Source organism: Sciurus vulgaris (genome assembly GCF_902686455.1).
Source record: "Sciurus vulgaris genome assembly, chromosome: 11".
NCBI classification, from domain to species: domain Eukaryota; kingdom Metazoa; phylum Chordata; class Mammalia; order Rodentia; family Sciuridae; genus Sciurus; species Sciurus vulgaris.
This window is the reverse complement of record NC_136472.1, coordinates 114,564,210-114,705,689: the sequence shown is the minus strand read 5'-3', so window position 1 is coordinate 114,705,689 and position 141,480 is coordinate 114,564,210. Positions and strand designations below refer to the sequence as shown.

Sequence of the window (141,480 nt, the reverse complement as noted above, 5' to 3'; positions counted from 1 at the left end):
TGTCAAATGTGCCTTTCCCCAGCAAGGGGCCCAGGTCCTCTGTTTCCCTGTCCTTCTCTCACATCCCAGTCCCACCTTCCCATACAGCCAGACAGGAAGTAAAATAGGGCTAGATGAGGCCGTGAGGTTTCTGGGACCTTATCCAAGGAAAGCTTGAAAGTCCCCTACAGTTTATCCTTTTATTGAAAGCAGAGAAACAGCACTAGCCCTATATCTAGCCACTTGGGAAACAAAGGAGTACAGGCTAAGGAATTGGTTCATAACTGACCCCAAACTTGGATTTGCTGGGGTTGATTCAGTACTCTGGGGGCTTGTCTGCACATATCTGCAAATGCCCTCACTTCAAGTCTGAGATCCTGAATACCCAGAATTCACAGCCACCCTTTCCAGGTCCCTTCGCAGCTAATGTCCTTTCCTTCTCTGAACAGAGCAACTTTTGCCCCTGGACTTGCATAGTTGGCCACAATCCAGCAAGATCTCTCAAAGAGGCACATCAAAATCTGCTGGGGAGCTTGTGAGGGAATGCAGTTTCTGGCATCTTTCCTAAGTTCTCTAGGTGAGTCTCAGGCATGCTAAAGTTCAAGACCCCTGTCTAGTTTCCATGTGTTACTCTTTTTCTTTGCTATCAAGTCAATATTTCCAGAGAAAACTATGCAGGAGCAAGTTCATGTACTTGATCCACTTATGAAGTTATACTGGTCAATTTACTTAACTTCTCTCTAAGTCTCAGTCTTCACAGGTGTAAAATGGGACTCTCCATGGCATAATATTCTTGTAAATATTAAAATATCAGCTATTCATTCCACAATTATTAATTGAGATCATATTCTGTGCCAGATACAAAAGTGAACATGACAGTCTCTGACTTCTAGAGGTCAGTCTTGTTGGGGAAAAACATTAAAAAATAAGTAGTTAAGGAAATAAGAATGTGTCAGATATTATAAAGGGTCATGCAAACAATTAAAAACACAGTGGTGGCAAATTACCAAAGTGCACTGGAGAAGAAATAAACAGTCCAAATTCTACTGTATCTACTAAAGAAATTGAAATTGTAGCTTAAAATCATTGCACAAAAAAAAAAAAAAAAAAACTTCATATCCAAATGGCCTCACTGGTGAACTCTAACAAACATTTGAGAAAGATATGATACCAAATCTATGCAACCTCTTTAAGAAAATTGAAAAGGAATGACAATCACAAAACTCATGAAACCAGTATTACTTTGATACCAAAACTGGTCAAGGACATTAAAGAAAAAGGTATGAACTGATATAACTCATAATCACAGCTGCAAAAATTCTAAATCAAATTTCATCAAAATAAACTCAACGATATATTAAAAGTATAATACATCACAACCAAGTGGGGTAGCCTAGGAGTTAGTTTAACACTCAAAAATCTTTCAATGTAATTTACCTCTAATAGACTACAAAAGAAACCCATATGATCATGTCAATAGATTCAGAATAAAGTGACAAAATCCAACATCTATTTCTTATTTTTTTAAAACACTATCGACAAACTAGGAATAAAATGTAATGTCCTAAAACTGATAAACACGTCTATTAAAAATATGGTTATCATCATATTTGGTGGTGAAATACTGATTTGCTTTCCTCCCTGCCATCAGAAATGAGGCAAGGCTATCTGCTCTCATCACCTCTGTTCAACATGGTACTGGAGCAATCAGGCAAAGAAAAGAAAGAAGAGGAATCCAGATCGGAAAGAAAGAAGTAGAATTATATTTATTCACAGATGGCAGGATCCATCTGTGTAGAAAATCCAATAGAATCTATAAAAACTAATAAACAAGTCAGCAAAGTTGCAGGATACAATCCCAGTATATGAAAATCAAAAATATTTCATCATCAATCAACTGGAAACTAAAACTTTAGAAAATAATATATTTTACAATACTATAAGATATGAATTACTTAGGGATAAATCTAATCAAAGGTATGTAAGACAAGTGCACTAAAAATTACAAAATATTGCTGAGAAAAATTAAAGAAAACCTAATAATATACAGAGATATACTGTGTTAGTGGATCCAAAGACTCAGCACTTTTAGGACATCAATTCTATCCATATTGATCTATCAGCTCAATGTAATCTCAATCAAAACCCCAGCAGTCTTTTTTTAAATTGGAATTGACATGCTAATTCTAAAATTCATGTGGAAATATGAAAGACCCAGAAGAGTCAAAACAACTCTAAAAAAGAAGAAAGTTAGAAGAATCATATTACCTGACTTCAAGACTTACTATAAAGCCACAATAACTACCACCAGTATGGTGGTATTGGCATCAAGACAGATGATTAGATCCATGGAACAGAATAGAAAGACTAGAAATAGGCCCCAGCAGTGTCTGGTCAACTGCTGTTTTACAAAGGTGTGAAGGAAAAAAAAAAAAGAAAAAGAAAAAAATTCTACCCATACTGCACAACATACTCAAACAGCAAAATCATTTTGTAAAATAATGCAAAATACAAAGGATAAGTCAAAACATATCATAATCCTAAACGTAAAATCTAAAATTATATGATTTCTGTAAGAGGACAGGAGAAAATCTTCTTCACCAATAGGTTAGGGAAAGATTTCTTAGAACACCAAATACACAATCCATTTAAGAAGAAATTGATAAATTAGATGTCAATAAAATTAAGAACTTCCATTCTTTGAAAAGTGCTGTCAAGAGAATGAGAAAACACATCAGAGACTGAGAGAAAATATTTGTAAATCACATATCTGATAAACATCTTGTCTCCAGAATATGAAATGTAGATCCTACCTCTCACAAAACATTTGAGCAGTTCACCAGAGAAGATACACAAATGGCAAGGAAGTACAAGAACAGATCCCTAACATGATTAGTCACTAGGGGAATACAAATTAAAAGCACGATGAACAACCACCACACAGTTATTAGAAAGCTAAAAATAAAACACTGACTGTACCAATTTTGGTGGAGGATGCAGAAGAATTAGAATTCTCATACATACATACAAGGATGCTGGAAGGAATGTAAAATAATACAACCTCTTTGGAAGAGTCTGGGCAGTCTTTTTGAAAATTAAATATGGTCCAGCCTTTTCATGCCAGGTATTTACCAAAAAGAAAAAAGTCATACACAATTGTTCAGGCAGCTTCATTTATAATAGCCAGCGCTTGAAAACAGACCAAGCGTCAATCAACAGGTGAATGGAGTAACAAATGATGGTATGTCCATTCATTCAGTGGAATGCTTCTCAGGAACGTAAAGGAATTCATTACTGATAAGTGCAACCTGGGTAGATCTCTGAGTAACCGTGTTGAGTAAGAAAAGCCAGACCCTCCAAAAAACAGTATACCTTATGACTTCATTTATGTAATAAAATTCTATAAAATGCAAGTTAATCTATAGTGACAGAAAGCAGATCAGAGTTTGCAGGGGTTGGGGAGGGAAGCGGGCAGGAGGAAAGGATTACTAAGGTGCATAAGGAAAGTTCTGGAGGTGGTGACTTCTTACACTCTCTTGACTGTGGCAATGGTTTCCCAGGTTGTATATGTCAAAATGGGTCCAGAGCATGTTAAATATGTGTGATGTATTATATGTCAGTTATACCTCCCTAAAACTGTTTTAAAATACAGTGATAGAATAGAGAGTATCCCCTGGCTACTTTAGATTTGTCATCACGAAGTCCTCTTGGAAGAGATGACATTAAGCTGATCTCTGATTGACGAGAAAGAGCAACCCAGAAGTGGTCTGGAGCATAGCCTTCTAGGCGGTGTGAACACCTATATTAACCTTACAAGGTAAGAAGGAGACGGGTCCATTTGAGAAACAGACTGGTTCACTTCCAGGGAGGGCCATGCAGTGCAGAGTGGGGTCATAGAGGCAGGCAGACCCCAGCTCAGGAGGGCTTTGTAGATCAGGCAGGGGGCTGGGTTTTATTCCAAAAGATGAAAAGTCACTGGGTAGAGCCTAAAAAAGGAGTCACGTGATCGGATCCCAACTGCTTTCGATCATTCTATTTCTTAGCTTTTTAAAAACAAAGTGTATATTGAAAACAAGATTATTTTCACTGTCATGTGGAGAACAGATTGCAAAGGAATAAGAGCAGAAGCAGGGAGCCTACTGAAAGGCTACTGCAGGTGAGAGGAGGGGTGGCCACGCAGGCGGGAGGTGCCTCTGGAGTCTGATTTGGAGGGAGGATCTTGAGCACATCAGGGTGGAGGGGCTTCAAGGTCAGCATTTGTGCAAGCAGCCCAGAGCATCGGCACATTCTCTGGGGTCACTCTGGCTTGTTGTACTGTGGTTGGTTGTGTCTGCTCCCCTTCCTGGACAAAAATCTCTTCTTTCTACCCCAGGACCTAGTACAGCACCTGACAAAAGGCAAGGACCCAATATTTGTTGAATAAAGAAGTGAAAGAACAGTCAGACAAGGAAGTTCATGCCTGAAATTCCAGTAATTTGGGAGGCTGAGGCAGGAGGATTGTTAGTTCAAGGCCAGTTTCAGCAACTTAGCATAGGCCCTCAGCAATTTAGAAAGACCCTATCTAGAATAAAAAATAAAAAGGGCTAGGGATGTGGCTCAGTGATAAAGCACCCCTGGGTTCAATTCCAGGTACCAAAAAAATAAATAAATAAATAAAAGTGAAAGAACAGTTAGCTTTGGAGCTGATGAATTCATGAGAGCAGGACAAGGAAACAACTCCACCTGCCTTGGCCTTGGCATCAGAGCCTCTCCTCACCTTTGCCCACCCTACCCTGCCACTCTACCCACTACAACAGCCAGAAGCTGCAGCCACATGGCCAGTGTGCTGGGCCGTCGGTGTCAGCTGCCTCCTGCCAGCAGGCCCTGACCTAGTTTGGCGTTGGCCAAGCCTGATGACGTCACAGCAAATGCAGCTCCTCAGATGGGCTTAGTGAGCAGGCCGTGAGGCTGGATCCAGCTTTAAATGCCAGAAACTTGGTAGAGCACTGTCCAAAGGACGTCAGCATGTGATGGGGCAGGACTGGGGGGACACTAGTAGCTCTTTCTGGGAGCCCAGTAGCTGGTTTCTGAGGCCCTTTATAGGTACTCTGTGTTGTGGGCTCTGGAACCTGTCTTCCCTTGTCCCACAGGGTGGGGTGAGAGCATGGGGGAAGAAACAGGGGACAGGAAGAACCCCTGGAGCACCTCTCCAATGGTCCCAGTCCTTAATTAGTTAACTCAGGCAATGTGGGCCACACACGGAGCTGCCGCCCAGAGTGCGGAGGTGATGAAGACGGAGGTGATGAAGACGTCGTCTCAACGCTCAGTGGCTGGCTGTCAAGAGTCAGGGAGAAGCATCGCAAGCAAACCATTGCAGATAATTGTTAAAATAAAAATGTGTGCCCAATTGTGTGGCCACCTCAGTGCGAACAGAGGCCAAGGGAGGGGAGCCACCCTGCGGCAGGAAATCTTGAGCCTCTTTGTAGGTGGTGAAAGGGGTCATAGCAAATACCAGCAGTGGGGTCAGCACATGCCAAGACACTGTGTCCAGAGCTGCCCAGAGTTCCACTCTCCACTGCAAAGGGGCAGACACAGAGGACAGCAGAGGCTGGAACATAGCTCATGTGGGACCATGGGTGCCATGCTCAAAAGTTTGTGCTGGAGAGGTAGTGAAGGACCCAGCACAGGAGACCCAGACAGCAGTCTGGGGTGTCAGCAGCATGGCAGACGCTGTGGGGCCAGGGGGTAAGGCTGGAGGTGGGAAGGGCTCTGGGAAGACTGTGTCTTGATGAGCAATAATGGCGTCTGGAGTTAGGGAGGCTTGGGCCAGACCCTGAGGGGGCAGTCTCGTGAGGAGGGACAGCCCAGGGAGCACCTCACACAGCAGCATGTGACCTGCGCATGACTTCTGCCCTGTGCCTATCACTCCTCATGCTGGGTGCCACACAGAGTGATGTGCCCCCCAAACACCACTTCCTTCCCCTAGAAATGTGGACATGGGTCCTTTCTGCTCTCCCTTGACTTCCCACCCCACCAACCCCAACCTAATGATGCTTATGGAGGAAACAGGGGGAAGCTGCAGAGATAAAACTGATAGTGAGGTGAAGATGAAGGGCAGAGGGTGGCCACCATGGTGGGGAGGGGCCTCCAGGTTCCCACAGGCCCAGGGGGGTCTTCTCTTCAGGAGAGGCGAGGCGGCAAGTTCTTCCCCATGTAGTCTAGCCTGCATCTGGGGCAGCAGCTGGGAGCTGAGCCCATGGTGGGGAACGGATCGGACTTAGAACCCTGGACTCCTGCCACCAACCATGAATTAGGAGCCTGGCCCCTGGGAGCCCAGATGGCACCGTTAAGGGGTCAAGACTTCCTGCCGCCAGTCAAACACTCAGACCCTATGAAGTGGCCCTGACGGCATCCCCAGGGGTCCGGAATGCCATTGCATATGGCTTCAAGCAGGAGAAAGAGAAAGGGGACCAAGCAGCAGATCTCTTGGCTAGAGGGAGTGGGCCCTGAGTACCAACTTAATGCAGTGTGACATCCAGGCCCCCTGGCAGCATGGATATTCCGTGTCATGGTAACCAAGTCTGACATCTTCTCTCTGGTGCCCCTGGCATGTGCCTTCCACAGCCCTCTCCATCCCAGGACCCTGGAGGTCAGGACCAGGCAAGGGAGAGTCCTAAAGCCTCACTGTTGTCACAGTGGGTCTAGATGGCAGGAGCCAGCCTGCACCTACAGCAGCACAGGGGCGTAGAAGGGGTTTCTCCCAGGCCTTTGAGCCAGAAGGGCAAGAAGAAGGCAGATTCATATGGAAAACCTAAGCAGGTGAAGGAAGACAGTTTGGTGTCTCACAAAGAACCCTAGAAGTAAGGAGACCAGATCTAGTCCTGGTCGGGATGATTCCTTTGAATAACCTCTGACACTTAACCTCTCTGAACATCAGTATCTTCGTCTATATAATGAATAGATGGGTAATAGTTCTACCACATGGGATTCTTATAGAAAACAAAGGGGATGATATGTAAGAGAGCTCACTGAAAAATAAAATGCTAAACAAAGATCAGTCAAGATTACAAAGAGCTGAAGGTTCACAGGTAAGTGGGAGGGGCAGCTGGGCTAGATACCAAAATTAAACTCTCCTCCCAGTTTATAGAGGCGACGGTGAGGCTGCCATGTGAGTCTGGTTTTATCCCCACAAATGTTTGGGGATCAAGCCTCTGGAGGTGTACCCTCCCAAAGCCTCTCAGCTCTTGCAACTGAAGGAGCAGGCTGAGATTAGGAACAGGGGTCCTGGGGCCCCAAACATTCCCACCCCTGAGCCCACCAACATGTACCCTGATGGGTGTTTTAGACTCTATCTTGATCTTCAAGAACCAGACCACCTGTCAGAACCACCTTATGAGCTAAATTGCATCAAGTGGAAATAAGTAGCAAAGCAGAGCACCTTAATTTGTCCGATAATAACAGTAACAACAGTTCCTAGCATTTGTACAGTGCTGTAGAATTTCCTAAGCATCTCCCCTTTAATTACCTCCTTTAATTCTCACTAAACCCTAGGAAGTGAATGCTGAATTATTATCTCCATTTTTCAGGTGAGGAAACAGAGGCTAAGAGTTTTATATTATTTGCATAAGCTCAGAGCAGGCTCTAATTCCTCTTTCATTTTATACCCTTGAAATTCTTCACCTGGCCCTACAGGTGTCTCACCCAACAAATGGCCACCAAAGAGAGTGTGTCTAATATCTTGGTTCCCAGCACCAAGGGAGGACTGACCTGGGAAGAGGTGGAGCCTCCAGATACAGGTCACGAGTATGGACTAGGCTCTGTTTGCACATGAGCCCTGCGATTCTGTCCTACCTGAGAGGTCTGGGGACAGGGCGGGTGACCACACCCCCTCATTACCAGCCTGCATCTCCTGAGCACCTGCTACATGCGGGATTTGGGCAGAAAGTGCAACAAGGACCCTCAAAGACAAAGCCAAGAACTGTGGATTATAGAACTGTATCACTTGGTACTATGGTGGCCTCTAAGTCAGGCCTCACATTTCACAGATGAGGAAACTGAGGTGCAGGCAGCTTTCTAGAGCAGGGGTGGGCAAATCTTTTCTGGAAAAAGTCAGAGAATGAGTATTATAGGCTTTGTGGGTCACATATATGTGTCCATTGCATACTCCTATTCTTTTTATTTTTTTAATTATTTATTTATATATTTATTCGTACTAGGGATTGATCTCAGGGGCACTTAATCACTGAACCACATCCCCAGCCTTTTTTTGTACTTTATTTAGAGACAGGGTCTCACTGAGTTGCTTATTGCCTCACTTCTGCTGAGGCTGGCTTTGAACTTGTGATCCTCCTGCCTCAGCCTCCTGAACCGCTGAGATTTCAGGCCTGCACCACCATGCCTGGTGCTCCTGTTCTTTGATCTTAATAGCCCCACCCTTTAAAAATGGATAAGCTCACAATGAATATAAGTATGGAAATACCACATCATCACCCATAAGTGTGTACAGTCATTATGTGTCAATTAAAAACGTATCTCACATACAGAAACCATTCTTAGCTTGAAGGCTGTATAAAATGGGCTGGCTGCAGGTGGATTTGGCCCACAGGCTCTCTATCGTGTGTCAACTTCTGTTCTAGGGGGTCAGGCAGCCAGTGGCTTCCTGAGCTGGGGTTCATTCAATCAACCAAACAATATTTTGCTGCTAGTCTCTTTTAAGCCTGCATCAGAACCCAGAGGTAGATGTGTCACACAGTCCTTGCCCTCAGGCTGCCCACGATGTGTTGGGGAGGCAGACAGGTGTGGAGGTGATGTCACCTCAGTGTATGGTGGGAGGCCATGCAGGACAGGACACTTAGGAAAGGGAGCTTTCCCTGGGGTGTCCTGCGTGTCCCCCATACGGTGGCAGATGCCACAGGGTATTTTATTCTTATACAGACTGCCCTCAGTCTGTATATGACATGAGGAATGTCACAACACCATCCCCAGCACCTACAATGCCTGGCATGGGACAGAAGCCACAGAATCACTGAGCGAGTGAGTGGGTGGGTGAACAGCAGCCAGAGTCTCAGTTCTACGCATTAACCAAGGAGGAGATCCATTAAAGGACCCAGGGCTGCTGAGGGGTGTTCGCCATTCCCTCAATGTCAAACAAAGCAGGCTCATTGAGCCCAGAAATACAGCCCCGGGGACCCGCAGCCTTCTGTTCCATTCCCACTCCATCCCCTGCCCTCCCACCCTGGCCCCCTCTTCTGACTCATACAGCAGCGCTGATCACACCCCAGTCAAGCATGCTTAATTAAGCCCCAGTTACCCACAGCTTCTTAGCAAGAGGAAAAGATGGGACTCCAGTCGCGTGCCGGGCCAGAGGGAGCTGGGCTGGGTGTGAGAGCTGGCATGCCCACGATGCACACGCAGGACAGCGGGGGCCCTCGCTGGGAACCTGCCATAAAAATAACAACAATGGCCCAGATTTATGGAGCACACACTCCATGCGGGCATTGCTCAGATGCCTTCTGTGCATTAACTTAAATCTCCACATGGTGAACTTAGGCTATAAGTGCTATTAGTCCTTCCATCTGACCAATGAGGAGATGGAGGCTCAGAGGGGCTACGTACTTGCTCAGGGTCGCACAACTGGTAAGTGATAGATGGAGGGACTCCCCTTTCCCTCGTTTCTATACCAGGATGAGGGAGGGCAACCCCGCTTGGAGCCTGGGCCTTGCTGTCCAGTGGCCTGGCCTTCTCCGGACAGCAAGTCCCACCCTCATTTTCACGAGGGTGCGATCTCGTTTTCATGGCAACCAACAGAGTCCTCCTACAGGGAACATGTAGACCAGTGCCAGGCAGCAGTATAAGTACACTGAGCTGTTAGGGCCCACTGGTGCCGGGGACAGGGCAGGGGCCAAAATGCAGAATGTATTACAAACCTATTAGAACCAGACAGTAAGGCTATCATGCCTTTATTTTTCCTTCATAATCTATAATTATGTGTTTGTCTTTATTGGTACTGGTGTAATTGGTTATTCCATGCCAGCCCATACACTCCGTGGCATGATCCCAGCATCTCAGGGTCTGGCAAGTGCCTGCCATAAAGTTAGTGCTCAATAGAAATTTTGAAATAAATGAATGAGTGAAGTATAGTTTCTGCTGTCAAGGAGCCTGCAGTTTCAGAAGGAGAAACAGAGACAGGCAGGTTGGTTGCAATGGGTGTAATGAATACAAGAGAACAAGAAGACAGGGGGCATGGGAAAAGGGGTCCAACCCCGACCAGGAGAGCTGGGCAGGCTGTCCTGGGGAGGGAGATGCTGACAACAAACCTCCAGAGAATGTCCCAGGGAGTGGGGAGGAAGGTGCCCCACTTGCAAGGGGGGCACTTGGAAAGGCAAAGGGGCTGACCCTCAGGAACCTGTGGCTTCCTGAGGCTGGATTATTGGGATGAGGAGGGAGAAGATGACAAAGAGACACCACTGGAGACGGGTGGAAGCTGGAACCACTTTCCAGAGGGCCTTGCTGCCACACCAGGAAGAGTGGACCTTATTCCCTAAGTGATGGGAGTTATTGAAGGGCTTTAAGCAAAGAAGTAGGCAGTTCAATTTGCGTTTTAGAAAATTGCCCTGGCAGGGGCGTGGAGTTAGGCTGGAGGCAGGCGAGCTTGGGCCAGGCAGGCGCATTAGGAGACTGGAGAAGGTCTGAGCATTTCAAACAAGCAGGAACAGTAAGGACAGGCAGGTCAGCGAAAAGAGCAGAAGAGTGAGAGGGAACGGACGGAACATAGCAGCCATTTGGCTGTGAGAGAGGAAAAAGGTCACTTAAGCTCTTAGAGTCAACGTCTCCTCCTCTGTAAAATGAGGATAAGATGATCTACCCAACAGTGCCATTGTGAACGTCCTCAGAGAGCAAGACTAGAAGCCTGAACAGGGTCTGGCAGGCAGCAGATGGTTTTTTCCTCTTCGCATCTTGCTGTGTCTTTATGCTGCGTCTTAGATTGTTTGGGTTTTTTAATTTTTTAAAAAATGTTATTATATACAATATCCCACAAAATACACATAACATAAAACTTACCATCTTAACCATTATTGAGTGCACAGCTAAGTGGTATTAAATACATAATGTCTTGCAACCAATACCACCATCCATCTCTGTAATTCTTTTCGTCTTGCAAAATTAAAATTCTGTGCCGGTTAAACAGAATTCTGTTCCCTCCTCCCAGCCCCTGGCAACTACCATGCTACTTTCTGTCTCTGTGATTCTAACTGCTATGAGGACCTGATGTAGGTGGAATCATACAGTGTTTGTCTTTTTGTGTCAGGGTTGTTTCACTCGGCATAATGTCCCAAGGTTCGTCCACATTGTAGTGTGCGTCAGAAGTTCCTTCTGTTTTAATGATGATATTCTTTGGTGTTTACATACCACATTTTGCTTATCCATTCATCTCTCAGCAGACCCTTAGGTTGCTTATCTATTTCAGCTACTGTGAATAAGGCTGCCACAAACATGAGTGAGCGAGTATTTCTGTGTTGCTGCTCTTAATTCTTTTGGATATGTACCCAGAAGTGGGATTACTGGATCGTTTAGGATTCTATGTTGGTTTTTTTGAGGAACCACCATATCATTCTCCTCATCAGCTGCACCATTTTACATTCCCACCTAGAGAGTGCCAGGGTTCCAATTTCTCCAGGTTCTCACCAACACTTATTATTTTCTCTTTTTGCTGGAAGTCGTTCTGATGGGTGTGAGTGGGTCACGTCTTTGACTTTTGCAGAATGAAGCAGGGCCAAGCTCAGAGGGAATAAGCAGTCCTGGGATAGAAAGACAATGTCGCCGGGGCTAGAGCATCACAGGCACCCCATGTACAGGATCCCAGATCCCAGGCAGATCAAACTCACTCACACAGGGCTGTTCACACTATCTTGGTTCTGGAGGAAAGATGTCATTCTCTCTGCTGAGTCCACTAAGAAAATGGAAACCATTCCAGGCCTTTCAAGCAGAGGGATTAAATGAGGGGCTTGGTTGTATAGGTGACAGAAGAGGTAGGGCAACCCAGAGTTAGTACCCTTCCTGGGGCTGGAGTGGAGGGCGTATTCTAAAAGCCTAAACACAGAGACCCCAGAGCAGAAGCTGAGCCACTGCAGGCCTGCAGAGGGAGCTGGGCCCAGTTGAGAAGGCGATCAGCAGGAACCAGAGGAGAGACAGAGACTACAGAGAGCTGGCCTGACACACAGGGGACAGATAGCCCGGCTTTTCCCTCCTCCCATGATCCACCTTCTTCCAGTGTCTCTGATTGGCTGAACCTATCTGGAAGCCAGAAGGAAGGAAACCTGGGAAATGTAGTTCCCTGCAACACAAAACAAGGCAGGGAACAGCAGCAGGAAAGGGATCTGGGAGCAAAAGACGATGATCACCACTGACACATTCAATCATTCTTTCATTCACTCACTATTCAGTAGACGTTTATGGAGCACCTAGGTGCACAAAGATGAAGACAAATGAAGATTCAGGGTCCTATCCTCACTGAGCTTAAAGTCCAGCACCTCCCACCTCCCCCCCACACAGTCCCCCAACCAAAAGTATCTGCTCAAGTAGCCTGGGGCAGGGGACACACAGAACTTTGGGGAACCCCAGAAAGAAGATAAGGCTGAGTTCTGCTCTGGCTGTGGATTTGAAGGAGCCAGGACCACAGCCGCCCTGGTTGAAAGCTCAGCTAAGAACGAAATGTCTCGAAAAAGGGAAGAAAACCCTTAAATCCCACTGTTTGTCTTTGGAGCCTGGGAAGCAAGGATCTAATGAACATGAAACGTGCAGGCCGCTCAGAAGCTGTCTTTGAAACCTCTGCAGGCTGGCTTTGTCAAGGAGCAGCACCTTTCAAAGCTGCCTGGCTCCAAGCTCCCCTCTCCCCTCTGTTGGTAGCAGGCAGTGGCTAATTAGCTGGAGATGTTAAACGCTCCCTAATTCTGTGGGAGAAGTCCCCAGGCTTCTGGGGACCTGGTAGCAGAGCTGATAAGCTGAATGCTGAGGCTTCTACTCCTACTTACCGCACCCTGTGCACCCTCGCCTACCAGCCACACTCCAAGCCATGGCCCTCCTGGCGTCTCCTCCTCAGGCCACGTTTGCTCCCACACTGGCCTGTGCTCAAACATGCTGTTTCCTAAAGTCTTGTCTTCTCCAGAATCTGCCTCTTCCAAGAAGCTTCCCCTGATTTACCACCAGCAATAACCAGCTACACTTCAAGTCTTCACCCTCGACCAGGCCCTCACATGCACCCTCTGGCATTCAGGCCCTCAGCGGCTGCCTTTCACCCTCCCTGGAGGAAAAGGTCACCAACTTTGCCCATCGCTGAGCACTTACACCAGTCAAGGGGAAGGAAGGGCAAAATGGTCCACAGCCTCACCACAGACGCTCCCAGACAGGCAATCTGACCTGGCCTCATCACAAGCCACTTTCTGGGACCTTGCATAAGGCACACCTTTCTAGCTTCAGGGGCTATCTGTAAAGCAAGGGTTGTACAAGCCCAGTGGTTCTCAAACCTAGCATGTGTCAGAGTCACGGGAGACTTTATGAGACATAGATCACCAGAGGCACTCCCAGATTTCTGATTCAGCTGGTCTGAGGTAGGATCTGAGACTCTACATTTCTCATAAGTCCCCAAGGGATGCTGATGCAGTGGGCCCAGGGACCACAGCAACCAGGAAGCTGTCCCCTTCCTGGGTTGTCCCCATCCTGCATAGCTGGATGAGTGGGGTTTAAGCTGTATTTGTCAAGGTTCTAAAACAGTATTTGCAGGAAGCTCACTCGCTGGGGCAGGTGGGGATGGCCATAGGGTTGCTGAGTAGGGCCCCACCCAGTGAACAGGAGCAGTTTGGTTTTAATGGGTTTTGTTTGTCTATGTGTCCAGGTAAAACTTGATTAGAACTGAGGTTCCAGACTTTAAAGTGTTTGGAAACCTTTCAACTAAACTAAAGGTCAGGGAAGTTCCTTCCAGCTCTGACATTCCAGTACCCTATGATCATTGTGCACCTCTTCTGGGCTTCCCGGCGTCTCTTTTCTTCCTCACAGTCAAGGGGCCTGGGAACAAGAACAGGGATCAGGACTCAGATCTTTACTCTCGAAGAGGGGTTATGGGACGAATGGAGATTCTGGTGAGTTCTCAGGCCATTATCACTGGGAGGCACATTTCAACCAGGGAGTTACCATTAAATGGTATGGAATATGCATACTAGTGCACACATTCACAAGCACATGCACACACACACACACACACACACACACACACACACACACACACAATCACTCTTCTCTACTCCAAGTCCCACTCTGAGACAGGGTCTGGGGTCCAGCTGTGTTAGAAAGTTCCTGCAAAACAAAGTAAACTGCATGTGGGTGTGTGTGTGTTTGCATGTATGATGTCTGTGTACACAAATAAGCTACAGGAAGAGCTTATTGGAATGATCAGGGAGCAGATAGACTCTAAATAAAGAAGTCTCCTCAACACTCAAAATTTTTATAACTAAAGTAATGATATTTGTTTCCAAACCCTTCCTCTATCTGATAAGGAACTAGGGCTCCTCTGGAACTGGAACCAAGGTTCCTGACTGCTGGGTCAGGGCTGTGCCCCTGCTGTACGTGGATGTCAAAGCCACTCCCACACACCAGAATGACATCAGCTGAAATGAATGGAACATCATGGCAAATGGACAAAAATTTTTACAGAAAAGAATCCAAGGCAGACAAATCCCTTCCAGCCCTGCCTGTCCCCACCCACATAGCCACTCTCTAGCCAGCTGCTCCTGGGGATGTCACCTCCAGAAGAGGCCTGCCCAGCTCTGTGACCTGACTGGGAGAGCCTGCATGGAGCCTAGGGAGGGGACCCCAGGGGTCACAGGAACTGAGAGGACAGCAGCAGGCCTGGCGGAGCCCACTTAACAGTTTGAGCCCACAAGAAAGCAGCAGGCAGCAGGGAAAAAAATAGCCCAGGCCCTTTAAAGATTAATGGGGTTCTTAGGAACACAGAGCTGTGCATGGATTGGAGAGAAAGCAAGAACGGCAGATAAGTAGCTGAGAAGCAGAGGGATAGACTGAGGCTCTGTGTGTGTGTGTGTGTGTGTGTGTGTGTGTGTGTGTGTTGTGTTTTTTCATAAAAGAAAGAGAGAGAACAGAGATTATGAGGTTGTGTGTGTGTTTGTACCAACCCCAGAGAAGCCAACAGACAACAGAGAGTCACGCAAGCTGACGTGGAAGGCACGCATGCGCACATACACACAAGCTGCGATATGGTGGGCTAGGAACAAGAAAGTCAAGGTAAGTGCCAGGAGTGAAGTGTTATCACAATGGCCAGGCTCAGGCCTGTGTGTGCCTGTGGTAGCAGGTTGTGACAGAGGACGGAGCACACCTGTGCATGTGTGCAGGGTGGGTGCATATTCTGGGGACCTGTGGGTACCCCAGCAGGCAACAGCCCACAGCTTTGGATACCCCCACAAGTGTGCTCTCATGTTTCTGGGGACAAGGAACCCCTTGGGTCCCCTTCCCTGGGACCCCTGCTGATGGTCCTCCTTGGCCACGGCTCAGGTCCTTTCTTACCTTCACTTTCCAGTCTGCCACCCTACCCCCGTGCTGGGGAATATCCTCCTTTCTCTCCAGTGACTAGTCACGAAATATTACAGTCTTCAGCTCTGGGACAAGTCTCTCTGCTCTGGGGACAATGAATGGCATCCCAAATCAGTACAGCAACCACCAAATACCTGCTCCACTCCAGCCCGTCCACCTCACCTGTGTGTCTCTGAGCCTTAGTCCCCACCACAGACTTTGTGTCACAGCCAGATATCTGACTTTGTCTCTGCCTCTGATGCCACACAACCCTGAGCAGGTTGCTTAGGCTTTTCCAAGTCCTCAGTTCTTTTGTTCAAGGAGGAGGAGGAGGATAGAGTTTGGGGGATTAAATGAGATGATGAGATAAGGAATGTAAAGAGCCCCTGGCATTGTGCCAACCACAATGTGGCCACTTCCCTTTCTGGCCTCTGGGACAAGCTTCCAGGGGGAATTTAATGCTGAAAACTCCCAGAGGCCTCCTAAGTAACAACGTCCTCTTGAAATCTTGAAGCCAGAGGTGACCTTAGAAGTCATGTGGTCCTAACCCCACCTCCACCCCAACTGCACATGCATTGAAAATGCAGACCCTGGGCTCTTAGAGACTTGTGTGCCTCTATCTCACATTAACAGTGGAGCCCGGACCAGAATGCAGCTCCCCTGACTCACTCCCGACCGCCTGCGGTCAGAGGTCATTCCCGGTGAAGTTCTTTGAAGGTTGGCTCCCTTTCAGTTTGGAGGTGACAGTGAGCCCAGGAGGTGTGGGGAAACAGGGGTTGGAGAAGAAGGACTCAGGATAGAATTACACCCCCTCGAGAGTCCTGAGCAATTTGGTTCCAGCCCAGATGTGCATTCAGTTTAGCAAAGCTGAAGTTGGGCACAGCGCCAGATGCCCCACGCCACACCTGCCACTTAGAAGGACTCCAGCTCCATCCTTATCTCACCTCGGGCATTGCCCACAGGACCCACAGTGCTGAGGAGAATGGGACTGTGCAGAGACCTGCCCCTCCCTTGAGCAGGCGTCCCAGGGAAGAGTGCCTTCCTTGTGTGTGTTCATCACACCCAGCACAGGCTTCCAAGAGAGGAGGCCAGTGCACGGGCAAGGGGTGACAGCAGCAGGGAATGTCTGGTTAGGAGAGAGCACCACATGCCAGCAACCAACCTGGTCGGAAGAGAAATGCTGAGCAGGCTGCAGAGATACCAGGCAGGAAGGCATCATATTTGGAAGACCAGGGACTAGCCAAATTGCCTGGTTCAAATCCTAGCTCCACCAACTGATGACTCTGGGACCTTGGGCAAGCTACTTAACCTCTCTGTGCTTCAGTTTCCTCATCTTTAAAATAGGAATAATATTGGGCTGGGGAGATAGCTCAGCTGGTAGAGTGCTTGCCTTGCAAGCACAAGGCCCTGAGTTCCATCCCCAGTACTGCAAAAAAAAAAAAAAAAAAAAGGAATAATATTAATAGATACATCATAAGAAATATTGTGAGGTTTAAATTGCTTAATATATATCAAGTACTTAGGATCAAATCCAGGGCCTGGGGCATGCTAGTGAGCACTGTACCACTGAGCTACATCCAGCACGATCTTTCAATAATCCTATAAATATTTACATATTTAACAAACTGTGGTAAGAACTGTGAGGAACTTTAACACAGTGCTGACCTGAGATTGGCAGGTGAGGGAAGGTTCTCTTGGGAGGGGTGTGTATCTCACAAGTATATCTCACTCTTCCCGCTGCCTGAAGGTCCTGGTGTGCTGCCACCATTGGCAGGCACCAGACGTGGACAAAACCCAGCCTGTGTGCTTCCCAGTCTGGCTCTGGCACATGTGAGATGCTCAAACAGGGCCATGGCTCCCACGCCTCACTGGCCATCACATTTCTGGGTCCCAGGGTGGCCCAGGAACACGGTCTGGATTCCCGCTGAGTCCTCACACTATGCAGTGAAGAGCAGGTGCTCTTTCTGTGGGACTTCCCGCATTACGTGGCCACCCGAAGATCATGGCTATTCTTTAGGAGTTCTCTTGTTCCCAAAGAGAGTCGCTCCCAAACCTGATCTCCAACCAAGAAAACTAAGCCATGCTTTGTGCCCGGTGCTTTTCGGTTCATTTAGCCAATCTTTTTAATTGTCTCATGGAATCATCACGACTCTGTGAACTCAGGGGTGTTACTGCTCTCGCCCCCACTTTACAGATGGACACACGGGCTTAGAAAGGTGAAGGCACTTTCCCAAGGTCATGGAGCCTATTGGGGAATGGCAAGTTCTCCACCCCATGTCTGCTTGACTCCAGACCCTGCAGCCTTACAACAACATAATATGGTTCTTTAAATAACATGAATAATAATCATTATTATAATAGCTAATACTTACATAGCACTTTCTACATGGCAAGTGCTGTTCTCTATACTTTATATATTTAAATCTTATAATCCCCATAATACACCTGAGACAGGTGCCACTATTATACTCACCCAGCTCTGTCCTCCTCCACCTGAGACCTGAGAGTTTAAGCCACCCACCCAAGTCCGACTGGAAGAGTCGCCATGCAGGGTAACTGGAAAAGGCTTAGCAGTCCTGGTTGGAGGCTCAGAGGGAGGAAGGAAAGGACTCCAGGCTGCAGTGGAGCGGCCAGGGACCCTGGGCAGAGACTGAAGCTCCACATGGTGCCCCTCTACCCAGGTTTCCAAGAATCAAGGGGACTTGGCTTACCCTGGAACTTTGCCCCTTTGTCACTCCAGCTTGCCAATGCTGAGGAGGGGAGGGCCATTGCCTTGTCCTGCTGTGTCTCCCTCCACCCAGCCCAGGACCCCCATCACCCAACCTCATCTGAAGCTGAGTCAGGCATGTCTGGAAGACTAGAACTGGAAAGGGACCTGCTGATGGCAGCTCAGAGGCCTCTGGCTGGTGGTGGCAGAACAATGAGAAAGTCCTTGGATCTCTCACTCAAAATGGTGACTTCAACCCAGCACAGTGGACCTATCTTAAAAGTCCAGACCCAGAACGGAGTGGAGCCCGGGTGTCCCTTGCAATGACTCCCTCCCAGAGGGCACACACCACCAGCTCTCCTAGGTCCCAGACCCACCAGCCCCCACCCCAGATCAGTGTCTACCTTTCTTAGGCCCCTTGAGGCACCAGCCTCTGCCGGTGCACCAGCTCAGCTCTGTCCCTCTCACCAAGGTCAAGGAAGGATGTGGGATGAAGGATGAGGGGGAAGAAGGAAAGACAATAGTGGACTTGGAAAACTGGAGAATTCATTTGACTTTTGTCTTTCAGCCTCAGGCACCCACCTGTGCTAGTTCCAGAGCTCCAGGGGTCTCTACTCCTCTAGTCTGCTCACCTTCTGAGCTCAGCCACCCCTTCCCTGGAGGAAATAAATAAGGAGGAGAGTTTGTTCAAAGATTGTGCCTGGCAGGGAAGCAGAAAGACCCAACTAGTGGGGTTGGGAGAGAGGAGGGATGAGGAAGCAAAGCAGAGACTGGCCAAGCACACTCTCAAGGTGACTGAGGCTGTTTCCCTCTGTCCTTGGGGTCCCCAGGCTGCACCTCTCAGAATTCTCATGTGGAGGATGGATCCAGCACAGAGTCCCCAGTGTTAGTCTGAGAAGGGGCCCTGCAAGCTGAGCACTGAGTGGAGTGGTCCCCATGGATGGAAAGCAGCATGGGCAGTAGGTTGGGGAGGGGACTATGGATTCCGCTGGGGTGACAACCCCCACCCCACTGTTGTGCAGAAGCACCATGAGGTGGCCTTGTGCTGCGTTAGCAAGTTTCTGTCTCCCAGCTGGACCACAAAATGGGAGGAAATATCCATAAAATTCCCGAGCTGCCTCTGTGGCCAGAAGCCCTGCCAGGGGCTGCTGGTTCCCCCTCTAATTGGTCTTAATTTCCATGATTTGCAGGTCCCAGGCTCACCCAGGGCCCATTCCCCTTCACGATGAATGGGCAGAAATAGCCTGGTGAGCCAGCCCCATGGATTCTGAGCTGATCCAGCAGGTTCCTGCAGGGAATAGAGCACCCAGCTCTGTCCTCCTGTACCTGAGCCCAGCTCAGACCCCTGTGTGAGCCTGCATAAGAGCTCACATCCTTTCTCCCATTTAACCTCTGCAGGAGGGTCCCCATTTAGTCACACAGCAACAGGATGGGAAAAGAAAATGAGCTTAGTTCCTGGGTTCAGTTGGAGCTCTGTCCTATATCCCTGGGAGCACCTCACAGGGCTTGGCACACAGTTGGTGCTCAGCAAATACTTACTCCACTGCATAGCTGATCCAGGTGAACTTGGCCTTAAACCCCATGAAACTTGGTCACCTACTGCCTCCTGCCCTCTGGTTCTACTTTTGTCACAATGACCAAGGTACAACTGTAGAGTCAGGCTCCCTCAACTTGAATCCTGAATAGACCATTACTGTCAAAGAAAACTTGGGCAAGGGATTTAGCTTCTTTGTGCCTTGGTTTCCTTATTTTTAAAAAGGAAGCAAAAATACTACCTACATTTTCAAACATTGTTTTGTATGCAAAAGTTCAAGTATGTTATGGTAGGCAGAAAAATGGACATCAATGATGTCCACACCTTAATCTCTGAGACCTGAGGATGTCCTTGCAGGGAAAAAGGGACTTTGCAAACTAGATTAAAGCATGGCCTAGAGATGGAGAGGTCATTCTATATGATCTAAATGGGCCTAATCACATGATTCCTTAAAAGTCCTTGACATTTCCAGAACGAGTTAGAGAGAGAAGTTATGCCAGAAAAAGCAGCAGAGAGCCTCGAAGTTAACTGGTGTTGAAACTGGAGGAGGGGTCTTGAGCCAAGGTAGATAAGAAGGCTCTCAAAGCTGGAAGAGGGAAGGAAATAGAATCAATCCCAGAGCTTCCTGAATGGAATGCAGCCTTTCTTACATCTTGATTTTCAGCCCAGGGAATATTCTAAGTCTCAACAGAACTATAAGATAATAAATTTATGCTGTTTTGAGACATTGTGATAATTTGTTATAGCAGCAATAGGGAAACTAATACATATGTGTAAGCACTTTGAAGAGTGTCTGGCACAACAAATGTAATTTCATTGTTGTTCTTATTATCATTTTCATTAGACTGGGTGGAGAACATGCAATCACTTCTAGCAGGAGCTGCTCAGAGCCCATAGCCCACTATAGCAAGGAGCAGAGACTGTATATAAGGCAGCCAAGGGGCAGGGACACGCTCAAAACAAAATGTCACTTGGCACAGCCACACTGTGAGTATAAGACTGATGATCAGCCCCCCTGCGGTCCCTTTCTTTTAAAGAACAGAGTGGTAGGCACCAGGGAGAGAGGGGAGGGCCTGAGAGGCACAGGCATGCTGCTATTTCTATAGTAGTCCCTGTAGAGATGACAGCTAGGGGGCTTGATTGCACCCCACACAACTAGATCTGCCGAGGAGATAGAGAGGCCCAGGAAGTCTCTGCCATCAGAATGGTCCAAACCTCATACCTGATGTGCTGCTACATGGAAATGAGCATGCCCCACAGCTGGAAGGACTGAGAGTCAGACAGAATTGGGGATTTTCTCTCTCTACCAGATCAGGCAAATTTACTCAAAAGGCAGAAAGAAAGGGAAGGGTTACTTATGAATAGCTGTGTGCTGGGGACAGAGACATGGGAAGACAGAATGGTCCCCAGAGGCACAGTCTGGCTGACCAGCCGAGGGTCAAGTTCACAGAGAAGCCCCTCTCTGTGCCCCTCCCTCCATCATCTCATTCTAAGTCACCCCTGAACAAGTAAAAGTGAGGCTTTGCCCCAGAATTCCCAGCCTTCCACCCCTGCCTCCTCTGCAGAGACCTTCATCCCATCTTCCTCTTCAGTGACTGCACATCCCCCGTGCACCCTGGGGACCTCAGAAATCTGTCCCCAGCTGATCTCCTACTGATCAAAAGCCATTAAGACTCAAATTGGTGGCCTTCCATGGTTCCATTTCTAGGGTCAGAGCCTTTGTCTCAGAACATAAAGAGCCCAGGGTAGATACCAGATCATCACATATCCCCAGATTCCCCTGCGCCAGGGGACAAACCATTTCCCTTTAGAACTCTGCACAGAGGCCCTGTGAGATGGTGTGTTCCCTGAGGGCAGGGGCACCATAGGGCCTGGCCTGGAGAAAGCCCCCAAACCCAGTTGTTGAAGAAGGGGACACTTTCTAAAGGGCAGAGGGCCCTGAGAAACCCAGCCCCTTCCCAGTTCCCTCTAAAAGGGGGCTCAGCAAGAGGAGCCACTTGAAGAGCCCAGCTGCCTGGGGTGACTAGAGATAGCAGTGAGCAAGGATGGAGATGGGACTCTCTGCTCCCATGGATGCCCTGACCTCAGTCAGAGGACCCATTCCAACTGGGTGCCCACTGTCAACTCAGACGGCCTGTCTGCCCCAACCTCTCTTTCTTCTTAAGTTTGGTTCTGAGCTGATGTCTTCCACTGACCCTTGTTCCATCTCCATGTCACTTCATGGAGAGCAGAACCTCTCCCTATTCCTCCCTCCATCCCCAACTTACAATCTCACTTTATGATGAAGAAACACTCCTTAACACCTCCCACTAGAACCACAGGAAGTCAATCTGCATGAGGACCTTATAAAGCCACTGCTAGTCCATGTGGCCTCTGCATAAATTTGAAAAAGTGCCCATTTCTCCAGGTGTATGCAGATCCCACCACAGCACATGGCCTGGTGAGAACATAGGCTGGATATGAGCTCCTGCCTACCTCTTGGCCAGGTATCTGCAGAACACACAACCTACCCAGCAGCACACAGTAGCCTTATTTGACAGACTTCAGGGAATGCTGAAGGGGTCTGATGAGACTAGTTTTTCTAGTACCGGGCGCAGAGGTGCATGTCTGTAATCCCAGTGACTCAGGAAGCTGAAGCAGGAGGATCACGAGCTCAAAGTCAGTCTCAGCATCTTAGCAAGGCCCTCTGCAACTCAGTGAGGCACTGTCTCTAAATAAAATATTAAAAAGGGCTGGGGATGTGCTCAGTGGTTAAGTGCCCCTGGGTTCAATCCCTGGTTAAAAGGGGAGGAGAAAAAAAAAAACCTAGTCTGGCTCATTATACAAGTTAAGAAGTGAAGACCCAGAAAAGTAGGGTAATTTATCCAAGGTCACATGGCAAACTGGTGGTAGAACCAAAGCCAAAAACCCAGATATTCTGACTCCCAATCCAGTGCTGATTCCTTCTCCCCACTCTACCCAAGTCTTACTCTTGGGGACAGATGGCAAAGCCAAGACAGCAGGAGAGCTCCTGAAAGCAGTGCCTAGGGAGGCCTTCTTGTACTAATTAGAAGAGAAGTGATAACCTCATCTCAAACTCTGTCTAGACATAAAATTGAACATAAAACTCTCTGAACCGTGTACCAGCTAACCCTTGACTGGTGTGGAACATAAATACAGATCTTCCCTATTTATTTCCCATCTACCAACCACATTTATTCTACACTACCTCATTGCAAGTGTGTCCCCTAACATCTGTGTAGGCCAGTATATTTGTCTTGACCTGGCAACTCCCATACAGGGTCTCCTGCTTCAGGAGAAACCCTGAACATGGTGCTGAGAAAAGAACTTTTAATTTAAATGAAGATGAGGACCTTTTGGTGAAATCGAGGAGGGGGAGATAGGAAGAGGAAGGGAAAAAATGCAGGACTGGAGGTGTAGCTCGGTTGTAAAGCACTTACCTGGCACATGCAGGGCCCTGGAATCCATCCCCAGGACCGCAAGAAAGAAAGAAACAAACAAACAAAGCAGGAAGTTCCTCCCGCCTTAATTCCTTGTACAGGATTCAAAGTTGCCTATAACAGCACAGAGGTCTGATGCCTAGAAATGGTGGTGAAAATAAACACACATAGGTGTGTGCATGTTTGTGCATGCGCTCTCTCTCTCTCTCTCTCTCTCTCTGTAATACCTGCAATATAACATGCTTATCAAACTCAGGCAGAGTCAAACTTTCTGGTTTGAATCCAAGTTTTGCCACTTTCTGGCTATGAGACTTCAGGCAGAGCCTTGACTTCTCTGTGCCTCACTTTCTTCTTCAATAATATGGAGACAATAAAGACATGACCTTGTAGCATTTTATGATAATTATGAAAGTGAACACACATGTGACACTTAGTACAGTGCCTGACTGATAGCATAGTAAATGTCAGGGGTGATTATTCCAGGGTGCTGTTTCCTGACACCTTGCCCTGGCCCTGTTTTCCTGCAAATGCATGTGGAGGGTGTGGTGTTGTTCAGGTGACCCAGCACAGTTTCCAGTTCAGGCCTCCAGCTGTCAGCAGGGATGGGCCATCTGGGAAAGGAGTGAACTGCCAGTCATCAGGAGACTGGAAGAAGAATCCAGATGAGATGTCCTGTAAATAGGGACATACTCTGTGCACTGATCTTAGGAGCAGAAAGAAGTGCCATAAACCAAGCAGGCCAGCATCCCTACCCAATCTCTCCTCAGCCAGTACCTGTGTGTTGCAGCAACCAGGAGGCCAGCAGCTCTGAGGCAGGCACCAAGTAGGGCATTCAGACGTCTACTTCCTGAAACTCCCAGTCCCTTATTATTGTACCAATTGCCAGCTACCCTTACCCTTCACCCCAGGGCAGCTCTGTTCTGAAGCAGGTGGGGCAGGGACCAGCAATGGGCACCACAGCTGAGGTTCACTCACCCTCTGTTGTAGGTGAACTGGATGGAGAGGAAACCCAGGATGTTCCAGCTTCTAAAGGTCAAGGCACCCAGGATTCATTTGCTTTGAGAGGTAAGGACTTCTCTGTCATGGAGGGAACCAAGCAAGAGTTGTAGATGGATCAGAAGCTCCACCTCTGGCACAGGTTCAAATCCAGCCTCACCTTGACACTGGGGGCAGTTTCCCAATTTCAGTGATAGGAGAAGAGAGATTTGGGGAACCCTTGCTGCCCAAAGTATTCCTGTCCAGGACTTCTCCCCTCTTATCCCCTATCTCACACAGTCTGGCAACATTTTCTTCTGTGTGCCAACTCTTGGCCGTCCATTGGAGAGGGATATGTTGATAAATCAGAGGCCATCCAGGGATGCATTACTGCATATAATCTGTCCTCTCAGCAGCTGCCACAGCAGTTCCTCCTTCCTAGCAGTATTGGCTTCGCCTGGTATTAAAAAGGGCCCCTAAGTGCCACGGAAGATCTTTGCTGGGGAGAGGAGAGCACGACCTGGAGGGATGGGGGAGGGGAGGCAGCTCCAGCGCGGGCAAGATGGACCACTCTCAGCTGCGGATTCATTCTAAAGAGCTTACAAAACTTAGGCGTGGGAAGGTGGGGGTGGAGGAACGGGCAATCAGGAGGCAGAGTTTTCCCCAACGCTGGCACACTCGCTGCCTCCCCACACCCTTGAGACCAGAGTGATGAGTGTTGCAGGAGGTGTGTGTGTGTGTGTGTGTGTGTGTGTGTGTGTGTGTGTGTGTGTGTGTGCAAGCGCGTGTGTATTCGTGCGTGTTCGTGCGCGTGTCCCCTCAGCTTCCCTACCACAACCCGGTTACTCTTCCCAATCAATGGCCTCTTTGTGGCAGAAAGGGACTGGGAACTACGACACCAAGTGTGGGGGAGGGGTGGAGGCCGGCTCCTGGGCACCCGGGCGCAGGACCCAGGCTTGCTGCTGTCTGGGATTCCGCACCGCCCCCCACTCCGCTCCCCGAACCCGGGAGGCGGACGCTCTTCCAAGGTCTCCGCACTCTCAGCGCAGAGAATCCCACAGAAGCAATGGCCAGAGCCTCCAGAGCGCATCCCACAGTGGGACCCGGAAAGACCCAGATGCGCAATCCCTGGGCCCCACGCCCGCTAGATGGCGCTGGGCCCGTTGTGCTCGTCCCACTTGAGGGCAGTCCTCCCAGCAGCATCCAAAGCACCCAGCACACTTGCAAGAGGGCTAGGGTGGCAGGTCCCTACTCAAGGGCCCTCAGATAGGGGAGAGGTTGAAAGGCGGCCTTCGTACAGTCATTCATTCTTTCACTCACACGTGCTCAATGAATTGGACAGTTGGACAGAGGGACAGTTGCCCTTCCTCCTCTTGAAGGTCTAAATGTCTTTATCTTCAAGCTTCAGCCTCAGAGAGACCAGACACACAAAGGAAATGTGCATTCAAGGTAATTTTGCCAAAAGTCAGTGCTCTGAACACAGAATGATCCGAGGAGTAAGACAATGCACAACCTAAGATAGGTTAACTTGAGCATTCTCCTCCAGACAAATCAGATGGGTGACAGTCACTCATTCCTGCCAAGGCCAGGCCCTGAACATTCCATCATGACCAGACACCACCCTGTCAATCTTTACTCCCAAGCTACCACTGGGATCCCTGGCTGCCTGAGATGCAAATACCATACCTCTTCTGCTATTCCAGGTGGCCTCCAGGGTCAAGTCTGGATGTACTGTTGAGGGACAGGACAGTAGGGAAGGAGAGAGATCAGAAAGAAAGAGGGGCCAGGCAGATGGAGAAGCCACCGGATGGGAGCTCTTGTCACCGTTTCCAGCTCATCACAGTCAGCCCCTTCTCAGTGTCTCCTGACCAAACCACCACCCGCTTAACATTCCGCTCAGTTTCCTCTCTGCTCCGACTCCAAATGTTTATCAACACATGCTGTAATGTAATCAGCTCCTGGGAAAATACACACCAGGTAACGGATGCTGACAAGGGTGTCAAACAGATGTCCCCTCCCTGCCCCTCCTACTTCCCTCCCAGCCAGAGCTGGCACACCCAGGAGGCTGGGGACGCCCTACTGCCAGGCCCTCCTTCCAGCCTTGGCCGTAGAGGCATTCCCCAGGAAGCTGCCAGGGCAGGGGATGGGTCCTGCCCCACTGGGGCCCAGCAGTATGCCAGGCACTGTGCTGTGAGCTTTGAACACCTCGCCTCATCTCATCTCCTCACAGCCATGCCACAAATTTGGTCTACTATCCCCATTTTGCAGATGTAAAAACTAAGGCCCACGGTGATGATGAAACCAGAGTGAAGCAGCAGCAAAAGGAGAGACAATCACCCTCCCTGCCTCTTCACTGTTAGGTCACCTCCCTGCTGGGCACAGGCCTTGGAAGACAGCTGCCCTCACCACCTTTCAAAGTTGTCAGATCTATAGGCTTGGCCTCCAAGGACATGGCAGGCCAGATATAAGGTGGCTCCCCATTTCTACCCCAGCCAGGGTGAAGTCAGGGTGTCCATTCTGTGTTGTAGGTTTGGGATCCCATGAAGAGGAAAGCTTCCGCTGAGAAGTGGGAGGAGAAGGGACCTTTGGGGACAGGGCTCTCCTTCTTTGTGCTTTTCTCCTCCCTTCTCCTGGAACCACAGCTTAAGGATCCACGGGCCAGCCTGGACAGGGGGAGAGGAAGTGCACAGAATTGGGGAGGACCCGGAAGGGACAGGTCGCCTCCCTCCAGCACCTTCCAGGGCCCTCCCAGGATCAGCTGTCTGAGGCTGGGTTTCCTAAAGGAAATCAGTATTTGCTTTTCCCTCCAACACATTCAATTGCTCCTTTCATCTGACAGGGAGTTGTAAATGAGACTTTATGGGATTTCTAATGATGGTGGTTTCCCTTTATCAGCCTCCAATTCCCACTCCTCTACTAGGATTGACTCCAGAAAATGTTTTGACCAGGAATCAAGAAGCTAGCAGACCCCTGCCCTGCTTCACAGGGAGGGCTGGGGGTTGTTAAATTGGTATCTGAAGGCCATGGGAAGCTCACTACCAAGAAGTCAGATCCGGGTTCCAGGTTGCCTCCCAGATGGTGAGCTTCACCTCCCTGGCTTCTGGTTCTTCAGCCATAAACCAGGGGTAATAATGCCTACTCCACCCACCTACGCCACAGGGCTGCTGTGAGGATCAAATGAGATTATAGGCCTGAAAGGCCTTGGAAAAATATAAAGCAATCACCCAACCTGGTTGTGCTATGATGATTATTGCTGTTGTGATTGTGTGTAGGTGAATCTGGGAGAGCAAATTGTGGCAACCTGCAGGTCTAAGGGTGAGCTTGTTTGTGTTACACGGGAGTGCAAGTGCCAGTTTTGTGGAAGGGTGGAGTTCTTGGGTTTGCACCTGCTTTTAAAGGCACATGTAGGTCCATGTAGGTGTCTATGAGTTTATCATCACAAGGACGCACATTGAAGTATCTTCATATAGTCATACACAATGCTATTATCTTAAAATATAATGTGACTGTCCTATGTGCCAGGCATTGAGCTAAACTCTGGATGTGGATGCTTCTTTTTAATCCCCGTGACATGTCTGGAAGGGGGTGGGGGCCAGCATAGGTGTGCAGGTTGTGTAGATGGCATTTGCGACATGTATGTGTCCATGCTAGAAGGGGCGTGTCTCTGATGAATATGTAATGTCTCTTCCTCTCTTCCAGTAGCAGGGAGTGTCTCCATGTGCTTGCCAGAGTTTCAACAAAAGTGTGGGCATAAATGTCAGTGAATCTAAATGTGTGTGCACAAGCATGTGTGTGCACACCTGCCTCCCCATTCCAGGGCCGATTAGTATAATTGTTCATTATTTATCAGCTGCTTGGGCTGTGTGAGCCCCCAGCAAGCCCTGAGTGCCATTGCCACGCAGCCATCAAGCCCACACGGACACATTGTGGTGACAGCAGCGTGCTTGGGAGGGGGTGCCACTCTGCTCTCTGGAGCCACGGTCTATGCCAGGCAGCAGGGACCCTGCCAGGGGAATGTACAGATTGATGCAGCAGGTTTGGAGCTGCAGGGACACTCTGCAGATGGGCTAGGCTCAAGAGCCTTCAGGGCAGGACAGACAGAGCCAGCACCATCGGGTCCCAGCACCTGGATTCAACAGGATAATCAGTGCCTGGCCCTGGATAACCATCTTAGCATAGTAAGCATGGATGCTGCTGAGTGGACGATGGTGAAAGAGTCCTACTGTGCTCCATCACCACCCTGGCTCCCTGTTGCCCTAGAAATTCATTCAAACTCCATAACCAGCACACAAGGCCAATGACATGCCCAGTCCCTGGACCTCCTGGCTTCCTCTCCTTCTGTCTAATTTCCCCCAGCAGGGGCTCTACTCACCCCTGAAGTTACATTTCTAGACCCTTCCTGACCCCCTAAACTAGGGAAAGGTCCCTGCACACCTGACATTCCCACAGGCTAGATTTCCCTGCCACCCCACTTCCTCATTGATCCTTGCTTATCCTAGTGGACTTTGGTCCCAGGAAGGAAGGGAACAAGTCTCAGTTGTTCAGGGCTTTAACCCAATGCTTCACACAGTATCTGGTCATAGGTGGGCCATGATACTTCTTTGTGTGTGTGTGTGTATGTGTGTGGGTGTGTGTATTTTTCTGGGGCTTCCCCAGCCCCCATAAATACCTTGAATGAATTATTGTTTAAAGTCTGTTGTGACCAGTTCCCTTCATATATAAATCATGGTGTTCATCCAGACAGATTCTTGGTCTCTCAGATCTCCAGGCTGGGGAGAAGCCCCCTTCCCCCACCCCTTCCTCCATCCCATAAATAATCACCATCCGCAATGGGTGTGAAGATAATGGAGTTTACAGAGCACCTTTCTGAAGATCCCAGGAACCATCTGCACCATTCTATGAGACTCCAGAGACTGAGTCTCAAAGAGGTCAAATAGCTCACTGATGGCGTGACCAAACTGTCCTGGCTCACCAGGACTTTTCTTAGCTTTGGCACAGAAAGTCCCATGTCCTTGGTCACCCTTCTTGTCCCAGGTCTCACAGCAAGTGGCAGATTCAGGACTTCAACTTAATACTCCCAACTCACAGATCACCATGTCCCTCTGCTCAGGAGGCAGCTGAGCTCCTCCTGAGCAACACACAAAATTCAGCTCCTCAAAATTCAGTTACCTGCATGGGCTTTGCCAATCCTTTGGATGTCACCCCCCAGGTGACTCACCACCCTCCTGGCACACCTCTCCCTAGAAGAACGTGCTCAAGGAGTGCAGGGCATTAATATTAACCTAAATCAAATATAATTCAGAAGCTCATTTCTGCAGGAAAAGCTCTTTACATAATATAGGGCAAAGTTAAATCTATTATTAAAGTAACTTTGTAATAATATTAAAGTAAATTTTTAAATAAAATTAAAATAAAAAATCTTCATTCACAAATTATTTTCATTTTTCCAGGTTGCCTTCCCATTTTTCTCTTCATAGATGCCTATTTTTATGGAAGTGTAATGCAGCATATGTATTATACTTGTCATTTTCACTTCACGTTATAGAAACCTGACTTGGATTTTCCTTATCCAGAATTCTCTATGTCACTAACATCCCTCATTAGCCCAGATCACAGGGGCGCTGGGCTCAGGGCTGCCTCCTCTCCAGAGGTGCCTTCTTCAGCAGGGATCCTCAGTTCGGGGCCCCAGCTGGTCTTCCACAGGTCACCATGAAACACTCTTCTTGTGCATAAGTGTGGTTCTTGGGGCAGATGGACATGGTTTTCATCAGATCCTTCCTGGAAAGGGCTGAGGCCCAACGAGGCCAGACCCACAGCTGCACACCCCCAGCCTCAGCTCTACACCCAGGATAAGTGTCCACTATGCATTTTCTCTGCTGCTACTTTTGAACTGATCAAGGAACTCTGCTCTTCCTTTACAACAAATTCCATTTCTTTATTTCCATATGACTTTCAAAAGAAAAATCTCATTCCTCCGGAGTAATCCATCCTGAAAGTCAACCTAACACCACCACCCAGCCCTAGATATAAGGGAAGACAGAGAGGGCAGGGAGCTAAGTGTCTTCTTCCTTTCTCAAAGTCCTCTTTCCTTTCACTTCTTCTCCATCAGATGTGTTCCAGGCTGAGGCTCGGCCAGTCCCTTCCCATCCTCATGACATAAGCTCCTGGATCCACCCACAGCCTCAGCAGAACCCTCTTTTCAAGTATTCCCATCCCAAAGCAGGCAGGCTGTTTCCATTCACATGCACCTTCTCTAGGATTCGCAGGACTGTAGGGATGGCCTTTGGAACAGAAACAGGGAATACACTAACTCCCCTTCTGGACTCAATTTTTTTTTTTTTTTTTTGCAGTGCTGGGAACTGAACCCAGGGCCTTGTGCTTGCAAGGCAAGCACTCTACCCACTGAGCTATCTCCCCAGCCCCTGGACTCAATTTTTTCTGGAGAAATGGATGGTTCAAGATGGGACTGGGACCTTTCCATATTCTCAGAGCTCTAGCCCCAATAGACATGGAGATCCCTGGGACGCCACAGCCCACAGGGGAGAGACTGGCTGCCTGCTAGCCATCTTGGTACCACTTTGACATGCTAGATCATTGGACCTAGGGGTGGGGTGCAGCTGCATTTAGCTGATCCATCCCCAAGAGAATGGCAGCCATGGCAATAGGGAGTCTCTACAGTGATCTCTGTAGGAATAACAATAATTAAATGTTGCTAAGCACTGTGGGATACAGAGGCACCATCATAATCACCACAGCTACCACTGTGATGATAACAGTAATTAGGGGCTGCGGTTTCCCAACTACCCCCAGGAGCACTACTTGGGGCAAGGTTGGCCTGTCAGCTTCGGGAAGGGGGTACCTATGCAGGAGGGTTGTCTCTGGGGTTGGCTAAAGTTCTGGCCATACTTCCTCTGAAGGATTCCTCCTCTTCTTCTCTTCTCCTCTTGCTCTCAGCCTCCACTGACCTTGGATTGAGGACTGGGAACACAGGAGGGGGTGACCTCCACTCAGCATACCACTCAACACACCTTCTCCTATCAATATGTTTCAGGGGGTTGGGGAATCTTGGGGACTTCTTCCTAGTTCCCTCACATCAAAGTGAGCTTTATTAGCCAATTACTGAATGACACAGAGGGGCCTGGGATATGGCCGGGAGGGGAAGTCATTATTGTATTGACTTTGGGCCTTTTCCAAGCCCAACAGCGCCTGTCTGAAAGCATCTGTGGAGGCTGAGGGAGGGGCTGGGGAAAGTGTCCTTGGGTCGGCCTGTCTCTCAGGGCGGATCTGTCTGGCCTCCCCGCTTGCTGACTGCAGCTCTGGGGTGGTGGGAAAGGTGAGCCCAACAGCCTGCTCTTTGAGTGGACTGTCATTCCTCTGGTCACCTAGTCTCACAGCCAGGAAGGAATATGAAACTCATCTCATCAGTCTCCATGCCAGGGCAAGGAGCTCATCAACGGCATGGCTGATAAATGACCCAACAGCCTCAATCTGAGAGTGACTGTAAGTTCATTCCACGGCCAGTCAGCTTGGATCCCCACAGTCTTCCCTAGACTAAATTGAAATCTACTTCCCAAAACAGATGCCACAGGCCCTGATTCTCCCTATGAAGGTCCACAGACAATGGCTTCTTTCCCCCTACAGGTGCTGGAAGAGCACTAGTCACACCTCCCTGCCACTCTCTTTGGCCTTCCCACTTGTGAAATCTGAAGCCACCTTCCAACCTCTCTCTGCAGGCAACTTCAGCTCTCACGTCACTGCACTGACCTTATTAATTTCCCCACTTTCCGCCCCAAAACTTCCACCTTCGCTGCTCTCTTTGTCTTCCCTCCTGGCTCAAAAAAATACCTCTTCTTTCCAAGACTGCGCCCTCCTCCACCCTCACCCACCACCCACCCTTGTCTAGGGCTCGCTCCATAAATGACGCCTGTCACTTCTGATACTTGCTTCTTCAATCCCTCACTGTCCACCAGCTCTTTCTGTCTGACTCCACGATGCTCAGCAGCATTTGATTCCTCATCAAACAGGCTCCTGGGCCTGACTCACTAACCCTCCAGGCTTCTGACCATCTCACTCACTGTCCACCACCAAGCTTCTCAAAAGAAAGGAGGGCACCTGCTGCTTCTGCTTCCACTTGCTGCTCCTCCCACTTCGATCTGGATTCTGTCCTTGCTTCGCCGCCAATATCATTCTCTCAAAGGTCACTGGTGTTTTTGCCACAGTTTCCAAAGACCCCTTCTGGCAGGGCTCCGTGACACTCCTGGAATCCCAGCAACCCAGGAGGCAGAGGACAGCATGGGCAACATAGCAGGACCCTGCCTCAAAATGAAAAATAGAGGACTGAGGATGTGGCTCAGTGGTAGCTGACCAAAAGGCAGGGGCGCGTTGGTGCAGATGGAACAGCTTAGGTGCAGAGGACATCCGTTTGCCCCTGGTTTCAATCCCCAGGACCCAAACCAAACAAAAACAAAAAATCCTCTGATCCGCACCTGCTTTCTGCAGCATCACGTGCCATGGGCAACCTTCTCCATTAAATCCTCCTCTCGCTGGCTTCTGTGACATCTCACTCTCTGAGGTCCCCTCCACTTTCACTGACCAATCGTCATCTGTCAATCCTACCCACATTGTTGCCAGATTCATCTCCCAAAAGCACAGATTCAACAGATCTCAATAATGGCTCACCATTGCCTACAAAAAATATGCATGTATATATCATGGAGTTGTAAAATCATGCAACTCTATATAATATGTAATATATAACACAATAATCCAGCAAGAGTTTTCAACTTTTTTAGGCAGCAGAACCTTCAAATCCATTAAGAAGATTCCTTTTCAGAAGTCTAATGTTTACAGTGCACAAAAACATCATGCTCTTTAAGCTTGGCTCCTGCCGAAGCTCAGGTATGGGAATGGGGGAAGCCCAAGAAATTCTAGGGTTATCAAAACAATTTGAAAACCAGCAAACACACTAACTTCCATAGCCTGCACATGAGAACACTGAGGCCCAGGCAGGGGAAGTGATTGGCAGTAAGTGGCACAGAATGTGAACGAATCAATCAGCACATTCTCATTAAATGCTTACCAGATACCAGGCATGTTCAAGGTGCTAGGGATAGAAGAGAACAAAATTGACATGGTCCCTGTCCAGCAGAAGCTGACAGCCTAGTTGGAAGTGAATCAAGCATTATAAACAATTACTGAAGCAGTTACAAGAATGCAGAAGGAGCCACAGGAGGAAATGGGAGAGAACTCTCCAGGAACACCACGAGGAAGTGACATGTGTAAACTGAGCCCTAAAGAAAAAGCAGCTAACCAAAAGGCAGGGGAGAGTGTTAGTGCAGGTGGAACAGCAGAGGAGATACGTTTAGTGGAGGGGGCCTCAGGAAAGCCCAACAGCTCCTACTCAGAGCCCTGGAGAGGGGTAAGATGAGGCTGCAGAAGCAAGCAGAGGCCCCAAACACCCTGTCAAGGACTTGATACCAGCCTCAGAGTCTGGCAGGCTAGGGGAGGGTTCTCAGGCATCAACCTGATCATTTGCATTAGAAGATAATCCGCTGCTATATGCAATGTGGTATCCTGGATTGGCTCCTAGAATAGAAAATAGACATTAGTGGAAAACCTGAAGAAATCCAAATAAATTCTATAGTTTAGTTAATAGCATTATACTAATGCTGACTTCTTAGTTCTGATAAATGTACCATAATTATATAAGATGCTAACATTTTGGGAAGCTGGATGAAGGGAATACAGAAACTCTGAACCATCTTTGTGATTCTTTTGTAAATTCCAAATTATTTCAAAATAAAAGGTATATATATATATATTTATACACACACACACACATATATAAGCATGTGTGTGTGTGTGTGCATTCATTCCTCTAGCAGAGTGAAGCAAAACTGGATGTGGGTAGACAGAGTGTAGTAATAACAATGACTAACACTTAAGCCATTTTCCTTATACACCAGGTATTGTTCCAAGTTAACATGTTTAACTTATTTAATCCTCACGACTCCATAAAGTAGGTGATATTATTTCCCCCTATTTTGCAGTTGAGGAAATTCTGAGCACATAGAAATTAAATTACTTGCCCAAAGACACACAGTTACTAAGGGGTCACAGCTTGTGTTTAGGAATTCATATCAGCCAACCTGGTTCTACAGTGCCATGCGCTTGATGGATACATGTTACTCTCTCCCCTCAGTGCACATAGGCCAATACTGTCAGAGGGTACTGTAAGGACTACACAGAAATCATGAATGTATGGACAAGGGTGATAGCAGAAGTGGAGCAATGTCCTTAGACATATCCTACAGATTGGACACAGAATCAGTGGGGTTTGCTTTTGAGCTGGAAAGTGACAGCAGAAGAAGAACAGCAAGAATGACTCCTGGGCTCTGAGTAGGGACCAGAGCCTACTCACCTGATGCTTCGTCCTATGCTCCTTCCCACCATGAAGGAAACCGTCCAGATCTTTCACAATCTGGCTGCACCCACCTGTCCCCAGGATGAAAAACAAATGGGAACACCTGCTGAAATTCCCTCTTCTGCCTCCCTTGGTCCAAACCTGGTCCAGTCTTCAAGGCCCCAGTCAAATATCACCTCTTCCAGCAGCCTCCTGCTTCTTTAAAGATGATGAATACCAAACCATCAGATCTCATTTATCTGCCTCCACCTTCTCCAGCCAAGCAGTCATGCCCCTGCCCTAAAGACACACACTTAAAGTCCATTTAAAAGCAGAGGATCCAAGCCAAAGCGGGGAGGGTAAGAGAATAAGAGCAGGGAACTGGCCAATGTTAGTGCATCTGGAATTGTCCCCTCAAACCCATCATTCAGCTTCTACCATGCCAGACAGAGTCTAGGGCCACAAGCAAGGAATCCAATTCAGCCCTGGCCCTTAAAACACTTGATGGCCAGATAGGAGATGCCCAGCTGCAGGACCAGCTATTACCAACTAAATTTGAGAGGGGCATTCCTAAGCTGAAAATCTTTCTGGTGGTGGCTACTTGGGGCAGGCCTGTCCTTTCCCGATTAGGCTCAGGTTAAGACCAACCATTTATGGGCCCCAACCACCTCCCCTGCTGCTCACCTTCATGCGTTTCCTTGTGGTGACACTCTACCTTAAATCTAGTCTCCTGACTGCCTTCCCCAGCCAGGCTTAGCTTTGATAAATGACTCACTCCACCCCTTCCCACTAAGCTTTTGCTGAACTGCCCAGGCTAAACTGGTTACTTTCCCCAGGACCCACCAAACCACACCACACCATTGAAATGTCTCTTCATGTCATCTGTTTGGTCTGTCTTCCCCTTGCTAGACTGAGCTCCCTTGGGGCAAGGACAATACAATAACCACGCCTGTGTATCCCCAAACCTGGCACAATGTTTTGGTAAAAAGACAGCTTAGGTTATATGTGTTAAATGAAAACAAACAGCAAGTGAGCAGTGTCCATGTGAGTGCCCAGTGTGACTACTTCAGGAGACACTCCTGGGCCAGATCTCCAGAAGAGGAAAGTAGAGCCCTGCTTGCCTCTCCTGCTCCTCCTACACTTAGGACAGAGAATTTACATATTATCAGAAACAGGCCGCTTGGCTCTGCTCCTGTGGGCTTGGAAGCTGGGCAAAGCGCAAAGGGGGCACTGTCCGGTCAGGCCTCAGGGGACAGCCCAGCTCTCTTTAGTGGGAAACCCTGTCTGTCTGCCTCCCCCAGGCAGGGATAGGGACAAGAGGTCCAGAGGAAAGGGGGAAAGGCCAGGCTTTGGCTGCCAAGAGCCCTGAAGGGTGCATTGGCCTTGGCAGGAAGCCCACCGCACCCGGATGTGGTGGGTGGTGAACGGGATGCGGCGGAGAGTCCCTGCCCTGGCGGGGACACTTACTGAATGAGCCACTTTCGCGAGTAGTCCGCAAGTCAATCAAAGAGAGGCAGGGTTTTGTGCTCTCTTTGCGGGAAGGAAGGGTGCTTCGATTTGGGGAAAGGAACCCCCTGAACGCAGTAAAGGTTATACAAGGAACCGTGCCAGTAATCCGAGTGCCTTGATCTCACCCACCAGTGCCCACCACCGGATTCTTTGGCAGCTTCCGGTTGGCAGCGCATAGAATGCCTCTCCAGTCAGCGTCCAAGTGCTGCAGAAGAGAGACAGCTCTGGCTACTGGGTTCTAGTTCGAGCTTTGCTTCTTTCTGGCTTGGGCGAGACGCCTAACCCTCCTCTGGGCCTTTGTTTCCTCATCTGTGAAATGGGTCCAGAGTTGGAGGAGAGGGCTATAAAAAGCCCTTTCAGCTTGGACATTGCTAAATCCAGCGTTCTCCGCACCGCTCCTCCACCGCCGCCCCGCCATCCCATCTTAACTCCACCCCCGCGGAGCTGCTTCTCCCCGACGCCGGCCGCTAGGGGTCACTGCCTCCCTTTGTCAGCGGCCAAGGAGGGCAGCTCGCCCTCCTGCCCACTCTCGGGTTGAAAGCGACCAAAGGGGCATTTCTCGAGCGAGGGGGCCTGAACGGGACCCCGCAGCCGTCGCCCCATCGTCCTCTGCCAGGGCTCCCGAGGCGCGGGCTGGCGAGCTGGCGGGCGGAGGCCCGGCGGGGCCAGGCGTGCGTCGCAGCCAGGAGGGGGTTAACGCTAACCCCTCCCCCTCGGGCTGACATCACGGGAGAGCGGTGAGAGGCTGGAGCTCGGCGAGTGAGAGAAAGAGAGGGAGAGGAGCGAGTGCGGCTCGCCTCGGCGCCCAGGCAGCTCCACATTGTTGCGGATCGCCGGCACCGGGCAGCGCAGCGGCGACGGGGACGCGCGGCGCACCCGGCTCGCTCTCCTCGCGCGGGCTGCACAGCCTGAGCCTCTCCCGCAGCTGGCCGCCGAGCAGTGTGCCCGCAGCCTGGGCCCCGAGCCCTCCGCGCCGCCCGGGTTCGTCCCGCCATCCTCGGAGGACGGCCGGCCATGGACGCCTGCAAGTTGGAGCCGAGCGGGAGGGTGTGAGCGCGCCAGGGGCCGGGAGCCCGCGCCGCGCAGCCGGGCAGCCGGGCGCGCCGGGGGTGGGTCCCTCGCCCCAGCCCGGCTCTGCGTGGAAGAAGAGGGCGGGGACCCGCGCGGGGAGGAGAGCTGAGGAGGCGAAGGGGGCATGACTCGTGCAACTTGCGGCGGGCATCTGCCGAGCCTCTGAGCCGGCTGCAGCCCGGGCCCCGGATTGCGGCCGAGCGGATCCCACCCAGCCCACCCCGCCCCGGCCGACGGCTGCGGCTGACCTGGATCCTCCGAGCGCCCGCCGGCCGCCAGCGATCCGCCCTCGTCTTCCGGGCTGGTTTCTGGAGCGCGAGGAGCGCCCTCCTCGCCTCCCCTCTCACCGGACCCCGGGACCCCGATGGCTCGGATGGGGCTTGCGGGCGCCGCTGGACGCTGGTGGGGACTAGCTCTCGGCTTGACCGCGTTCTTCCTCCCAGGTAAGCGCGTTCACCGCTGCCTTCCCCCACCCATCCAGTGCTTCCCCAGGGCAGGGAACTGGATGACGGGCACTACTGGGCTGCAGGGAGTGAACGGAACCAGAAAAGTTGGGTCACGGCTTGGGTAGAAGGGGGAGTAGGAGGTGGCACGGCGGAGAAAGGGGTTGAGGAGCCGAGCAGCCTGCCCTGCAGGGAAGCAGTTAGATGCACGTCTCTGTGTAGCAAGAAAGCACTTTCTCCGCTCAGTTCTTCACAAAAAATAATAATATGTAATAGCGTTCTATTTATTTAATAACCAGTTCTCAGCTCGAGAAGCAGTTTGGAAACACTGCACGTTACATAAATGCAAAATAATCACCGTAATCACCGTCTCGGGGTATGAGACAACAGCCCCAGGGGGAGGGCGTCAGTCTAAGAGCTGGTGGGCTGTGGGTTTGGGGGATCGCAGGGGGCCTTCGTTTCTTTCGTCGGCCTCTCGCCAGACGGTCTCGGACTCGGGCTCTCGGCCCCCTCCCGCCGCACATCGCTCCACCGCGGGCGCGGAGAGCCGGCTCCTGCTGCAGAGGCGGTTTCTCGCTCACCTGCGGTTCCTTTCCTGGAGGGTGAGGCCCGGACTGCTGGGGATCGCAAACTCGGCCTTGCGCGGGACTGGGCTCCGCCTTGGAACTCCGCTTCTAATGCTGGGGGCTCTCCAGGGAGGAGGTGCCACGGGCTTCGTGTTAGCCAGGTGACTGCTTGACCCACTTTCCCGAGGGGCCACGAGGGTGCCCAGCGTATCCTTGCTTCCTCGAGGTGCGGGCTACCGGCAGTCAGAGGGTTAAGACAGCGCAGGACCCTGAGGTGGCCCACGGTGGCCCACTCTGACGGGTTGGGTGGGGGCGGAGGCGGGACCGGCCCAGGCATATTGTGCTGGGGAATGAACTGGAAAATGCGTTTAGGAGGCAAATCCGACCGATTCCCCTCGCCTAGATTTAACCCTTTGTGTCCCAGGGAAAGCTACTGGGTTCCCAGTGGGACATCGGATTTGGGTCAAGGTGGGGGAAGGGTCCTTGAAGCCCTCTGGGAAGAAACCTGAGATGATGCTCTCTGCCCCTAGCAAGGTGGCTTTTGAGGGTAAGGGGGAGCTTGACTGGAGCACGTGGTCCTTACCTTGGGGTTGCAGGATAGAGGGGTGGGAGTACAGAGACAAGTCCCTGTCCACCTGCCCCCTGCAAGAATATTAGCTCTCCAGCACCTGGATTAGTCAGACTTGCCAGGCAGTTTGTTAGAAGGGGACAACTTGACTGTCCAGGTTTGGGCTTGGGTGCCCTTCTGGAAGGCAGGAGCCTGACCTCATTCCTTCTATGCCCCTTCTACCAGCCAGCTCACTGCTGGAGCTCCCCAAATCTGGCTGGGTGGCAGATGCCAGGGAGAGCAGTTTGTGAAAACAGGTGTGGAGGGGGCAGTTGTCCCCACCCCTGAATCCTGGGGTGCTTACTCCTAAGGGGAGAGGGAAAATTCCAGGGCTCACTGCTTGCTATCATTGCCACTTCACAGGGCCATGACTGAGCCCCTTCCCACAGTGGCCTTGATGGAAGTGAGAGGTCTACATCTCACACCGGATGGCCCTGGAAGCCAGGACACGCAGAAGCTTGGACTCCAGGACTTGCCTGGTTGCAGGGATTTGGGCTTCTGGGAATCCTTTGATTGCACACATCCACATTCGACCCAGAGAAGGGAGAGCTTGCCTGGAGCTCTGGTTGTTTCTAGCACACTAGGGGTTAACCCAATCCTGGGATGGACAAAGGACGGGAAGGTTTGGGGAGGGGGATGAACTCACCCTCATTCTCCCCTCCTTTTGTTGCTCTCTTTCCCCAGCTTTGTGAGGGAAGGGTGGTTAATTCCACCTTCTGTGGCTAGAGGCCTGCTGTGTTCCACCTGCTTGGGAGGGGGGACAGGGAGGTGACCCTCAACTGGCTCAAGGTAGACACTCCCTTCATCAAAAATCCAAATGAGGGAGTGGGATGCCAAAAATGGAACCACAGCAGAGACAGGCAATTAATAGGTGTTCTCCGATTGATTGTAACTGATGGACGGGTGGCTTTCGAGGCAGCCAAAGTTCCAGACTCACCAAGCTTCTTGATCCACTGCCTGTGTGCCTGCTTCTCCTCTTCTTGCTTTCTCTGGGTCCACTGTGAAAGGAGGCAGGTGGATATGGCTTTCCCAGTGTGACCCTTGGATAGAGGAGGCCAGTAGGCCCAGAAGTTGCCAGCCCACCCAACTCACACACACACACACACACTTCCTCCTGCTGGCTCCTGCTTTTCTCTGGGGACTTGCCAATCTGCTGCTCTTTTCTGAGTTCTCCTAGGCTGTGATAGGGAGCATTGTGGGGGCAGGGAGGGAGAAGCCCCCAGTACATTTGATGGCACCTGACCTCAAACTCCCAATCTGGCTCCTGGAGTGTACACAGAAAAATATGCTTCAACAACACAGACTTTACCAGGCAGGTCGGTGAAAGCCCGAGAGCCTGTCTTTGTTTCCTGACATTGACACTCTGTGGTTCCTTTCCGTTAACTTAGAGGAGAGGGTCAGTGGGGCATGCGGACTACAGCCCAAAGAAAGATGGGGAGCCCTAGGAGGGAGAGGAGGAGACAGAGAACCTGCCTGAGAAGCAGGTGTCCCACCTACACCACACCCTCCCTAATTGGCTTCCCCACACCTTTTGTCTGGAAAGAGAACACACACCCCAGGTGTCATGCACACTCTCGGAAGACCTGTCGAGCCACATGTACCCCTCCACAGACTGTGCACAGCTTACCGTCACGGGGGTTCACTTTGAAACTCTGAGTGTTAGAGCTGTCGGGTTATTTCCTCCTCGTTTCTCACAGACCATGGTGTGCTTGGCCTTGCTGGGTAGGGCATTGTGGCAAAACCAATTCTGCTGGCCCAGGGCTTACAGCGTGTCCACAGCTGACTCCAGGCCTGTTTTTGAGGCAGCACCGTGGAGAGTGGCCCAGAATCAGACTCAGGGCCTAATCCAGGCAGGAGGGGATGAGGAGACATTGCAGAACCTGGGGACGTTGCAGCCACCTGGCTGAGTGGCCTAGCAGGTGTCATTTATACCTGGACTCCTGAGTATGTCGCTCAGATGCCTGATGCTGGCTGACATTAGGAGCGTCATCAGTTCCTTCTCGACCCCTTGGCTTTGCACAATGAATCCGTCTTGGTGGCTGCCTGGGCCACCCGACCTGTGGGCCAGTTTTTGCTGCCAGCCTGGTGGTGCTGGCTAGAACCCTAGTGCTGCCAGCTGAGTGAGTGGGCCAGGCTGGAGGGGCAGAGGGTCGCCTCCACTTGCTGTGTCTGTGTTGCTGCCGTTGTTTAGCACCTGACTAATGTTCATTGTTCAGCACACACAGAAGACACCCAAGGGACGTGTGAATGTATCTTCGATTTTTCTCATAGTTTCTTTCCTGGTTAACCTGGTAAATTGAGTGCCACCTGACCTGGGGAAGGGGCAGATGGAGCGGTGTCTGCATATTCACCTGTTCAGCTGATTTCTTTCTTTTTTTAAAACTTTGATCATTAGCCAGCATGCCAGTCTAGAGGACATTAGCCAGTCGTGGAACTTGGCCTGTAACATTTAGAGTCTTGCCTCTGGTCTGGAGTGGTTGTGTGCATGGCTTTGTGCGTTCATGTTGATGATCTACAGTTCCCTGTCACAAGTGCAGAGCTCTGGGAACTAGGAGGAAGAGGTGTGAGCACCCATACCTGTGGTCACCATGGGACTGGAGCTGTGGAGTATCAAATGCGCATTCACATATAACTCATTTCCTATGGCGTTCTGATGGATTTTGTGAGTGGTTCTAAGTCTGTGTCAGGGTGTCAGCCAGAGTGACTTTGGGAGGAGACCCAGTCTTTGCCCTTGGCCAGCTCCTTCCAGGACAAGCTGCCTGTTGTGGGTCCAGGTCCATTGGGAGAGTGGGTACCCTGGGTGCTACTGCTTTTTCTCCTCTGCCCTTGACTTTAGACCAGATCTCTGCATCCTCCCTGGGAGGCACCTGAGACCTTGAGAACACCTGGAGAGACTTTTCCTCTCTTGTCAGCCTCCTGTTGTCTCCCTGGCAAACAGCAGCGCTTGATCCTGGGGTTAACCCTGGCCTGCCCTGTGGGTTCTCATGGTCCCTGTGGCTGGCGGGGGAGGAGGGAAAGAGGTTTCCGCTCCTAATTCAGCATCTTTGCTTCCTGCTTGGGTACTTGGGGGAAAGAACCATAGGAGGGGGATAGTAAATTCTGAATTATTTTAAAAATGACATGAATGAAAGACTTTGGTTCTCCATGAAAAGCCCTGCAGAGCCATATGTGTGCCCAGGTCGGCAATTTTAGGTTTGCCCAGAAACATTGTGGGTTTGAGCAGCAGAGAGTAGAAGCCCTCTTGTTAGAAAGGAAGTGGGAATGAGACTCAAGGAGTGGAGAGAGGCTGGTCCCGGGAGCCCAGTACCCTGTGCCCAAGCCCTGCTGAAAAGTGTTCTCCCCATGATGCCCGCCCCCTCCATAGAGACCAGGTCTGCCCAACGGGTAGCAGATGTGCTGGCGGAGGCAGGAGTAACTTAAGATCTGAGCAGGGATCACCTTGCAGGGGGACTGCCCTGAGCTGGAGATAACACCCCTAGTCCACTTAACTCTTTAAACTCTGGGCTCTTGTACACTGTTTGGAACTGGGAGATGGGGAAAGAGAAAAGATTTGAAAAAAGACATCAGACATCCTATCTGAAATCTTGACCCAGTCCACAAGGAGTGCTGAACTCAATGCAATAAGAGAGACTCAAGAAGAACCAAAGACTTTCTGACAACAGACTGTAAGATATTCAGGGCAGTGGATAATCCCAGGTTTATCCTGGGTAGGTGTCAGGAGGGGCGATAGGTATGTATTCACTGGATCTTAATGGGAATTGTGCCTTTTAGTCTCCCAAGGGAGAGTAGAGAAGCAGATAGCCCAGTCCTCTCCCTGCCACCTGGTGGTTGCTCCATCTTGGAAGCCTAGCATAGTGACATTGCGGAGTGTGGTGATCCAGATGGAGTTGGAATCCAGCTCCACCAATGACTCGCTGAGTGACCTCAGCAAAGTCACTTTCCAGGCCTCGGTTTTCCCATCTGTAAAATGGATTTCTGTCGATACAGATTCCTAAGACTTGTGAAGATGAGGATGGGAATGACGAGTGAAAAGTGCTTAGCACATTGCCAGACATGTGATAAACATGCTGTAAAGAGTGGTAACTTCTGTCCCTATGCCTTTCCTCTGAATGCTCCTGCCTCCTAAGTGCTCTTTGGGCAGCACCACCTTTACACTCCCTTGAGAGTCACTCAACTGCCCACCTATTTGCTCATGTCTCCAACCTGGTGCTGCTTGGAGAGTGAGTCCCTTCTCCCACTTGGGCATGATGGCCCAGGAGCAGCAATTAGGGAGCAGAGAGGGCTGTGGTGGACTCAAGTGGCCTGGCTGGCTACACGCCCCTTCCCCCATGGTGGCTGAGGACTGTGCAGGCAGCAGGTGCTACACGGCCTCCGCTCTGCAGCATGCCACCCAGGGCCCTCCCAGCACCCGCCTTGCTGCCTGGCTGGGGCCCAGCTGGGGTGCCATTGCCCATCTGGAGCACTAGCCGTGGCAGCATCCTGGCTGGCAGGGAGGGCCTGGGACTTGGCCTCTGCCTCCTCCAAACTTCCACATTTGAGGGGAAGGTAGATAGCAAGACTCTCCAGGAGTGGACTCCCCCTCACGAGATGGTATGAGCCACATAGGTAGAGAATCCCTCCTGGGGCTGCCTCCTCCTCTCTGGTTCCCCTGTCGCAGATGGAACCCTTCTGCAACATTACAATGATCACAGTGTTTGTGGCTGTCCTCTCAGCTGATCCATTCTCTCCCTGATTCTTCTGCTCAAGGTGTTGGCATTTTTAGCATTACCTCCATTTTACAGATGAGGAGAGTGAGCCTTAGGTTTGGTACCTTGCTGCCCCATCTCATGCCAATGTGGCTAAATTAGGTGCCAGGACTTCTGCCTGCAAATGCAGTAGGTTAGGAAGAAGAAATGAGCTGGGATGGACAAAGTTGAGCCTGGCCACAGTAAAATGTCTCCACAAGATGGCTGTCCACTTCACCAGCTACCACTGGCTTTCTCTCTCCTGCACTGTGAGCCAGAGCATGGTGGCTCCCTGGGGCAGCGAGGGATAAAGTGAGTGTGTAGGCTGGGGAGGGACCCAGCTGGGGCTGACCAGGAAGCCCAGGGCTCTGCAGTATGGATGCTTCTGACAGGAAAGCCAAGGGGCCAGGGAGCTGTGGCCTCCCCGACATAGGAGCATCCCTCCCCGCTCTAGGGATGTGGCCTGAGACGTGGGCAGGGCCTTGAGCTGTGAGTGTGGAGCCTCCGGGTACAGGCAAGCCCAGAGTGGGGCGTGGCCTGGCTCAGGGCAGAGGGCAGGTGCTCATGGACTGGATGGAGCAGCTGAGACGGGTCGAGGGATGGGATTTGGTGGACAGAGTTAACTCCTCTCCTGGGCCACCCCCACTCCGCTAGTCTGCACAGACCCCAATTTCATTCCCAGTTTATGAGGAGTCTCATTACCCAGCCACAGACAATAAAACCCGCCTGACCACTCTGGCCCGAATCTCATTAGAGGACATTAGTTCCGCTGGCTGGTGGCTCCTTTGGGACACAGCTGCAGGCGTGGCCTGAGCAGAGAAAAAACCTATTGGCCATAGGCATAAGAATGTCCCAGTGGGCGTCTGAGTCCAGTCTATGAGCTTACATGAAGTCCTTTGAAGTCCCTGCGTGCATGCTCCCCAAGCCTGGAAACTCAGGGTCCCTTCTGCCCACTTTGACTCTTGGTTCTGCCCCCTGCCTAAAGGGGCGAAGGACACAGCTCCCTCGGGATTGTTCCAAGAGTGCCTTCTCTACAAGGAGCTAACTCTGAAGTTCAGCCTATCAGCAAGTCATGGAGGAGGACCCTTGGGGACAGGTGACAGCATACCCACTCACCTGCACAGCTAGAGCAGAGATGGAGTCAGATGTGCTTGTGGTGGCCTTGGCCTGAATCTTGGCACATCTTTCCATCCAAAAGGCGGCGGGTGGGAACTTGAGACTCCATGGCAGAAGTACTTTCCCACCTATGAATGGAGTTTCCCTCAAGGCTGAATGAGACAACTATTGCCAAGAGCCACCTAGTCAGGGGTTTCCTGGTCCCATCTCCTCCCTGGGGTTGTTGAGTCCGTAGCCACTGTGATAGGGCCTTGGGTTCCATCCCACCAAAGACGGTGTGATTTCCCTCTTAGCAGATTCTGGTGGCTGTTAGTTGCCTCTACCCCGCACCTTGGCCTCCCTTCTGCATTATCTTTCTTCCTCACCACCGAACTTACCATAGTACCGCCGTGGCTTGATGGATGTCACTGTGAAAAACAAGACAAGAGCAAAGGGAACTTATCCCCTGTCTTGGTGCCTCAGGCTTTGGGGAAAAATGCAAGCCAGATCCAAATAACTGCTTCTGGGCACACCTGGACTCACCTGACCCCCACCGGGGTCACACAGGTCAGCCCACACTTTGGCAGGTGAGCTGCTATTCCCGCCAAGTGAGTCAGGGAAGATGGGAGTGCCAGTCGGTGTGATCAGATAAGGGTCAGCTCTGCTCTGCTCTGAGAGAAGGGGGCAAGAGGCCCATGTTGGCCCACAAAGCGTCCCTGCAAGGCCCTGCCTGCAGTTCTTCTGGAACACAAGCCCTACGTGGGACTGGGGAAGTAGCTGCCGGGAATGCCGTTCTCCCCGAGCCATGCCGTTCTCCCTGTGATCCTGCCTGGTGTCTTGTGGGCAGATGCTCTTAGCTGCTAGGATAAGAGCAGTGGAGAAGGGGCCTTGGAGTCCAGCCAGCCCTGTTACTACCTCACACGGGTCCCACCACAGGGGAGTGATAGCAGCAGACTCCTGGCTCTATGAGCCCACACTGCCACTTGATGCCTGAACCCCAGAAGGACACTCACAGGCCACATGATGGCCACACCCTCCCTGTACCCCTCCGCTCATTCCTGGTGCTTTCCCACCAGGTGCTTTCCCATGCACTCACATTCTCTCTTCCTGCCCATAACATAAATCTCCATACTGAGGTCAAGAGCCACTTCTCTCCCAAACACGTCCCAGCAAGGACAACCTCTTACAGCCCCCAGCACCTTAGCCATGCACCCTGTGCACTGGTTAATTTTCATCTTGCTAGATAGTTCTTTGAGCCTAATATTTGTCTCCTCCACAATACCAAGAGTTCTGTTGCTGATGTGGCTTGGTTTCCCCAGGGCCTAGCATAGAGCCAGCCACATAGTACATGTGGGCCTCTAGTACATGCTGCATGGATAGAGGGTTGCTCATGATGACAATTGGTGGTGATGATAGTGATGAGAGAAAAATTTACTTGCAGCTCTCTTGTGTGCCAGGCCTGTTGTAAACATCTGACATGTAATAACTTATTTGATCTTCAGAACAACTCATGTAGAAAGTACTTCTGTTTTCTCCATTTTTACAGGTGGGAAAATGAGGCCCAGACAAAGGTCAGGTAACTTGCCCATAGTCACACAGCTAGTAAGTACAGAGCCAGGATTCCTACACACACACACTAACCTCACACCCACATATTCACACGTGAACACACACAATACACATGTGCTAACCTCACACATACACAGAAAGTCAGGCCAATGTCCTTGATTCTAGCACTTGACTAAGCCACCTGTTTTCTGGCAGGTGGGTGGCTGGGTGATGGAGGAAAGAGCCTGGAGTACTCATGAGCCCTTGCTTCCAGAAGTCCACCACCTCCACATAGCACCTAATTATTTACACTGCGTCCCTTTGATGGTGTTGGGACAATGTGGTACTGTCATTGTATATTCCCTGGAGCACTTGGAGTGTTATCAGCCCTGTATCTTTCAAGAGTCTTGATGGTTTTATTGTTATAGTCTTTGGACACCTTAGAAGTATTAGAAATACAAGTGTACTTGGGCATGGTGGTGCATGCCTACAATCCCAGCAATTCAGGAGGCTGAGGCAGGAGGATAGCAAGTTTGAGGTCAGCCTCAGCAACTTAGCAAGGCCCTAAGCGACTTAGCAAGACCCTATCTAAAAAAAAAAAAAAAAAAAAAAAAAAAAAAAAAAAATTATTTAAAGGGCTGGGGATGTTGCTCAGTGGTAAAGTGCCCCAGGGTTTAATCCCCAGTACAAAAAGAAGAAGAAAGAAATGCAATTGTTACGTCCCTGGAATATCCTGCCCTGGTCACTGCTGTACCTTGGGAGTTTTCACGGGGTTGTGCTGGAGTGGAATGTCTTGATGTTCCTCTTTCATTCCCTGAGTCTGTAGGTATCACCTCCCACCATGTTGCACAGTGAGACTAGGGCAGTCATAGTGGCTTCCCCAAGAGAACCTTGTGGAACTGCCCCCAGCAGGTGTCCCAGACTGGCCCTGCATCCTGAATGGGGTCCAGGACTCCGCAAGCTGATCCTATGCCAGAGCCCATCCTAAGCTTCTGGAAGCTCCTTTTCCCTCTCCCAGAGATCTCAAAAGATGGCAAGGGAGGGGCCCCTGCCTGGGTGTGAGCAAAGGAGAAGATTCAGGGTGTTCACCTGCACAGGCTGCTTTGATCTCCTGGGATGAAAGGGCTGGTTCTTCCTGTGCCCCAGGCAGGCTAGGGACAGGGAGCTGGGGATAGAGGCAGTTGCTCTTGGGGCCAGGCATCCTCAGCCTCACAGCAGGGGTAGAGCACTATCCTCGTAGAGATCACAGGAGCAGAAAAACGAAAACCCTTTCCTGATGTTGTGACAAAGCACAAAGCATCAACTCCGGACAGTACACATGCACATTGTCCTCTCAGTCACCCAGGGCCAAAGCGCCTCCTGGCACCCCCTGACCCTGTAGGTCACCATGTGCACTTGGGCCTCACAGACTCCGTTGCTTAATTAGGAAGGTAACTTGGCTGCAGAACAGTCATCTGATCTGTTTCGACGCCAAAGAGAAATTCCTCCTAGACCCTCTGCTGTTCCAGATTATCCATGCTCCGTTAGCTTGAATTACCGCACGGCCCCTGTGGCCGACACCAGCCACAGACATGTGATAGCTCCGGGGGCTAGAAGCTACCCTGCACCCAGGAAGTGCTTGGAAGTCGTAGGAGGAAGGTGGGCTTAGGCCTGTCCTGAGTCCCTCCACAATCCAAGGACTGCCCAGCAAGCTCACAGGGGCCCCTGACCAGGGCCTGTAGGTGGCTGCCCTGCTCGTGGGCGCGACCACTTTCATGCCCCTTTTCTCTGCTCCCTGGAGCCGGACCTCCTTGGAGGACTTTGAATCCATGGCAGAAGCTCCCAGGTCTCAGTTGGAGCAGAGGCAGGGACAGGCATCTCCCCAAGTGTAAATAAGATCAGAGCAGAGCAGCCACACTGCACTGGATTATTTTATTATGTTTGCCCACTTCCCCCGCCCCCCGAACTGTCTCCATCTCATTGGCCTAGATTGCTGCATCTCTCAGAATGATGGATGGGCCTCCTCTCCCTTCCCAGGGAGGGTGGCCAGCCCTGCTACTGAGACATCCTCCTACCCAGCCCCTTCCCAGATTTATTCCCTGTGTTTATGTGGCCAGAGAGCCATCAGTGTCCTGGGCTGGCTGAGCACTCTGATTATCTCCACTGGATTGATGGATGGGCCTTTGGGGGCACTTAGGTGACAGACTCCTGTTCCCCTGCTCCCACCCCTGCCCCAGCCATAGCACCCTTCCCAGCCCTCCCAGGAGTCAGATAATGGACCTGGGGTCAGTACTGAAGAGAAGCAGTGAGGATGGGAGTCGGGGGCAACGACAGTCCTTGGCACCGTCCTCTCAGTGCTTCTGCTACAGAGATCGCCAAGAAGGGTTCTGTGGCCTCCCCCACCCCAAGCTCTGCTTGGAAACACCCTTCCCAGGAAATGCCCCTGATGACCCTCTCCCACCTCCTGTCACTCCATTACCCCTGTCCCCTTGACACTTGTGTACACAGTTTGCGCTATAATGATAATCTGTGTGGTTTATGTGTTTCTTTACAAGTGTTTTTATGTCCTCTGTGTGTGTATGGGGGAGGTTTATGGGGTGTGTGTGTGTGTGTGTGTGTGTGAGTGTGTGTGTGCGCGCGCGCACCTCGTGAGGTCACGTGCTGTGTGTGCGCGGGCGCGGGCATGCACGCCTGCTCCTGAACAGACTGATCGCCATCTTCAGCGGGCTGGGGCTCTCACCCAGCTCCTGGGGTGGGGGTGGATCCTGGGTGCCGGGTTGTGGTGGAGTGGGGAAAGGACAGGAGGCAGTCAAAGATGTTGAGTGTCTGAGCTCAGGTCTACACCGCCCTCAGCCTCCAGTTAGAAAACAGGCAGAGGTCACTTAGATGATTATTTTGTCTGTAGGATCACAAACAACTGGTTTGATTCTTTTTCTCCCCTAAATTGACTAAACTCACTGGTTATTTTGGAGCCAAATGATCTCAGCATTTTATGACTTACCTGTGTCAGCCGTGGACCAACGTCTTGTCTTCTCCAAACTCGACTTCCCTAACTGTAGAGTTTGGTGGGGGGAGGGGCAGCTTCCTGAGAGGCTCACAAGAGGTAAATAATGCACAGGTGTGGCTAACGCAGAATGGAGAGCCAGCCATGGCACCATGGAGCTGTCATTAGCCCCTGACTGATCCCTAGAGGAAGAGCACCCCCAGCAGGATGTGACCTGGAATATTGTGGGGGTCACTTCACCAGGGTGGTCAACATGGGTGGGTATATCAGGAACTCAGGCCCCAGGGCTCTTAGAGATTCAACCCCATCCCCAGATGGTCACCTGGGAAGGTGCCTAGTGGCTCTTGAAGCCAAGTCGCCTGGACCTCCTTTGGGGGTGTTGGAACCAAGAGTTAAACAAGAGACCCAGGATTGTGACTGCCCCAAGGTCCCCATGTCAGCCCTTGTGGGAACCCCACTGCCCTGAGTATTGTAAGAGCAACAGGCAGGTTTATTGCTGCGTCACGCGTGTGCCCTGAGAGCCAGGTGTGCAGGTAGGAGCTGGGGACACAGCAATAAACACAATTCCCAGCCAACACTGGGTGGAATCTGACCTCTGACTTCACATGTAGCAGGTGACACCTAAGGGTGCTACATCCTTCAGGCAGGAACACCTACAGTGCAAATGCCTGGCAGTGCAGTGTAGAGAAAGCCAAGGCCTGTGGGTCACGGCAGCATGAGCCTATCACCCTTCCCACGTATACACTTAGGGCCAGCTGTGGCTACACCGAGCACTACACTCTGCTTCACCCTCCAATGTGAGCCTGCGTGTCCCCTTCCCAGGCCCAGTTCAGGAAAGGCCACCCAGCAGGTCAGAACTGAAAGTACCTTTCTGCACAGAGGAGGGCAGAGATGGGTTAAGTCCAAGTCCTAGAGTCTGAGCTTTGTAACCCCATTCATATCCTAAAACCCCTTAACCACATCCCTACCAGGTGGTGGATCAGCCTACTTGAGCACAAACATCCCCAGTGATGGGGAGCTCACCACCCTCTGTGGAAACCCTCACAGCGCTCTCTGCCCCACGTTCCCCCTTGCGCCGAGCTGAGATCTGTGTTTTCGAAGCTGCTGCCTGTCAGTCCTCTTTCCATCCCTCGGAATGGCATTGAGCACATCTGATCCCCCACATGACGTCCCTCGACCAGACTGCCTGAACTCCAGTGTCCCCACTCCCACAAACTCATGTGATCCAGTCTCATACCTCACTGTCTCAGGTGCAGTCCTCGGAACCAAGGTGTCTAGATCCCCAGTCACAGGAGTGGTTCCAGATGTGGGCTGAGCAGCCTGGGACATGGGCCACCCATTGCCTGCCTCCAGCCACAGCTGTCTGAGACCTAAGAGTGGCAGCGTGGGCCGCTGTCTGTGCACTTCACCATCCATCCTCCCCATCCTTTCCCAGCCCTCACCCCTTCCACCCCTGTTTTCTTTTGGATTAACAATAAATTGCAGTGAAAGATCTGCTTATCTCCAGCGGGAATTAAGGAATTAAGCTGGTGATGGGGAGAGAAGGGACGGCAAGAGGGAGCATATTGCCAGGCATCAGGGTGTACAGAGGCTGGGGGTGTGTGCAGGGGACAGGGGGACTGGGGGACAGGACCCTCTGCACACATTAGTCACCCTGGGGACAGACTCGGTCACTTTGGAATGGGTGCGTTGACTGGTGGAAGGAGACGCATTGCGGTGCCACAGGTGGGGTGATCTCCTGGAAGCCTCTGCTGTCGCCTGCCGGTGCTGCATGACCTAGTACAGCAGCTCTGTGGCATGTCACGGCACTGGGAGGGCGAGCCACAGCATGCTGTGGGGTGGGGTGCTCCACTCTCGACGTTAAGCTACAGAGGCGAACACTGCAGGCGGAAGGAAGTCCAGGGGTTCCCACCTCACAGGTAGTCTGTGAGCACCGTTCTGGCACTGAAGACCCTAGGCAGGCCCTGCCACTCCCCTGAAGGGGTCTTCACCCTAGGGTGCTTGGCTTCTGTGCTGAGACAGACACAGCCACTGTCCAGTCTGGCTTCCCAGCCGATGGTCAGGATTACAGAGAGAGAGGGCTGATGGGAAGTTAGCACTGATGGTGGGGGAACCAAAAATTGGGGCTTCAAGTCCAGGAGTCTAAGCTGGTTAATCATTAGTAACTCTGGTTAATAAATCCTTCGGTTTTTTTTTTTTTTTTACCCAATTTCAGTTCTCCTGCCTCTTGCAACCCTGGAGAACTTTCTAGGCTATGCCCAGGCTTCAGAAAAGAAGCCCCCCACCCTTTCCTGCCCCTACCCTGGGTGACCACAGCCCAGCCAAGCTTCACCTTCTGACCCTCCCACTGCCACCCCTCCCCCAGCTAGGTCTGGTCTTTAGAGCCAACGTGGTATTTAATCTCCAAGAGAGATTAGTGACCTGCTTCACTGCCCTCCCCCACAAGCTGTTTGGATGCCTAGATATTTCCTGCTGGAAGGATGGGCCCCATGACCACCCAGAGAGGTCTCCCTAGCAGCGTCCCCACCCCCATTGACTCTCTTGGCTGTGGGCCCTTTCTGCTGGCCATGCAGTGTCTTGGGGTGCACTGCGGGTAATGCTCCCCTAATCCTTTGGGGGAGATCTGTCAATCAGCAGATACTCCTGGGCATCCACTATATGAGAAAAGACACTTTAAGCAACTGGAAATATCCAAGGCTTTGTTGAGCTGGTGCACATCGGGGTGTCCCTAAAGACAGCCGACTCCAGACAGGTGGCTTAGGGTGAGGAGGTGCAGGGCACATGTCCCCTGGGGGCCGGCGTTTTCAGCTCTTAACTGCTGGGAAACTTCTGGTTGCAGCCATTCAGCTTTGCCTGCCTGTGAGCTGGGGTCCTGGGTGCAGTCCCATTCTGATGGGGGTTAGGGGCGTTTTCTAGGGCTGTTTTTGAAAGCCGTGAGGTCAGGGGAGAAGGACAGGGCAAAGAAAGGGAAGAAAAGAGAAAGGAGGCATGAGTTGAAGCAGGGGACCGGGAGAGGGGGCTTTCCTGTCAGCCCAGTCCCTTTCATGTGCAGAGGCTGGGTACAAGAGGGCTGACCTGTCCTCAGAACCGGTGTGGTCCCTGGCCCCTGCAGTGAGGCACAAAGTTTCTGGAGAATTATTCCAGTGGTTAAAGCTACAGGGACTGGGATGGAGCCACAGGGGGCTTCTCTGGGAGAGTGGCCTTCCACTTCTGCAGGGGGACCCCCAGCTCTGCTCTTTCTGCTGCCTACCTGCATCTGCTGTGTCGCCAGTTATTTATCTCCTGCCCTCTCTGCAGGACCCTCCCAGCCCGCCACTGCCCCGCTCTTAGCTCTGGTACTGTTGTCTTTCTCAGTGTCCCTCCCATTCCTGGGTAGCCTGCTGGCGACTGGCAGAGCATAGAGGAGTTTGAGTGTGTCCCTCTTGGGCTCCCTAGTGCTGCTGACGTAAGCACAGGCTCAGTGACGTAGGCCAGGGTTTTCAACCTCAGCACCGCTGACCTGCGGCCAGGTAGCTCTTAGTAGTGGTCTGTCCCAAGCATCCCTGCCCCTCACCCAGATGCAGCATGACAATAAAAAATGTCTTCAGACACGGCCGAAGGTCCCCCTGGGGGCAAAGGCACCCCCCATTGAGAACCCCTTGTCTAGCCATTCCCCAGTAGCCTACTTTTCCAGATCCTCTACAACATTACGTGGACCCATTACAGGTTCCAGCCTTGGGCCTTGGCTACTGCTGACAGCTGAGCCTGAGCCAGCACCTGGAAAGCGCCTGGTTCCCTCCCAAGCCTTCCCCGCTGTCTCCTGCTCCTACCTAGGACTTACGCCCTCCCCTCCCCTAGACCCTGAGCTCCATAAAGAAAGGCCAAACATCTCTGCTGGCCCCAGTTCAGTGCCCGGTACAGCAGGTATCCCATAAATGTGTATTAAAATGATAGGAGCCGACTGGCTTCTCAGCCCCATAAATAAGCTCTGAGGATTCCTTCTTCTCTTCTCTGTTTTTCTTGGCACCCTATTTAACCCATAGCCCAGACAGGGGCTCTTCTGATGCGTCTGTTTCTCCTGACACCTCCATACCACCTCATTTTGTTCACAGCAAACAAAATCATCTTTTTCCATTTGTTCAGCATCCGCTAAGTACAGGGAGCTCTGGGTGGTGTGTGTGTGAAACCGCACATGGTGGTGTGGCTTTGCAGGCGGGTGCTGAGTGGTGGCACGTGTCTGTGTGTGGGGCGTCAGTGTCTGGATCAGATATGATGCCATCCAGATGACACCAGCATTGTGACTTGGGGTCTTCTCTTCTGATTGCTCGGCACTCCAGACTCCACTCAGATGGGCGTATCTACTCTGTAAGCTGTGACCCTTCACCACCCACGCCACATGCCTGGCGAACTCCTACTCCATCTTCAAAGCCCAGTCAGATCTTACTTCCTCTGGGACCCACCCTTCCCTCTCTAATCCCCCTCCCCAAATTCACTACTTCCCCTCTCTGTCGTGGCACTTTGTGAGCAGCCCTGCCAGAACAGTGCTCTGTTATCAGTTCATTTATTCTGTGTCCTTGAGCCCAGGGACCGTCTCCGTCGCAGGCATGTTTATATTCCTACTCGAAAGCACTTGATAGAGTCTTACTAATGTTAATTAAATAAATGGGAATAAATTGCTGATTTTGTTTTCCAAAGCATTTTCTTTGTGCTGTGTTAAAAGTGTGCTTCTGTAATGACTTTGCTTAACCTTTCTGCACTGCTCCCATGTGCTCCTGAGCATATAGACACGCGCTGGCTCAGTGACATGAGTGTGCTTGGGCACGCACGTGTGAACACATACGTATCCATTTCAGTGTTTCTGTAAATTTAAAGGTGCATCCCCCCAGCATTGCCCCCCAAAGTTGGCATTCCCTTAACCTTCATGCCCTCACCTTTGAGAAGTGAAGGGGTGAAGGTAGGGATGGCAGGGGTGAGTCCCTCTTCCTAGGTCCCCTGCCTGTCTTGGGGTGGCCCAGAGAGTGCAGGCTGGCTTGGTGGGGCAGAGCCCTCTGTGGCCTAGTCGGAGCACACCCCCTTGCCTATCCATCTCTGCCCTGTTTAATTGGAATTTGGCTAGTGGAGACCATCTGTTCTATTCCGTCCTGTTTCCATGACAACCAAGTGGCTTGAGACTGAGGTTTGTGGTAAGAGAAGTGGCCTGGGGGATGCTGGGAAAAACAACTAGGTCCTCCCCCTCGAACTCGTCAGCCTCGCCCTCTCCTCTCCTCTCCTCTCTGCCCTGCTGTCACCCCAAACTCAGAGAGTGAAATAAACCTGCTCCCTGCTGAGAGTCCCCCAGCGTCACTCCCTGTCCCAGCCCCCAGCCTGCTCATTCCCAGGCTGCTTTGGGCTTCCTACACGCACTCCCCTCCTCCCTCCCTTCCATTCAAGAGTACTTTCCACCCACAGGGACTGGGGAGCCAGCCTGTGCTCTCCCCCCAACCCTGGGACAGGGCACTACCTGGAGGGGGAAGGGGTGACCTGAGCATGGGATGAAAGCTCTGTCATCCTGCCTCCAAGCCACTGCCTTTCCCTACCTGGTTGTCAGAATCTCCCACCCTACTCCAACTTCGTAAGGCTTAGAAGATTGACGGTTGATGCTCTTCCTCCTTCTGGGCCCAGTACCCCCAGATGGTAGGGTCTGGGACATAGGGCCTTCTGCCCAGGGCAAGTGCTCTGGCACAGCCCCTGCGCAGACACTCAGGGCCCACGGAAAGGGTGATCTTTAGAAGGTGACCCCGGCTCCCTTCGTCCCCCGGCTGCCCAGTCAGCAGAGTGGCCCCAGCAAGTGCACCCAGCAGGGAGAATTGCTCAGGCCAGTGGAGGCAGTGGGCCATCAAGCTGGATGGCCCCTGGACTCCCAGGAGCTCAGACAGGCCTGACGTCTGAGGAAGGGGGTTTCTCTCTTTCATTTCAAAGAGCCAGTTCTGTTTTCCTGGTGTTATTTTCTGCCCTAATTTTCCCTGTCCGTGGCAAAGCCTCTTCGTGCCTGCTCTATTACCAGGGGACCCGCCTGTCTTCAAAAATAAGTGGTGTGCCTTGTCAGGTGACATGTCTGTCACTCTGGTCCAAGCCATCACATGCACGATATGCACGAAACACTTGCTATGGTGGGGGTGGGGGTCCAGGATCTCTCCGGCGTCCCCTCCCCCAGCAGAATCAGTCCTGGGCAGGAAAGAGAGGTGGGGTTCTCAGGCCTCAAAAGGGGATTGCTCACCATAGCCGTGCTGAGCAGGGGACGCCCGTTTGGGGGTCCCACGGTCTTGCACAGGTTTCCTAATGGCTGACTGATCTCCAGTCTAGCTCTCCACAATCCGTCTTTCTTCTGTACCTCTTTTTATTATTGAGATATAATTCACATACAATGAAGTTCACTCTCCCGAAGCACACAGTCAGTGACTTAGGATACTGGCCAAGTTGTGCGGCCATCACCCCTACCACATCCAGAACATGCGCTCCTCCACCTGGAAAAGCCGAGCCCTGTGCGGGGTTAGCCTTCGCTCCCTCTTCCCTGTGCCCACCTCTGGCCACCACTGGTCTACTTTCTGTGTCTGAGGATTTACCTGTTCTGGACTTGTCATTCCATAAATGGAATCACACTGCTTGTGGCCCTTTGCAACTGACATCTTTCCCTTAGAGTTCCAGGTGCCTCCTTCTAAAGCATAAATGTGACCAGATGAGCACCCTGCTTAGGGTGTCAGTAGCACCCAGTTGCCCACAATGTGAAGTGCAGGCTCTTGTCTAAAACAAGGCCTTTTAAAAATTGACTCCCACCTCCCTTCCATTCAGCACCCCCAGCCCCGCAATCTGCCCCCAATACCTGATGCTTCAGACATACCCAGGCTTCGAAGCCACCCTTTCCTCTCTGAGGGACTCCTGCTCATCCTGCAAGACCCAGCTAGAAACTTCATCTCTGCTGGGATCCTCCCTCACCCGCAGACAGAACCACCCTCCCCAAACTCCCATCACTTTTGGTTCATACTTTAAAACACAAATAAACAAAACACAGCACTTAACACACAGTAATTACTTGTTTTCATGTCTGGGGCCCTTGTTAAACTGAGTTTCCACAGAAAAAGAAAATGCCTTCATCTTTCTCATTTCTCCACCTCATGCCTATTGTCACTACTGTCAGCTCCCCCCAAACACGCAAGCACAGTGCTTGGCACGTGTGTGTGCTAGCCATGTTTTACGAGTCAGAGGAAGGGGACTAGAAGAACCAGTGTCAGTGGGTTGAACCTAGGAGACGTAACCGTAGAAGAATCTGGAAGGAGGGGAGGGCTCAACAACTTGGCACAGCAGAGATGAGGTGGGGTATGACTGCCTGCCTCTGTGGGAAGTCAGAGTGGAGAGAAGGTAGACGGTTTTTGTGGAGGGTCTGGGTGGTCACTGGCATGAGACAGGAGAGATGAGGTAGAAGGTTTGGTGGGGGTGGCATCAGAATGAGGAATAGCCACTAAAGAGGAGGAATGACCTTTAGCCAGAAAAGGGGAGCAGCGTGGGTACAGGGGACAGGGTGCCCAGCAGACAGGAGAACAGCTGTGCAAAGGCCCAGGAGCCAGTGAGAGAGTGCCTGAGATACCTTGGAGTGGAGCCGGCACAGCAGAGGAAGAGGGCAGCCCTGAGGCTCAGCCGGCAGAGTGGGAGGGAGCCCAACTGCCCAGGGAGCTTTGGGACAAGGCAAGAGCGGTGGCCTTTACACTGCGTCCAGTAGAAACCTCCCCATCCTTCAAGGTTATTTAAGGATGGATGGACTTTCCCCGTCCACCCAGTCCCTAAGGGCAGCAGTGGCCCTCCTGCTCCCGCCAGATGGAAACTACTGGAAGGCCAGCCATGGATTCTAGTTCCCCTCCTCTTCATCTGGCCCCAGGGGAAAGAATCGAGGGAAGGACGGGGGTGGACCTGGGTTCTCTGACACACGCTAGCCTTTTGCCCTTGAACTGTTATGAAGCCCTCAGACCCTCGGTTTCTTCTCTAAACCCTGACTGAGGATAGAGTGGGATGATACACCAACTCTGAGGGCTTTCCTGGGGACTAACTGAGAGAGTGTATGCAGGCGCCCCAAGAGCTGGCCAGCCTTTGTCAGCACAGGTACACCAAGCAGAGGAGTCGGAGGCCAGGGACTCTGGTGGGGAGGCATCTCCAAGGCCTCTCCTCCCTTTTATGCCATTTCCAAGGAATTGGGAGCGCTGATGGGAGTGATTCTGTGCTGTTTATTTTGAAATAGACTTGAAAGCAATCAGTACTGTATTTTGGGGGGGGGGGGGCAGGGGACAAATTCAGTTTCCACCCTTGCTCTGAGGGTTTAAGTGAGCAAGAGAGAAGATATGCTAGTGCCCTGTCGGGATCCAGTTCCCCGGGAGGGTGCCAAGCAGGCCTTCTGCCCCTATAAAAACAAAGCCATCTAATTGCCTTTTAATCTGGGATCGAGGGTCTGCTGGTGTTGGTAAGGGGAGTAAGTTTCCCTTGAGTAAAAAGTTATCTGATCTCTGTGTGTCGGAGGAAAAGAGGGGAAGGTGGAAGGAAAGAGAGGAGCGAGGGCCTGGCTCCAGGCCCAAGGGAGGCCAATGCAGGAGCTTTATTTCTCCCCATAACAATCATAAATAAAGGGGGACAAGCATCTCTCTTGTCTTAGCTTAAGGCCATTGTTTCGTGCAGGGCTTCCTTCTCACCTCGCCACTCCTACCTCCCTCAAATGCCCAGTGGGGAAGACAGCTTGTCTGCAGGGAGAGGGTGTGGGCTGCCAGCTGTCTCACCTGGACAGGTGGGGAAGTGGCCCCGCAAACCTGGATGCATCCCCTACCCCTGCTGCACCTTCTGCTCATGGCTCTCTCTCCCCAAACTCTACGAGCCAGAGATGTCCCTGTAACTGTAGTTACGTCCTCGCCAGTCCCCTGCCTCCACTTCCTTCAGTGTATTTCCAGCAGTTGTCAGTGATTTTGTTGAAACAGCCCAGAGGTCCGTCCTCTGCTCACCCCTTCAGTAGCTCCCATTTGACTCTGAGGAGAAACCCGGGCCCCACATCATCTGTCCACTGTACCTCTCCCCTCCAGCTGCATTGGTCACAAATTCTAGAAACACTCCCACCTCAGGGCCTTTGCGCCTTCTCTCCCTCCTCCTGGAATATTCTCCCAGGTCATTCCAGGTTTGGCTTGCTCACTTCCTTTAGTTCTTTGCTCATATGTTCTTTCTCTTTTCTCGGTAAGGCCTTCCCAGGATACCCTTGACCTAAAATAATCCTTTACAAACTTTATCACATTCATTGTCTTTTCTCTCACTAGAATTTAAGCTTCACAAGCACAGAGAGTTTTTTTCTTTTGTTCAGTGCTGTATCCCCAGGACCTAAGAGGTGCCCAGTGCTATCAGTAATACGTTAATGAATGTATGTTCCAGGGGACAGCTGCTGCCTCCTGCCCCTGCATACCCTGATCCTGTTCCAGCACATGCATACATGTGCACACAAGTGCGCATGCACACACAGCCTCCTTTAAAGTCCTCGGCTCTAGAAAGCCATCCCTGCCCACATGTGCACTCGGCATCCATAGAGGGTCCTCACTTTAACCCCTGACCTGCTTCCGAGCTCAAGGCTGTAATCCCATTTTACATGGGAGGAAATTGAGGTCAGAGAGGCTAAGGGCCTGCTCACACATCTCCACAAGTGTGTGCCAGGTCAGGACTCACTCTGCCTGTCCCTAAGTGCCTGCACTTTTCCCAGGAGCTCCCTCAGGGCTGAGTGGAAGAATGCCTGAGAGGGTCCCCCACCCATGATGGGCACCACACCCTGGCTGGGCAGCAGAGAAGCCAAGCAGGGGAGTGGAGGCAGCAGGAGCAGGAGGCTCCGCTGGCAGCTGTGCCCCACCCACAACCAGGGGCAGTCTGGGCCTGGCCTTCTCCTGCTGCCCCTTGCTGCTGTGGCCAGAGCACCTGGTTCCTCTCCCTGGCGCACAGGCGCAGCTGAGCTTCCTGACCTTTCTGCATTTCTGTCCACCTGCCTGGGGACCCTCTGGAGTACTGCAGGGTGTTGTGGCACCTCCGAGGCTGCCCCATAACTCAAGGAGGAGGGGAGACTTGCTGAGCCCTCCAGATGCTTAGTAACCCAGGTTAGAAATGGGGACCTGGGAGTTACTTCTTCCAACACTCAGGCGAGGGAGTCAAGTCCATGGACTCTGATCCATTTGCCCTCTCTCTCCACCAGCCCTGCCTCCACCTCAGGTAACAAAGACCCAGAGGGAGGACGGAGACAGCCCCTGCCTCCTAAGCATGTGTAGAAAAATGGCGCAGCACGGCACACGGGCCATGTGGCCTGGGGGGAACCAGGTACCAGAGGCCTTCCAGCCAGGGAATGTTGTCTCTGGGAGCTCAGGCAGGTCCCGAGCCAGGAAGTTTGCAAGGAGGGAGCCATCGTCTTGAAGAAGAGGTGGCAGGAAGGCAGAGTAAGTGTGCACTCTGAGCCAGTGTGAAAGGACAAGTGTGAGGAGGGTCCTTCACTCCTCCAGCCCATTTCCTGGGGCCTGTCTGTCAGCCCCAAGCCAGGCACTACGGACACAGTGGGGTTGACAGTCCAGACAGGCCGAACCGCACATTTCATTACCCTGGCAGGAAGTAGCCCTGCGTTTTACGTGATTGATCCTTTTGGGCTCTCACTTAGACTGTGGAGTATGGGCTACTTTAATAATCCAGGATGATGGAAATCCAGGGTGGGTCAGACAGGAAGTGGTTGGCTACCATGGGCCAGGTATGCTTCCATGGACAGCATAGGCCTGGAGCTAGGACTCCTGCCCAGTCACCCTGGGCACTCTCTGGCCTCTGTTTCCCCATGTGTACAGAAAGATATTGGGATAGTTGTTCCTGTGGTGCTCTGGGAGTCTCTTCTGGCCCACACTTTGTGCAGAGTGAACCTATGTGGGATGAGTGACTTGTCAAGTTCAAGGCACTCAGAGACCAGGCAGGGTACAAGACAAGGTGCTGCCACCACTTCTGTGGGTTGAGCCAGTCTGTGAACTCTAAAGATGTCCTACTGAGTCTCACTGCAAAACATTTACTTATTATCCCTTTGAGACCTGCATGAAGTCTCTTCCTGACTCCAGCATGCAAGACTTAGAGAGGGGCCAGACGGGAGAGACTTGTGGTTGGGTCCTGTGCCATGACCATTTCTCAAGCCTGCCTGGGCTGGGGAGGCGTTGAGCACCTTGGCGTCCCGGTCATGCCATGCGTCAGTCAACTCTTGCAGTTATCGCCCACATGCAGGCCCTGGCAGGCACTGTGCACCCAACTTTGACAAGGCAGGGCCATCATGTTCACATGGGGCTTGCTGGCATTTACCCAGACTTCCACTGTGCCAGGCTCAGCTCCTTGCTCTTTGCTTATGAACATTGATTTATTCTTCCCCCAAACCAGTGAGGAAATACTGTTCTTTCTTTAATTTGTTCTTTTTAGTTATACGTGACAGTAGAGTGTATTTTAACATATCATACACACATGGAATATAACTGCCCATTCTTGTGGTTGAACATGATGTGGAGTTACACTGGTCAGGAATTCATATATGAACATAGGAAAATCATGTCTGATTGAGGAAATAACTGTTCTTTCTTTTTATAAATGAGGAAATGTACACACAAAGTGTAAAGTCACACAGCTAGCAAGTGGCAGAGCTGGGATTTGAACCTAGGGCTCTCTGCTTCACAACTAAATGGAATAGATTTTCAACAAGCTCCCACCCCCATGAGATGAGGTGAGAGTCAGGCAAGAGGCGGGACCAGGCCTGACTTGACCAAAAGCAAAAGGGAAGGCCTGCTTTGTTCCTGCCCCAGAGCTGGCTGCACACGCACATGGCTCATCCCCAGCCCCGTACTGGCCTGGATGGTATCTGGCAATGGCTGACCCACTGCCAGGCTCAGGATCAAAAAGCACGGGGCAATGGACTTCCTCTTCAGCAAAAGGGATAGAGATTAAACAGCAGGAAGGATTTCCCAGCTGTCATGACCATACGCTATTAAAATAGGCAGCCGAGGGAGGTGGAAGCCCTCGCCAGGAAGGTTAATGCCATTGTTGCTCAGGGCTGCTGAAGAGGTGAGTGGAGGAAGCAGGTACAAGGTGACCCTTCCAGGGTCTAGAGGTGAGATCATGTCACACAGATTGAAGAGGAGAATATTGGCTATCCCCACACTGGTGCCACCCTCTTCCGAGGACCCTGCCTGCTCCCGCCCTGCCATCGGACTTCATTAAATCGCATTTTCCCAGAGCAGGGCAGGCCGGTGACAGAATGAGTCAACGCCAGCTTGCTACAACTGTCGCCCCTGGAGCCGGCGGGCATAGAGGGAGATAATTGGGAGCAGTTTGACAGCTTAATGTCTGGGGTCGGCTTCCTGGAGCAGTGCAGGGCCGGGGTGGGGGCGGGGCAGGGAGCCAGCAAGGAGAAGGCAGGTGAATTGGGGCTGTCTTCAGGTTGACCCCACATACACACCTTTCCCTCCATTTCCCCAGTAGCAGCTTGTTGGACAGGAAAATAAAACAGAGAGGGAAATTAGATACGGAGAATAAATTAGGCTTTCTTTATTAATTTGTCAGAACTAATTAACATCTCCCCTAGATTTGTCTCCTCTCCAGATGCCCCTGGAGCAGGAGGAAGGGAAGAGTCTGAGAGAGGCCAGTCTTAGCCTTTGGGATCCCAGCCCGGGCCTCATGGCGACAGTACCTATCTCCAGAGCAGAGAAGGATAGTGGAGGTGTCAGGCCTGTTGAGTCCTGTTCCAGGGACTGCAGTCTGAGAGGGACCCCCACAATGTATCTTGTCCACTTACCATAGGTGCTAAGCCTCCAAAACACCCTAGCACGAAGTCTTGGGTTTTCACTTCATGGGTGAAACAGTCGTCAGTACCTGCCACATTGAGGATTGTGAGGACAATGTCCAATGACAAGTACCACTCTGCACACAGTTGATCTCATTACCTCAGGAGAAGAACTCAGATCCTCGTCATACTCACAAGGTCACTTGGGTTTCACCCTAGCAATGAGCTCAGAGGTATAAGGAACAGTATGTGTCGTATCCATTCCACAGATGACAGAATGGAAGCACTGGTTAAGTACCTCAGGGAGACCCCACAGTGAATGACTGGCACTCGGCTCCTTGGCCTGGCTGCCTAAGCTCCCATCCAGCGCATCTCACCGCACTGCTGAGCCTTGACTCACTGTTGGGAGTCTCCCTTACTAACAGCCACCTCACTTCCTGGTGTGAGTTCAAGGTCTTCCAGCCAAGTGCCAGGCCAGCTCCACAAGCTCAGCTGCCCCTTAACTTGGCCAAGAGCATGGGTTCATTTCCTAGAGTTGATGACTTCCCTCACCCTCCTGATCCCAGAACAGGGGCCCAGCCCTGCCATGTCAGAATGATAGGTCTGAGGAGCTCCTCTCCACAGCAGGTTCAGAGCAATCCCTGAGACCCAGTTCCACCTTGGAAGGTCTGCCCTCGTCCTGCCAGGATGCCATAGCGTCCCAGAGTTTTCACTGCCCTCGAGCTTCCAACTGGCAGCACCCCCACCCCAGGCCTGAGGAGGCAAGGAATGAACCCCTCAACCCAACCCCAGACCCGAGAAGGCAGGGAGTGAACCACTCAGCCCCACCCTAGGCCCGAGAGCTTGTTGCTGTCACAAGAAAGCCTGTTGGGTGCTGGATGCTGAGCAGAGAACCCCCCAGACTGGGCAGGCCAGAGAAAGCCTGAAGGAGGGGCAGCTGACCAGCCCTCCTGTGGTTTAAATGAGGAAATGGGCCTGGAAAGAGAAAGCTTCACAGTTCACTGGCTCCTGGTAACACCAAGACTGGAACCTGGGTCTCCTGACTCCCAGGCTAGGCCTCTGTCATGAACCAGGTATCAGTGCTTGACAAATGCCATTGTAAGTAAATAAATTTGTCACGTCAGGGACCCTCAGAGCTGGGTGAGGTGGGCATATGCCCAATGGGGTCAGACCACAAGGTCAGTGTCCAGGGTCAAGGTCATAGTCCACACCCATTCCCTGCCTCCAGGGAGTCTAGATGCCCCTCTCCCAGGAACATGCACTTCTGTTCCACGCCCTCCAATCATGGAAACAGTTTGAGCTCCTTCACCTCTTCCCAGGAGCATAGACCCCTTCGGGCCTTGTTTCATTTGCTAGCCCCAGCAGACTCGCAGGGCCCGTGTGGTGGGGGTTGTGATTCCTTCTCCAGAGGGGATCAAAGACCCGAGGGGTTGTGTTTCCTGTCTTCACGTGGTTGGAAGCAATAGAGCTGGACTTGGAAAGCATGGCCTCTTCCGGGGTCTCACACTGTATTTGGAAAACATTGCATTAAGAGAAGGCAGACCTGGGTTTGCGTTCCGACCCCTGCTTACCTTGGCTTTGGCAGTTTCCGAGTGCCTCAGTTTCCTTAGCTAGCTCATCATGCCTGCTTTGAAAGTTTGTACTGACCATTTCAGGAACCAGCTATGTGGTATCTGCAGGCTGGTGCTAATGGTCTCTATTCAGATAAAGATATCTGAGTATCTTTAAAAAGGCAGTATCCACGCCTCTACTTTCCCTCCACATGTGGGGTGATGAGGGAGCAGTCAGAAATGTTGGAATGGGGCCCTCCTGGCCATCCTGTGACTACAGCCAGGCCCAGAGGCCCAGCTGCACCTGCCCAGCAGAGGTGCCTGAGTGCAGGAGTTGGGAGGGGTCCACTATTGGCCAGGACACAGGACTGGGCACCATAGCAGGGCGTAATGAGCCAGGGTGGTGTGAAGAAGGAGAGGGAGGAGCAGGCACCATTGGCCTCTGCTGGGCGGACAGAGTTTCCGTGAGAGCACTCAGAACTTTCTTAGGCTCTGGGAACTTGGGAAAGAGATTGGGAAAAGCCCCTTAGCCCCATCAGACCTCTGTGTCCTCGGCCTCCATGCTTCTGCCCCACCCCCCCCGCCCCCGCCGGGCCTATCACATGCCATGGTGTGAATACAGCTGGTGGTGTGCCCACTCAGGGAGCCAGCCAGCAGAGACACAGGGCCCTGCCACTTACCCTCTGCAGAGAGGCTGCCCTCTTTGAGTTCTCCTGGGCCCCCAGTGCACTGACCACAGGACTTCAGGACCCGGCCAGGCAGCACAGGCCAGAGTGGGGGTGCTGGTTTGGAGGGAGACAGTTGAGCCGACTGAGGCCTGCTGCTCAGCTCTGCAGACCAGCACAGGGCAGCCTGGAGAATCCAGGCAAACAGGAGTAACCTTGGCTTTGGGAGGATCTGGAATCCACTTTAGGGTGAAGGAAAGGGCCTGCTCCAGCCTGAGGGGCAGTCTAGCTGTGGCTCTGTCCCTGACTCCAAAGTGGCTACATATCAGCCTCTACTTCCTGAGCAATTGTTCTATCAGGCACTTGGCTAAAATCCTCTTGATACATTATTTTATTGAGTCCTTGTAGCCATTGAGATTAAATATTGAGTCTGTTTTACAGATAAAGAAACAGAGACTCACAGGGTTATGACAACTTGCTGGGGAGTGGAAGAAGTTAGCCTCAGGTCTGTCTGCCACCCAAGCTCCCTCCCCACCCGCTGTTCTCTCGTTCAGAGAAGGAGCTGCCTGATCCCCAGCTCTGGTTCCTGACCCAGTCAGCCAAGCACACCATGGGATGGAGTCTGATTCCATTATAGGAACAGAAATTGAGGACAGACATCAGGAAGAACTTCCCTACCATGAAGGGTATAGAACATGTTAGCAGTTTCACAGGGAACAAGGTAGAACCTCCTACTATGGAGACCTTGAAAGGAGAAGAAACTGATTTAATCACATGGTGGCCACTGTTTGGGATCAAGCTGTGCCAGAGACAGAGGGTAGTATTTGACAGTCCCTCTCTATAACCTCTGGTTGGGAAGTTTCTGACACTCAGACCAGAACTCTGGCTGGGCATGACTTCATTTGCTGCCACCTGATCAAGAGGGCCAGCCCTGGGTGTCCCTTCCAGGCTTCCTTACTCCAGTCCACTTGAGAGTCCTTACCAACTGGTGCCTGGGGCAGCATGTCAGGCAGGGTAGGGCCTGGGCCTAAGCAGGTGTGGTCTCCAGCTACCTGTCTGGGCACCGGTTGGCTCCACACTAAAGGCTCCACCACACCAAAGCCTATCTGCTCTTTCCCTTCCCTGTCCCTGGAAAAAGTGCCAGGATAAGATCCAGACTGGGCAGGTCACCAAGGGCTTTAGCCTGTGATGCCCACCCCATCCTCTGGGGACCTCCATCCTACTTAGGTAGGTAAAGCTGTTTCACAATAGGCAGTAGCTAGAATCTCAGGAGAGGATTTTAACTGAGGAGTCAGAAAAGCAGGGTCTCCAGCATCATTCTGGGTGCACAGCAGGAAGAACCCTGAGCTTCAAGTTCTGCTTCCACTATGCTTTAGCTCTGCCATGTGGCAGATCTCCCAGCTATGGGGTCTCAGCTTCCTCCTCTGTAAAACGAAAATATCAAGACTTGCTCCAAAAGATGGAAGCCAAAACAAGGAATCCCACAAGGGAAACACTTCCCAGAGCCCACTGCATAGAGGGTGTTCATCCAGTGTTGGTGGAAATAGAGCAACTTGCTGCTAGAATTTTAGGAGACAGGAAGCACAAATACTGTCCACCAGTATTTATTTTTAAGAGTGAGGGACACTCCAAAAAGGAGGGCAGGGGAGGCGGGTGGAGCTGAGCCTTATAAAAACAGGCACAGATTCAGTCTGTCTCTATCACTTTGGAAATGAAATGTTGCTCTGAAATGCCAGCCATTCTGATGGGACCAGGGCAGGAAGAACGATGAGGAGACACCACAGGGTAGATGGTGTAAAATAAAATGCGTATTTTTAATTGCTTGAGTTCACATCTCATAAAAGAAAATAAATAATAAAGCACAAACCCTTGCATTCCCCACCCCCCTTTCTCTGCTGTGAGTCAAGAACCAGTTCCCACCAGTCTTGCTAGGGTTCAAAGCGTCTCCCCGCCTAATCCTCACCCCAACCCCCCCAACTGCCACCGTGGGCACGAGGCCTTCGCTTGAGCAGCGTGGGCACTGCCACTCCCAGAGCTGGCCTCTGCCTGCCACAGTGGGCAGCACCTGGTGTTTCCAGACTGGATGGGGGATTCTAGCAGGTAGAATACTTTCCCCCACTGCCTGGCGACTTCCAGGCCTCTGGTTGATTGTTGTGCATCATCCGGGTGCTGTGGCGCAGCTATTTCACCAATATCAGGCCTCAGAGCCCAGCCTGCCCTAGACAATGGAAGCAAGATATTGCTTCCAACCCTGCCCCTGCCTGCTGCCAGCAGCCCTGCTCCCGAGCCTGTCTGAGCCTGCACCCCGCAAAACAGGGCCTGGGCCCAAAGACCCACTGGGCCTACCTCCTGCCTTCCCAGCCTGGGAACTCACCCCTGCCCTGCTTCCTGCCAGCCCTGGTTCCCTTATCCTCTGAGAGGGGACAGACCTCTCTTCCACACCCCTGCCTGTTCCCCTCTCTGCTCTCCCCTACCCACAGCCCTGACTCAGTCAGTACCTTACTTCCCACTCAAGCTGCGCTTCCCAGACATGTCAGGACAGCGCGCCTCGGTTCTGGTCCTACAGGCTCTGCTGAGCACTCTCAGTGGGGGTGGGGCAGTGGGGAGGATTGGCTTTGACCTGCTTCTTCAGGCCTCTCTCCTCCTCCACCCCCATCCCAAGGAGACAGGCGGGGTTGAACTCCAGAGCACCAACAGAAGGCCCCACCTGGGCTGCTGAGGCCTCAGGGTGGTGGGAGGCAGCAGGTGGGAAGCTGCCCATCTGCACCTTTATCTGGGCCACCTGGATTTCTAAGCAGTCTCATGGGTGACAGACCTGCCCATCAGAGACCCTTACCCTGAAGTCTTCACTCTTTGGAACCAAGAATGTAGAAGAGTCAAGAGACAGGTTCTCCTTGACTTTGCACTTTATTGTATAACCACAAGTAAGTCATTTCATGCTTCTGGATCTCAATTTATCATCTTCAAAATGGGCCACACCTTCCTTTTGATTGGTTCCAGAACCCTGGATCCTCAGGGTACACAGGACTAGAAGAGGGTGGGATCAGTCCTGGCAGGCTGGCCTGGACAGCCAGGGGTAGGAGGAGTGCTCCCTCTTCCCACTGGGGCTGGAATTAAATGCACCCCCACATCCATGGCTTCTCAGCCTTTCTCTTGTAGAGAATCTTTCTTTTTTCAGGTAATCTGTCCTTTGCCAAGGAGTCTGGTCCTCCTTTGATCAATCAACTTCCTAAGAAGTCTTGATTAAAAGCTCTCTGTGACCTGGGAAGTTGACAGGGACCTGCGTCCCTGAGTCTGTTCCCTAGAATTTCGCTCTGGCTCACAGTTCATGAGTGAACCAGATTCAGTGCATCCCCTACTGTGGGCACAGGGATGTGTACTGGGGCTTCAGAGATGAACATGACCCCATATCTGTCACAGCCAAGCCTTGAGCTCCAGGGACTGCTATTTGAGCAAGGAGCTGGGGCTGTGTGGACACAGCAGATGATATGTTGGGACCTGAGGGTTGAAGGAGGAGTTTTCCATGGGGCTGGTGTGACGGGTGGGGACATGGGAAGGGCAGGAGAGGTAGCTGGGAATAGAGGCAGAGGCAGGTTGTGAAGGCCTGATGAGTAGCTTAGATTTACCCCAAGGCAGTGGAGAGACATCTGAGGATGTGACATCTTATGTCACTAGATCTGATTTCCATTCAAATCTACCTACTAGCAGTTGGTTTGGACAGATTAGTTTGCCAATCTGGGCCTCAGTTTCCCAGCATGACAGTGGCTCCTGTCTTATGGGTCTTTGTGAGGATGAAATGGGATTCATTGCCTAACATACCCAGTAGACATCAAGCACTGCTCAGTTTGCTGTTTTTGCTGTTATTGGACATGGGAGCCCGCACTCCCGGTTGAGCTGCAGTAAGGGTAGGGAGCTCCAGGACCATATTCTAGAAATTACCAAGAAGAATCCAAAGTGTATAATGCTGGGACTGATTGGATTGGGCCCTGGAGGTGGGGGCAAGGGAGCAACTAGAGAGGAGTTCAGGGTAGGCACATGGCTGCTGGACACACGGTGTGGACCCTGTCACCCTGGAAGCATCATCAAGCCATGTGGACCCACCTATGTGGACCAAATATCCATCCCCAGATGGCCAGTCCCCTCCCAGCCCTTCTCATCTCCTGTTTCTTCCCCTGGTCTCTCTCTTCCCAGAATAACACAAAACCTCCTAGTCACCATGAAGTTCAAGGAACAGATGTCATGCCCACCTCACCCTCCCCAGCCCCCATCACCTCAGGCTGTGGCAGGTGAGTGTGAGCTGAGCAGGAAAGATACACAAGTTCAGGATCCTTTGGAGACATCTGGAAACCAAGGGGAGAACGGTCACAGCTAGAGGTGGTGGCCTTCCAGCCACATACCCACTGCCCCCTCTCTGGACCTGGCTACCTCCACCTCGATGAGCCCTGTGCTTATCTCATGACCCAGAGCCAGGGCCTTTGTAACCACAACACGAGCAGCAACCACAGTACATTTCCATGGGCTTGTGTCTGGCTGATAAGTCTTACTCAGGTGCTCTCATGACCATTATCACCATTATCACGTTATTGAGCCATTGGCAGGCCAAGTCACACCTTTTCACCACTCTTCCTCCAGGGCAGACTCTGCAGTGCCCTCTTCTCGCCAGCTTCTTTGCAACCTCTGCACCTCTTTCTTCATCTGTGCATGGGGAGGCAGGACCAGCCTGTCCCCAGCTAAGGTCTGCCAGCTGAAGGATCTCAGCCTGCTGTTGCTTCCCACCCGGACCTTCCTGGGGTCTCAGTCTCAGTTCTCTGTCCCTTTGACTTTCCTATCTATTTATACACAAAACTCACCCACAACATTTCAGTTTTCCAATCAAATCATTAATTACCCCAGTAATTAAATCCAATTAGCAGTCATAGGGGCCTTTCTGAGCGAGGAGCCATTAGCCTGGGTGAAAATGCACGGGAGAGAGAGAGAGAAAACCCACCCTTTCCCAGCATTAAAAATGAAAGCAGGCATCATCGCTGCAAAGCAGAGGGCCCCAATTAAAGCCTGGACCGCACTCATTAAGCTAATTTGGCGTGCTATCCCAGCAGCCTCTGGTGGGAAGGCCTGACGGTAGAGCTGGCCAACATGCAGTGGTGGCGGGAGATGGGATGGCCCCTGCTCACTTCTAAGTCCACTCTTCAGGCCCCTGAGCCTCCCTCAGAGAAAAGCTGGTTTTTCATGAGCACCTGCTGCTTTCCAGGACTTCAGGGCTGCTGACAGCCCAGAGTGGGGTGCGTGCTAAGTGGGACGGGCAGGGGTGAAAGTGAGGGGAGAAAGAGACCTGTGGCTTCCATTTCCTGGCCTTGGGAAAGGACAGAGCTTGGCAGTCACTCACCTCTCTGGGCCTGAGGCTGAGGGGACTTTGTAGTGGTTGGCCTGTTCCTCTGACAGGAGTAGGGGAGGTTGCTGGAGGCTTGGCCTCTCCCCAGAGCCAAGGCCAAGAGGCAGAGGGGATGGTGTCCACCCTCATCAACCTCAGCAGACTCAAGTCAGGGCCACCCATGGACAAGGGTTCCACGTGCCATGCACCCTCAACCATGATTTGGGGGCTTACAGGGTAGAGGCCACTGCTTCCCCAGGGAAAGGAGACAGTGAGGCCTTGGGGCATCCAGTGCGGTGGCAGAAGGTGTAGCCTCTGGAGACAGACTGCCCAGATCAGAACCGGCCTCACAGGCTGTTTGACCTGGGCAAATTATTTGCCTTCTCTGAATTCCTCCTCTCGAAGATGAAACAGTAATGATACTTAGCTCCTGGAGTTGTAAGAATTAAGTGTGTTAATAAATGTAAACATTCAGACCTGGCCTGGCACAGGCAATTAATACACATGTGCTACCTGCTGTTGCATCTCTGGGAGGGGCCTGGCAGGGAACATGACCCTCTTGTACTTCCTCTCCTAGGAGGGAGGAGAGCACCGGAGACCCCGGGCTTCTGCTGCTAAGGGAATGACTCAGTGCTGGGGCAGATGAAGGGGCAGCGCTCTTCCCAGACTTAGGAACGTGAGGTCCACCCCTCACACACACATCAGTGCCATGGGCTGCTCCTTCCTTACAAGGGACTGAACAAGGCCAGGAGGGCAGGAAGGGAGAGGAGGGGCTCAAGAGGGAAGCAGGTGGCCACAGAGGCTGGGCCGCATCTCTGCAGCTGGGCACTGTGCCCCGTGCCTACGTGCTGGCTCTCTCTGCGAGGCAGGATGAGGAGCAGGCCCTGGCATGCCGGCCCCTACCCAGTGACTCCTGAAACCCTGACAAGTTGGAGCTGGAAGCAGGACTGGGTGAGGCTCCCAATAGATTCATGTTGGGCAGAGGGATGTGGGTGGGTGGGAAAGACCCCACATTCGAAACTGACAGGAGGACCAGTGACAGGGGAGCCTGGGGGAATCAGCAGAGCCGGGGGAGTGGCCAGGCCTGGAGTTCTCCCTGCCTCTGGGGTCCCCTCACCCCATGCACCCCTGCCTGGCGGGGCAGGAAGAGGACAGGCAGCGGCAAAGCTGTGCTCCTCTCAGCATTTTGCCAAGTGAAGAGTGAGGAGTCTAGTGCTGCTGAGAAAGGGGGAGGAGGCCCTGGTGACAGCCGGTTGCTGGGAGCAGAGTTGGCCCAGCAGGTCTCCCTGAAGACTGCCCAGGACAGAGGAGGTCATTTTACACAGGTGATCTCACTCCATCCTCACCCCAACTGAGCAAGGTGGACATGCTAGGGCCCATTTTACAGGTGAAAAGTCTGGGTCTAGGGAAGGTCACAGGCCTTGGTCATGGCTTCTGCTAGAAAGCACTGAAGCTGATCAGGGGGCTGAGACAGAAGAATCCTTGAGCCCAGGAGTTGACCCTGGTAACCCCATGTCTAAGAGAGCCAGTGTCCGGCTGTCACTGTGGTCACTGCTGTGCTTGGGGTTTGCTACACTCCGTGGCAGAAACCCGGAAGTGGTTAGGGCTGGGGTCATGACTGGGTTTTGTGTTATGGTCTAGGGTTACGTGGGTGGCTGGAGTGGATGCAGGGCATTGGGGTATTACAGCTAAAGCCGGTATCCTTCGAGTTTTAGGGGGGGCTTTGCAGGAGCCAGCACCAGTTAACCAAAGGCTGTTGCCTATGTTTGGAGGGGAAGTGTTCATTCTCACTGAGGCTTAGCCAGCACAGGGAATGGGGCTGGGGTGGGAGCTGAGCCAGGAAGCATGTTGAGGGGCATGACTAGATGGTTCTGAAGCCGTGATATGATGGAAGAGCCCTTTTCCCTGAGTTCTCACCTCCTCTGATGCATCCTGTGACAAAGTTCTCATACCCCCGGGGTCCCACACAGATGCCAACAGACACAAGTCTGCATTCTGGGGCATTGGAAGGTGTCTCCACTATGGGATTTGGGGTCTCATTAACCAAAGAAGCACACGCAGTAGGAGTCTTGCTTCCTCTCTACCCCAGCAGGCTGGGCACTGCCCTGCTGACCCATCTCCAGCCCCATTGCTGGATCTCCTTGAGGGAATCAAAGCAAAACACAATCCCAGATCTTTCCAAGTCCCATTTCCCGCCTCCTCTTCTTGCCTGCCCCCAGACCTAGGTCATTAAAATGCATCAGACAACTGCCCTCTGCCCTGAGGTCCCTGGCCCAGGAGCAGGGCTCAGAGGGTGGCAGAAAGGGTTTCTGTAGGATGGAGACAGCCCTGAAGCAGGAGATGTGGTGAGGACTGACCTGCTGCGGTCTGGGTCCAGGTTGGGACATTGCAGGGTAGGGCTTCATGACAGGCCCAGAGGCAGGCGGTGGGAAGATTGCTTCAGGACCCTAGCCACTGACGCCTGTCTCCCTGTCCAGGAGTTTGGGTCACCGTGGTGCTGTGACTCTGAAGCATCCTCCCAGAAATCACTGGACTTTTCAGCACTAGGGGCTGATGAGACCAGGTCCTTCCTGAGGGGCCAGGGCCAAGAGCCAGGCCATACCCACACACCCATCCTGGTGTCCCTCTGTGTTGCACCAGCAATGCCCGCACAGCTCTGGGTCCTGCTGCCTTGCTGAACCAAGTGAACTTGGCCTCCTGGGAAGCCAGGTTGCTTTCTACTCATTGTCCCTTCCACAGGAGGGCCACAGCCCACACCCTAAAGCCTGGACAGCCCCTCCCTCTGCAGCCCTAGGGTCCCTCTGAGCCTAAAACCTTGCCACCAAGGAAGCCCCCAGAGACTGAGGTGGTAGGGCAGGTGGCAGAGCAGCCAGCCACGTGGAGCTTCCTGGGGTGTGGATGGAAGAGCTGGGAGTGACAGATGCCAGACCTGGTATGAGTGGTCCAAATGCTATAGGGTCCACATGCCACCGGAAGTGTGTATGTGATGCACATGTGCGTGCACACCTCTGCGTGTGTGTGTGCCTGTACACACGCCTGTGCCTGTGTCCGCCTCCTGAGACTGGGAGGCTGCAGTAACCTGCGCGTCTGCAATCAGACCCTCCCACATTAAAGGGAAAGCCAGCGGAGCCAGGCCCAGGGTGAGGAGAGCAAACGGCAAAACTTAATGACTTTAATATGAAAGAATTTGCCACTAATTAAGCACAAACACTCCACTAATGCAGAGAACACATGTTGTGGATTTCACTTAAGCAGGAACCAAATGAGGTGAAAATCCTTCTGAAATGATAGCAGTTTACCGGCGAGGGAAGATGCTGCCTGACCTCGTTTCTGCTCTGAGAAACAGCCCAGCCCCTGCCTCTGTGGCCTCCGCCTTCCTGTCTCAGGGTTCGGCCAAGCTTTCTCTGCTTGTTCCCTCATTTGTGTCCCTTCCCCTTGCTGCCCCTTCCCTGTCCTCCTGCATCTTCTTGAGACATGCAGGCCACTTGACAACCCATATTTTGGCAGCCAGCTCCCCAGAGCCCCCTGTTCTCCCCACTCATCTCCCACATACACAATTCTCTGTCCCACCTCCTCAGGACCAGCCTCTCCAGACCGGAAGGCCCACACCACTGTCCTAGCCTGCCTCTGGGCCCTCTGTCCCCAGACATGCTAGAAAAGTTCCTGCCACAGCACCCCACAGCAGGGTTCCCCACGCTTCTCTGCACCTTCATCATGAACTCCACCACCTCTGCTTGAGCCTGACACCCTTCCTCTAAACCATGGTCTTAACTGGGGACAATGTGCCCCCTCAGGGACATGTGACAATGTCTGGAGACATTATTTGGTTGTCACAAGTGGAGATGGTACTCCTAACATCTTGTGGGTGGAGGCCAGAGATACTACTAAATATTCTACAACGCATGGGACAAAGCCATGACACAAAATTCTCCAGCCCAAAACGTCAGTTGTGCCGAAGTCAGTAGTGCTCCCAGAGGTGGCACCGCAAGGACTCGCTCAGGATCACACGGTGGGCTGGCAGAGATGGGATGGGACCAGCTCACCTGAATCCTAGCAGGTCTCCCCACCTCATAATAATGAACCACTTCCAGAGCATACCCATGTGCCCAGCACGATGCCAAGAGCTATCTGAACGCTCACGTTTCATCCTCCTATCAGGCTGAGAGGTCGTATTATCATCCCCCTTTTATACATAAGAAAACTACGACTCAAAGAAATTTATGCAATTTCCCTAAGTCACCCAGCTAATAAGTTGCAGAATCAAACCCAGGTCCCTCTGAATTCAAGTCAAGGCTCGAGGGTTCCTCTCTACCCCTTGCCCATCCTGTCATACCTTCCAGCCAACCCTGTGCTCTGAGAGTGAGCCTGCCTGCAGGCAGACACCCCGCACCCACCTGAATCCCCCCCCCCCCCCGCAGCCAGCTGTGCAGGCAGCTGTCTGCCTGTAGCTGCACAGGGCATCAGCAGAACTGGGTGCTGGGGTGGTCCAACTGGCCCCTCTTGGGGTGAGGCAGATCCCAGGCCCTCTGCTTCTGAACAGGTGTTTAGAAGATCCCTTGGAACCCAGAGGGCTGAGACAATGCCTTTATCAATACTGAGCTTTCAAAAGGTTCTCCTGGGGAAGCCTGGGGAGTTCTCCCTCTGCTTTCTCAGCAGCCCCCAGCTTCTCCCACCCCCACACTAGCCTTCCAAAGAGACTGCTGCCTACACTCCCCAAAATAAGTCATTAGCGATGCACGCTCCCACAGGGAACTCCAGGCTGCTGCATCTGCCTTGAGACTGTCATTCGCTGTAGCTGGGTTGGAGAGAGCTGGGCCCTGCCTGAATCTTGGCCTTAAGAGCCAAGGGCTTCAGGGTGTGCAAGACCGAGAAAGGCCAGAAAAGGAGCAATCTCGGCCATGGTGGGAGGGACGTGGAGCTGGGGAACATGCGGACACAAAGGGGACTCAGATCTTGGGAGTGGGGTCTCAGGGCCACAGCTCATTTAGGTGAGAAAAATATTTTTCACCCTATGGTCTAGAGTGAGGAAAGAAGAGAGACTGGGTGCTGGGAACTGGGGCAGAGGAAAGAGGAAGCTAATCAAGAAGTGACTGGGAGACAAGCAGGATATAGGGCAGGAAGTTGGGCACCAGATCAGGCTGATGTACACCCTGTTGGGGTGTAGCCTTCTGCTTTCAGTGAAAGAAGAAGCTTGGGACCCTGCCCTGCATCCCTTCTATGCGGGTGAGGCCTCACTGGCCAGCTCTGCCCCTTGGTGAATACGCAGTTTCCAGGAGACGGCAGTCAGACCTGAGAAATGGCTAACCCTGGCCCAGGACCCTGACTGGCTCACAGTCTTGTCCATCAACCCTGTTGTGATTTCTGTTTGCCAGGCTAAAAGCTGAACTGCTATGACAGAAGCATGCCTAGTACAGGGGCCCTCCGGGTGCAAGAATGCCTAGCCCATCCATGATAGGGGCTTCCTGGCAGGGGCTGGGGGCTGTCCAGGGAACCACTTCCTCAAAAGCCAATTCCAAGGTGATTCAGAAAGGACAAAGAGGAAGACTTGGGCAAGTGGTGGGGTGTGTGTTCTTAGCAGAAGGAACAGCATGACAGAGAGCTGATAACATTGTTCAGTGTGGCAGAAGAGAGAGCACGTAGGCAGAAGAGCTGGCTGGAGGCTGGAGATGCCCAAGATGAGGTCCAGAGCCCACAAGGACCTTGGACTTGATCCTGAAGACTGCAGGTAGCCACAGGAGGATTGGAAGTAAAGGCATTTTATGTTTTAGAGAGATAACCTGGCTGCTGAGTGAGACAGAGTTTAGAGGGGGAGCTGCAGGCAGGAGACTGTAGACTTAATGTCATACTGTAGGGGACTGCGAGAGATGATTGGGGCTGCAGAGGGTCAAGGAGTGGAGATCATGGGTACTAAGGTTCCAAGGGAAGGGACTGAACAGAGTCCCAGCCCAGGAGTGCTAAGAAAATGGGGAAGTGAGCTACTGCTGGAGGTAAGGAGTGGGGGTGGGGGTGGTCGTGTGGGAGGGGGCTTTGGACAAGTTTGAATTGGGGTCAGAGAAATTCAGAAGCTATCTAGGAGCTAGTGTCAGCTGACCTTGGTGATTGTTTGGCTATAGAAGATCCCCATGTGCCCCAGCTTGGCCATAGCACAGCTTGGATTTGCCTGGCATGCCACTAATCAGGGAGGCTTCCTGGAGGAGCCACTTGGTGGACAAGTTCCCAGAGACAGATCCAGGGGAGGGGCAGAGTGTGCTGGACAGGTCAGATCCAAATTATAGTGGTAGGGGTCCTCAGGTCCAGCACTCGCATCCCACAGAAAAGAACACTGGCCCTACTCGAAACCAGACAAAAACAGTGGCCAGGTAGTAGGAACCAGAGCCCACCTCTCCCAGTTTTCAGTGGGTGCCTTTCCTTCCTTGTCACCTCCTGTCCAGAGGAAAGGTAGCAGGTATGGTACAAGATGGGAAGTAGAATTGACCAATAGGTGCCTCCTTAAAAACTAGAAATGGAGCCAGGCGCAATGGCACACACCTATAATCCCAGTGACGTGGGAGGCTGAGGCAGAAGGATCGCAAGTTCAAAGCGAGCCTCAGCAACTTAGCAAGGCTCTAAGCAACTTGGTGAGACCCTGTCTCAAAATTTAAAAAAGAAAAAAAAAAATTCAGGTCTGGGGATGTGAATCAGTGGTTGAGCATCCCTGGGTTCAATCCCTGGTACAAAAAAAAAAAAAAAAAAACACTAGAAATAGAGAAAAGCAGGGCCAAGAGAGAAGCTCCGTGTCCCTGGGATGCCAAGGTAGAATCTGGGGTGGCTCAGGGACTGCCTGCCAGGGCTCCTGGGGATGGAGCAACAGCAAGAAACAGGCCTGCAGAAGAGCAATCCAGGCAACCTCAGCCACCTGCTCCTCAGTGGGAAAAGAAAAACCTAGCTCCCTGATTCATCCCTGTCCCCCAACCTGTCCTGCCAGGTTTCGAGAGAGATGGGACTTGCCAGAGCACCCCCTGTGGCTGCAGCCACACTACAGCCTCCACGCTGCTGGGAGAGAAGGGCTGGCCCAGTCTGTCGGGACGATCCCAGGCTCTGGCTCCTTCTTGAGCTTTTCCCAGGCTGCCGCGCCCCCTCCTCTCCCACGCGCTATGCTCCCCCACCCAAGGCGCCGGGCGCCGGCCCCGCAGCCCATCATTAACCAGCTCTGTGTGGGGAGTTGGGGGAGCATCAGCCAAGAGGAAAACATTAGCCATTTCTGTGACCCCAGAGGAGGGGCAGAGGCGCCTAGGCCTGGACAGTAGCAATTAGCCCCTGCCTATGGGATCTGGGGATGTTATCACCCCAGCTGGCAAGGTGGATGCGGAGATGGCTCAGAGTCCCCAAGACACCTGGAGCTGTCCCAGCAGCACTGTCCTCAAGAGAGGATCCTCCAGTGCCCACCTCCCACCAGCTGAAGTTTCTGCACTATAAGAGACAGGGGAACAAAGATGCAGGCTAACAGTAGCGCAGGGCCAGGTGGACTTCAGTAGAACCCTGGCCCTGCACAGCTGTTAGCCAGCATCTCTGCCCTGGAGTCCACTCTGGCTCTGTGCCTTCTTGCTGTGCCCAGTCCCACCGAGGGCTGGCTGGAGAGCTGGGTAAGAACTGGGTCTGTCTCCTCATTGAGATCTGTGAGTTGGGGGACTCTGGCCCCCATCCTGGGTGTGAAGGGGAGTCTGGAGGCAGACCACGTAGACTGGGCATTCGTGGCTCTCCAGACTAATGGGGAACCATGCCCGAGGCATAGATACGAGACAGGACAAGTTCAAAGGACTTTGGCAAGAGCCCTGCCCTTGTGGGTTCTGGCTGGCAGAATGGTTGGGTCCAGGTGACACTGATTGGCAAAACCTTCTGAGGGCAGGAGACCCCAGAAAAAGGATTCCCTCTTGATCTCACCCTCCTCCTTGCAAGCTTCTCCCAGGTGAAGCCAGCCAGCCTGGGCTTTGGAAGTGAGCAGCTGGCCAGCCCTGAGGATTGACATTTGGGGAAGAGGCTGCGCAGGAGCAGGGGGCATATAACCTTAGGTCACTGTGCTGACTCAACAGGGTTTCGGGGAGGCACTTCCCCCTCCCCAATGAGTGAGTCATTCCCACTTGCACTTAGCTGGTTTCTCACCGGAAGTCCTGCTTTCTGCCAGTTCCTGGAGGGGAGGGAGGGGGCATCCTTGGAAAGCCCTAGAGAAGGATCCCAAAGGACGTGGGTTTCACAGAGGTCCTTGGGGAGCTCAGTGCCCCCACACGAACAGTCTTGCACTTTGTCTCTAATGTGCTGTCACTGTACTCCAGGCAAGGCCTGCCATTTCTGTCCACCCAACTGAGGGTACACACGCAAGTCTCAAGGAAGCAGGGTCTGGGGAGGGTTGGCCCAGCTGGGACAGAGATCCAGGTGATCCGTGCCAGAAAGCCCAAATCCCCCTGCTTCCCCCAGGTACCCCAGTTAACACACCCACCCACCTACCTGGGCCCAGTCCCAGCCTGCTTGGCTAGGAAGAGGAGAGTCTCAGGTTTAAAAGTGCAGGAAGAAAAACTGCTCGCAGCGGGTCTAGGGGAGAAGAGCATGCCACACCCTGCTGCGTGGGAACCTGTGGCCCCCGCCTGCAGATTAGCTCCATGGCAGGCAGGGCAGGGCCTTGGGGAGCAGGTTTGTCTGCCACAACTGAGGAGCCTTTGTGTTTTGTTGCTGAGCTGGGGCTTTTGCAGGTCTGTGACGTTCCAGGGGGCCGGCCTGACACCCGTCTTGCTGGCTCAGCACTTCAGGGAAGCCAGGTCACCCAAACTGTCCAACCTGAGCACTATTGGGGAAACTGAGGCACCCAAGCACAAGCCCCAGGGACCTGTGTCCCAAACCCCAGGTTCATAAGGTGGTCAGAAAGAATATGAGCAGTGCTTGAGGACAGGTAAAAAGGCTCGTTCCTTCAGCCTCCTTGGGATGCAAGAGCCCCTCTGCTGAGGGCACAGGTGCCCAGGGGATCTCACTCTTCACTCCCTTTCTTCTGGATCTTCCGGCTCTGCAAATTGCAGCCTCCTGCAGCTGCCCTGCCTGGGCTCTCCAAAGCCCCTGTTTCTGGCACTCGGTCACTAACCCTACTGCAGGGTGGCCAGTCAGCCCTGTGGCTGCGGGATTATAACAGGCATGTGTGTCATTCTCACAAGGGGTGACGGAGGGCCATTCCAGGAAGGACACAACCCAGAACAAGGGCTCTGGGGAGTTAGATTAAGTCAGAGTCTGTTCAGGGGCAAAGCGGGAAGAGTACTGGACTGAGGTGGGTGTTCTATGTCCCTGGGCAAGAGACCCAACACTTTGGACTTGGTAAGGGATGGGTTGCTTGGTCTCTTGAGCTCCAATATGCTGCCTTGTCAGTGATCCCAGTTTCCACAGCCTGCAAAGGAGGAGAGAGGGTGTTTGGGGAAATAGGGAGGGTCAGCAGGGTGTTCCCCAAGCCCTGGACCCACCAGCCACAGGAGTGACATGGTCAGTGAGACCCAAGGATAATCCTGCTCCTGCCCCTTCTACAAGGGCTTGTGCCTGTTGGGAGATGGGACACAGACCCAGCACACATGCCAGGAAACAGAAAATAAAGCGGTACAGATGCATGTCATATGCTTTTGGAGTATGAGTAGAAGTGTCAGCAAAAGAAGGAACGAGAGCCACAAAGATATCCGGGAAGAGGGGGACCTCATAGAACCCAGTATAGTGGCCACCGTGGGGTACAGGCTCAGCAAACAGTCATCAAATGAAATTCCGGGAAGGAGGTCTACTGCTTCTAAGATGAAAGATGATGATGGTGATGGCAACTAGCATTGATTGAGCATTAATTGTGCTGAGTGCTGTTCTCTGAGTTTCCCCTGTACTCTTTCATTTAATCCTTACCACAATTTTACGGGGCAGGTATTGACTATTAGAATCCCCATTTTGCTGTTGTCCAACCTCAGTGCAAACTGAGCCACACAGAGGAGAAGTCACTGGCCCAAGGTTGGCAGCCAGGAGCTGCAGAGGTGAACTGCTAGCCCACATTGGCGACTCCTGGCATTCCCACCCTGCTGCCTGGAGGAGCTGGTGCTGGAACAGCTCTTCAGAGAATGGAAACCACCAGGGTTCATTTCCAGATTGTTGGACTGAGACAGGAAGCCCTCAGGCAGAAGCTTGGGTCCAGGTCCCTCAGCCTGGAGTGGGGAAGAGGGGCGCCCGCAGGGGAATTTCCGATCTTGCCTGTCTTCTAGTTACTCTCAGTTCCAAGGCTCTGGGATCCCATGCCCAGTGACTCAAACCCCATATTTCAAAGCCCCCTAATGCCGGTCTCCAGGCCCTTCTAACAGCTGTGTCAAAGACAAAGAGCAAAAGTGAGCATACTGTTCCTTGGAGGTCCTCCCTGCCCTGCCGCACCCTGCCCATCACAGGAACAGAAAGGGCCAGGAGCACAGTGAGAGGAGGCCAGGAACCTTCCTCACTGACCTGCTCCAGGGTTGCTTCTGGTACAGCCACAATGGAGAACAACTCCCCCAAATAGCCTCAGGGATGGGGGAGGGCTGCCCCTGTCTGGGCACCGGGGCCCTTGCGGTGCCCTTCCACCCCATGCCCAGGTGCTATCAGTGATCTCCCCTCCTGGCACTGACATGGCCCTGAAGGATAAGGTCACTCCAGAGGCAGCAAATGAATGTCAGCCTGTGCACCAAGGCCTGCACCCTGTCTCCTCTGCACCCACAGTGGGGATAAGAGGAGAGGGGTCACTGGGACTTGGTGGGCCATGTTCCCCTGTAGCTTCACCATGCCTGGCACTGATTCCAAAATGGCTCCTAATGCTCACACTCCTTCCCCCACTCTCACCCATGGCCCAAGCCCTCCCAACTGGCTTTTCCAGTTCCTGCTTTGTGTGGTGCAAGTTTCCCAATTATACCCGCATTATCTCAGCTGGGCAGCCTCCAGCAGGCTTGGGGAGTGGAGGCTGGGGGATGGGACAGAGCACCCACTCATCCTGTCAGGGAGGACTGAGGGTTCAGTGGCTTGCCAGCTGACCAGCAGCAAGCAAGCTAGACTGTCTGGCCCATTGACCTCACTGTGGGACTGCTTCTGGGGTGGGGCATGGGCAGGACTGCCATCAGACAGTTAGGGCCCTCCTCTTCGTAGAGGAGGGGGAAAGGTCAGAAAGGAGAAGTGACCGGCCAATGTCCTAAGGTGCGAAGCCAAAGGCAGAGGCAGCTGGAGCCAGCCCCCCAGCAGTGGCCAGGCTTTACCCCACCCAGCAGCAGCACCTCTGCCTGAGAGGGGCCAGGTGTGGCACCAACTCTGAAGGACCAGCTGGAAGACTGGGGTGGGGACACCCCAGTGTGCCTTGAAGAGCCATATGGATGTGACTAGGTTTACAGAGGGGGAACATCAGGGGAACTCTGAGTATGACAAGGGCCTGACTTGGTGGGGCCAAAGAAATTTCTTCAGCAAGCATTTCTCGAGTGCCTGCTGTGTGTCTAGCACCAGGGAACCCACAGTCATCCGTGCCCTCTGGAGGGGAGGAGTGGGAGCAATTTACTGCCCTGACAGTGGGCTTTGGGACCCTCAGAGGAGCCACCCTGATCCTATGTCTCCATTGTGGAGAGGCTGCAAGCAGTTGTCACAATTCCCACTCCTGAGAATTCCAGACTCCCTTGTGGCTTTCCCCCGGCCTTTGGGTCAGTCCAGGGCCCATCATTATTGTTATTACCGATGGCACAAATTGACTGAGTGAAGACACAAGGACACGAAGTATACAGATGCGCAGCAAGAACACAGGTCGTGGGGACTTGACTGGCTTGGGATGAGTGTGGGCCTGGATAGAGCTAGAATGCAGGGGATGGCTGCCACAGGTGAAGTGAGCAGAGCCAAGTTTGGGTGTAAGGAAGTTCAAACAGAAGACTCTCGATGGGATGAAACAGTCGGTGGGGAGACTGGAGGGAATTTGTTCATTCATGCCACACAGTCAATGGCTCCCTCCTTCTTGCAAATCTCTATTTTCCTGGCTTCCATTGCAGTCTGGCAACAGATGTTTATGAGCACCTACTGCATGCCAGATGTTGGGCTGGGCACTGGAGATACAGAGAAAAGGCACAGACCCTACCCTGGAGGTGTTCACAGTCCAGTGGAGAAGTCAGAGAGCCACATTCCAAGGCAGAGGAGCTGAGGTAGACGGTTATCTCTAGCTAGGAGGATCAGAGAAGTTCCTAGAAGAATGGCCTCGGCCTGCTCTCCATAGGTGAGAAGCAGAAGGGCCTTCTCGGTTGAGGGAACTACACCAACCAGAGCCTAGACTTGCATCGGCAGGCTCCATGCACCTTGGTGGCTGGGCTGAATTGCCCACCAACAGGACCCAAGTGCTGATAAGAGATCCTGGCAAATGGTCACTCAGGAAATAGTGCATGGGTAACTGGAAGAAAGAAGAGAAGGGAACCTGGAAACATGCCATGTTCTTAGGATATGGCTGGAAAACCCAGCCAATGGAGAGATGGCGAAAGGCAGATGTCAGGGGTATCAAAAGCCAAGTTAAGGCATTTAGACTTGACTGTAAGGGCAACAGGGAACCAGTGGAGACCTGGCCTTGGGCAGTACCTTTGCCCTCTGCCTGGCCAAGGCAGGGAACAGGGACCCAGCTGTGAGGGAGATCACAGCAGCGACCATGATGACAGTCACCACAGGCCCTCACTCTCGTCCCTGACGTACCTTCCCATCCATTATACCATTTGGTTCCCCTAGCAACCCTGTAGGGTAGAGGACTGGATTATCCGCCCCATTTATCAGAGGAGGGACTAATCCAGGAAGGAGAAGCAGTTTGTAGCTCCTCTCCTTGGGAAGCAGGCTGTTCAACCCTCATCAAAAATGAGGGTGTGGGGGCTGTAGTTGTGGCTCAGTGGTAGAGCACTTGCCTAGTATGCATGAGGCACTGGGTTCAATCCTCAGCACCACATACAAATAAATAAATAAAATAAAGGTATTATGTCCATCTACAACCAAAAAATATTTTTTTTAAAAAAATGAGGGTGTGGACGTACATCTACTATGTGAAGCGATATTAACAATATACCACCAAGCGAAAAAGCAATGAGTGAAACGATCTACACGGTCTGGTTCTGATTTGTTTTAAAAAACAGTTACGTAGAGAGAGCAGAGGTTAAAAAAGATGAATCCATAATATTATCAGTACTCTTTCTGAACAGTGGGATCATAGGATGTTGTCATTTTCTTCTCCAGAGTTTCCCGTATTGCCCCGTGTTTTTATAACAAGTAATTAATATTTTTATTATAAGAATTTAAAAATTAATGACTGCTATAAAATATAAGACCAGAGCACAGGGAGCAGTGTGGGTGGGTGGGGGAGGTATGGCCTGGCACTGACACTTCCTGTCATCCCCTCGGACAGGCGCCCAGACACAGGTGGTGCAGGTGAACGACTCCATGTACGGCTTCATCGGCACAGACGTGGTGCTACACTGTAGCTTTGCCAACCCACTGTCCAATGTGAAGATCACCCAGGTCACATGGCAGAAGGCAACCAATGGCTCCAAGCAAAACGTGGCCATCTACAACCCAGCCATGGGTGTCTCCGTGCTGGCTCCCTACCGTGAGCGCGTGGAGTTCCTGAGGCCCTCCTACACTGATGGCACCATCCGCCTCTCCCGCCTGGAGCTAGAGGATGAGGGTGTCTATATCTGTGAATTTGCCACCTTCCCTACCGGCAACCGTGAGAGCCAGCTCAATCTCACTGTGATGGGTAAGCTGGCCGGGGCCCCTCCTTCCTTGCTTGTCCAGAGCTGTGACCTGGGGTCTTGGCCATCCCCAGTGTGTGCCTCATTGGCCTCAGACATCCTCCTGGGACGGTGCTCCAGGGACGGCGCTTCCAGTCCCTTCTACTCAGGCTGCCCCACAGTTCACTTAGGGGTTGAAAAAAGGAGCAAAGAAGAGGCTCAGTATTCAGGTTGGAGCCCCACCATGGGGCAGTTTGTGAGTGATCACAATGCAAGTCAAAGGGGCCACTTTACCGAGCATGCCAAGACTCCAAGGAGGTCTAAGCTCAACAGAAGGGGACAAGAATAGAGCAGGGAGGACATATTAGACCTGAAGAACTTCCCAGAAATTCTGGGAGGGGCTTTGGCCAAGCATGACCTGAAGACAAGGCCCAGGGCAGGAGGAGGGGGCCTGCATCTGTGGTGAGGCAATAGGCTGACCCCACAGTGTTCTCTGGTTCCCTGCAGCCAAACCCACCAACTGGATAGAAGGCACGCAGACAGTGCTTCGAGCGAAGAAAGGGCAGGATGACAAGGTTCTGGTGGCCACCTGCACCTCAGCCAATGGGAAGCCTCCCAGTGTGGTGTCCTGGGAGACTCGGCTAAAGGGTGAGGCGGAGTACCAGGAGATCCGGAACCCCAACGGCACAGTGACAGTCATCAGCCGTTACCGCCTGGTACCCAGCCGGGAAGCCCACCGGCAGTCCCTGGCCTGCATCGTCAACTACCACATGGACCGCTTCAAGGAAAGCCTCACCCTCAACGTGCAGTGTGAGCCGGGGCAGGTGCCAGGGTGGCCTCCCTCCCACCCAGCTGCCCTCCCTTCCTCCTCCTCTGCCTCTCATCCTCTCCTCTTTCCTCCCCATGTCTCTTCCTGAGGTGCTGTCTTCCCATCTCTTCCCTCTTCCCTTCCTCCTCGCATTGCATTTCTGCTCTGAGGTCCCGTGACCCCACCCTTCCTCTCCCTCTTCCAGCTGTTCCCATTGCCCTCCTCCCATCCCTCCTTTCTCTGGGGCTCCCTCGCCCTAAGTTCTGCTTTTCTAACCTCACCCTCTTCAAACATCATCCCTTACCCCACAGACGAGCCTGAGGTGACCATCGAGGGTTTTGATGGCAACTGGTATCTGCAGCGGATGGATGTGAAGCTGACGTGCAGAGCTGACGCTAATCCCCCAGCCACTGAGTACCACTGGACCACGTAAGTGCTGCCAGGCCAGCTGGTGCCTTGAGCACGCCTCGCAGGATCATGGAGGCCTCCATCTCCAAGAGCCTTAGGCTAGGAAAAAATTAGGGTCTGGGCTCAGGTTTCTCAGCAAGAAGGGCGACACCAAATGACCCTGCCAGATTCCATTCTGCACCTTCATGTTTGAGTGCCAGGGTCAGTTGAACAAATTATTTTGCCAGAGGGGGCATCCCCTGTAATCTACTTCCTTTCCTCTCGCTAATAAATAAATTTTGTCATTTTCTTTCGGTGATTCAGCCTGAGTCACTCCCAACCCAGCCCCCAGCATTCATTTTTATCAAGGTGTCCCCAGGGAAGCTGGCATTCTGGAAATCCCAGATCTCTCTTTGTTCCTATTCTTTTTCTCTTATACCCCCAGATTTTGGGGGTAGAGGTAGCAATTAACCCAGAATGCTTGAGTCCATGGAATACCCAACCATGTCCCACTAGCCCATTCTTTCCTTCATGGTCTTTGGACCTAGCCCTTGAAGGGGCTGTGTCCCCTCCAGCCTACTCTAATGGCCTGGGCCAAGGTGCCTCCCAGACAGAACTGGAAGGAACACCCAGAAAGACAGGGGCGTGGGGGAAACCAAGAAGGGTGACATAGGTGTCCACAAGACAGTAGCTCAGAATGAGTCTCTACCCATTCTCCAGGAAGCAGAGGGCCCTGGCATGCCCTACCTGTTATCCTCTACTTCCCAGAAGGTGTGAGTGGGCAGAGCCTGCTTACCAACATAGCTGTATACACAGAGGAGCTGCTAGGTTAACTAATAGTTCCCTAACACCAGGATCGGGGGAAGGAAGGTCCCAACCCTCAGCAAACTCCAAGAACACACGTGAAAAAGTCCTGTGACATGCCAGCAAGAGCACGAGCAATTCCTATCTCACTCTCTGAAGAGCTTCTTAAAATGCACATGGCCGGGCCCTCACCCCAGCGGCTCTACTTCAGGAGAAATTGGGGTCAGGACCCAGGCATCTCTGCTGTTCATCAGCCACCCAGGAGACCAAGGAACTATGAGCAGTAGAAAGAACACCCTCCAGGAGTCCAGAGACCTGGCTAGAGATTCCATTCTGCCACTTCTGGCTGTTTCCTTGACCTTGAACCTGAGATTTCATCTCTTAAGTGGGGCAGGTGCCCATCTGTTCTATGTACATTTCAGTGCAATGAGAAAATATGAAACACTGAATGATATAAAACTGCCAAGTGCCAGAGATTATTGTTGTGGGTTTTTTTTTGTTGTTGTTGTTGTTGTTGTTTTTTGGTTTTTGTTTGTTTGTTTGTTTTCCTCCTTCCAAGACAGACCCTATCACATGCATTTAGCAAAGAGCAGGTGGGCTTGCAGCCAAGAGGCAGACCCAAGGGCAGCTTCTTGGGGCTGGAGAGCCCTAACCCTGTGCCATGTCTCCCAATTTCCACAGGCTAAATGGCTCTCTCCCTAAGGGCGTGGAAGCCCAGAACAGAACTCTCTTCTTCAGGGGACCCATCAACTATAGCCTGGCAGGGACCTACATCTGTGAAGCCACTAACCCCATTGGCACACGCTCAGGCCAGGTGGAGGTCAATATTACAGGTAGGAAGCTGCACCCTCCCCTGCGTTGCCCCTCCCTTGGGATCCTCCACTACCTGCGCCCCCCACCTTTGGGTTATGTCATTACAAGGAGTTTGTGTCTCCTTTTCCTGCTTCTCTGGTTCTCCCAGAGCTTTGGCTGTTGGTCTTGCTTTCCTTTTCTCTTTGCTTTATTTAAGGCTGTGTGGAGATAATCAGGGTGACCCCAATCAGAGAGGGGAGAACAGAGGCTCCAAAAGGGAGGGAAAAAGTATTGCTTGCAGCAGTGCTATTTGGGGGCAGGGGGGCAGGGAAGGGGGTCCTGTCCATGGATTTGCCAGCAAAGCACACCGTGAATGCTGGTGTGGTGCAGCAGGTGTTTGGTGGAGCCCATCCCCTCTAGCTCTGTCCTTGCAGTTGGGGAAACCTGTATAGGGCCACCTGGAGAGGCCTACCTCAAGCGGGAAGACTGGAGGGTATAACCCAAAGCCAGGGCAGTGTGTGTCCTACAATTGAATTGCTGATTCCCTGATCTTTGTCAACACAGATGAGGTGGATCAGCCATCTTCCCTCTCAGGGAAGGGACAACAAGGGCTAGATGTTCTGGGGATAGACTGCACGTGGGGCATGCCCCTGGAACAAGCCTCATCTGTATAATGGGATAATGGGACCTGCCTGGAAGGAAAGCTGCTGTCGGAATTACAGGTGGCATAGGTCATGTAACCTAGCAGAGATCAGTCTGTGGATACATAACCAGTGCTCTGTGATTATTATCATGACCTCTGTCATTATCACTGTGTTTAATGGAAGCATCAAAACAAGGCAATAGAGGAGTCAATTGCCATCCAACTTCACGAGAGAGTGTCTTTAACCCTGAACCTGAGCTATTGGAGGGTGAGAAAGTGACAGAAAGAACCTCCTAGAATAGGAAGCAGCATCATGCTGCTGCCAAGGAAGACAGGAAGTAACATGTGCAGAAAGTGACCTCAGGCTCAAGGAAACTGGGCAGAGTTTCTTGAGTTCCAGGTACAGGACTTGGGCAAACTCTGAGGATTCGTTGGCTCTGAGCCTGTCTCAGGAGTCAGAGGCCCCGGTGGTGAGTAATTCAAGAAAGAGGAGCCCAAAACTATCCAGGTGTTGCGCCTAACTGTCCTCGAGCTGTTCTGTCACCTCTCAACTGGGAGCCACTCCCTTCCTCTGGTTCTGGACTGTTTACAGGAGTAGAACTGTCAGGGTTGGAGCTTGGGAAAGGCTGAGTTAGCCCCCACCCCAACCAAGCTAGGGCTTGGGGGCTCCCACAAATTGGCATGCAGAAGGGAAGATCAGAGTCACACTCTTCTCCCTCCTGAAGTAAGTGTGAACCAAGCTCAGAGCCTCAAAGGGACCCAGGCTCTAGCCCTAAGGCTGTAGGGCAGATGAGGAAGGGCAGTGCCACTTTCTATGAGGAATGCTCCTAGGGATGTGACCAGTACTCAGGGAGGAAGCGTCATATGAGACAGCACAGACCTGGACCAAGTGTGTGCACATGCTGGCTCTTTCTGGCTGTATGGCCTTCAGGAAATTCTTCGCCTCTCTGAGCCTTAGCTTCCTGATTTATAATGCGGAGATGGTCGTGTTTATCTCGGGCTTCTTATGACCATGCAGTGCTCCCTGCATGGTCCCCTGATGGTGGCCTGCCAGTGCTACCACATCCCCTTCCATCAGCCAGGCTCTCTGGGGAGACTGCTGATTGGGAAATCAGGAGGAAGCCAAGAAACCCAAGAGCAATGTCCTCCCACTGACCTTACTGCCCGCCATGAGAGGGCCAGACAGAGGCCCTGTGAGCCAAGTAGTGTGCCCAGCCCCAGAGGCAGCGTGGACGGAGTCACAGCCTCCCTTCTCCCAGGGCCCGGGAGGAAGCAGGGTAACTGAGTACAGGACTCTTCCTCAGGGACTCGGGAAGGGAGGGAGAAGAGAAACCCACTGTGACACCGAGCTGCTGTCCTAACCTGCTGGGTTCCGTGGTCCCACCCAGGTGGCAGCATGTGCTATTTGCCTGCACCCACATCATGCTAGTGTAGGTTGGAGGGCAGATGGGCCAGGGCCACCCAGGGCTCCAGCTGGAAGAGGGACACCACATGACTCTATTGTTGACAGCCGCATTGGACGGAAGCTAGGGAAGCACTTACTGGATCACTGATAGGCCATGAACTGTGGGCTGGCCCTCCCCAGGGAGGGTTCTTGGGCCACCTCTGGAAGAACCAGCCAGGTGCCTGAGCCTCTTTGGGGCTGTTGATTCTCATGCTCTTGGGCAGTTCCTGAGTAGCAACAGACCTCACCATCCTTCACCTCACATTGGCTAGTAGCCGCCACATTCTCCAGGGGGCAGTCCCACGGGGAAACAGCCATGCCCCGTGCTCCAAGCCCCACTGGTCTGGAGGGAATGCATGAGTGAGAGGGATAAGTGGAAATTTAATTTTTTATTCTGGCCATCCGTTTGGGTAATAGCTTTGCCCTGGGCACATCTGGAGACAGGAATGAAAGCAACTGGGGCAAAGCTGGGGACGCAAGCTGCAGGGGATGCACCGAGAGACGCACATGTGCAGACATGCAGAAGAGGGAGCGGCGGAGGCAGGGGTTAGGGAGCTGGGCATGGGAGCGGCGGGAAGCCAAGGGCTAGAGTGCCCGCATGGGCGGGGTTAGGAGCAAGGCCACAGGGAGCCTCTGAAGGGCTCAGCAGGGAAGCAGCGAGGCCAGCATGTGGGTTAGACTGCGTATTCAGGAGGCTGCGTGTCACACTGGACACCACTAAGGGGCTGTCAGAGTAACTCCCTGAGGCAAAGCAATAGGCCTAGGCTGTGGCTGTGGGAATAAGAAAATCAAGGAGAGGAACCCGGTGGAATTTGTTGGTGTTTCCATGGCATGTGGGACCCTCACAGAAGCCCATTTCATAGACCCTTATACTGAGGAGCAAATCTCATGGGGCTGGACCAGTAGCCACACAAGGGAGGGAGCTCCCTAGCTTCTTCCTCAAGGAGTAACACTAAGGGCAGGAAGGGGGTCCAGGTATGACCCTGATCCAACTAAAATGACCAAGTGGAGCAGTATCTATCTCTGAGGGTGTTAGAAAGAAAGTGTGCAGGCCTTTCTGGCAGGAACCCAGCCCATGAGCAGGGCGGGGAGGTCAAGAGGGTATAGGATGTCTGTCCCGACTCTCATTTCCAGTGGAGTCAGGACTCATCCCTTGAGGGCTCAGTAACAGGTCTCCCCTTCCGGACAGGGGTTCTTGAGACCAAGGGTGTTAAGCCTCCAAGAACTGTCCAGCTGGGACGGGCGGGCTGGGGGCGGAGGGCGGTGAGCCTGCAGGTGTGCATGCCTAGGCATGGTATGGGTGTGTGCTTCTGTGAGTGTGTAAATTGGAGCCAGTGTAGGCAGGCGAGCCACTGTCTGCATGCTGAGTGTGCAAATGGGAGCTCATGGCTGTGCTGTGGGTAAACGTGCCTCTCTCTAAGCCGGCAAATGGCGGTATGTCTGGGAGTCTGAGAACACAGCTGTGTCCGTACCTCTGGGAGGATCCGGTCCTCCTCCAGCTTGCTGAGGCCCTGCCTGATGGTCTGACACAATGCACAGCTGCTGCAGCTGCAGGAGGACAGCAGGGTTTCCCAGAGAGTGACCCCAGGCCGTCCTCCTCTCCCTGCGGCCAGCTGCACTGCATGATGGGAGGTGTAGTTCTCACAGCTTCCTGACCTAATCTGATGCCTGAGCATTTCCTGCCTGAGGAAGCATCAGGCATCAGCTTTGGAAACAAGCCCAAATATTCAGATCCAGACTTTAAGCCCTAACCCCAATCCACCTCAGATTTATCCAGAGTCCCCCCACACCAGTCCACCCACCTCACAGGGAACCAGGGCCACAAAGAAATGAAGAGCCCCATTGCCCTATGGTTCCAGCCAGCCTGGGATCCCAGCGGGTAGCCTGCAACCCTTCGGGAACAGGGCCAACTGCCCACTCTATAAAAGGATGTTAGGGAGCCCGGTTGGGCCCCCGCCAGCAAGCGCAAATGACCCTACTACCCGGCTCTTCTCTCTCCTCCCAGCTGCAGCCCTTGCAGCTCTGCTCCTGGCATAGAGACAGGAACTACTGGCTGAATGTGACAGCTGGAGGGACAGAGGGGGAGGGGAAGGATGCTCCATTCCACACCAAACAGCCCCCTCTGCCTGCACATGAATTAGGTCTCCACACCTACTCCTTTCTTCTGTCCCCTCTGCTTGGCAACTTTTCTCTAAGGTCTGCAATTCTATAAGCTCATCTTATCTTAGCCATTGTTCTGCCTCTACCTAGGTCTGACCCTACAGTAGCCAAAATAACCAGGGTTCCCTTTGATCCCAAAGGACACCCAGGCATAGTAAACTTCCTCAGCTTTTAGGAGGGAACAAAAAGAGAAAAAGCTAAGCAGAGTGCCTGGAAGGGAAAGAAATTTGATACAATCTGACCCCAAACCCTTGGTCCACTCTTCCTGTTCCCTACTCTAGTGAAATGAGGTCCCCAGTGTACCCATGCCTGATCTGAGTGTCTTCGGAATGCTTGCTCGCCCAAAGCTAGCTCTCCTGTAAGACACAGTCTTGCCATAAGAGAATTCATTTTTTTCATTCAACAAATATTTCTTGAACTCCATCCACGTGCCAGGCAATCTAGGCACTCGGAATACATCGATGAGCAAAACAGACCAAGTCCCTGTCCTTGCAGAGCTTATGCAGTAATTTTGAAGGTGAAATGGAAAAAAGAACAGAGTAAGGTGGATCATAAGTACTGGGGTGGGGGCCTCATACTCTGCAATTTTATATACGGTAGTCGAGGAAGGCAACCTTTGATGATGGAGTGAACTATCAACGGGATCCCTGGGGAAGAGCCCTTCAGGTCCTCCAAGGTGTGGAGCAGCCAGTGCAAAGGTCCTGGGTACTGAGTGTGCCTGGAATGGAACAAGCCTGCAAGAAAGCAAGAAGAGATGGCATCAGAGGTGGGGGCAGAGCACAGGTCATGGAGAGCATTTTAGTCTCTGCAAATTTGGGCTTATTGTTAGTGAAACAGGGAAAGCCATTGGAGGGTTCTTGATGGAGAAGTGGTGTGATGTAATTTACACTTTAACAGGATCTCTCTGGCTGCTGTGTTGAAAATAGTCTGCAGAAGGAAAAGGTGGAATCTGGAGAGCAGCGAGGTGGCTGTTGCAATAAATAATCCAAGTGAGAGATGATGGTGTCCTGGATTGGGGTAGTCATGATGGGGATAGTGAGAGGTGATCAGGTTCTAGATTTATGCAGATTATAATTTACAAATTCCTTTGGGACACCAACCACGCTCAGGAAACAGATAAAATGGTAAACCCTTCCACACTGATTAGTGGGGTCACAAAATCCAATCTAGCTGAGTAAAATGTCAGAGAGCTTTATTTTTCACTGGGTCTCTGCTGTCAAAAGCAGCACAAAGGTAACTAGAATTCTACACAACTGCAACACACTAAAGGGCATCAATCCCAAACTATGAAGTCACTGCTTCCTGCTGAGGTCCCGTGGAAGAGAAGAGCTTTAGTCCTTTGAAAACTGGCAGAAGGACCAGAGCCAATGGTGGTTAATCCTACTTTGCAATTACTTGCAATCATACATTAATTTGTGATTAATGAAATGGGATTAGCAATTGTGTAAGCCAGAATGAGAGGTGCAGATCATTAGTACATAAGAATTCTACAGAGAAGAGTTAAGTATGAGAAGGCTGCATGAAGAACAGACTAAGGGACTTCAGTAGGTGGGAAGGGAGACAAGGATCAGCATTCTTGGCAGGGTGCACAGCACAATCAAAGACTTACAATAAGGAAACCACTTGGAGAGCAAGGACAGTGTATTGATCAGTTTTCTGTTACTATAACAAAATACCTGAAGTAATGTAAAAAGAAAACAGTTTATTTTGGCTCACAATTTCAGAGGTTTCAATCTGTGGTCAGTTGGTCTGTTGCTTTTTGTGCCTGTGCAAGAAAGCACATCATGGTGGCAGTGCATGGTGGAGGAAGCTGCTTGCTTCATAACAGCCAGGAAGCAAAAAAGAGACAGAAAGGGGCCAGAGTCCCAATATCCTCTTCAAGGGCACACCTAACTTCCTTCCACTGGGCTCCACCTCTAAAGGTTCTACTACCACCCAATAGCACCTTGAGCCACAAACCAGGCCTCTACACACTGACCTTTGGGGGTCACTTTTTCAAACCATAGCAGACTGCAAGGAAGGCAAGCTGGTCAAATTCAAGATGAAGTCACATGATGGAAGCTTTGAAGGCCAGACTGCAAGGTCCACCAGGTAGTGTGGGAGTTATTGCTGGTCTTCAAGAAAAGAAGCAGTCAGTCATCTATACCGGGAAAATTAACCTCTGCCCAGTAAAGGGGGAAGAGACCAAGTGGAGGTGGGAGACCCAGGAGTGCACTGCAACAGTAAAAACCTGGCATGCAGCCATGAGATGATGAGCAGGAAAAGCCAACAGAACTGGATGGCAGATTTTAACCTAGGGGGTGGAGAAGGAAGAATCAAAGATGATGGAACTTCCGAGCTGAGAGAAGGGACAAATCGTGGTGGCGATGGAGGACCCAAGGGAGGTGTGTTGAATGGAAGGGGTTTGGAGGGAAGATGTGGAACCACCTTGGAACAGATGGGTTTTGAGTTGGTGATGAGAATTTCAAAGGAGCATGTAGTACTGGGCAGTTTTTCAAGGGTGCACCTCTAAATATTAGTCCTCTGAGATAGTCCCGGGGACAGAATTGGGGTTCACACTCTAAGAAATTGAGAAACACTCCATCCCACATGTCCTCTTGTAGTTCAGCGTGTGTGAGAAGGTGAAGAGCTCTGGTACTTTGCCTAAGCCAAAATTCCCCCAAAATATTTGCCCCAATATTTTGGCTGACCCTAAGCCAATGGTGTGAGGGTTCGTGGACCAGTTTGGGAAATGCTAAGAGGCCTTTGGAGACAAAGTCCTGGAGTAGGTGAGAACTGTGTACCCAAAACAGTTTGAAGAGCCAGGAGGATAAAGGTCACTTTTGTCAAACTGAGACCAGGTGTGTCACTAGGAAAGAAACAGGTGAGAGCTGAAGGTCCAAGGGCAGAGTTTGCAGTAAGATGGCTGGAGTGGAAAGAATACCCAGAGAGGAAAACCAAGGACCAAGGAATCCTGTCTTGGCAGGCAAGGCACAGGTTTCAGAAACAGAAAGCCAGTCCCTCCATCCAGGTGCCTTGCCTGTCCTCTTGTCCTCTACAAGTGCATGGCTTCCTTTAAGGTTAGGCAAAGTCTGTCCTCCAAAGCGCCTTTTCTCACTCCACACCACAGCGTCCTGGTTCCCCAACACTCCTAAGCACCACGTCACTGTCCATCCCCTTGACTTCAGCTTCCTGCTCCACTCTGAGCGTGTCACTTGGTTCTCTGGCAAGGCTGCCGTCTCTTGTACCCTACAACAGATGCTCAGGATGGGTTTGCTGATTGTTTGGTGAGTTGAGAGCTGAGAGCAGGTGTGGAAAGAAGAGATCATTCAGACCTACTGAGAAGTGAAGAGGTCACAGGCAGGTTGAAAGTACAGATGAAGTGAGGGCCTCCTGCCCCCACCCCATTGCCCCTGGGGAAACTTAAGATGGCTGTTCCCATCTTATGTGGAGTAGGTATGGAGCCCTTCTAAGGTCAGTAACAGCTGGGACCTGGTGAGCCAGGAGAAGCCAGAGGTTCCAGAAGACTGTTCTGGATAAAGACAGTTGGGGCAGATATTCAGTAAATATTTGTGGGGCAGCTCCTCTGTGACCTGTCCTAAGGACACAGTAGTGACAAATAGGGTGCTAAGTCCTCAGGTCTTCTCCAGCTCCAGGCACAGGAGTATCTGGATGGCCCCAGTTCCAGCACGTGACCTTGGGCAAATGCCCCCCCTTCTTTGGGCCCCCGTGTTTTTGTTAGCCCTTCCAGCCTGAGCAGCAGGAAGGCCTTTGCTCTTTCCCAGAATCTCTGCCCCACTCCTCCCTGCTGCCAACAGCACCCCACAGGCTCTCAGAGGCCAGCTCCACCCAGGAGGAGGGAGTGGGCTCATGGGAGGAGCGCGATTCCGATGGAGTGAGTGATGCTGAATCAGGGAGTGAGCTGGCAGCAACAGACTCCCAGGGGCCACCAGGGAGGCCCAGACAGACACTTTACCTTAGCCAAAGAGCAGAGGGAGAGCAGCACTGGGTCAGCCCTCACGGCTAGCCCTGGGCCGGCACGCTGGTGCCTACTGACCAAGCCCAGCCATGGTCTCCGGTGCCACCCTGTGGTGGTGCTTGGAACCACCTCCATGAGCCTCACCCTAGGACCTCTGGCCTCTGGCCTGGCTTCCACACCCTCCCAGGCCCTGTAAAGATAGGGTAGAACAATACTGTGTCCTGTCCCTACTGGCACAGAAGTCACCCACTGAAACTTCTCCCCCTGCCAGTTCTTCATTTTCCTCTTTCCACCTTTCCGCCCTTTCATTTCTGCTGTTCAGTGTGCACACACCTGCACACACTCTACCCTGGCATAGGTGTGTGGCTCCATGCGCATGCCTACTCACGTGCCCTTGTCTCTGCGCTATACACGCGAGTCTACTCCCTGCTTCCGCCAGGCCCTGCTCTGCACCTACGCCCTGCCATGCTAGGTGTCTCATGCCTCTAGCCCAAGCTGGCAGCACCACCAAACCCCCATTTGCCCTGCAGGGCCAGACCACAGCCAAGAGCCGCAGCCCTGGTTTCTGGCACCTTGGCAGCTGATTGGCATTCACAGAGTACCTACCAGGCCAAAACTTAGGAACTCGTTTTCTCTGTGTCCTAGGGGCAGATGAAATAAGCACAGATCCCTTAGTCTGCTCTGGGCTCTGGGTCTCTATAGCCAAGGTGAGGGTCTGGGAGCACAGCGACCACTAGGTGTCAGGCAGAGGGGCACCGGGGACTCTGCACAGGCTTTACATGAGAGAGAAGCAAGATTACATGCGAGAGAAGCAAGATTGTATCGTTTGCTGGGTGGCCCGGGGCAAGTTTTAACTTCCCTGAGCCTCATCCCCTCACTACTGAGTGGAAATGAATGGCATACCTACCTCAAAGGTTATGGCAGTGAATGGCATCTAGTGGATACCTGCCAAGGGTGGCGCTGCCTTTGTGCCTCTGCATGGCATAAGGGAGTGGAGCTGGTTGCCAATGGTCAGGATGGAAGGCGTGGGTGCTGCTCTGCTGCCTCCTTCTCCTCTCGCCTGTCTCGCTCCAGCTGTGGTACAGTTGGGCTCCAGGAGGGGCGGGGACCAAAGGGCCTCTGGAGCTGGAGCTGCTCAGACCTAGGGTGTGAACATCCTGTCCTGGGCCTTGGGCCTACTTCCTAGCCTTTCCCTCCCCAGCCTCCCTACCCACCCCTACTGTCTCCGGAGAAGCAGAAGCTGACGCTGTCCCCTCCATCTCTTTTCCTCACCCAGAATTCCCCTACACCCCATCTCCTCCCGAGCATGGGCGGCGCGCCGGGCCGGTGCCCACGGCCATCATTGGGGGCGTGGCGGGGAGCGTCCTGCTGGTGCTGATTGTGGTCGGCGGGATCGTGGTGGCCCTGCGCCGGCGCCGGCACACCTTCAAGGGTGACTACAGCACCAAGAAGCACGTGTACGGCAATGGCTACAGCAAGGCGGGCATCCCCCAGCACCACCCGCCCATGGCGCAGAACCTGCAGTACCCGGATGACTCGGACGATGAGAAGAAGGCCGGCCCGCTGGGCGGGAGCAGCTACGAGGAGGAGGAGGAGGAAGAGGGCGGTGGAGGGGGCGAGCGCAAGGTGGGCGGCGCGCACCCCAAATACGACGAGGAGGCCAAGCGGCCCTACTTCACCGTAGATGAGGCCGAGGCCCGTCAGGACGGCTATGGGGACCGGACTCTGGGCTACCAGTACGACCCTGAGCAGCTGGACTTGGCTGAGAACATGGTTTCTCAGAACGACGGGTCTTTCATTTCCAAGAAGGAGTGGTACGTGTAGTCCCCTTCTGGAGCTCTGTCTGTGCCCACCTCTCCCCAGCCCCTCTCCGCACGCCCCCTGTCCGCCCCCAACACCCACTCCTCCAGGAGCCCGACAGAGACTCGCCCAGCTGCCCAAAGCCAGCCCCAAACTCCTGGGGAGCCAGGGGAGCCCAGGGCAGAGCCGACCTGGCTTTGTTTTAATTTCCTCCCTCTCCCGGCCCTTCCCCATGGTGTTGTGTTCGACTGTGGCTTGGTGTTGCTGTATCTTTCCTTTAACAACCCCACCCACTGCCCTATGTATAGGGAGCCCTGTTCTTGTCTTGTGTACCTGGGCATCCCTCCAGGGTTTGGGGAGCCAGCCCTCCCCCGCCCCCCAACACTGGAATTTGTTTGTATTTTCTTCATTGGGAGTGGAGGGCTAAAGGGGCTCCAAAATGTAGAGAGAGCCCCAGCCCCGCCCCCCCAATGCTGCTCCTCCTCCCATGGAGAGGGAAGCCAACACCCCCACCTTAGGCTGACTCCTGGACTAGACAGCCGGTACACCCCAGAGGTAGCCAGGTGGGGGTGGCTTCTCCAAGGCACCCAGGGGAGCCTTGTTTGTTAAGTGGATCAAGTCAAGGTCCCTACCTGGGCCTTGGGGCAGTGTGTTTTCCTGGTAGGGTGGTTTTACATTTTTTTTCCTCGTTGGCCTACAGAGTGGAGTTGACCCAACTCTGGTGCATCCCTCCTTTTACCCCTGATCTACTCCCCACATACTGGGGGGCCCCAGGTGGACTCTGCCCACACTTCCTATATGCCTCTGCCAACACATGCACATACATACATGTACACACGCCACCAGTCTACCCCTGCTGTCCCCCAGGGTTCACACACCCTACCCAGGCTGGACACTGCCCAAGGCCTGTCCCCCATACCTCTTTCCTCTTCCCAGCTGAAGGTAGGAGCAGCCTGTAGAGGCTTCCAGGGCAGCTAGGAGGAGTCTTCTCTGATGCTTCCACTCTAGGGTTTCAGGCTGATCCCTACCTTTCCTTAACAGCATGCAACTTTCTCAGATTTCTCCCTTATCTAGCAAGTGCTAGCAACACTTGATTCTCTTGGAAAGTCAGGACTGAAATCCCAGAAGGGAATTCCCTCCAGGAGTTAGAGGCGAAGAAGTATTTACGTGGGAAAGAGAAAGAAGCCATGCCAGAGAAGCTCTGCAAACACAGTCTGATAGGAGGACAGCTAACCCCTCACTCACAAAGGCCAATGTCAATGTCGCAGGCCTCGCAGAAAGTGCAAAGTGAGTGGGCAGCCAGGAAACCTACTGCTCACCTACTTTGTTCACTGCTCAGCTTCCCTTTGCCTGTTCTGGGCTGAGGGGAAGACTGCGGAGAAGCCCATCTTTGCCGATTCCCTCTGGAATGGGACCCTGGGTTCCTCTTGACCATCCAGGACCAGCTGTCCCATATGTGCAGTGGAAGAAGGCCCGTCCCGGTCCTTTCTGTCTCCCAGCTCAAAGTGCCTCAGTTCCTCCATCTGCTCCCCAGACTCCCCGGCACTCTAGATGGGCATGCCCATGGGAAAGGCCCTGGAATAGGACAGCTGGGCTCCAAGGGCCCCCAGGCCTGCCCCTCAGGATCTCAGCTTCCTCAGCCCAGGGTATCATGCTCTGTGGGATGGCAAATATTATTGGGGAGGGGAGGCAGACCACTCTGTGCCCCACGGGCACTGACCCACCCTGCCATAGGCTTCCTAAGGGAGCCCCCAGTCCCTACCCTACTCCCCCTGGTGCTGCTATCAAACCCCCAGGCAAAACTCTATCTCTGCCCTGGTAACCCTGGGCCCACCAGCTGGGCCACCCTCACCAGCCCTCACTGCCCCAGCCCCAGCCCCAGCCCAGGCCGCCCAGTAGCCACGTAGCAGAAGTCTGAAGCCATGCCAGCCCTGGGGCGGCTCTCCCTTCTTGGCATTGGGGGCACTGCATGGAGTGGAGTTGGGGGAGAAAATTCTGGGGTCTGTCTAGCCACAGGGCAGATGGAGAGGAGGAGCTGGGCTGCTTCTCCCAGCAGTATTAGTGTCCCCTAGGGCAGGGGACTTTCCCATGCTACATCACTGCCCCATCCCTCTTCATGCCACTCCAGCCCCTCTGCTTGGGCCCCTTCTCCCCAGGCAGGAGACCAGCCCAGGGCCCAGCCTAACAGAGGCAGCCCCTGTCCCCATGAAATCATGAGACTGAAAGGATTTGTTGTCCTCATCTCCCTTGCCCTACACTGCCACCCTGTTCCTCATTCTGTGATGGACTGAGGAGGCTCCAGGCCCAGACAAAGCACTGAGTCCCCCTTGAGACACCTCCACATCTTTCCCCCAAGCAAAGCACAAATTATGGGGTCCATGCGGCACAGTCCCGGAGTCCAGCCTCAGCACGCCCATCAGGGCTGCTGCTATATTGGGCTAAGCATAGGCATGAGGCAGGGGCTGGCACTCAGACTAGGGAGATGGGGTTTTCTGTGCCCCCTGTTGTGGGACAGTGGGCACTGCTGCTGGGCTGCAGACACAGCCATCTGGCAAAGGGAGATCCGGCCCAGCAGAGAGATGAGGACATTTTGCTTCTCCTTCATGTCCCCAGCATGATCTGAGCTTCTGCTTTGCCAGAAATAAAATAAACTTGGTATTAATTGTGCCAAGGCCTCCCTGGTTGTCATCCTGCCTCTTGTTGCCCTCTCTGTCCTTACCCCCACCCCACTGCCCCTCTACCCGTTTTCTTACAGATTTTGGTATTGTTCTAATGTGCAACAACCATCTGAGTTCCCTTTTACCAGAAGGATCTGAAAAGCAGCAGCACAGAATAGGTGACCCCAGGCCTGTAAGCGCAGCCACCTCAGGCCCAGCATGCATGCATGCACGTGGAAGGCACACACACCTCCCACAGACCCAAGCACAGGTGTTTGTGCATGCACGCACAGATACGCACGTGGCCAGATGAGCACTCAGCACAGATACAACAGAGGAATGGGCAGAAGCTGCTGGAAGGAGAAACAATGACTTCCCAGTGCTCAGGCCATAAGAGAGCCCCACAGGGGCTCTGGTCCTGGGCATGTGCCCCAGTCACTGGTGCAATAACTTTTCTGCTGTCCTCAAGGCAGAAAAATAGGGACTCATGTCGGGTGGATGCGGGCAGCTCACCCAAGCCCAGCAGACACTGGTATTCCCTCTCCTGGGAGGAGGTGGGTGCTCCTAGGCCTCTGGGGGTCCAAATGGAGACTCCCAAAGCCTGACTGCCAACAGATACCCTCTCCTAGTGAGGGGCAGGTGGGCCGAGCCACCCTGGGCCAGGGAGGTCCAGGAGGTGAGGCTCTGGCCTCTGCTGCTGCTGCTCTTCTGACCCCTGCTGTGAGGAATGGGCTTGTTGGCCACAAAAGGAAAAAAAAAAAAGGTTTTCTTTTTTTGTACAAATGGAAACAAAATCCAGGAGAAGCTGCCACCCTCACCTCTGAGTGTGATTTGCTTCCTTTGCCTCAGTTTCTTCGTCACTGTTTTCGTCTTTGGTCCTGGGAACGGCCCAGCAGATTCTCCTGGTTCTGACCCAAGGGGTATTTGCCTCACCCCCTTTTACTTGTATAAAAAAAAATGATGGGTTGAAAAATGTACTGAGGAAAAAAAATGTACTTTTTTATAAATAAAGTGTTTAAAACAGAACCATTTGCTTCTAGTAACTTCTGGGATTGGGGTGTGGGCAGTAAAGCTAGAGAGGACAGCTCAGCAGGAGAGCTAGTGACGGGGAGAGAGCCCTCATCTCTTCCGCCATGGTTCTGTGACAGGAACGCAGACCTCAGAGATACCCCACCTGCCCCTTGCAGGAGTCCCCCAGGAAGAATGTCCGTAGGCTGTCATGGAGCCATCTCCCACACAAGTGGGAGGGCCATGGACAGTGATTGGCAGCATGGCACAGGGAGGGTTGTCTTCTGCAATCACAGGAGGGGGCCTTTAAGAAAGGGAGGCCTGAGAAGGCTAAGGGACTGAGCCCAGAAGCAGGGCCCACATTGGCTGGAGCCTCCTACCCAGAGCTCCTGGGCTGCGTGTACCCACCTTGTCCCTCCCAGCTCTCCTGGTGTCCTACTCCCTGCTGTCCTGCTCTTTCCTACCAAGGCCCTGCCTGTGGCTTTTTGGAGAAGAAAACCAGCGGTGTCACACCTGCCATGTTAGACAGATTCCCGGGGAGAGAATAAAGGGGAGCTCTATACTTTCATCTTTTCTGAGGACCCTGCCCAATCCCATCTCCTGTCAGCTCTCCTGAGACCAATCCCCACCCCACCCCCATTTCCCTCCAGGGATAGGTTGGGGAGAAGGTCTCCTTGTTCCTTGGCTTCTTCCCCATCCCCACGCCAGCACCATCTGTGCCCCATCTCCCAGGCTGGAATGCAGGACAAATTGATCCTGGGGGTGGGAGGGACGGGGGCTCTAGGGACTGTCCCCTCCCAGCCAGCCCCGGTAGCATCTCTTTTCACTGAAATCCACACCATAGACCCCTGGGAGAGGGGGTTGGGAGGGCAGAAACCAGGGTGGCTGCTTAGCAGAAAGCCCTCCTGCCCATTTAGGGGTAAGACCACATCCCCCACACCTAGAATTGGGGCCTGATGGACAGGCAGAGCCTGGCGTGAAGAAAGAGACAACAGCAGCTGTTGGCAGCTGGCAGGAGCCCCCCTCACTGAAAGACCAAACCGGCACCCTGGACAGGGCTGTGTTTAGATGTTGATATTCGAATGAGATGCAAATTGGTTGTCTAAGCGGTCACTTCCTCACTTTTCCATGCTGTCCGTTTAAGTTAATTTTTAATTTGCGCAGGCAATAAATGCTTAATTACATTATTAATATATTGGAAGAAAGCAGTGGACAGAACGTCCTAATTGGCATTTAACTACAGCGTTCCGGCAAATTAGCCAAGACTTTATCCATCGGCAGCAGAAGGAGGGCAAGCCAATTAGTCCCAGGCCCTGCCTTTTGGGGTGGAGCTATGTGCTGGAGAAACCTGACCCAGCCCCTTCCTCTAGGATCTGGTGCCAGGAGGCCCAGCTCCCCTTGCAGAAATCCTGGCCCCGAGAATACCAGGCATTCAAGGCCACACTTTAAGCTTTCTAGTCAAGTCAGGCTCAGGAAGAACTTTCTGCTAGTTAGGCCATGGCTCCTCCTCTGTCCAGACCCCAACTCTTGCCTGTGTACACCCACTAGAGCAGGGAGCTCAAAGCTGGGTGGCCTGGAGACAGTCCCTGACTGAGTGGCTCAGGTGCCCTGGGATGTGCTCACCATTGCCCTGTCCCAGTGGGTGGGCCCAGTTCTTGGGGAGTTCCTCTGGAGACCAGGGAGGCATCTTCCTTCATTCCTCTTAACCTACCTCCTGGCTACAGGGATTAAGGACTGAACTGGAGGAGTTGAGTGGCACTCACGCATTCATTCATTTAGGTCACAGTTTTGGTCACCTGAGCCAGGAACTGCTATAATGTGATAATCCCTATTCAAGGAATTCAGAGCCCTAGGAGCCCAGATTCCAGAATAGCCAGTGCCATACTGACCAAAGGCTGTAGCAGAGCCATGTGTAAAGTACTGTGGCAGCAGAGGATAGGAGTCCCTACTGTAGTTTGGGAGGATCACATGGGTCTTGAAGGACATGTAGGGGTTCTCCAGAAAGAGGTGGGTTAAGACGATTCCAGGCAGACTTGAGAATGTAGCATTTGTTCTTCTAAAAGTGCTTGTCCGACATGCTTATTCTCTACATGGAGAACAGAAGTCTAGAGCAGACACAAAGGTTTTGGCCCAGCCACACTACAAGAAAGCCTGCACCAAGCATGCCCAAGGGCAAGGCCATGTCCTGAGAGCAGTGGGAGGCGCAGCGAGGAACCAATTAACTCCTGTCAGGCAAGGCAAAGATACTGCAAGTTCTCTGTAGATCTGCTACAAGTTTCTGTTCACCCACAAAGCAGCAAAATCCCCCATGGGGTTTAAGCTGGGCTTACAGGGGCCATGTCAGTGATGAGTGGTCGTCAGGGTTACATTGGGCTCATTAGGGAAGATTTCCTGGAAAAGGTGATGGCTGAGATGATTGGAGAGTGGCCCTCCTGTAGAACACCTCTGTACCTGTGTCCACAGTCAGATGCTTCTGGGGAGCAGTCCACTTTGGTGCTGGTTCCTGCGGCCTCCAAACACTATTTTCTCCCCTTGATGGCAGAGCCAGGCCAAGTCCTCCTCTACTTCGGGGTAGGGTGCTGTTCCTCTCCCATCCCTACCACCAAGTCCCAGGTAGCAGCTGAGGACATAGAACTCTCCCCACCACCTCCCTGCCCTGCCAACCATTTCCCCCCTAGAAAGTGCACATGTGTGCTCCATAGTCCTCTGACTCCATTACATCCAAGTTCATCCTGAGCTCCATGCTAGGAAAGGTATCTGGACAGCTGTGCTTGGCTTGAGAACCAGGGCTGGAGATCATCAATGAACATCACAGGCTCCACGGAGCAGAGAACTTAACCCAGGATGTATACCAGAAGAACTGAGTTTTTAAAATATTAGGTCCCACCACAGACCAACAGGGCAGTCTCTGGGCCTGGGGCCTAGACAGAAATATTTTTAATAAGGAGATTCTAATGGCCAGATGCCAGATTCAGAGCTTCCCCGGCCTGGAGTTGAGACCTTCCCAGGTGTCAATCATGAGGAAGAGGCAGGTCCTTGGATAGGAAAGTGGGTGGGTAGTTGAGTGATTTGGTGAATTAATGCACATAGGACTTGGGTGTCGAATAAGCTATTTCTGTTGTCATCATCAGTCATCAATCATCTTCATCTTCATCTCACCTCCAAGATTTGGGATCTTGGATGACAGTGACTGAAGGGGAGCTCACCACCTGGAAGCAAGTAGGGGGCCAGAACGGAGCCATGCCTGTGAGCCTTGTGATGCAGGGTTTTTGATTTTTGATCTTTCCTGGGCACTGGGTTTCTGATCATCTGCCAGAAGGGAAGCAGCAGCATTTTGAGTTCACATAAGCCCTCCCCGAAAGGAGGCTCTTGCTTCATGGTGCCACCAACCTGGAAGAAGTGAATGTGCTTCCTGAAGGAAGGTGACAGCCCTCTTATGGGCCAGTTAGGCTGGTGAGGGAGGACCCTCTGAGAGGCATAGAAAGAGTGGCAGGGCCTTTGCTCTTTAAGCCCTTTGCTTCCTGCTGGAGCACTGGCCTCAAAGGTCCTGAGCAAGACTGTGTCACAGGGATTGGAGACTTTGGGGTGACTGACTCAGGCCAGATGGCGGGGGTCTGCTCAGCTAAAGGAACTAGCTCCTTGTCCTTTAATAGCACTCTCAGGACTCCCAGGCCTAAGTCTCTGTGGCCTCCAGGACAAGGAGCAGCAAGAACTGGAAGGACACAGGGAGCCTTTCTCATCAGGCCATGGCCCCTGGGGAGCTTGGGTCCTGTCTTACTCATCCACAGCAGCCAGAGCAGGCACAGAGCGGGTGCCCAATAGAGGCAGAGTCAAACTGAATCCGTCAAAGTGAGAGTCAAAAGAGACCTTCCGGGTGTGTAGGCCAACCTCCCCCAGGCAGGCTGTCCTCCAAGCATCCAGGTGATGGGCAACTGCTCAGAGGGGCCCTGCCATCCTAGGGCTGCGTGTCCCTGTGAGGTCATACAGAATAACTCAGTCTGGACTTCCAGGACAGCCCTTCGGATACTGGGAGATGGTCACTCCTCGCCAGTCCACTTCTCCATTTGTTGAACCCTGTGCCATCATTGGGACTCTGAGCGACATAGCTGCTAGGAGCCTGCACTGGGAGTCTGCAACCCTGGCTCCAAGCCTTGGTGCAGTTGGTCAGGAGCTACAGGCAGACACGATCTCAAGGCCAGCACAGAGCCAGCACTCAACCCAGCACCACACACTCCCAGCGACCTGCGGGCTGCAGGCAATGGTGATGTGCAGACGGTTTCAATCAGCGTAACGTGATCGTCGATAGCAGAGAAGCTGTTTGTACGTGAGGGCAGGGAGGCCCTGGGAAATCTCTGTACCTTCCACTCAATCTTACTGTGAACCTAAAATCTCTCTAAAAATTAAAATCTATTTTAGAAAAAAAGTCTGAGTTATTCCAGGTGTTCCAAAAAAATTACCATTTCTCTCTCTTTCTAATGACCCAGAGGTTAAAAAAAATGCTGTTCCCTGCAACTGGTCTGCACGGCTATGGTGCGGGGGCCATGTCTGTGTGTCCTCCCTGACCTTGGCCTGCCCTCTCTTACATGCTGGGCACACCCAACCCAGGTGGCTTCATGAGGTTGGCACGGAAGGAACCCAGAGGGGCTCACTCCTAGTGGTTAAGTTCATGGATAGATGGGGATCGATGGATGGATAGATGGATGGACAGACACGTGAACCTTTGAGTCATTTCCACGTGCACTTCCTCTAAACTGGTCCCTCTCGTACCTCGTGCATGGGCTGTCTGTTTTCCCCCACACAAGATGGTTTTCCATGTACCTCTACTCTGCTTTATCTTAATGATCGAGGTAAACATTTCAGCCTGTTGTGTTCCTTTTGGGTGTTGATTCTATCACCACTTTCACTCACTGAAGTCATTTATTGAAAATGCAGTGAAAGGAAGGGGACAGGACTATGGAGTCACACTGACCATGATTCAATCCCCAGTTCCACCACTCCGCGCCTGTGTGGGCTTTAGGCAAATTGCTTGCTTCCCTGAGCTTTATTTCTCACTGTGTGTGAATAGACTGCTGGGATGATAAAGCCGGTTCGTATGTAGAGTTGGTTGCTTGTAAAGTGCGTGAGAGTGGTACCTACCACAGGTGGCTCCTGTAAGGATTAAAAGAAAATAACCTCCTTGTAAGGGATTCGACACAATGCCAGGAACCGAATGGGTGCTCAGTCAAGTTTAGCTCCGATGGTTTTATTTCTTATCATACTTTTTGCTACTGTGTATTGGCCCCTAAGTGGAGAAATGGAACCTGTCAGGGAAATGATATCAGGCATTGACACCTGGCCTAGGCAAGTTTCCAGCTCTGTGTCATCTCTTGGCTTCACAGTGAGGAGCACACTCTTGGTTTCTTCCTCCCAGATTTGCAACATCGCAACAAGGACGCACCAGCTGGTTGGAGGGATAGAGGCATGGAGGAGCGGGGATGTGTCCCTTGGTTAGAATCCTGGAACTAGACTACTGTCTTGCATAAGGAACTGGGACAGCTGCAGGAATGTGAGGCCATATTTACTCCAGAGCAAAGATTTCCAGTGCATCCTCCAAAGTTTCATCTGTAGAACTATCCCAGGAACCAAGAGACTGGGTATAGCTTAGGGGTAGAGCCTTTGGCACTGGGTTCTATCCCTAGTATGGTGGGGGAGGAAAGAAAAAGTTCCAAGAGCCACCTAAGGTGGAAAAAGGATGGATCTAAACTTTGGTCTGCTTTACTTATCAGGCTTCCATATAAGGCTTTGGTACTTTGTTATCATTAATTTTTGCACTTTTCTTATTGAGCAATGCCATGCCAACAATAAAGTGTATGGGTCTTCAGGGTTCAGCTCCATATGTCTACACCCATGTCACCACCCCCAAATCAAGACAAGCTCATTCATGCTCCCTACCAGGCAATCTTAAAATCCACAGAAGTAGAGTCCTACCAAGTGCACGTTTTTGTGGCTGGTTTCTTTCCCTCAGCTTAACATCTGTGGGCTTCATTCCTGATGTTTCTTTTTCATTGCTACATATTACTCCCTCGTGTGGATCAGCACACTATACTTATGCTGTCTTCAGTGGATAAGTTTCCAGTTTGAGTTGATTATGAATAAATTTGCGACAGACATTCCTATATGTAATTCTGAGGCCCAACACATTAATTTCTGTTGGATACACACCCCAGATAGAATTAGGATTATAGATGTAACTGGTTTCTAAAGGGGCTGTGCCGACACACAGTCAGTCCTTCCAGTTATGTATGAGTTCTGCTGGCTGGGGACGTCCTTGCCCAGACTTGGTATCGTCTGTCCTTTTAATTTCAGCCATTCTGGCAAGGGCCTCATGATATCTTATTGTGACTTCAATTTGCGTTTTCCTGATGACTAATGATGTCCCAGCACTTTCGCATGTGACTGTTGGAGATTTGGGGTTTTGAAAGAATCCTGGACTTTAAAAAAGAATGTTTGTGAAAGCCCATTATCATATGTTCCCTGGAGCTCAGGAGGAGGGGCTGGTGTCCATCCAGCCCTGCTGGGGTCCTACAAGGACAGGCCCCTGTTCCGGGGGGCTATGAGGCCCTGCAGAGGCTGGAACAGGATGCAGAGAACCTGAGGTGGGGGAAACCATAAGTCCTTTGGGAGAATTCCAAAGTAGCAGGAAGGAAGTCCCAGGAATCAGGAAGCAAGCATTCTACCTAGCACGTGGCACATGCCTATAATCCCAGCAGCTCAAGAGTCTGAGGCAGGAGAATCAAGAGTTCAAAGCCAGTCTCAGCAACTTAGCGAGGCGCTAAGCAACTCAGGGAGACCCTGTCTCTAAATAAGATACAAAACGGGGATGGGGTGTGACTCAGTGTTCAAGTGCCCCTGAGTTCAATCCCCAGTACCAAAAAAAGAGGAACCAAGCATTCTGACATACAATAGAGTGGTTGGCCTGAGGCATTAAGGGACTGTGGTGACCATAGCAAACGGGGTTCCCTGGGAAACCTTTTCCCCTCAATTAACTTTTAAATAACACAGATTTCTGGGGGGTTCACAAGAAGGGCAGGGACAGTGGTGTACCTTGGTTGATGACTGCAGTGGGTTGGGGGAAGGGCAGGCAGTCAAATCTGGGCCCCCCCACCACCCCCACCTCCAGCAGGGAGCTTGCGGGAGAGAGGCCTGGCCTGGGAGGGGTTTAGAGGCTGGGCTCTGCTTTTAGCTCTGCCACTTCTCACCAAGTGACCTTGAGCAAAGCCCTTTTCCCCTCTGATTCCATGACAGAGGGGCTAGGGCCATGCCCCCTCTGCATGTGAAACAGAGCTGGGAAGTTGAGAGCCTGGTGACCTCTCCTGGAGACAAAGCAGCAGGGCTGGGATAGCAGGTCCCTGAGCTCCATGAGGCCGTGACAGTGACGAATCACCACGCCCCATTCCGTGGCCTCTGACTGCTGCGATTAATGCTGAGCCCAGGTGCCTGGGGTGATAGTGGCCGGGGCCAGCTTCCAGAGGAGTCTGGTCTGCAGCAGCAGCACTGGGAGCATGGGGGACAGGGACAGCAGCCCCATCAGGCTGTCCTCACCTCCCCGCTCTGGTGAAAGCCCCCACCCCCGCTCTGCTCTCCTCTGCAGAGCAGTGAAGGATCCACCCTGCTAACAAATGATCCAGAGAGGAGGAAAGAAGTGGGTGGGCTCCCACATCTCCTCTCCACCACTTAAGGAAGGCAGCAGCAGGGAAGGACTCCCCAAGAAAATTGTGCCTGCGATCCATCTCCAGGTTTCCTCCAGAGAAGGTGTCTGGTCACTCTCAGTCCCTTCCACGACGTTCTTTCAGGAGACATCCCCAACCCAATGGCACTTGGAGCTCCCCACTAACTAGCCCCAGCCTTCCTGCAGGCCCGGGATGAAGACAGCACCAGGGACTGCCCAAGTAGGAAGGCTCCCTCTGATGACCGCTGTCACCACCTCTTAGAGACCAGCTCTCTTTTCCAAAGTCAGGGCCCGTGGCTGTCCTGCCCTATCCCTTATTCTTTTGTCCCTACAGCTCAAGACATGCAAATCCCAAACATGAAGCTATCTACCAATTTTATAATTATAGTCGTCCCTCAGTATCTGCAGAGGATTAGTTACAGGACCCCCTCTGGTACCAAATCCACAGACGCTTGGGTCTCCTAGATAAAATGGTGTAATAACTGCATATACCTATGTACATCCTCCTATAGGCTTTAAATCATCTCTAGATCACTCATGATACATAATACAATGCAAATGCTATGTAAATAGTCATTATACTGAATTGTAGAGATAATGACAAGGAAAAAAGTGGGTACATGCTCAGTATAACAATGTTTTTCTAAATGTTTTCAATCAGAGGTTGGTGAATCTGTGGCTATGGAACCCACAGATACAGAGGGCCGGCTGTACAAACCTCTAGAACCAGATGCAATCTCAGAGATCATTTTCCCCAACACTCAAATGAAAAATCCGAGACCCAGGAGCCTCGTGACAGTAAAAATTCTTTACATTTATATAATGTTTGGAAATCATGAAGTGACTCCAGATATTTTAATAATAGCTAAGACTTATAATATCATTCACTAAGTGCCAGGCTCTGCTCAAAGTGCTGCATGATATTAAATCCTCGCTTCAGTCCTGGGAGAGAGATGTTATTATTTTATCATCCCTAAGACAGGGAAAGGAAGAACCTAGAAGAGATGCCCATGTTGCAGAATCAGCTGGTGGACAGCTGGGCTTCAAAGCCAGGCTGGCCCAGCGCCCAGGCCTCTAACCACTCTCCCACCCTGCTTTCTTCCAGCTACCACCACCACAGAGACTCTAAGGGACAGATCCACACCATGGCATCTGTGGGCGGAAGTCTAGGAGAAGGAACCCCACCAGCCTTACGCCTGCAGGGAGCCTGGGCCCCACACAAGTTTCAGTTCACTCACAAAGTAGCACATGCTCCAGGCCAGTAAAACCTGAACTTGTGAGAACAATATTTGATATCAAAATGAATCATCAGAGGTAGGTAGGGCTCACGAAGAAAGATTTCCTGGAAAAGATGGTATCAGAGATGATTTTGTCAAATGGAAGTGATATGGAAAATTATAGAATACCCAGCACTGGGAAAGAGCAAAGATCTCCACGTACATGTTGGTAGCAAGCACCAAGGAGAACAGGCCAGGTCCCTTAAGATGCTGGAAGGGGACCCTGGAACCCTACAAGTTCTTAGCCCCCTGGGGAGGTAAGCAAGAGGCGGGTTTGCCCAACCCTAAGTAGCTGATGAACACCAGAGGCTCGGGGATGTCCTCTGTTTGTCCAAAGTCATACGGTGATGAGGGGTGGTACACTCAGAACTTGGACTCAGACCTTCTGACTCCAAGCCAAGTGCTCTTTGCACTATAGCCAACCTCCCACAACAAGGAAATAAAATAGACATTCTGAGGAACCGGGGGTTAGGATTTCAACACGTGAATTTTATGGACAATTCCAACCATAACAGGGCTTAAAGCCCACATGGAATTTTCTTGAAACAAGCCTGTTCCTTTGTTCATTCACTTACTATTTTATTAACTGATGTGTCCTCTTTTCCCCCCTCCCTTTTTCCCTTCCTCCCTCAGAAACTCTCAATAAAGAATTGAGCTAGAATTTCCAATAATCCATATCAAATATCATTTTTAAAACAAAATACCACCATAGCTCACTGTTTTCCACTTACTTGTAAATTACTAAATGTGTTGAAAATACACCCTCCGGTCAGAGGTAGTGCTCAGGAATCTGAAAGCAGAGTCCTAATGCACAGACACAGGGAGGTGGGCCAATCTGGGGGCCACAGAGGCCCGAGCTCAATCACCACGAGGGACTCTGATGAGCTTGGTGACTTGGGGATGTAGTGTAAAGAGGAGACTCTAACTCCTGCCTCCTGGGCTGCAGTGAGGGGCACATAAGGTGCCACACACACAGCTCCACGCCACCCTACCCAGCCCCATGCCCACCCCAATTCCAGCCAGACCTTATCCAACTTTTGTCCCAAGGCAGAACCAGAGTCCCCATTTCTCTTCTTAATGTTTTTCCCTCAAACTGGGGCAGAGGGTAAATGAACCAGTGGCCAGGCCCAGTGGCACACTATGACTTGAAAGGCTGAGGCAGGAAAGTCACAAGTTCAAATCCAGCCTTAGCAACTGAGTGAGACTCTGTCAAAAATAATAATAAAAAGGGCTGGGGATGTAGTTCAGTGGTACAGTACCCCAGGTTCAATCCCAGTACAAGTTTTTTTTTTCCTGAGGTTTCCCATGATACTGTCCACAGAACTTTCCAGAACTAAACCATTCATCCCTCTCTTCGTTGCCTCCTGAGATCTAGTCAAGTCCTGAAGTTTCCCATATTTCTGGAGTCTTCATATCCACATCCCCCCTCCCCCCAAACACAATCTTAGAACCAGAACTCTTCCTGGGGAGGCTGGACATGCCTTCTGCCTTGGCAAGCCCAGAGAAACCCCGTGGGATTATGTTGCATTTTGACGTAAGCATTCACCTGTCTAAACGTCCCCTCATTTCAATGACCATGTCAAGGTAACTATCCACGTATACTTGATGTGGAAGATTTTCACCAGGACCTGAGGCCACAGCGTAGGGTGACAGAAAGCCCCCTGTTTAGATGGACAGACAACTGGACTCTGAATACCCATCATTTCCAGGAATGCAGACAGCCCCTAGGGTTCCCTCTCTTGTTCTTGGGAATTCAAAGTTTTCCAGGTCCCCACACTGCCCAGCTCTCTCTCTCTTGGACAGAGCTCAGGTCTGTCCTACTGTGGGAGGGCCATGCTTCCACACTGCCCACTGATGGCCTGCTGGCCTCCTGAATCACCTGCCCAGTACTGTGCAGAGGAATTCTGCAGAGGTGGCCTACCTGGAAGGAGAAGATACACTAACCAAGAGGTGACATGGTGGGGACGGGCTTCCCCAGAGGAGGAGAAAGACAAGAAATGTGGGTGCCCTGAAGTCAGAGCAGCAGTCCCCACATGTGCGTGTGTTTCTCTGTGAGCCTGATCACCTTGGAAAAGCCACTTCTCTCTCGCATCTCAGTTTCCTCATCTGTTTGGAACTCTTGCTCTGCCTGTCTCCTAGGATTACAATGAAGAGGATGCAAGTGAAAGCTCTTTGCAACTGGGAAGTTCTATACCAATATTAAAGGTTCATCATTATGCAATGACCTTTCAATGTCATTCCCCATCAGCGAGGCCTCAGGGACCTACCTGCTCAGAATATCTCCAGGGGCAAGAACCCCACTTCTTCCAGGAAGCCTAAGTTCTCCGTAAGCAGCACTGCTCTTCAGAGCATTTCAGAAAGCATGACCCTCCATCATAGATTACACCAAGCGAAGGAAAAGGGCTGCTAGAGGTGGCGCATGTGGTGACCCAGCCACCCCACAGGCTGAGGCAGGGGGATCTCCACGTCTGAGGCCAGCCTCCGCAAATTAGTGAGACCCTAACCATCTTGGCAAGATCCTGTCTCAAAATAATAAATTCAAAGGGCTGGGGATGTGACTCAGTGGTTAAGTGTCCCTGAGTTCAATCCCCAGTACCAAAAAGAGAGGGAGAAGGAACAGATGCTCCAGGAACTCTGCCATTGCTGGACTTTTGTGTCCCTGGTTTCCCTACTTTCCTGGTAACATTCATTTTGAAAAGTGCTCATCAAGTCCCAGATGAAGAAATATGAAAGACAGAATGTCCCTGTTGGCTATGACTGTCCATCACAGCAGGATGACCATCAGAGCTCAGGCCAACAGGGCAGGGCAGGGCTGGAGTTTGAGACCCCTGCCAAGAGCCAGAGCCCATAAAGAGAGACAAAGGGAAGAGCTTGAAAGACCTGGAAGAAGGGCCCTTCCCAGGTCACCACTCACTGTCCAGGGAAGTGCTGGGGTCTTGTGGGTAAGTCTCCTTGATCCCCCACCCAAGATTGGGAGGGAGTGATAGGCCCCAAAATGGAGAACAAGACTCAGAGAAGAGACCTGGGGCAGGGTGTAAGTTGAGATGGGGTGAGGGGCAGCGGGCTGCTGTTCCTACCCCCACCCACATCTAACACCCTCCCCAAACACAGAGCTCCAGGCCTGGCCCAGAGGGGTAGAATCTGCTGCTGAAGCCATTTGCTACAGTAGCTTCCACTCCCAGAGGCCTAGGGACTGCCTCAGCTGGCCTTGAACTCACCTTCCTGACTCCACAGATTGCTCCACAGTGAGGAGCTGGATCTGTTGTAAGGTTGTTGTCACTCACTAGGGCCTTCTTAGCCCAGCCTCCATCCAGGAAGAAAGCACAGCAGGGCGGTGAAAGCTCCTGCCAGGCACTGAGAGAGGCTCCTCCTCAGAGCCACCCCAGGCCCACTGAACTCCCACCTCAGGGAACAACAGAAGCTTCACAGACTACAGGGCCACAGCTGGGAGAGGGAAGGGGCCTATGGAAGACCCCACACTCCCAAGGCTTCCATACCCAACAGCTCTTCAATGACTCTGACCCCAGGCCAGTGAGGTTTGGTTCTGTGGTCCTTTGCTCTGCCCAGAACTCAGCTGGGTATTAGACAGTAGCTCCAGAAGGCCCTGCAGTGAGGATGAGGTAAGAGGATCCTTCTGGTGCTAGAGAAATCTGGAACTCACGGCAGCTGGCCCACCACCATACAGCAAACGCAAAAACTACTCCTCCCCCCATACACTGTACTTTTCACTACTACTAAGTCCTCCTGCTCCCTCTCTCTTGTGAGGCACAGAGGGGGCTCTGGGCCAGGTGATCCACAAGCATCTCCACGTTTGTTTCTACCATCTCTCCGTCTTACAGAGGAAAAACTGAGGCTCTGCCTACGAAGGTCACCCTGCTGGAAGCAGAGAATGGGGCCTGTAGTCTTCCTTTCCTGATCTGAGCTTCTTTCTGTATTCAAGGAAGCACTCTGTGAGAGCAGCTGGGGAGGAAAGAGTCAGGAGCTGGGCGAGGAGCAGGACCAGGGTTTTGCCCAGCAGGATGAGAGAGATGGACATGTGGCCTCCCCATGTCCCCCAGTCCTCCCCACCTGGCTGAGAGAAACCCTCCTCCCTCCAAAGGGCTTGGGGTGGGGACCCTGTAGGACTGAAAGTGAGTCCCTCTCCCCGCAGGAATGCGCATGAAATCCTGGTAACTCTCTCCAGCTGGGCCTGACTTTGGAGGCCCCCCCCCCCATACTGTTCCTCCTTCCTCCTAATGACAACTCAAGGTGTGAAGGGCTGGGGGTGCGGAGGGGGAAGGGTGATGCTGGGGAGAGCATTCCTGATAGAGGGAGCGTCACAGGCAAGGAGGAAAGTAACTGTCCTCAACACTCACTCCCCAAGGGGGTCACACACTGGACCAGGTTGGGCTTGTGGGTCATAATGCTCAAGTGCTAAGGAAAGCTGAGGGCAGAAGTCAGAGAGACCAACAGACATATCTGCCTAAACAGACACATCTCTGTCTACAAGAGCAAGCACCGGTAAGCACGACGCGCAGGCGCTGTGCTAAGGACCCGGATGTGCATTACTTCATCCACACCTCACAACCATCCTGCCCTCATTCCCACTTTCCAGATGAGCCCCTGGTGTTTAGAGGGGTTGAATGTCTTACTAAGAATATGGCAGACTCAACCCAGTGCAATGATACACACCTGTAATCCCAGCAACTGGGGAGGCTGAAGCAGGAGGATCAACAGTTCAAAGCCAGTCTCAGCAACTTAGCAAGGCGCTAAGCAATTTAGCAAGGCCCTGTCTCTAAATAAAAAATAAAAAGCACTGGGGATGTGACTCAGTGGTTAAGTGCCCCTAGGTTCAATCTCTGGAAGAAAGAAGATAGGAGGGGAGAAGAAGGAAGGAAGGAACAAAGGAAGGAAGGAAGCAAAGAAGGAAGGAAGGAGAGAGAAAGAAAGGGAAAGAAAGAGGGAGGGAAGAAAGGAAAGGGAAGGAAGGAAGGATAGGAGGGAGGGGGAGAGAGAGAGGAAGGAAGGAAGGAAGGACGGAAGGAAGGAAGGAAGGAAGGAAGGAAGGAAGGAAGGAAGGAAGGAAGGAAGGAAGGAAGGAAGGAAGGAAGGAAATGGCAAACTCAAGTTCAACCTGGACTGTCTTCCTCTGGAGAGGAACTGAGAGATGGAGCGCACAGGGGGTGTGAAATGGACCCAGGAATGATCCTCCTCTAGGCCTCCCAGAGCGCCATATTGGGAATCAGGAAACCTGGATTCCTATCTCACCTCCCTGATCAATGAGCTGTGTGACCTTGAGCATTTCACTAACCCCTGAGCCTCCTGTTATTCATCTATCAACAGAGACAAAGGAGTGGGGATGTCAATTTAGATAATTTAAGTAAAGGCACAGGTAAGAGAGGAACTGATACCATGATAATAGGGCTACAGATGTAAATTTGGTCCAAAGAGGCACTTAGGTGAAGAATCAAATCTTTCAGGGAGGGGAGAAGTGCTAACATTATCACCATCGTCATCGTCGTCGTCATCATCATCACCACCAATCAGCAGTAGCAGCAGCAACATCACTATCATCAGCCACTTCATCACCACCACTATTAATTTCTATTTATTGAATAGCTAATGACAAAAATAGCAACCATTTATTACATATTGACTATGTGCCAGGTACTGTGCTAAGCACTTTACATAATTTATGCCTGCTTCAGGAAAACAAAATGGACGGGAGTCAGGGACAAGGGAGAAAGGAGGTCAGAGCTGCAGAGCCCAGAGCCAGTCTCCATTCCCGAGGTCTGAAGAAGGTGACTGCAAAGTTCAGAACCAGAGCAACTTCTATGGCCAAAGAGAAAAGGCTTTTGCACTGAGGGGCCCGTGAGTTAGACATGAGGATAAAGTGCAAACCAGCCCAGGCTAAAGGGAGTGACCAGGGCCAGGGGCTCTGGGATGAAACAGGTGGGAGGTTCTTGGTCGCTCCAGCAGGGGCGGCCTAGGAGGCCTCAGGCTGTAAGGTAGAGGGTCAGGCCTCCTGTCCTTATGGCTCTACAGGAGAGAGCAGAGCATGGCTGCATTCAAGCCCCATCGTCACTGGGTGCACAGACCAAGGAAGGAGTTCTGTGACTCTGTCAGTCCTGGTCTCTCAGTGGGTTCCCTTGGCACCCTGGGTCACAGGAAAACCCATGAATGAGTCCCCTCCTACATGAGCTGAACCAGGAAGGAGATGGGTATGTCCACTCCTGATAGGGAAAAGGACATTCCCACACCCCTCCCATGTGATGGAGCAGCAGCCATCTCGTCCTCAACATCAAGAATTGAAATGGGACTGAGACAGAGCCAGCAGGACCACAGCAAGGTGGGAGATGGCATGAAGACAGGACAGGGAATTAGCATGGACCCTGGGGGCAGTCTGAGGATCTAAGTCTGGATGCCAAGGCCACAGGGCTGTGGGGACAGCCACTGCTGGTCCCTGAGTATGGAGGCCATGTTGAACACGCCAGAACCTTGCAACATCATCGGCTGCGGCCTTGGTGTTGTTCTGGTCTGTGCAGAGGCTTGCTATCCTGTGAACCAGGTCCCCTCCAATACAGCCACCCTCCAATACAGCAATGATGTTAAAATGACTCTTGGAATCCCCACCTCTTCCTGGCACTTGGAAGGCTGGGGTTCCCAGTGAGATGGCTGGACTCTAACCCCTAGACCTTCTGGACAGTGGAGAGCTGACTGGGTGCCTCCCTCCCTCCTTCACCTCTGTCTGGCGGAAGGGAGGCCAGTCCTGCACACCCAGGCTGGAGAAATGGCCAGTGAATTCTGCCCACTGGACCACAGGCAGTGAAATCAGCTCTTCCTCTTGCCGGTCCCACGCCGAATGCAAACACCCAGCCTCCAGAATGTAGATTCCCTCTTCCTCCCTTCCCCACCACAGCGGCTCCAGACCACACCCCATGGGGTGGAGCCCGAAGCGCCCCAGAAACAACTATTTAGACCTGGGCAGAGGCTCAGCTGGTTGCCCTGAGGTGATCTGGAAAAACCATCCCCAGGAGAACCCTGGTCAATCCAACACTTGAAAAAGGCAGGGTCTCTTTCCCTAGTCAGGAGCAGCAGGGAAGAGGATGTCGCTTCTTGCCTATAGACAAGACTGGAACCCAGGCAGGGCATGGTGGCGCACACCCGTAATCCCAGTGACTCAGGGAAGCTGAGGAGGATTGCAAATTCAAGGCCAGCTTCAGCAATTTAGTGAGACCCTAAGCAACTTAGCAAGACCCTGTCTCAAAAATAAAAAGGGCTGGGGATATGGCTCAGTAGTTAAGCACTGCTGGGTTCGATCCCCAGTACCAAAAAGAAAGACTGGTCCCCAGTTCCATGTTTATCCCCTAACTGTGAATTTCACTTTTCCAGTCTGAGGGATATTGTCATCTGTGTCAGGTGAGAAAATTTAGGCTCAGGAGTGTCACTGGCATGACCCCAGAGACAGTCACAGGGGAGTTGGTCAGAGGCCATCCTTAGGGCCAGAGTTCTGCCCTACCTGGAAAGTGGCACTCCAGGGAGGCAGCTAAGGGAGACAGGTGTCCCAACATGACAGGAGAAAGGAAGGGCTGCAGAAGTCTGCCTGAGCCAGGTGTGGCAGTCCACATCCATGTCCCAGCTACTTGGGAGACTGAGGCAGGAGGATGGCTTGAGCCCAGGAGTTTAAGACCAACATGGCAAGACCATCTCAAAAACAAAATCCAGGGGCTGGGGTGTAGATCAGTGATAAAGTGCTTACCCAGCATGCACAGACCCCTGGGTTCCATTCCCAGCATTGGGAAAAAAGGGGAAAGAGAAAGAAAGTCAGCCTGGCACAGTGGTCTAATCCCAACTCCTTGAGAGGCCTAGGCAGCAGGATCGTAAGTTCAAGACCAACCTGGGCAGTTTAGCAAGACCCTGTCTCAACATAAAATATAAAAAGGGCTGGGGAGATAGCCCAGTAGTAGAGTGCCCCTGGGTTCAATCACAAGCACAGCAATTAAAAAGAAGAAGGAGGAGGAGGAAGAGGAGGGGGGGGTAGGAGGAGGAGGAGGAGAAAGAAAATGGAAGGAAGGAAGGAAGGAAGGAAGGAAGGAAGGAAGGAAGGAAGGAAGGAAGGAAGGAAGGAAGGAAGGAAGGAAGGAAAGAGGGAAGGACCAAGAAAAAGAAGTCACCCTGGATCCACATCCAGCTGTGACAGGCCAGGCCATGGGACTTTAGACAGCTGACTGGACCTCTCTGAGCTTTCTCAGAGTAGAATAAAGGGCACACGGCCAGCCTCAGGGAACCCATGTAAAGACTGGGTCCAGCACCAGTAGGTGCTTTCTGGAAGCCTCTTTCCCCTCCTTCTCCATCCCCAACTCCCTCCTGTGCTCCAGCCCTGGCCCAGGTCCTTCTCACAGCCATGCCCGGCTGCCTGCAGGTGACAGAGCCTGTCCTAAATCCTGCGGAGCTGGGACTGGGGGAACAGATTCGTCACGGTGTAACAAGAGAGTGTCTGGGGGCTCGATGCCAGGGCTCCAGCTGGGGCCAGCGCCAGTCCCCCTCCTCACAGCTGTCAAAAGGAGGCCCAGAGACAAAGCAACCAGGGGCCCCCACTCAGGAAAGGGGTGGGTACAGTTGTGCCTGCAAAGAGATGAGAGAAGGTGGCAGGTCCATGCTAAGTGAGGGACCAGGACCTCTAAGAAGCCCCAACTAACGGGTTCAGAGCCTGAGCTAGGGGAAGTCACACACACACCTGGGCTCCAGTGCCCACTCAGCTGCTGGCCAGCTGACATCTTGGACAAATTTCTTCACCTCTTTGAGCCTGATTTTGCTCATTGAGAAGAAAATGATCAAATTTTGCAGGCTTGACATGAAACCCCAAATCGGCCAAGGTGCCTGGCACAGAGCCTCGCACACCACACCCTTAAGACCAGCTTCTCCTTGTCTTGCCCATTTTTGTCCCTGTGTCTCCTTTTCTTGCCACTATTATTCCCTCCAACAGGGTGGGACCCTGCAGGTGGATCAGGCAGGAACTAGAGGCTCCAAGGGAAGTTGTACTTGAGAAGGTAGAATGAAGAAATGGGGCTATTGGGGGGAAACAAAATCAGAGTTCTCTATTTTATTTTTAAATTTTTGGTACTGAGGATTGAACCACTTTACCACAGAGCTACATCCCCAGTCCTTTTTATGTTTTATTTTTAGACAGGGTCTCTCTCAGTTGCTGAAGCTGGCCTCAAACTTTCAATCCTCCTGCCTCAGCCTCCCCAGCTGCTGGGATTGCAGGGTTGCACCACCACATCCTGCAAAATCAGAGTCCTTAATTCCAGCAACTGGGGAGGCTGATGCAAAAGGATGGCAAGTTCGAGGTCAGCCTGGGTAACTTAGCTAGACCCTGTTTCCAAATAAAATAAAAATATATTTTTAGAAAAATGTGAAGTGATGGGGAGCTGGGATGGAGCTCAGTGGTAGAGTGCTTGCCTACCATGCATCAAGTCCTGGATTCCATCCCAGTACTGAAAAGGAAAAGAAAACTCAGAGTTCTCTGTTCTGGTCTGATGCATGTGAGGCCCTCCCCAAAGCATCCCATCCTCTTTTTACCTTGGTTTCCCTCATTCCCACCATTCATTCACAAACTCACCCACCAGGTATTTTTGGTTTTCTCTCTAAGGGTGGTGTAAGTCTCCTTATTAGGATAGCTGCCGCCCTCTCTTGCTAAAGTGGTCCCAAAGCCCCAAGTGGGTGATGAGTGAAAGCCCAGGAGAGAGGTCCCAAAGCAGGGAACAGATGCAGGGCTAGGATCCCAGCCTCCAGTCTCTCCCTCTGCCTGGACCCCAGGGGCAAGGAGTGGGGACTGACCCCCAGAACTGGGCTGCCCGTGGTGGGACAGAACCCTGAACTCTGTGAGCCAGACAGGGTGTGTGTGCATTTCCCCACTGTGCAGCCCACCTGACCCTTTGGAACTGCCAGCCCGCCTCAGCTGGCGGCAGGGACCAGGGATCTAGATTTGGGTTGTATCCACGGTAACGGGAGTTGGCCGAGGCCTCGAGGTGGGAGCGCCCCCTGGTGGATGGTGAGATTCCCGCGGCCCCTCTGACCTTCCGGTTTCCTTCAGCCAAGCTTGATTCTTTCACCACGCACCCAGTTCTTCCTATCGCAAAGAATAGTGCCTAACAAGTCAGCCAGGCACTCAGTCTGTAAAAAAGATGCTGAAAGGGGATGCTAGGGAGGAGGACAGCCAGTGTAGTGGAGGAGACAGAGAAGGGTAGCACATCCCGTTTAAACCTGGAGTTGGTTTGGCCTGGCAGAGGGGAGAAAGAGACCCGGTCCAAAGCAACTCCTATCACACCTGGGCGGGCAAAGAGGTAGGGAGTCTTGTCCCTGGGGATCTGCAAGTGGCCCAGGCTGGCTGGAGCATGGCTAGCAAGAGACAGCATTTGGATATATCTTCCAGCACCAGCAGAGACTGGTTCTCCAGGGGCCTCTTGAGGGGAACCCGGGACCACAGGCTCTTGGAGGATGGTAAGCAAAGAGGGAGCTTGATCAGATTTGTAGTTTGGAAAGGTCACTCGCCTCGAGGGTGGAGAGCCGCTCAGAGGGGACAGGTCTAGCAACAGAGTGATTGGTTAGGCTGTGACAGTAACTCAGGTGACACAGGGGTGGCACTGGAGACAGAAGGAGCTGCCATGCCAGGAGGTGTTCAGGAGGTTGGAGTCACCCAAGAAGAGTCATGGAGTTCAGAGGCAGTGATGTGCCTCCTGCATCTCTGTGCCCAGGGCAAGAATAGAGACAGCAACCCTGCAGGTGCTCCCTGCCAAGGGGGCAGCAGAGTAGGGAGACAGAGGGTACAGAAGAGAGAACCATGCCAAGACGTCAGGGTTTAGAGAAAAGGAGATGCTTTGTCTGACTGTGGGCAGCGTCCCAGCCCAAGGGGTCCACCAATGAGGCATGTGATGCTGAGGCAGAGGGTGTGAAGGAGTCTGAGGGTTCTGAATCCCTGTGCTGCACACACAGCCAGCACCTGGACCCGTGATGCTCACACAAGGCCAGCTCAGGGGGCCACAGCACAGCAACTGTGGGTGGATGGCCAGATGCTGGGGTCAGAGCCTTTGCTGAGAGGCCACCTTCTGATTAGCAGGAGCTAGGACCAGGGGGTGTTGCAGACACCCTGGGAGCCAGGCTGTGCTGAGGTCTCTGCCAGACGAGCCCTCCTCAGGACATCGGGGTGCAGGGGAGGGAGGGCCGAGTGAGAGAGAGGCAGGTGCTTGTCAATCCCACTTTAGGAAAATTGGCTCCATGGTGTTTATTGCAAACTGCAATTTAGCATCTCTATTCAGGTCCTCTCCGTGTTTAATTATACATAATACGGCGGTGGGAAGGAAGCGGAGAAAGGAGTACATATGATTTTCTCCTCAGTTCCTTCCTGCCTGGGTGTTGGAAAGGTCAGAGGTGAGAAATGAAACCCAGCAGAGGGAGGGACATGAAAGGCCTGGCACCTCCATGGCTTCACATGCCACACCTGTACAAGCCAGAAAGCTATGCAGGCCCCTGGCCATGGTGCAGGCTGGTGGCTCCAGCTTAAAGTGAGAAAGAGCTCAGCAAACCCAAGCAAGTCTCATGAGCCCTTGTCTCACTTTTCTGAGGCCCAGATAGGACAAGTAACTTGCCCCAGGAGGAGCCTGTTGGGCGGTGCTGCCTAACACACCAGCCTGCCTCCCTCCCGTGGAGGAAGGCTCCCAGGGCTGTGAGCAGGTAGGTCCAGAGGGTGGGCTCTGCCACTTCCTGTCAGGTCGTAGCCTTCGGGGTTTTTGGCCTGTCATGACTGAAGAAACTTGATTTCCCCCGGGATCCCCAGGCACCCCTTCTCCACCTAAACTCACCACTCCCAACTTTCCTTCAGGATCCTCACCCGGTCTCCAGAGCAGGGAGGGCAAAGCGCCAATGAGCTCATGTGCTTGTTTAATTGGGGAGGGGAAGGTAATGAAGCTCCTCAACAGGGGTCTTCCCTGCAGGGCCAGAAATGGAATGAGAAGGTGGGGACCCCATCTCTGACACTGCCCAGCGGGCCCCACCCCCCACCTTCACACCCCAGATCCCAGGATCAGAGCAGGGTCTGTAGCTACAGCTCTGGGACCCAGAGGATGAGTTCTGTCCCCCACTAACTAGACAGCCAGCCACTCCCCAAACCGGAATTTGGGGGAGAGGGCAGAGTCCCACGCCAGGGCCTGATTTCCTTACTTTCCTCTTTTTGACCCACTTCACTGACTCTCCCTGGTTCACTTAAGAATCTCTCTCTCTCTCCCCCCCCCCCCCCCCCCACTCTCCCCTCCCTCTCTCTGATACTCTTCCTTGGTCTCCTGGTTCCAGACAAGCCCCTCCCACAGGGAGGCCCCGGAAGTGTGGCCAGGCTCCTGGGGGGCACAGTGGCCATGGTCCTTATCCTTGGCGTGGCTCTCGCCGTCTTCTTTCTGTACCGCCGGCAGCAGAAGAGCCGACTGCGAATGGGCAGTGATGGGTGAGTGCTGGCGAGCCACCCCCAGGGCTCCAGATCCGCTAAACACCTGGCTGTGTCCAGCCTGCCAGGTTCCCCACCTCACCTGTGCAGGAAGACTAACCATCCAGAGTGCTACTGTGCATGGGGTGCCACCCCGAGTATCTACACTGGAACAGGTAGTTTTTGTTTTGTTTTGTTTTGTTTTGGTTTTGGTTGTAGATGGACACAATATCTTTATTTATTTTCGTGTGGTACTGAGGATCGAACCCAGTGCCTCACACATGCTGGGCAATCACTCTACCACTCAGCCACAACCCAGCCCCATGCAGATGTATTTTGCCCTCACAACAACTCAAAGAAATAAGTGCACAGTTATCCACAGATGAGGAACAAGGCACAAAGAGTTTAAATAACTTGCATAATTTTACCTTCTCCCAGCCACTGGCAAGTCATTAGGGCAGGCTGAGGGCCAGAGAGGACAAGGAGGCATAGAGTTCATGGAGGAGCTCACTCATGCCAGGCGCAATGGTGCATGCCTATAATCCCAGAGGCTCAGGAGGCTGAGGCAGAAGGATCAAGAGTTCAAAGCCAGCCTCGGCAGCTTAGCGAGGCCTTAAGCAACTTGCGAGGCCCTGTCTCAAAATAAAAAATTAAAAGAACTGGAGATGTGGCTCAGTGGTTAAGCACCACAAATTCAATTCCTGGTACCAAACAAACTAAAAAAAAAAAAAAAAAAAATCACAATAAATAATATTTTAATTCAAGAAAAAAATTTTTGAAGACCAGGTCTTGCTAAGTTGCCCAGCCTGGCCTTCAACTCCTGGGCTTATGCAGCCCTCCTGCCTCAGCCTCCCAAGTAGCTGGAACTAGAGTTGTATACTATGGGGCCCAGCTTTAATGCATTTTTAAAGATCAAAATGAAGGCAAAAAAATCCATGATGAACAAAACATCAACATTTTAAATAAAGATAGGATCAGTACTGGTGGCGTGCTGAGCCATATTATAGCCTAAGGCAAAAGGGAAAAAATCAGTAATTCTAATCCTGTCTTTATTTAAAATGCTGATATTTTGTTCAGAGATTTGGCATTAATTTTTTTTTGAAAAATATTGCTTTAATATTTATTTATTGTGATGGCTAAGATCTTGGGTGTCCTACACCTTGCACCTGGGGCTTCATTCCCCTGGCCTGGGGCTTCATTCCCCTGGCCTGGGGCCTCATTCCCCTGGCCCTGGTTGGACCCATTGGATTTCCCAATGTTCCTTGGAGGTAGAAACCTGACACTCATGTGACTCCCATACTGCAGAGGTGCTGGGCTAGAGCAGACGCATGGGCAGGTCCCCCTCAGCCTCTACTCACCATGCTGAGTCACCACATTTCCAACTCTGGCCACCCTGGGGGCTTCCTGGGAGCAGAGCCCTGGGGCCTATCATCATGACTGTGGTTCAGGGACCAGAAGTAGTCAAGAAGTCTCACTGGGGCAGAGACCTCCCTGTAAGTCCCTGTGCTGATCTCAACCTCATTCTGTTCTCCCAGGACTGACCTGTCCCCCTCCCAGAAGCTGGAGACTCCTCCTGACAGGCAGAGCCACCTTGCATCTGAAGACATCCAGGTGGGCCTAGGACAGCATAGAACAAGGTCCCTAGACTAGGGGCACAGGAAGGAAAAATGGGAGATGGCCCCAGGGAGAGAATCCAACCCGAAGACAAAGCTGTCGCACCAGCACAGGCCAGCAGGTCCAGGCCTATATCCTGCCCCCACCCTACCCCAGAGATGGCAAATTAAGACCTTCCCTACCCAGGATTCCACCTACCCAGGACCCCCAGAGGAATCTCTTCCCCCACCTCTCAGTCCATGTATTCATTTTAAAAAATGTTTATTAAAAAAAAAAAAAAAAAGAATTTGGATTTGCTGTACCAGGAAAACAAAGAAAAAAGAAAAAAGAAAAAAAAAAAAAAAACACTATAGGAACCACCACCTGTCGTATTTTAATTGAAGTCTATTTGGTATCCATTGGCATACTTTTTTCCAGTAGTTTTTAAAAATGACTTCCCTAAAATGGGTGTGTTCTATCATAATAAATATATGCCTCAATAAAACTGATTTTTTTTTCAAAAAATGACCAAGGCAATATATCCTATGCAAGAATAAAACATTTTCTTTAAAAAGTAAAAAAAAAAAGGAAGGAAGGAAGGAAGGGAGGGAGGAGAAAAGAAAAGAAAAGATTCATTGAAAGAAAAGAAAAGAAAAATGTTCATTGAGTCCTTGCTAGTTGCCTGGCCTGTGCTGGTCCCTGGTAGAGGCGGTGGAGCTAAAGGCGCAGGGTACGTAGCACCCTCCCAGACAGCCGCCATGCTGGTAGGTGCCAGCGTGGCGTGCCGGGAACCTGAGGAAGGGAGTCCCAGTCAACTCTGGTCTGGGCCGGCCGCCTGGGGCAAGGCAGGCAACACTCGCCTCCTTCTCTTCCAGAGTCTCCACCTGGAACCAGGGAGGTGGCAGCAGGAAGAGGAGCTGCCGAAGCTGCCCCTGCAACCCCCCTACTACGACCTGGGCGTCTCCCCCTCCTACCGCCCCTTGGTAAGGAGAACTGAGCAGTGAGAACAGAGCCCCCAGCCCAGCTGCACCTGCCTGGCCATGTGCCCAGCTGCCTTAGCAGAAGAGAGGACAAAGGAGGCTGAGGAGGCCAGGGCCGGGTGGGCCCAGGAAGCCCACTATAGACAGAAGCCTCTACCCATAGGGTGGCACCACTCAGGTACCCTGGCAACGGGGGTGATGCACACTGGGCAGACCAGTGGGAGAGTGGGGCTTCCGTGGAGGCTGAGCCCTGCCTGACACCCAGCTCTTCCTCCCACAAGCTCCATCCCTTGGTTCTGCACCCTGCACCCCAGTTCCCAGTCCTGCCAAAGACCACCAGCAAGCCAGCTCAGCCCCTCCTCCTGGCCCCACTCCCAGCTGCTCAGAGGGCCAGCGTCCACTTGAATGGCTGCCACCTCTGCACACACCCTGTTCCTTTCAGCAGACGTGGAATTTGAGGGGTGGTATCCATACGCTGCCAGCCCAGAGACCCAGACCAAAGCGCCTGGGCCTGAAGATAACACCCTCTCTCCTGGCACTGGTGGGTGAGCCAGGCCTTTGTCTCCATGGTATAGCCATCCTCCCTCTTGGCGGGAAGTACCACTCAAGGCCCACTTAAGTGCCAAATCCCCCCTCCCAGGAGATGGCTTTCCCTTCCAGAGTGCTGGCCCAGAAGATGAAACTAGCCTCCGCCTTCTGATACTATGAAGGAGGCAAAAGACCCCCTGCTGGTCAACTTGGAAGTGGTCTGGAACTCACTGTGGAAGCCCACTCCCCCAAACATATCCTGACCATTCTCCTCCCCATCTGAGGGAGAATCGCATGGCCTAGTCTGTACCGCGTGGCCTGTGGACCCCAACAGAAGAGACCACAGTCACGGTGCAGAGCACCCACATGCCAGCCACCTTGACAGCTGCTTTTCAAACACAATTTGGTTTCCTTACTCTCACAACAATCTGCGTGATAAGTCTTTCATTGCCCCATTGGGTAGATGAGGAAACTGAAGCTCCTCGAAATTAAGAGCTTGCCCAGGATCTCCCAGTGAGCAACTGGGGACAGCATAGTTCAGGCCCGGAATCTTCTGACTCCCAAGTGCGGGCACTGACCCTGCGGCAGCCACTGCGAGGAGCAGAGGCGTGGGAGTTCACATGAAGACAAAGGAGCCCGGAGCCACAGGTGGCAACTCTGGGGATGTGGAGCCCTCTGCAGCCTCAGAGGCCTGGCAGCTGCCTGGAGCCCAGAGAGCAGGCAGGTAGCCCTGAATGTGGGCGAGGTCGAATGGAAGGGGGAGACCCACTGCTGCCAGTACAGAGAAAGCCATGCCCCATCCAGGATTTGCCAAATCAGTCTCCTTCAGCCTCTAGTCAACTTACTTGTCAGAGCTGTGGGAGGAACAGGAGGAAGGAGAGAGGGCCTGAGGCATGGAGGGAAAATACGATGGAAGTTAGAGATCTGGAAAGTCATGGAAGACTCAGTGGGACCCCCTGGAGAGCGGGCCTAGGCTCAGCATAAAATCGCAAAGATATAACAGGACAGCTGCAGCTGGCCCTAATCCCCATGAACAAGTTCCCCATCCTGCTCTCTGACTGCTGCCCCCTCAGCCTGGCATGCACAGCCCTCCCTGGGGACATGGGAGGAGCCAGGCCATGCCTGGCAGCTCTAGCCCAAGGAGAGCATCCATGCCGTGGGCCCCCCTGCACACTCCTCCTCTCCCACCGCCTCCCTCATCCGAGCACCAGGCCCAGCAAAGGACCGTCCCTCCTCAGGCTCTGCTTGAGTTGAATTGATGAAGTCCCTGGATGAGTTTATCCATTCAATAGCCTCTTGGGACAAAGGGCAGAGGGAGCCACGTCTACCCCACAGCCATGGGCAGGAGGAGCCAGATGGGTCAAGGAGAGGGTTTCTCCAACCGTGTCCTACATGAGCTCTGAGCCATGTGACAAGGGTATCCAGGTGGACAGATGCTTTTAAGAATGGCCTGTGGGGTGGTTGAGGAGGTCCCAGGAGAAGGGAAACCCTGGCATCCCAGGGAGGCTCCATTGTTGTTGCCAAGAAAGTAATTCCTTTTGGCTTCCAGAGCAATTACTGGGCCAGGCAAGAATTTATCCCCAGTACTCTGGTTTGTTGTCAGTGCTGCTTGTATACAAGTCACATTATTGATGTTGTCATCAATTCTCCTTCTCAACAAGTTGTAAGAGAGAGCACAGCAGAGCATGCACCATTCACCAAGGCAGGACTTGGGGGGTGGGAGAGCTGGAAGGCTGCAGAGAGCCTGGGGGGCCAGCCATCGAAGGTTCCTTCAAACTCAGTGGCCCCTCTCTGTGTAGATCAGGTCCATGCTGCACATGCACCCAGGGGTGCTAAGATCATGGCTCCCTTTCTTGTCTGCCAAGGTTTCTGGGTTAGGAGTCAAGTGGCAGTTACCATTTGGAGAGCCAGTAGATCTAGGCTAGATCTTCGGGAGGACTTCAGAGGATTCAAAGCTTGTGTCTACAAGAGAAGGGAGAGGAACACAGCCTTCCCCTTAAGGACAGGGGCTTCCAACTCCTCAGCCATATGAGCACAGACAGCCTAGGCTAGAAGCAGATGAGTCGCCCCATTGACCTCAGAGGGATGGAGCAACAGGTAGGGCTGCAGCCCACAATGGTCCCACCGCAGATCTGAGCCATGAGTGTGCACAGCTGCCACGGTGCACCCTGACATGGCAGAGATCTTCTCATCCATCCAGGTGCAGGGAGCAGCTTCTCCATGACTCAGTGAGACTCTCCTTCTGAGGATGGAGCGCCTGTTGCTACAGTGAATTTAGGGCCACTACCAATACTTATCTCTCCACATCCATCCCCAGATCTCCTTGCTGTGCCACCTCTGCAGCAAGTCTTGGTGGCTAAACTACCTGTGTGACCCAGACCTCCATTCCCAAGGCCCTGGGTCCTTGACAAGCATACCCTTCTCATGCAGGCTTGTCATGGGTGTTCTTTCACAGTGAAACCAGAAGACGCACCAAGCAGACCAAGTGTGGGTTCTGCTTCCTCTTCTCTTCCTGAAATGTAGCAGCCGCCTGATTTCTTCCTGCTGATCGGAGTCAACAACCCCTTTTAATATGTGGCTCCTCTTCTTGCCTGATGATTCCTGAACACATGGAGTCCAAGTGTTCTAATCCCAGAACAGCCCTGAATTCCAGCCCAATGGGACCCTCTGCCATGCAGAGTCTAGCACAAAATGATATACCCCTCCTGTTCATTGGGAGCAATGGAAAGTGACTCCTGCTGGCTTTCATCTTTTGGTTCCCAGACCCATATAATCTTCCTTCTGGGGACACAGCACTATTTAGAGGCCTTTCAAAGTATTGCCAAAAAGCTGGTACTTTAGCTGGCATGTAGAAAACTGTTCCAGCAGCTGCAATCGGAGCTACCTCTTGACTGAGCCTCTAGAAGTTGACTGTCCAGGCTACTGTTCCAAAGTACCATGGCCTGGGTGACTCATAAACAAGAGGGATGTGTTTCTCCCAGTTCTGAGATGGCCGAGAGTCAAGGCTGGCAGACTCAGTGTCTGGTGAACCTTCCTGGTTGATGGATGGTGCACATGAGCACCTGGGGCTCCTCCAGAAGAGCACTAATGCCACTCATCTCCTGGAGGGACCAACCCCTGAAGCCATCATCTTGGGGGTTAGCATTTCAACGTATGAATTTAGGGTACACCAGCATTCAGACCATAGCCTCAAGCCTCGTTCTCTAGGAGCCATCTGGTTTCTGTAGAGGCCAGACTGACAGACTAAATGGAGATAAGATAGGGACCACCGGCCAGGGACAGAGGTGGGAGCAGTTTTCAAGGGGGTGATGCCTGTCACCTTGCAGGGCAGAGACCTCTGTGGTGTCCTCCAGCCTGGGTGGCAGCAGCTCCTACCAGGGAAGAGCGGGCCACGTCTGCCTGCTCTGAGGGACAGACAGGGCTCTCTATCCAGTTTCAGGGTCCCAGGTCTTCTGAGCAGGGCCCTTACCTTGGCACAACAAGCCTGCCTGATCAACATCTCCAAGCTCTGCAGTTCCCACTCTGAATCCTGTCTGCTCCTAGCTACGTCCCTCCACTGCAGGAGATGGGGTGTCTCTGGAAGCTTCCAGAAGGTCTCTGGCCCTCACACCAAGCTTTCATTCTTGATGGTTTCCAGTTCTTTTTATTCACTATCAGTGTCCACATGACTTACACAAGGACCAACCATGCTGTCCTTGCAGGCACTGTCCCCTGCATCCCTTTCATATGCTATATCCTTGTACCAGGGACTCTGTCCTTCCTGCCACCAGGCAGTGAGTGAGCAGACCCAAACCTCCACTTTAGCCTTTCTACCTGTCTTCTTGCCTAGCAGGAGCTGCAGGTCACTGCTGACTCCATCTGAGACAGATTCTACAAAGGCTGAAGAGAGGTGCTCAGGGCTCACAGCATCTATAGAACCTCCAGACCCAACTGGAAAGTGCCCCTCCCCCCACCCGGAAGAGCTGCTGCCAAACCACCTTTTGTCATCACTGCCCGGTCTCCCAGTCCTCGCTGGGGGCAAAGCCATGGTTATGCCATACTGACAGTACTGAGTGAAGGACCTACAGAGAGATGTTACCTAGACGCTGATGGTCTCTTGGTAGGAAGTCTCAGTGGAACCTGGGGAGTCGGGGCGGCCCCAGGACACCCCTGGCCCCACCCACCTGAGCTCCCATCCCTAGCCATCCTCACGATGATGGGCATGATAAGAGGGGATCCACTCAGTCCTGCCTCACCACTGGTCATTGTATCCAGTCCCTGCCTCCGCAGCACGGTTCCACACCACCCCAGAGTGGGGACCCCTACATTGGACCCAGGCGGTTATTGCCTCTGAGGCCACAGGGGCGAGGCCAGTCTTGGCTGCCTCCTGGAGGCTTTTCAGCTGCTCCTCCCACACCCTGCTGGCCTTGAAACCTCTTTCCTAGTCGCAGCTATCCTCTAGGCTCTCTGTCTATCCAGCCCGATCCCTTTCCTTCTGTCTTTGACCTCTTATGCCCCCGACCTTCTCCCGGGGGCTCTTTCCTTCTGGAAAAGAGGTGTCCTCTCCATCCTCCACTCCGGCGGCTCTGGAAGCACAGAGGACAGAGGGACAAGGTGTCAGGTTATGACTCTCACTTGTAAGAAATCAGGAACTAATTGCACTAATCTTAGCCCTGCCATGTGTCCTGATGGGCATTGCTGGAGGGTAACTAAGATCAGGACACAGCCTTGTCTGCTGCCCAGGCCACCAACCAGGGAAGAGTGGCCCACAGCATGGGGCCAGCTCAGGGGCTCCCCTCCCACAGTACAGAGTCCCCATCCTGCTCCAGCCTCCTGCCCTGCTGGCCTGGGAGACCCCCTAAGTCTCCTGGGGCCCTGCTCTGTGGACAGGATGCTGTCTGCCATCTGCATTGGCACTAATCTGAGAGCAGAAGGCTGAGGGAAAATCCCGAGATGAGAGCTAGAAGGTCCTTGGGTCTCAAGTCACTGTCACATTTTGCTGATGGGGAAACTGAGAACCTGCGGGGGAGAGTCACTCAGTGTGACTCAGTGGTGCTAACTCCCAGCTATGGCAGGGAGGGCTCTGCTTTTCCACTGACCCCAGTAAAATTCCTAAATCAAACTAAGGCCCAGGTAATGCAGGGCCATGGAGCAGCCCGGGTGGGAATTAGTGCCCCTGGCTGTAACGATAGAGATAACGCTCATAAATTTTATTTCTTCGTTTTACAAATGAAAAGCTAGGCTGGGGTGGATTGAACAGTGTTCCCAACAAGCCACAGCAAGTGGCCCAGCTAAAATCCAAAGCCTGGTGCTTGGTCTCCACATTCCGCTTAATGCCTTCCGGGCTCTGCTGCAGACAGCTGTGACCCCAGTACAGCATGGCCCTTCTCCAGACCTGTTTCTTCCCTCTGCAAAATGAGAGAGTGGGCCTAAGTCATCTCTCAGAGCCAAGCGCTGTGGAGCCAAGAGTGGGATGCTAACTCCCAGCTGTGGCAGGGAGGGCTCTGCTTTTCCTGCCTCTGCCCACCCATGCCCAGGACCTCAGGAGGCACAGCCTAGCAGAGCACGTAAATGCCTTGTGGTCCGTTCATCTTCTAAATGTTTTTCTTCGTTTTTAATGATTTCTCCCCCAGTACTGGGGACTGAAGCCAGGGGCATTTTATCATTGAGCTACACCCCCAGCCCTTTTTTATATATTTTATTTTGAGACAGGGTCTCACTAAATTGCCCAGGCAGACCTCAAACTTGCAATCCTCCTGCCTCAGCCTCCTGAGTAGCTGGGAGTACAAGCATGTGCCACCAATGAATTCACTTTCTGATTCTCTCTCTTCCCCCCTTCCCCCAATCCTCCATGTCCCCCTTTCCTGTCTCATGTTTCCACGGCACACCCGACCTCCCCCTTCATCCCAAATACTGTTCCTGGGCTGCTTCATCCCGGGCCTGACAATGGATGCTCCCCCTGCCCTCTCTCCCTTCTACCCCGTCCCTAGGAGTCTGGCCTAAAGGACACTGACATCTACTATGCAGAGCTGGACACCTCGGCCCTGGAACTCATGCCAGGGCCACGGACTACTGTGCCGGGCCCTGGTGAGGTTGTGGAATATGCCACCATCCAGCTGAGCCCACCCTAGCTCATGACCCTTAGTGGCCCACCCTGCTTCTGGACTACAGGTACACCCTGCCCGACACCTGCCTGCTCGGCTGGCCCTCCTCAGCCCTCCCATCGGTGCCTGACTGTGGGCGGCTGGAGGGAGGCCAGGCTGGGGCCCTGCAATGGAAAGAGGGAAGGTGGGCAGGGACCAGACGGGTGCAGAGGAAGGAATGGGGACCAGAAGCCCAGGGGTCTGGAAAGTAGTGGCCTTTCTGCCACTGACTTGTGTCACCCTAAGCACATGGTGTCCTTGTCCATGAGCCTCATCTCCCCACCTGAGTCACCTCCAGGGCTCCTTCCTGCTCCAACAGGCCCCATTCTTCTCACCGCCTGCATCACTGTGGCCCCTTAGCCTTCACCAGACACCCGGATGCTCCGCTTTATTTTCTTATCAAGGGGCCTCTAGGGTCAAGACTATGTGCTCACATCCCCCCTTGATCTCCCTTGGTCCAGCTGAACAGATAAATGAGACCAACCTTCATTGAGCAGCTGCTCCCACCAGCCACTGTGCTGAGGACTTGGGGTCCAGGGAGGTCCCTGGCCTCAAGGGATTCCCAGTAAGGTGGTCAGCTCAGGGCCCCTAAGCCCTTGGCTGAAGGAGAGCTCATGGGCTCTGCAGAGGGTGAGTAGTGAACTGGGCCTTGGAAGACACCAAGAGTTCCCTGGAGGCCACAGAGCAGAGAACCCAGACCTTGACTCTGGAGATGGCTAGATGAGGGGAGCTTCAGGAAACACGCACTTCCTGCCCTCAGGAGACATCACAGGAAGTTAATGGTCCCTCGGACCAAACACCTGGATCCACAGGGCTGGCGCCTCAGGTCAACGGCTCCACCCTCTGGCTACTGATGAGGAAACCTGTCTGGAGGCGCTTGTGCTTGAACTGTTTTGGGGGTTGAGTAGGTGGGGGGACAGAGGAAAGGACAGCAGGCAGGGGTGGGGTGGACTGGCCAGAAGGGATAGACAGTGCTGAGTGTGAAGGAGGGCTGGTGCAGGGGATGGCCCAAGAGGGGCTCCTCTGGAGACCCCTGAAGAATGTTCCAGCCTCCCACATTGCAGTCTGGTTCTGAGACCCACATATAGCCAGGACTCTGCCCACCGCACCCCACAGTTGTTCCCATGCCACCACGCCTCAGCAGGCATCGTCTCCAGTCACCTCTACAGGTGGGCTATTTGGCCTCTACCCTGTTAGGGACACAACAGTAAAGAGCAGGGAAGCAAGGTCACCTGCACAGCCATCCTAGGAGAGCCCAGCCCTGGCTCTGTCCCTCCCTGCTCCAGCTCCTCCTCACCTCTCAGGCGGTTCTATGGGGTGCCTGTGATGTCCCCTTCCAGGGATGGGCCACCGCAGCTTCTTGTGAGGTCTGACCCAGGAGGGGCCCAACAGTAGGAGTAAGGCCTGAGGCTCAGGGTGCGGGAGGCTCGCTAGGGGGGCAGAAAAAAGCTATTAATCCTATAAATCCTAATTTGGAAACCCTCCCAGTCTCTCTGAAGTACACGGAGCTGGGCGGGTATAATCCCAGGCGCTCCTGGCGGGAACCCAAAGAAAAGAGCGTTCGGCCACCTCCCTTCTTGGTTTTCACTTGCCAAACATTCCCACCCTCTGCAGAGCCAGTGGGGAGGGGGCATCCCCTGCCCCCTGCCCAGAGAGGGCCTCTGTTTGGGTCCAGAGTCTGAAAGGGAGTGGAGCAGGGTGCCCAGGATGAGGGAGGAGCTACACGGACCTGAGGGGGCCGGAGGGTGGGGTGGGTGGGGAGGGGAGGAGGCTGCCCAGCTTGGGATTAGCCCTGTCTGCCAGGGAGCCCCTTCCCACCACGTTCTCCCTCGCCTGCCTGGGGCAGCCCCCCAGGAGGAACTCGGCTGTCAGACAGGAACAGGTGCACAGCCACACGGCAGAGTCTCTCAAGCACACAACCCTTCCCACCCCCTCAATTGGGGTGCAGGCCGAGCCACAGACCCCAAGAAAAGCACCCGTGTGAGCTCCTCGCCTCCCCCTCACTGCATCCCCAGGGCCATTTGATGCCTTCCCTGAGGCCTGGGCCAGGAACTTGCTGGAATCTCTGGACCCTTAGACGCCAATAAGCAACCTGTGACAGAGCCAGCCAGCCAAAGGTGGAGAGGAGGTGGAACCTCAGGCTGGGGCGTCACTGTGCAGGCTCAACAGGAGCCCAGACTCCTGGGCAGGAGGGGCTGGGAACTGGGGCCCAGCTACCTGCCCTCAGCCCTGGCCCTCCTGTCTCCCACCTGGCCTGGCCTGGCCTGGCTCTCCTGTCTGCCCTCAGCAATTCCTTACCCCAGCCCCTCGCTCCCCCTCTCCCCCGCTGCCGGCTTCCCTGTTCTCCGTCACACATCTGTTTCCCTCTCCTATCTCCTGCCCCCTACCTATGCACACGCGCGCGCGCGCACACACACACACACACACACACACACTTTCCACCCCCACTCTGCCTTTTCATCTCCCCCTCCTCCAACTCTCCCCCCTGAAGTTGCTGGTTCCAGAGGCCAGGACTTCAAAAGAAGATCAAAGCTCAGTTCCCCCATCAAAGCCCAGGCTCTGCCGAGAGCACCCCACCCCTGCCAGACTGTAACTCTCCCTGACAGGCCGGGGGTCCTGCATCCCAGCCCCTGGGAAGCACATTCCCAGCCAAAGTCCAGTACTGGAGAGATCACTAGGTTAGGTGGAAAGCTTCCAGTGTTGGGGGTTCAGAGAATCAGCCAAAAATCTGACATGGCCGGGCGCTTCCTGATGATGTGACCTTAGGCAAGGCACTGAACCTCTCTGACCCAGGGTTACATCATGTTTCAAACAGGGCTATTATCAAATTTACAGGATTGTTGAGTGAAATAAAAGAGAGAATGCAAGCCGGGCGCGGTGGCACATGCCTGTAATCCCAGCAGCTCGGGAGGCTGAGGCAGGAGGATCGTGAGTACAAAGCCAGCCTCAGCAAAAGCAAGGGCTAAGCAACTCATTGAGACACTGTCTCTAAATAAAATGCAAAATAGGGCTGGGGATGAAGCTTAGTGATTAAGCACCTCTGGGTTCAATCCCCCATACAAAAAAAGAGAGAACGAATACAGGTGTCTAGTACCCTGCCTGTTTGTAGGTGCTCATTAAACTGTTGCTCTTAACATTGGTCTTATTACAAAGTATTACAAAGTCCTCCAACTCGGGAGTTTGTGGAGATGAGAGTGTGTGCCAAGGAGGAAGGCCTAGTGCTGTCGGAAGGACGGGCCCTAACATCCCCAGTTCTGGGCCACACTCCACCCAGAGGCTCCATCTGAACTCACTCTCTGGACTGGGCCTCCCAGGAGACCATGGCCACTTCAAAGCCCCCATCATCTCCAGCCAGGCATCCACTCTGCCCTGACTGGACTCCTGGCCCATGGTCACAGCTCCCAGAGCCTCTGGCCCCAGGCCTCCTCCTCCCTCAGCCAGCCCACATCTTAGGAGCTGATGGCGTCTGGATGGGGTGGGAGGTGGGGCTGAAGCGGAGGCTACTCTTAAAAACTGCTCTTGGCTCTGAACTTCAGGGAACTTAAGGGATAATGTGTCTTGAGTAAGTCTCTAACCCTCCCGAGCTTGTTTTCTCATTTGTAAAATAACGGGTTAGCTGCTGCCTCAGATCCTCCTCAGGAGGCGGACTCCACATGCATTATAATTTTAAAGAACTGAGGAGGTAGATCTCAAGGACCTTGGTGATCCCACAGGACCAGAGACACAGGAGGCCCTGAACCCTGGGCCGGGCACCCCCCACCATGGGCAGGTGCAGACACTCACTGTTTCTCTGAGCCCCTGAAGCTCAATGGTCCTGTTTTACCAAGCAACTGTCCCAGGCTCAGGAGGTCACGCACTGAGTAGGGGCAGAGCCACGAAGTAACTACACCCTTCTCAGGTTCTCCTCCTTGCACCAAGTGACGGGATTGTTCTTCCCAGGTCATAAATGAGTGTGTGGACGCTCAGATCCAAGGTACAAAGACAAACCTCCATACTGCTGGCCGCCCAGCCCGGGACCCGCCCACCTCCAACCCACATGCCCAGTACTGGCCCTTCCCTGGAGCCTGCCTGGATGTCTCCCCTCCTCCTCCCGTGTCCCTCCCTGACTCCCTGGTGCCAGGGATCCCTGTGACAGCATCCCACACACCTGATCCTGCGCAGCGTCCTGGCTCCACAATCCACAATCCAACAGCAGCACCGTAGGCCCTGAGAGGCTGGTGCAGGGCGCCCCGGCAGAGCTGCCTGCAGTGGTGGGAGCCATACCGGTGCTGTCCCCTAAGGAGCCTCGGCCACATGAGGCACTGAGCACTTGAACTATGACTAGAGCCACAGAGGAACTGATGTCATTAATTACGCTCATGTTAATGTTATTCGATTTTATCTCAAAGATGGGTGGCTAGAAGCTGCCATACTCGTCAGCACAGATAGAGTCACCCTAGCGGCTCTGGCCTCTGTTCCCCTCACATATGTACACACAGCAGTGGATATTTTGGAAACAGGATTATGGGATATGCTGGAAGGTAAGATGTGCAAGAAAAATTCTTGGTTCCTGAATCCCCCAGCCCAGGGCAGCATCCATGGAGCCCCAAACAGCCCATTGCCCAAAGTGGCCAGGCACAGGGAAGTGGGGACAAGCAGAAGGCCAGTGCTGCCCTGAGAAGCCAGTGGCCCCTTGCCCAGCAAACACCTGAGTCCTGAGTAGTCTGCAGACTGAGCCCCGAAGGCTGGACCCACCATCCCAGTCCTTGGTTGAGGGTTTCATTCCCTTCCTGAGGGTGGCCTTTGCTCCTGGGCTCCTCTGCCTCTCAGATGCTCTTCTCTCTCTCCAGGGAGGGGCTTGATAGCCTAATGGCCCAAGTCTTAGGTTCAACCTCATGGGAGGCTAGAAGCCACAAAGGTCAGACAGAAGAAGCGAGAAAAGACAACTGGGAGGCCTTCCCGGGAGGCAGACAGACTGGTCAGTCATTAGGTCAGGCACTCTGCTCCTCCATCCTCAGAGGACAATGAAGACGCCAGTTGCCTTGGCCCTCTGGCAAGTCAGACCCTGGAAAACAGCAGGTGGGAGGCAGCGCTCCCCCTGCTGGGAAGACCAGGAAATGCACCCACCGCCACACCCTGGATGGGGCGCCACACCCTGGATGGGGCGCCTCCGTCAAGCTCAGCTCCCACAGGGAAGCTGCCATGCGACTTCGGTGGGGACGGGAGGCAAAACAGAATGGCCAGCACCCTCAAACATCCTCGCCAGGGCTCAGGGTGGTGAGAAGCCAAAGGAATGTCAGTTCAGGGCCCCAGGAGCGAACTCGCTGCCCGCAAGCCTCCCACTCCCTCTCCAGAGAGATTGCCCTTCCACTTGCTCCTCTGGACCCTGACTCTGATGCAGGGGAGGAACGGGTCCCTGCTCCCTCTTATTCATGTGTGCCCTTCATGGAGGGGGAGAATAAGGACCATCTCCAGGCTCACGGAGAGGATGGAAAGGACAGAGGTGGGCAGTGAGGGCGTTTGGCTCCGGGGCCTGGAGCAGGCCGGGCATCCCATATCCCAGTGCTCTTCCTCGGCCTCCCTCTTCCTCTCCTCTCTTTCCCTAGAATTCCAGGATGAGGACTCCACTCCCAGGACCTCAGAGCTGACACCAGGAAGACAGTTGCCTGGAGCTGGCTGTCCACCTGTGCCTGGGACCACTCCTCCAGCCTCCTTCCACTGGCCTCCCTGGGCTGCTGTCCCCCACAGCACCCATGAGAGGCCACTGGGCCCCTTGCACATGTACCCTGCACCCATCTGCTGCTTGCAGGCTGGCCAGGGGGTTCCCTGCTCCCAACCTGCAGGTTCTCAGCCTCACTTCCTTCAGCCCCACTGCCAGGGTGAACTCAAGAGTGAATGACAGAGTCTGACCCCCATGGGTGAGCACAGTCAGGGTCAGGGGAGGTGGGTGTGCTCTCCACCCCCACATATTCCCCATCCTCTCACAGACGCTTCCAGACTCCCCCTCGGCCTCCCAGGCTCAGCGCCAGCCAGGCCACCAAGCCAGAGACCCCTACCTATCCTCTGGGAAGCCGAGCCATCGATGCAAATGAGCTGACCCCAGCACCCCACATCACCTCCAGGCTCAAAACCAACGTCCTTCTTGCTACCAGCTACCATCTCAGCCATCATGGTAGATCTCCTAAGGGGTTCAGCAACATGGACCAGACCACAGCCTCTGCCTGCCCCTCAGGGCCTGGGTGACCTGGGTCTGGCCAAGCCCCTTTGCCCAGCTTCAGGGCCCAGAAATCCAAAGGAGGCCTAGGGTCTCCCAGATTGTGAACTCCTCTTCCTGCTGGGGGTTAGGAAGCTTCAGGCTAGGGGCAACTCCGGAGCCAGCCCGGGGGCCAGGTGGAGAGGGCCCTGGGAGGCTGCCTCTGCCCTCCCTCCCTTAGACCTGCCTGCAGACCCCGTGAGGGCTGGGGAAGTGCCAGGGCCAGCAGTCACAGTGGCCAGAGCACTGCATGAGGAGTCTGCAAAACTCCTTGCACCTGGGCCAGAGGGGGCCAAGGCTATGGGGAAACCAGAGGGGCTCAGGTGGGTGGGGCAGAGACCTCAGCCTTAGGGCAGCCCAGGAAAGCCCCATCTCCTACAGGGGGTTCATCTTCTTCCAAATTCCTAGTCGGATCTCAGATTCCCAGGGGCTGAAGAGGCACCAAGCCTGACCCTGCCAACCACAGCTCAGTTCTAATCCCCAAACTGGGGGCGCGCACACGTGCGCACACACACACACATACACACACAGAAGGTCTAGACCCCAGGAACATGCAGACCTCACGTCGGTCTGTTAACATCACTCCATTCGTTACAAGGAAGGAGACAGTATATCACAGTCACTCTGTCCTGATTTCAATAAGGCATTTGTCCAAATGTGGACAAGACAGAGAAACGTGGGCTTCACAGTACAGTGAAGTGGACTGGAAACATCTGTCCACTCATGCCAGGAGGTTTGTAGAGTGGTCTCGCCCAGTTGATTCTTTTCAACTTTCTTATTGTTTCCTTGAATGAAGAAATTGTGCTTACTCAAACTCTGTGGGTGAAAGAGGAATTAGGAATAATCTACACAGTTAAATTGGCAATCCAAAATATTTGTAAAAGATGGAAGATTCGATGAAAATCAAAAACAAAACAGAACAGAGATTAATGTAAAGTCTATTGTTTAGTTTCAAAACTCAGTCACATACCTTTGGGATTAGAGATTCCTGGTTTGGTTGCAGTTCATGGAAACTATTTCATTGACTAAATGTTTACAATGAATTAACAGCTTTTGGGGGTTGCTTAAGAGGATAGATGCAGCCTAAGAGCCAGTTACCTTAGCTGTTCAATGAATTACATTAATGTTCCCAGTTTTGTGTGTGTGTGTGTGTGTGTGTGTGTGTGTGTGTGTGTGTGTTATTTTCACCTATTTCTACTCCGTTAGCCTCAGCCTCTCCACTTTGCCTTCAGGTTAGCTACCCTCCTGATCACAAGGCGACAACCACAGTTCCAGGTATCACATCTAGGTTAAAATTTGTAATAGAAGAAGAGACCTGGGCTGGGGAGATGGCTCAGCTGGTAGAGTGCTTGCCTCACAAGCACAAGGCACTGAGTTCGATCCCCAGTACTGCAAAAAAAAAAAAAAAAAAAAAAAAAAAGGAAGGAGAGACCTGTTCTGTATCTTTTAAAAATCTTTTCCAAAAGCCCCCTGGTAGGCTTCCCCTCTACCTCATCAGTTAGAGTTGTGTCATCTACCCATGCCCTTGCCCAAATCACTCAGCAGGAAGGGAAACGAGTTTGCCACAACTCCTGTGAGTTGTGAATAAAACTCCGGTTTTATTTTTCCCTTCCCAAGTGGAGGAGGGTGGATACTTGATTAAAATCACATTTTATTTAGGAAGACGAAAAGAAAACGTGGAGAGAATAGAGATGACTAAGTAACCAAAAGTCCTTGTTCTATTGGTATTGAACTCTCCATCACTGGAGGCATTGAAATAAAGACTGGATAAAACTTTACAGAGATGTCAGAGGAGATTCTTGCAGTGGGTAAGGGTTGAAAGTAATGAATTTGAGGTCCTTTCCAGGCCAGAAGATGCCTAGCTTCTGTACTTCAATAATCCTCTGTGACTCACATGTAGAAACATTTCTTTAACAAGGAAACATGTCCCTTGTAGAGATCTCATGAGTAGGATTTGGGACCAATCAACACAGTCCCTGTGGGCCAGGTGTCCCTCAGCTGGATGCTGCTCACCCTTCTCTCTCCCAAAGCTTGTCTCCTCTCTGCCACATCCATGCAGCTCGGACACCCCAGGAGACCAGAGTGAAGACGCAGGCGAAGACAGGACAGGGGCTTCTGAGCCAGTCCCAGCCCCTCGAGACCCACTGTCATTGAGTTTCAGGGGCAGAAGGGGAATCCCCTGTACCCTCTGAAGATTCAGTAACAGTCTGATTAAATAAACGACAATAGATTAGTAGAAAAGGTACACACATTTATTGCATCACGGGAGAGTGGGACTCAATAACCTGATACAAGTTAGAAGCTTCTGTACCTTCCTCACAGACGGAAGTGGAAATGAATGAGTCAAAAAAAAAAAAAAAGAAAGAAAGAAAGAAAAAAAGCCTGGGACACAGCCCACATGGACTCTGGATGTGACGTCATTCTAGTCCTCTATGCTGAGAGCTGATCCTCGGGAGGGAGGATCCGGCCTTCAGGTAGACACCCAGGGAGCTTCAGACAGCCCCTCCCAGTGTTTGGGGAAGCAGGGAGCAAGAGACAGGGGGACTGGGAGAAAGTCAGAGAGACCTTGGTTCTGAGGCTGCTTTTTTTAGTTCAAAGTACTCAGCATGTCCAAGCGCCTGGCTTTGGAGTATTGTTTTCTGAGCCCAGCAGAATTAACACCCTCAGCAGCAACAGCATCCGCATCCACGAGCAGCCATTGTGCTGAGACCCAGGAGCCAAAGGAGAGCAGTCCATTTGATTTCGGAGTCAAAGAGCTCACAGCAAAACTGGAGGAAGGGAGACAGAATACATGATGGAACCACAAAATAACAATTCTATTTCTGTAAAACACATGTTAAATCAGCCAGATTTCTTACATCTAAATAGAAAAACAGTAATCCACGATTGGCACTCAGTGACAGATGAGTGGAGACAGACAGAAGGTGCTCTGGGAACACAGAGGAAGAAGAGCAATGTTATTTAAGATTATAGTAATGGAATAACAATTTTCTAAATGGACATTTCCAACCAGGCATGGTGGCACATGCCTGTAATATCAGCGACTCAAGAGGCTGAGGCAGGAGGATCACAAGCTCGAGGCCAGCCTCAGTAAAGTAGCTCATTTCTCAGCAACTTAGTGAGAATTTGTCTCAAAATAAAAAATAAAAAGGACTAGGGATGTAGCTCAGGGGTAAAGCTCCCTGAGTTCAATTCCCAGTGAAAGGAACAAAGTTGCAGCCATTTCTCCCCTGATTCTGCCCCCCACCACACACACACCATTTTTCAATCTAGATTATTAACTTCCTCGTCAGTCATTGGACCAATTAGCTTGCAGGCTCCCACTACTTAAGGGTAGTTTCCTGCTATTAGCGCTCTTTCTCTTTCTCTCACCCCAGGGGCAGATACTTTGTTCCTCTGCTTATTAACATCTCTTGTGTGAGTTCCTGTGTCCAGAGTGGTTTCTGAGTGCTTTTATTGGTGCTGTGACTCGGATGGGCTCTGCTGTAGCCACTTAGGCAAGTGGAATCCCACCTGTTGCCCCAGACGCCTGGACACTGGGCTCACCTTCCATTTGCCCAGAAGCTCAGTTCCACAGCCACCCCCAGCCTTCAGATTGGTGAGTTTTCCCCTAGGTTGACTTAAACACTCCTCTTCTGACCTGAGACACCACCGTTGGTCATGTGGCACCCTGGAGGTGGTTGAGGTGGGGTTCCCCCAGCCACGACTTTTACTTACGGCTGGCCCCCTTAGTTGACCTTATCTGACGGGTGGGTCCCCGATCTTTATGGTGGAGATTCCCTCTCTGGGTTGAACCTCCTCTTCACTTTTCCTCTCAAAAATCCTGGCACCAGGTTCTCAACCCCCTTGGCTTTTGCCCGGCACACACTGATGGGGGTGACAACTCCCTTCATTGTGCTACTTCCTCGTCTCCAGCCAACTAGTCTGTGACCTCGGGACACCTTGGACACTGACTTGGCTCTTTGTCTCCACCATGGGATCTGGGTCCTCCATTCCCGCAGATTCACCCTTGGGATGTCTACTAAAATCTTAAAGCCCTTCACCTGATCCCGACCTAGAGCCACCAAAACTTATTTGCTTGTGTAATGATATTTGGCCACAGTATCCTTTAGATAATCAATTCAGATGGCCAATTGGATCCCAATGTTTTATAGGACTTGTACAATTTCTGTGAGCGAGCGGACAAATGGAAAGAGATTCCTTACCTTCACGCTTTCTCTTTCTTATGCACTTTTCCGCCGCCAAATTCCTCCTCCTCCTCCTCCTCCGACTTCAACCTGGCCAACAAACCACCCTGCAGCAGAGGTCTCTTGCAGCAGAGGGCCCTCTGGGCCCTGCTCCTCCATCTCCTTCGCCCTGCTCTGTTTCTGCTTCCACCACCCACCCCCAGCCTACCTAGTCCTCCCATCACTTGGTCCCATGCACATGTTCTAACCCCCCTATGGGAGATGGCTGGTGGGGAGGGAGTGATCAGAGTCCATGTTCCTTTCTCACTCTCCAGTCTTTCCCAGACAGAGAAGCAACTACACTCCTTCACCTCCAACTCCACAAACCTTATCAAGGAATTTCAGTATCTTACTCAGTCTTATGATCTTACTTAGCATGATATTTATATGATCATGTCCAACATCTTGGCCCTGAGGAGCACAGAAGAGTCTGGGAACAGGTGCACAATTATGCAGATAAGTTTTGCCAACTGACCCCGACCCATCCCACTGGGGCTGAGGCAGTACCAGATAGGGAGCCCCAATGGGACTATAACACAGGGATCAGGTGTCTCCAGGCAGGATGAGTTCCTGCATCCTCGCAGGTCTCCAAAAGGCTGCCATTAAACCTATTAATTACGATACGCTTCAGGAA

The 141,480-nt window shown here is 52.4% G+C and overlaps 2 protein-coding genes and 1 long non-coding RNA gene across 6 annotated transcripts; 2 read left to right on the top strand and 1 right to left on the bottom strand.

The window, feature by feature from the left end:
* The first annotated feature begins 36,682 nt into the window (after window positions 1-36,682).
* Window positions 36,683-99,744, top strand: LOC306639582 (nectin-1). Its single transcript, XM_079103278.1, has 6 exons — window positions 36,683-37,618; window positions 82,941-83,291; window positions 83,773-84,075; window positions 84,385-84,502; window positions 85,946-86,097; window positions 95,538-99,744. The coding sequence occupies exons 1-6, from the start codon at window positions 37,540-37,542 to the stop codon at window positions 96,083-96,085; spliced, it is 1,551 nt and encodes a 516-aa protein (XP_078959404.1). The 5' UTR covers window positions 36,683-37,539; the 3' UTR covers window positions 96,086-99,744.
* LOC306639583 lies at window positions 37,632-51,287 on the bottom strand. 4 transcript variants are annotated; one of them, XR_013757689.1, is made up of 4 exons: window positions 50,786-51,287; window positions 46,309-50,511; window positions 44,632-46,233; window positions 37,632-42,751 (listed from the first exon to the last, which is right to left on the bottom strand). It is a non-coding gene; the product is annotated as an uncharacterized lncRNA (long non-coding RNA). The 4 variants fall into 4 exon arrangements; XR_013757690.1 differs by having other exon boundaries at window positions 37,632-44,759; window positions 45,009-46,233; XR_013757691.1 differs by having other exon boundaries at window positions 37,632-45,038; window positions 45,154-46,233.
* Window positions 99,745-121,070: 21,326 nt separating the features above from the next.
* LOC306638733 (uncharacterized protein) lies at window positions 121,071-137,527 on the top strand. The gene is made up of 5 exons (XM_079102028.1): window positions 121,071-121,186; window positions 122,701-122,776; window positions 123,634-123,741; window positions 130,236-130,416; window positions 135,974-137,527. Exons 1-4 carry the CDS (start codon window positions 121,101-121,103, stop codon window positions 130,374-130,376), a joined length of 411 nt encoding a protein of 136 aa, XP_078958154.1. The 5' UTR covers window positions 121,071-121,100; the 3' UTR covers window positions 130,377-130,416; window positions 135,974-137,527.
* The last annotated feature ends 3,953 nt before the right edge of the window (window positions 137,528-141,480 follow it).

Excerpts from the sequence above, each read along its gene's own strand:
- LOC306639582 (XM_079103278.1), top strand. The coding sequence starts at position 37,540 with ATGGCTCGGATGGGGCTTGCGGGCGCCGCTGGACGCTGGTGGGGACTA. Across the intron at positions 37,619-82,940 it reads GACCGCGTTCTTCCTCCCAG|GCGCCCAGACACAGGTGGTG; the intron begins GTAAGCGCGTTC and ends CCCCTCGGACAG. Across the intron at positions 84,076-84,384 it reads CCTCACCCTCAACGTGCAGT|ACGAGCCTGAGGTGACCATC; the intron begins GTGAGCCGGGGC and ends CTTACCCCACAG.
- LOC306638733 (XM_079102028.1), top strand. The coding sequence starts at position 121,101 with ATGGTCCTTATCCTTGGCGTGGCTCTCGCCGTCTTCTTTCTGTACCGC. Across the intron at positions 121,187-122,700 it reads CTGCGAATGGGCAGTGATGG|GACTGACCTGTCCCCCTCCC; the intron begins GTGAGTGCTGGC and ends CTGTTCTCCCAG. Across the intron at positions 122,777-123,633 it reads TTGCATCTGAAGACATCCAG|AGTCTCCACCTGGAACCAGG; the intron begins GTGGGCCTAGGA and ends CTTCTCTTCCAG.